Source organism: Hypomesus transpacificus, chromosome 10 (assembly GCF_021917145.1).
Source record: "Hypomesus transpacificus isolate Combined female chromosome 10, fHypTra1, whole genome shotgun sequence".
In the NCBI taxonomy this organism is placed as follows: domain Eukaryota; kingdom Metazoa; phylum Chordata; class Actinopteri; order Osmeriformes; family Osmeridae; genus Hypomesus; species Hypomesus transpacificus.
Window position 1 is genome coordinate 2527332 of NC_061069.1, and position 122377 is coordinate 2649708.

General features: G+C 48.2%; 8 protein-coding genes across 18 annotated transcripts in view; 5 read left to right on the forward strand and 3 right to left on the reverse strand.

The window, feature by feature from the left end:
* The first annotated feature begins 503 nt into the window (after positions 1-503).
* LOC124473118 (aquaporin-1-like) lies at positions 504-2956 on the forward strand. The gene is made up of 4 exons (XM_047028387.1): positions 504-970; positions 1605-1766; positions 1997-2077; positions 2350-2956. The coding sequence occupies exons 1-4, from the start codon at positions 518-520 to the stop codon at positions 2530-2532; spliced, it is 879 nt and encodes a 292-aa protein (XP_046884343.1). The 5' UTR covers positions 504-517; the 3' UTR covers positions 2533-2956.
* A 5199-nt stretch (positions 2957-8155) lies between these two features.
* Positions 8156-10607, forward strand: LOC124472612 (aquaporin-1-like). The gene is made up of 4 exons (XM_047027553.1): positions 8156-9237; positions 9387-9548; positions 9935-10015; positions 10189-10607. The coding sequence occupies exons 1-4, from the start codon at positions 8878-8880 to the stop codon at positions 10381-10383; spliced, it is 798 nt and encodes a 265-aa protein (XP_046883509.1). The 5' UTR covers positions 8156-8877; the 3' UTR covers positions 10384-10607.
* Positions 10608-13878: 3271 nt separating this feature from the next.
* thoc1 (THO complex 1) lies at positions 13879-18509 on the forward strand. Its single transcript, XM_047027551.1, has 21 exons — positions 13879-14002; positions 14392-14465; positions 14583-14643; positions 14766-14835; positions 14933-15051; positions 15133-15181; positions 15265-15360; positions 15463-15545; positions 15634-15707; positions 15827-15935; positions 16018-16152; positions 16274-16374; positions 16527-16593; positions 16710-16760; positions 16865-16935; positions 17082-17177; positions 17260-17325; positions 17434-17517; positions 17617-17764; positions 17886-17970; positions 18079-18509. Exons 1-21 carry the CDS (start codon positions 13955-13957, stop codon positions 18354-18356), a joined length of 1965 nt encoding a protein of 654 aa, XP_046883507.1. The 5' UTR covers positions 13879-13954; the 3' UTR covers positions 18357-18509.
* A 51-nt stretch (positions 18510-18560) lies between these two features.
* On the reverse strand, positions 18561-23987 carry usp14 (ubiquitin specific peptidase 14 (tRNA-guanine transglycosylase)). The gene is made up of 16 exons (XM_047027552.1): positions 23821-23987; positions 22711-22856; positions 22555-22587; positions 22200-22304; positions 21934-22037; positions 21658-21716; positions 21441-21571; positions 21261-21341; positions 21067-21149; positions 20710-20824; positions 20526-20591; positions 20287-20379; positions 20047-20175; positions 19893-19956; positions 19685-19792; positions 18561-19548 (listed from the first exon to the last, which is right to left on the reverse strand). Exons 1-16 carry the CDS (start codon positions 23834-23836, stop codon positions 19406-19408), a joined length of 1476 nt encoding a protein of 491 aa, XP_046883508.1. The 5' UTR covers positions 23837-23987; the 3' UTR covers positions 18561-19405.
* Positions 23988-24723: 736 nt separating this feature from the next.
* On the reverse strand, positions 24724-50344 carry rock1 (Rho-associated, coiled-coil containing protein kinase 1). 3 transcript variants are annotated; one of them, XM_047026788.1, is made up of 33 exons: positions 49454-50344; positions 43543-43624; positions 41619-41719; positions 41353-41490; positions 41008-41183; positions 40730-40814; positions 40399-40543; positions 39838-39976; positions 39421-39512; positions 38503-38662; positions 38040-38109; positions 37525-37613; positions 37255-37303; positions 36972-37107; positions 36481-36572; positions 35798-36044; positions 34296-34402; positions 34003-34153; positions 33240-33400; positions 32747-32931; positions 32056-32125; positions 31825-31928; positions 31560-31725; positions 31351-31444; positions 31179-31267; positions 30866-31057; positions 30465-30630; positions 28154-28224; positions 27938-28026; positions 27666-27744; positions 27291-27552; positions 26895-27102; positions 24724-26217 (listed from the first exon to the last, which is right to left on the reverse strand). In XM_047026788.1, the coding sequence occupies exons 1-33, from the start codon at positions 49544-49546 to the stop codon at positions 26214-26216; spliced, it is 4092 nt and encodes a 1363-aa protein (XP_046882744.1). In that variant the 5' UTR covers positions 49547-50344; the 3' UTR covers positions 24724-26213. The 3 variants fall into 3 exon arrangements, with proteins under 3 accessions (XP_046882744.1, XP_046882743.1, XP_046882742.1); XM_047026787.1 differs by having other exon boundaries at positions 24724-26670; XM_047026786.1 differs by having other exon boundaries at positions 24724-26673.
* Positions 50345-51340: 996 nt separating this feature from the next.
* greb1l (GREB1 like retinoic acid receptor coactivator) lies at positions 51341-90699 on the forward strand. Of its 5 annotated transcripts, none has more exons than XM_047027286.1 (35): positions 51341-51608; positions 52583-52675; positions 69249-69366; positions 72452-72611; positions 72747-72926; positions 73600-73776; positions 74014-74190; positions 74390-74515; positions 75019-75141; positions 76014-76151; positions 76513-76635; positions 76938-77075; positions 77210-77395; positions 78243-78542; positions 78664-78792; positions 79281-79415; positions 80454-80651; positions 80759-80939; positions 81094-81283; positions 81611-81744; positions 81984-82326; positions 82499-82614; positions 82756-82988; positions 83153-83709; positions 84077-84179; positions 84280-84432; positions 84536-84672; positions 84984-85145; positions 85510-85714; positions 86560-86728; positions 86912-87139; positions 87264-87426; positions 87552-87752; positions 88084-88222; positions 88451-90699. In XM_047027286.1, the coding sequence occupies exons 4-35, from the start codon at positions 72455-72457 to the stop codon at positions 88612-88614; spliced, it is 5865 nt and encodes a 1954-aa protein (XP_046883242.1). In that variant the 5' UTR covers positions 51341-51608; positions 52583-52675; positions 69249-69366; positions 72452-72454; the 3' UTR covers positions 88615-90699. The 5 variants fall into 5 exon arrangements, with proteins under 5 accessions (XP_046883242.1, XP_046883244.1, XP_046883239.1 ...); XM_047027283.1 differs by lacking the exon at positions 51341-51608 and adding an exon at positions 51634-51801; XM_047027288.1 differs by lacking the exon at positions 52583-52675.
* A 1902-nt stretch (positions 90700-92601) lies between these two features.
* On the reverse strand, positions 92602-101991 carry abhd3 (abhydrolase domain containing 3, phospholipase). Its single transcript, XM_047027894.1, has 9 exons — positions 101745-101991; positions 100580-100743; positions 98274-98456; positions 97242-97287; positions 95926-96038; positions 95306-95479; positions 94903-94951; positions 94557-94722; positions 92602-94407 (listed from the first exon to the last, which is right to left on the reverse strand). Exons 1-9 carry the CDS (start codon positions 101904-101906, stop codon positions 94223-94225), a joined length of 1242 nt encoding a protein of 413 aa, XP_046883850.1. The 5' UTR covers positions 101907-101991; the 3' UTR covers positions 92602-94222.
* A 3392-nt stretch (positions 101992-105383) lies between these two features.
* mib1 (MIB E3 ubiquitin protein ligase 1) overlaps positions 105384-122377 on the forward strand; it is a 34607-nt gene continuing 17613 nt past the window's right edge. For all 5 annotated transcript variants that reach the window (XM_047027205.1, XM_047027206.1, XM_047027207.1 and 2 more), the window contains exons 1-12: positions 105384-106377; positions 106823-106994; positions 109072-109201; positions 110557-110661; positions 111875-111941; positions 113055-113259; positions 113387-113570; positions 114729-114873; positions 115110-115243; positions 116331-116438; positions 116736-116933; positions 119097-119248. In XM_047027205.1, the coding sequence (XP_046883161.1) occupies positions 106149-106377; positions 106823-106994; positions 109072-109201; positions 110557-110661; positions 111875-111941; positions 113055-113259; positions 113387-113570; positions 114729-114873; positions 115110-115243; positions 116331-116438; positions 116736-116933; positions 119097-119248 (1829 nt within the window). In that variant the 5' untranslated portion in view covers positions 105384-106148. The remainder of the gene's footprint in view (positions 106378-106822; positions 106995-109071; positions 109202-110556; positions 110662-111874; positions 111942-113054; positions 113260-113386; positions 113571-114728; positions 114874-115109; positions 115244-116330; positions 116439-116735; positions 116934-119096; positions 119249-122377) is intronic.

The window sequence follows — 122377 nt, forward strand, 5'->3', positions numbered from 1 at the left end:
GAGCATGGTGGGGCTCTAAGTAAGGTTGATGTTGAGGTTGACATGTTTCGAAATGTATTAAGTGTCCCAAAATATGGCAAATCAATCGGCTGACCTTCCATCAACTTCAAGAGTGCTAAACAAGGTAAAAACGCTTCTCCCTTTGTAGATAGGATGGAAACACGTCATCCCAAGACAAAGTTACTAGTCTCCATGGCCACTGACAGAAGTCCAAAAGAGCAGAGAGAAGTAAAAGTGTAGAGGGAGGAAAGGAAAGGAAAAAGGAAACAAGAGCAGGACAGGGGAGAGGGGCGTCTGGTGGTGGAGGTGGGGGGGGGGGGGGGGGAGGCTGGGGGGGGGGGGGGGGAGGCTGGGGGGGGGGAGGCTGGGGGGGGGGTTGTAGAGAGGGACAGACCAAGCAGAGGGAGGGAGAGGGAAGAAAAAGCCTTTTGGATTTCTCATTAATTCAGCATGCCCTTCCCTTTTCACTTTTTTCTTTAAAACCCGCCTCCTTCTATTATCAGTCTCAGCCTTATAAATGCAGCCTGTTGCTGTTGTTTGTGAGTACACACATTACACTGGACCACCACAGGCCCCCAGCCCAGCCAAAGCAGCCTGCAAACCCACCATGAGAGAATTCAAGAGCAAGGCATTCTGGAGGGCCGTGCTGGCCGAGCTTGTCGGGATGACCCTCTTCATATACCTCAGCATCTCCACAGCCATCGGGAACCCCAATAACACTAAACCAGACCAGGAGGTAAAGGTTTCTCTGGCTTTTGGATTGGCCATCGCCACCCTGGCCCAGAGTCTGGGACACATCAGTGGAGCCCACCTGAACCCTGCTGTTACCCTGGGCATGCTGGCCAGCTGTCAGATCAGTGTCTTCAAGGCCGTCATGTACATCGTGGCCCAGATGCTGGGGTCTGCCCTGGCTAGTGGCATTGTGTTTGGAACACGGCCAGACGGCACACACACACTGGGAGTAAACGCAGTAAGTAGCACTTTGAAATTAATGTATTCAAATTTGTGGAGGAGGTGTGTAGTGTTGAGTCAAATAAGAGGCTGATCTGTCCAGAAAATGTTGAGTGCAAATGAAAAAAAGTTTGTGAACTTTGTTATAGCCATGTAGTTTCAGCTACAACAGGTTGCATGTGTTTTTTTTATGTGTGCAAAGACACTGTAAATGTGAATGTAAACTTGTTCAATACATTTAGACTTACTGAAATAGCAAATGATTACGTTATGCTGCACCAGCTGCAAAAGTTTGATAAGAAAACAGTGTGATGATACGCATGCACCTGCTGTTGAATTGCTCAATGGTACAACAAACCTGTGTAAAGTAGACTGAGTACAATGAACTGGCTCTCTCAACATTTCATCACATCTATTGCTGTATTCTTTTAAAATGATGTAATGCAATGCTATTACCATTGCATATATTGCTGTAGTCTTTCAAATCCTAAAATGTAAATGTTGAGTTTGTCAATGTCTTTTGGGGGTTTCCTGCCATTGTAAAACAAATATTTCAACAGCCTGCAAAATTGATCAAATGACAAATGAGCTTGACCAACTGTTTGGCGCTTGGACAAACTGTTTATTTTTGACTTCTCTCCTCTGTCTTGCAGCTCAATGGTGTCACTCCAGGACAAGGCGTGGGCATTGAGCTCCTGGCTACCTTCCAGCTGGTCCTATGTGTCATTGCAGTCACTGATAAAAGACGACGTGATGTCACAGGGTCTGCTCCCCTGGCCATTGGCCTCTCAGTCTGTTTGGGACACTTGGCAGCTGTAAGTTACTTAAGAGTCAGTCACGGTATCTGTTTAGACCATGCATCTTATTTTTAAGACATGATATACACAGGAGCAACACCTGAGAGAGACAAAAAACGTGTTTCAGGGTTGTTGCTCATCTAATAACATTGCATTTTAATCACAAAGGTAAAAACGATTAATAGGTAGATTTTTTTGAAGTTAGAGATCCTATCTCTTCATGTTGTTGTGATTGTTGATATTTACAGATCAGCTACACAGGCTGCGGCATCAACCCTGCTCGCTCCTTCGGCCCAGCACTGATCATGAATGATTTCTCAAACCACTGGGTAAGTCATTGTGCTGCATTGACACATTCCTGGGCTTAGTGCGTGTGACCTTAAAGCCATAGCCAGACAGCTCAATATCTTCTTCTATCTCCAAGTCTGTTAAATACGAAGAATAGAAGTTAATGAGCAACAGTATGTCTATTGTTTAAGGATGAGCTAGTAGAAAACGATGCTGTGAGAGTACATGTTGTCGTGTGGTTGAGCTCATCATGTTAGTCCCTTTAGTCCAGTGTAACCGTGGTGTACTGACCTGAGGTACTGGCCTGTTGCAGGTGTACTGGGTGGGGCCAATGTGTGGAGGTGTGGCTGCCGCTCTCATCTACGACTTCCTGTTGTACCCCAAATTTGATGACTTCCCTGAGCGCATTAAGATCCTGGTCAGTGGCCCTGTGGGGGACTACGATGTCAATGGAGCTGATGACACAACCGCCGTAGAGATGTCTCCAACAAAGTAGTCTTGAAACCAGCGTCATATAGTGTATAGTACTTTGATATACTTATATATGCTCATATAAAGAGTTTAAAATGCCCTTTACTATGACAGAATTTTGTATTATTTCAAATTGCTGATAAATAATGTTGTCATAGGGAAGGGCCAATTTTTCCTAGGGAAGGGTCGTTAGTTAAACACAACACATTTGTTTACTACCAACTATTTGTTCCCAAACTATTCATTTGAACATGCACTTCAGTTTTTGAGAGTCCTAAGAGAGACAGACTATGTATAAAAACGAATTCCCTTATCAGTATTCTATGTAGAGTTTTTGTAAGCATATTTCTATACATTTGTTTCTGTATTACTTTTTATTTTTCATGTATTGTGTGTGCACTCCTGAATTGTCTTTCACTTTTGTAAGTAAATAAAACACCAGTTGTTAACACTTGCCTCTAATTTTTAGTTCTTTAATCATTTTCAAAAATCTAACTCCAACACTTCTCACTTCACATATTTTATTCCCTATTAGGAGGGGATCCCTCTCTGAATTGCTCCCCCCAAGGTTTCTTCAATTTTTTCTCCTGTTGGGAGTTTTTCTGGGAGTTTTTTCCTTGTCTTCCTTGAGGGTTTAGGTTGGTTGAGGGGCAATTCCATGGGCGTATGTGAAGCTCTCTGTGACATGCTTGCGTGTAAAAAGGGCTATACAAATACATTTGATTTATTATTGATTATGCTGTATCATATTTTACGAATTTTGAAACATGCATGAGTTGTATTTAGCAACAAGTATTGCAAACATAATGCTAACCCTAACCCTAACCCTAATGAACTGCAAAGATTGTAGAGATTGCCACCCAATAGTCAATGTAATTATATGATTCTTTAAACTGCTTATTCTGAATGGGACCATTAAATATATGTGTACAGTCAGTGCCGGTCCTAGCACATTTGGTGCCCTAGGCAAGGTTTACCTACACCGCCCCCCCACCCCCCAACTCCCCACCCCTGCGGTTGGCGCCCTCTGCTGGTAGTGCATTTGAAACTCAAGGACAGCGGGAGGGTTCATTTCAATGGATGGACTTCCACTGAGGTTCTCCAGGGCCTGGCAGTGCCTGAAGTTTAGCTGTAGATGAGCAATGTTGGGTGGGGCTGAGTTGAGAGGTGAGGAAAGGGGGGCAGTACCAGTCCTAGCACATTTGGCGCCCTATGCTAGATTTATCACCAGCACCCCCCCCCCCCCCCCCCCGGGAGCGCAAATCGGGGTGCCGCCCCCCCCAACCCACAACACGGACATATGACGTGGCCCGGTTGGCGCCCTTTGCTGGTAGTGCGGGAGGGTTCATTAATGGATGCACTTCGGAAAATGCCGCCCCCCTCTTTTTGCCTCTTTCTTTGCGGCTGCCTATGTCGCCTATAGGAAGGACCGGCCCTGAAGGGGGGTACTTGTGGTTCACAGTCTAGTCCTAGCCAAACAGTTACATTACTGCATGTTATCTGCCTCAAACCTGGTTGTGAGTGATCTAGCTCCTAATTTGCTCTTTGTACAAGGCAGATCGTGGTGGCAGAAATCCCAACCTGCTCGTTTTGGAGGACGTTCCTGGCCGAGTTGCTGAACGTGATCTTATTTGTCCTCATCTGCTTGCTGGAGGCCGCTGGACATGAGAACAACAGCAGACCAGACCAGGAGGCCATGGCCTTGCTGACCAGGGGCATCGCAATGGAGCCCAGCTGAACCCTGTGCTACCCAGGTCTGTTGGTCAGCTGTCAGCGCAGCGTCTTAAAAGCTGTGTTCTGTGTCCCAGTACATAGGCTGGAGGCGTTTCTGGCGAGTGGCCTTGTGAATGGCCTGACACAACACATTCACTTGGGATAACAAGGTAAGGGTGTGCATGTGACTGCAGCTTTGAGTCGTTTCTAACTGAATATGGGCCATGCGGTCCATGTGTCTGAGTGACATTTGGGAAATTACTTTAAGTACAGTTCCCTGTAAAACGTCTGCTGTGCATTTTTCTGGGCTGATCCTACGTGTTGTACGATGTTCGCCGTCTCTTGATATGAAGGTCAAAATTGAATGGAAATCATTTCCTTTTGCTGTTACACAGCCAACCTAGACTTGCTAAAGGGTAATCTGCAATGTAGCCAATCAGTAGGTCCATTCATCAACCTGCCATGAGCAGCTTCTGAAAGGTGTTTCTTCCGAATTTGGCCTGCACAATAAGCTATCGCTACTTGGCAGCCCTTACAGAGGCTGCACGGCAGCGCCTTATCTTGTAGCTCCCTCTGTTTCGTCCATCCTTTGATACATGCTAATTTCATTGTACTTTCCACCAGGTTTGAGTCAAGAAAATCCTTTCCTGTTCCCTTACCCAGCTGACTGGAATCAACGCAAGTCAAGGTTTTTCCATCAAGCTTCTGCTCACGCTTCAGGTGGTTCTGTGTGTCATAGCCTCTTTTGATGTTGAAGTGACGTCAAGGGCACCCTTGGGTAAAGTGTTTTGGAACAGAATGAGACTGAACAACAAAAGAGAAAAGGGATGTAACAAAATGTGGTGAACTCGAGTAACTGTTTGTCCTGTTCCTCTATCCTATTTCTGTTCTTCTCTCACTGCCTCCCCCTTACCTTCTTTCTTGATAAGCCTCCTTTCCTTATGCACTCACCAGGTCAAGAACCACCTCATACCACAGCTTGTTACTCTAACATGGTTGATGCCATATTATATTGTTATCTGAACATCCACCGCCACCTCATCCTTATACTATTTATTTCAAGCCCCACAAAGTTAAGTATGGCCTCATACTACAGACATTTTATTATATGCTATAAGACCTGTGGAAAACAGGTTTTCTCTCCTCACCTGTTGATTGATTTATTGCCGTATAAAGTCATACGTGCATATGGGACCTTGGGGCACCAACTCACAGGGTTGAGTGGAATGAGATGCAGATAAACCCACAGCAGCTGTACCATAGCAGATGGAAACAACAGTAAGAACGTTAGAGCAGGCTTACTTTGGTCTCAATAATCAGAGGGTTCGTGGTTAAAGGGGTTATAGATATATGAAACTGAGTTCTTAAGAATGATAAAGTTAATGTTTATTTTAAGTACATAATAATATAACAACGTAAACCAATCTATTATGGAAGCAAATCGTGACCAAAATTCAAATGAAAATGCATTTCCAGAAATGCATTTTCATTTTAAGAATGTGGCTGCATTATTTGACTCATAAATCAAATTAGTATTCAATCATCCTATTTGCATTTTCATTTTCTTCTTTAAGACTGCTCATTCTTTCCCTTAATTAAAATGAAAACGAAAAAGACATTTGAAATTTAATTTTCAAAATATGCCCCAGCAAATAGATACCAAAATTCAATTTGAAATGTAAAATTTGAAAATGAAAATGCATTTCCAGAAATGCATTTTCATTTTAAGAACGTGGCTGCAAAATCGTGACCACAATTCAAATTCAAATGCATTTCCAGAAATGCATTTTCATTTTCAAGAACGTGGCTGCAAAATCGTGACCACAATTCAAATTCAAATGCATTTCCAGAAATGCATTTTCATTTTAAGAACGTGGCTGCAAAATCGTGACCACAATTCAAATTCAAATGTATTTCCAGAAATGCATTTTCATTTTAAGAATGTGGCTGCATTATTTGACTCATAAATCAAATTAGTACTGATTAGTACTGAGCGGACATTGCATTTTCATTTTCATGTTCTGCCCGCAAAGAACTGCCCATAATTCGAAAACGAAAATGCATTCTGAGCGGCGCAGTTGAGTGACGTCAGTAGCCGCTCTTCTTCAGCTCCCTGCTGACCGAGCTACCCATCTTGTTCGGTAGGGGGCGGTGTGCACATACGCATTGCATTACATGGCAAATGTGCCGGGAAATTGATTGAATTGCCGGGTCTTTAGAGGACGCATCACAGATCATGGCGCTCCCTCAAATTGTGCAGACACTGATAGAATTAGCTGAGCTGGTAGAAACTAATAATATATCTGAGTCTGATGCCCGTGACCGAGTACAAGTCACAGAGAGCTTGGCTGCATACTCTGCCGTCACAGACGTACACATTAATGAGGTTGCCATAGTAAACCTCTCTTCAGTCCTGGAACGGCTGGATGCTGTGGAGCCTCAAATGGGACTGGGACGACCAACCATCCACATCCCGTTCGAGTCCATCTAAAACTATTTATTAAATGGTTTAAAAATAAAGGACATAGCGGAGCTGTTGTCGGCCACCAGACCATCCGTCGGAGGATGCAAAGCAACGGATTTATGGAGCTAGAAAGCTGACAAAAGTATCTGAATTTGAATATGAAAGATCTGAAATTTTTGTGTGTCGAATTTCATAAAACTGAAATATATTGCTGTTGAATATATAATATCTGAATTATTTGTATGCCAAATTTAACACAACTGAATTATTTTGATCCAAAAATAAAACATTCTAAAATTCAGATTGCAGGAATTCAGATTCTTGAAATTCAGATTGCGGAAATTCAAATTCAGATTGCGGAAATTCAGATTTTGTCTGAACCAGGCCAAAGGTGAAACAGCTTGCTTTCACAGGAAAAAGTAGACCATTTAATAAATAGTTTTCGATGGACTCGAACGGGATGTGGATGGTTGGTCGTCCCCGTCCCATTTGAGGCTCCACAGCATCCAGCCGTTCCAGGACTGAAGAGAGGTTTACTATGGCAACCTCATTAATGTGTACGTCTGTGACGGCAGAGTATGCAGCCAAGCTCTCTGTGACTTGTACTCGGTCACGGGCATCAGACTCAGATATATTATTAGTTTCTACCAGCTCAGCTAATTCTATCAGTGTCTGCACAATTTGAGGGAGCGCCATGATCTGTGATGCGTCCTCTAAAGACCCGGCAATTCAATCAATTTCCCGGCACATTTGCCATGTAATGCAATGCGTATGTGCACACCGCCCCCTACCGAACAAGATGGGTAGCTCGGTCAGCAGGGAGCTGAAGAAGAGCGGCTACTGACGTCACTCAACTGCGCCGCTCAGAATGCATTTTCGTTTTCGAATTATGGGCAGTTCTTTGCGGGCAGAACATGAAAATGAAAATGCAATGTCCGCTCAGTACTAATCAGTACTAATTTGATTTATGAGTCAAATAATGCAGCCACATTCTTAAAATGAAAATGCATTTCTGGAAATACATTTGAATTTGAATTGTGGTCACGATTTTGCAGCCACGTTCTTAAAATGAAAATGCATTTCTGGAAATGCATTTGAATTTGAATTGTGGTCACGATTTTGCAGCCACGTTCTTGAAAATGAAAATGCATTTCTGGAAATGCATTTGAATTTGAATTGTGGTCACGATTTTGCAGCCACGTTCTTAAAATGAAAATGCATTTCTGGAAATGCATTTTCATTTTCAAATTTTACATTTCAAATTGAATTTTGGTATCTATTTGCTGGGGCATATTTTGAAAATTAAATTTCAAATGTCTTTTTCGTTTTCATTTTAATTAAGGGAAAGAATGAGCAGTCTTAAAGAAGAAAATGAAAATGCAAATAGGATGATTGAATACTAATTTGATTTATGAGTCAAATAATGCAGCCACATTCTTAAAATGAAAATGCATTTCTGGAAATGCATTTTCATTTGAATTTTGGTCACGATTTGCTTCCATAATCTATAGCAACGCAACCATCATCGACACACAAACATAAGACAATAACACAAAACCACCTGTCCATGAATCAGATGATCCGAAGTAGCGCACGCCCAAACAGCGTCTCTAATCCCCTGGCCATCTTCAGCTTCGATATTTAAAGGAGTACCTTGGAATTTGTCAAGCATCTGGTCTCTCTAAACAACAATCAATCAGTAAAATTGTTGAACACATTCTTCTCCACAATGGATGTCTTATCAGGAAAGGGTAATCCAGCATCTTCTCTTAAACATGTTTCCAAAAACGTATTAACCCTTAAATCACCCAGACTTCCTGTCTCCGGATTTCCCTCCCTGATCAAACTCATCTCCATTGTATCAAGAATCTCAGATAGAAGCCTGTAAAAGATACCCACCCTTCCCCAACTCCTTTTCTGCAAATTGTAAGCTTGTCTCAGGATGTTCCTTAACAATGAACAAAGCAGCTTACAGGTAAACCACTATTAAAACACATAAATTCTAATTGCAGTACATGCAAACATTGTATTACATGACACCACAGGGTGACAGTGTCAAGGCGTGTTTTTTTTTTTTTCCCCATCTTGCTTTTTCTGTCAGCCTCCTCCCACTGTTGCTGCAGGGTGAAAGTGTATAAATTCTACTTGACCAGCTCTGCTTGGTAATGTTAATGTCAAAGACGACACTCTGGAATGATGGCAGAATTCAAAAGTTGGTTGTTTTGGCGGGCAGTTATGGCAGAGTTGGTTGGCATGATCCTTTTTATTTTCATTGGCATTTCTTCAGCCATAGGGAACAAAAATGCCTCAAACCCAGACCAGGAGGTAAAGGTGGCCTTAGCGTTTGGACTGGCCATCGCCACCCTGGCCCAGAGTCTGGGACACATCAGTGGAGCCCACCTGAACCCTGCAATCACTCTGGGCCTGCTGGTCAGTTGTCAGATCAGTTTCCTCAGAGCAGCGCTCTACATTCTCGCACAGATGCTGGGTGCCATCATAGCTAGTGCTATTATATATGGTATCGACCCAAATTCATCACTAGGGGTCAATTCGGTAAGTGTTTTTACCTTGTTCTGGTTATGTAATTAAGTTATCTGAAGTGTGTTTGGAAGATGGAACAATTAGGACTCTGTTTTAAGCAACATTGAATAAAGAGGTACTTTGATCCAATCATTTTGAAAACTGTCTCCTGTCTCTCTCAGCTAAACAACATCAGTGCAGGCAAAGGTTTTGCCATAGAATTCCTAGCCACACTCCAACTGGTCCTGTGTGTCATTGCTGTCACTGATAAAAGGCGTAACGATGTCACTGGGTCTGCACCCCTGGCGATCGGCCTGTCTGTGGGTCTAGGGCATCTCGCGGCTGTAAGTGAAGTTAAAAACACATTCATCTTGACACTAGAGTTGACTATAAACAGACTTGAGGACAAGCTGTAAAACCCTCTGCTTAAGTGGACTTTTGAATGATACAGTATATACAGTAACATACAAGTGCTAACATCAGGGTAGATGGAATCTTGATAATATATGACATGAATTACATCTGTTTTTGAAAAGAGAAGTACTGTTCCAACAAGTAATGTTGGAAGTCAAACAAGACAGTTATCTTTTCACACTAAGCTTTCTCAGGCTAGGACAGAGCATAATGTTCTGAAGATCCATCCTTTCTTACATGGTAAAGAAATCATGTTGTGATGTCGATATAACGCTTAATTGCAATGGCTGACACAGTTGTGACTTCTTATCCACAGATTAGTTTCACTGGCTGTGGAATAAACCCAGCAAGATCCTTTGGGCCAGCGTTGATTATGGAGTATTTTGACAATCATTGGGTAAAATAAACTTTTCACTATTTTGTGTTTTGACTTGATCATGTTATCATGATAACCATCGTACTTCTACTATCAATGGTTTCTTTGTGTAAAAGACAATACTTGTCTATCACTACTGTCCCCTCCTACATTCTGATAAAGGAATATTGCCAATATTTCTGCTCTCACATTAGGTGTACTGGCTGGGGCCCATGTGTGGAGGCATAGCGGCATCTCTTCTCTACGACTTCCTCTTTTATCCTCGAAGTGATAACTTCAGCAACCGCTGGAACGTCCTGTCCAGCGGTGAGGAAGTGGAGACTGCTGCCCCCGACGTTTCTGTGGATGGCAGCAGCAGCCCAGTACCCAGTCAGTGGCCCCGACACTGAGGGTCTGTATTTGGTCTTGTCATCTGATCTGCTGTAGATGTTCTACTTATCGCAGGGATGGAATATGAATGTGCGCTCACTGTCTATCTCTGCCGTGCTTGTTTTTTTATTGAGCTATTTTGTCAAGCGTTACATGCCTGTGATATTTTGGGTCCTTCATTTGGGTCCCACTGTTATGAAGAATTGAAGAAAATTGTCTGAATAAAGAGTGTGTTTTTCATTTACTCACTTTGCAATCTGCAATAACCTCAAGTCACAGCCCCAAACACTCCCAGTGTAAGACAACGCCCCAGCAGTATCCATAATTGACCTGTTTAACTGTTATGAATCTGTGTTATCCTTGAAAAGGTCTCATGTGCATTACAAACTGTAGGTCATTCAAGGAGTCTGAAGGCAGTCCAGCATAACAATGATCAAACATCACAAGAATATAAATGATAATGGGGCATTACAAAACTACATTTTCGACCTAAAAGAACACCCCACTGTAATTAATCAAGTGGACGTTTCCTCCTTGGCAGTGTCACAAGCAATGTTCTTCCAACAGTAGTACACACAGTCCGCCTCATGTGCTCTTTTATGGATGTTTAATGGACCCTCCACCCTGTGCTAATCATTGAGTAACCACCAAGCCTAATCTGAACGGAGATAGTATAGTACAGTAAGCCCTCCAGAAAATATTTGTGAGTTATTCTTGGCTGACCCACCCACCGGGGGCAGGAAAGCCTCTCTGCATGAATGAACATACCCTCATTGACGGTTCTATTAAGACAAACTTATTATTCTGCTTTGTGTGAGATGATCATTAACCTAAAATGTTTTCACCCCAATTGATGTCGTAACCCCACCGGAAGATGGAGCAAACAAGGTCTATACACATTTTTGCAACTTGGTTTTTAATGTATTCCACATCCGTTTGGAAATGAATGCTAAAGTTGAAGTTAATTATGCCAATGTCATAGCAAATAATGGGTTCAATGTGAACATGTTCATGTGAACCATAATTGCAGGAATATATTTAAAATTGACACATCCCAGTCTCACTAAATGAGCATAGAAATTGCATAAAAGGTGCATATTTTTCGATCCTTCAAATTTAGTAAATGTTCAACTTCTAAGGGCAAGCCTGGCTATTGTTACTAAGTCGTCCCTAAACAGCATGAACACAACTTGTGTCCCTGTCCAATTGTTTGATTCTGAATTTCTTCCATCAAATACATTTTTTCAGATGGCTGAGCAGTTAGGGAATCGGGCTATTAATCAGAAGGCTGTTGGTTCGATTCCTGGCTGTGCCAAATGACATTGTGTCCTTGGGCAAGGTACTTCACCCTACTTGCCTTGGGGAGAATGTCCCTGTACTTACTGTAAGTCGCTCTGGATAGGAGTGTCTGCTAAATGACTAAAATGTAAAATGATAAGATACACATCATTGGGATGCCAATTTTTTCAACAAATCGGATTCTACTTGGCATTTTGAATTTCATATATGGCAAAACCTGCTTCTGTATTATGTCTACTCAAGTATGTACTGTAAATTTAATCAGAACGGCAATTCAACGAATTTCTGGTCTCTGGATACCGTAGATAAATGTTTATCCAAATGTTTTAGTTCAACTAAGTGGGAGTTTGAACAGAATGGCACCCCCCATCCACACCCCACAACCTCTAACCCCTAACCCACCTTCAAATTCCTAGTTGTGAGCAATGTTGAACCCTTATCTGTAACCACAGAGAAACTTACCATGTTCACTCCCTTTCTGCTTTTCGTCAGTTATTGGCCTAGGCCCAAAAACCACGGTAGAGGATGGGGAAGGAGGGAAAGAACTGTTTAGAAATGAAGAAAAAGTAAATAGCGCAGTGTTATCTTGACAAATGCAGAACTATGCATGCAGTCAACGTTAGAATGAGGTGCCACAACAAACTGCTGGGTCAAGTGGTCTTTTTTTTTGTTGCATACACCCTTACTATTGAAGCATGAAATGTTGTCTCAGCTATTCACAACAGGCAGATAGTGACACTCCTGGACCACATTTCACAGTCATGTTGTGCTCAACTGAAGTGCAACATTCAAGTTAACCATCTTTCCTTTTCAACTGACACAGCAGAATCACCCTCATTCTCAGTATTTTCTAACACCTCAGAATGCTAGTAGTTGTGCTAGTTACTCTAGTGCTGAAAGAACATAGGCTACTGATTGCACAGATATTTGATCCCTTCGTGCACAAGCCACTTCAAAGCACATTGCCCCTAGAACTACCATGTGTAATTTTAGCCAACAAATAAGCAATGCAGTAGAGTAAAGTATTAGTGTGGTGGGCATAAAAATAAAAACAAAGATAAGCATCTAGACGAGCTGGCCTATTCCATAGAGACAACAACCTGTGGGCCATTTTCGCAAGCCCTGCTTACCTACTTACTTTTGTACTTTCTTATTTGTGTACCTACCTATTTACTTACCTACAACTTATTTACTTACTCGCGTGTTCTCTTTCACACACACACAACAGTGTTTCCCTCTTTTATTGGGTGCCAGCACAATTGTGAAGGCATGGCAACAAGCCTGTAAGCAGATTAGATTGACCTGGCCTTCAGGAATGGCAAAGAAGGGTTGGCGTTTAGATGTTAAGGAGACTTTGCCAGCCTGACTGACGTGGAGCCAGTGTTCTATTAAAACATCCTATGATGGAAGAGAGGACACAGAAGGCATTCAGTAACATTCTGCATGTGTCAGGATACTAATGAATTCTCTCAAGAAACCACCATGCTGTGAACATTTGAGCTGATTTAAGCTTTTCAACACCTCACGTGTGCTGAATGCAAATGGGGATAGATAATATGTATAAGAATGCAACTACCTCTTGTACTTCTTTGGTAAATATTTAACAGACACAAAACATTAGCATGCTGACATATGCAAAATATAAGGATATGGAAACACACACAGACACACCAGGGCTCTCAAGTTTTATCAAAAGTTTGGAGTGAGATTACTTGTCAACGTTTAGGTCGGTCTACCAAAATCCTTGAGGGGGGGGGGGGGGGGCTCACATTAGGCAAACAGAAGAGGGATTCAAAATCGTTCTGCATCGTTTGTGCGAGCAAATTACTTACATCTAAAATACCTTGTAATTTTGTTGTTATATATATATATATCTATCATAGTATCTTAATTCACATCCTTACTGGTTCATAATAGAGTGCGGCTCGGGCCGCATTTCTGTCTGTAAGAATAACCGAGCTCGATCCCGGTATTAGGTCTCGGGTCAGGAGGCGAGCCTCTAGTTCGTAGCTTGCTTATACTGCCACCTCGCGTCCTTAAACATTTCCTACAAAACAAATGGAGAACACCCCACGCCTGCAAGTTACAAAATATCTAGCAAAAAGATAACATGTTGATGTCTGCTAAGTATAGTAACGTTAGATTATGACCTTTACAATAAATTTGCACTTTTTGTCTTTTGGAATATAATTGTTGATCTGCTTTTCCGTTTCCCCCGGATGTACAATACTAGTCAGGCCAGGGTCAGTTCTGCGTTGCGGCTGCTACAAGCTAGCAGTAACAGGGGGAAAAATGTCTCCGTCCTTGTTCAATTTCATCGATGCTAAAGACAAATTTACTGTAAGTATTGTAACTTTATAATTGTATGTTAATTAAGTTAAGAACCTTATAGCTAAGAACGTTGTTTAAAAAAAAGACACTTTAATATATACAATTTCCTGAAAAATGTAGCTAGTTAGCTGGCTAGCTAGTCATACAACACCTAGTTACAAGCAGGCTAGCACGAACTAACTCGAGCAAGCAGCAGGTAGACAAAAAATGATAACAATTGATGCAATTCACCAGCACTTAGCTAGATGTCTCAAAAGCTGTCCATGGGGACAGTAGACCGTGCTGAACATTAAGAGCTTACCAGGGCGTTTACTGCCGGGTACAGGCAGTGTTATTATGTAAATTACGCTAGTGTTTTGCTAATATTAATAGTGTTTTTTCTTGTTTCACTCATTTAGGCTTCGACCCTAAGTGCACTGACTAATAAAAACAGCAAACCTTTGATCAGCGCATTCAACCAGATCACTGGGAAGTAAGTAAGAAGCTAAACGCCAGTTCATAAGTGTCTTTTGTCTGTGCACATCGTCGTTTCTTAGCTAACATTAGTTCTTAAAATATATTTCCTGTCTCTGATTTTATTTCTCTACAGTGAGTTAGAGAAGAAAACCACGTTCGACCAAGCTCTGAGGGGTGTGTTGGAAGAGCAAATTGTAAGTCTTCTGCTACAGTCTGTGATGAAGATGTAGTTTGAGTGTATAATGTGTTTACAGTGGCTAAGTAAGAACCTCTGATTCCCATTCAAATATTGTGTGCCTGTCCTTTTTTTGTACAGGTAGAACAGAAAGCAAGTTGTGATGACTTCCTTTCTCTCATCTATCTCAGCATTGATGGAGTCACGGAAGGTAGGCAGTTCACCTAGTTAGCCTACCTCACTTCCTAAACACGGTCTGTAGTGAACTAGGAGAGCTGGATAATGATGCTCCCCCACCTCCTATCCAGGGATCTGTTCGGCTACTACGCCTTTCCTCTTGTTGGGAGATGTGTTGGACTGCCTTCCTCTGGACCAATGTGATAAGATATTCTCCTTTGTTGAAGAAAATGTATCTACCTGGAAATCGGTAAGGAACTGGAAGTTCTACGTCTGGAACCATGTGCGTCTTTCCCCAGCACAATTTTAATATTTTGGTATTGTTTTTCAGAACTCCTTCTATACGGCCGGGAAGAACTACTTATTGAGGATGTGTAATGGTAAGGAGGCAGTTGAGTTTAGGATTCAAATCACCACGGATGACTTTTTAGTCTCGTTCTGACACCGTCCTCTGTCTCTGCAGATCTGCTGAGGAGACTGTCCAAGTCTCAGAACACAGTGTTCTGTGGGAGAATCCAGCTGTTCCTGGCTCGCCTGTTCCCCCTGTCTGAGAAATCAGGTGCGAGTGGCTTGCAGATATCAGCCGCTACAAACGGCCTCTCGTCATCACGGGATTGCATTCACACTTCCTCATGTGTTGATCCCCCTGTGTTTGTCTCAGGTTTGAATTTGCAGAGCCAGTTCAACCTGGACAACATCACAGTCTTCAACAAAAATGAACAAGAGAGCACTCTTGGGCAGAAGGTGAGGGCCTCTCATGTGTTGGGACACCTGCCTGCTGTTTGTATTCCGGCGAACCACTGTTCCCTCATGTCTACCTGTGTGTTCACAGCACACAGAGGAGAGGGAGGATGGCATGGAGGTGGAGGAGGGGGAGATGGGAGACGAGGACGCCCCTGCGCCATGGTAACTCAACATCGCTGAGTCAGCAGGTCATGTTGGTTAGATTACGTCGGCTGACAAAAAAAACTTTGCTATGTCATTTTGATGTAATTATTGATGTGTAACACACTCTTCACTTTCAGCTCCATTCCCATCGACTACAACCTCTACAGAAAGTTCTGGACCCTCCAGGACTATTTCCGAAATCCTGTGCAGTGCTATGACAAGTTCTCGTGGATGACGTTCCTCAAGGTAACCCTCCTAGAGATTGACTTCAAAAGAATACGGAAAAGAAAAGGCCTTCAAGGCAATTCAGTGATGTGTCCTTTCTCAGTATTCAGACGAGACGTTGGCAGTGTTCAAGAGCTTCAAACTAGACGACATGCAGGCCTCTAAGAGAAAGCTGGAGGAGCTCAGGACCTCTGGCGGAGATCACGTCTACTTTGCTAAGTTCCTCACCAGTGAGAAGGTGCACCATCTCTCCCTGTTTCGGCCGTCGTGAATCAGTGCATGGCTCGAGTAAAAAAAGGAACCTCGAGCCATACTATGCACATGGGTTCATTATGAAGCTCTGTGTCCTCTCTCTGCAGCTGATGGACCTCCAGCTGAGCGACAGCAACTTCAGAAGGCACATCCTCTTGCAGTATCTCATCCTCTTCCAGTACCTGAAAGGCCAAGTCAAATTTAAAAGGTATGGCGTTGTGGGGGGTCGGGTTACTCTGTACCATGTCCTCTGTCGTGTAAAGATTGGGCATGCGGCTCTTCTTCGGGGGCACAGCCTTGAATGGATGTGTCAGAAGCCACCGGAAACTTCAGGTGTCTGTACTTGTTGCCCTGCTGCAGCTCTGGCTGTGCCTTGAATGATGACCAGTCTGCGTGGATGGAGGAGACCACCAAACTGGTTTACCAGGTCAGCGTCAGGCACAGAAATGCACACTGTTCATATTGACATGCTCATCATGTGTGTTAGGGATCATGGATTGCAACTTTTAGAGAATATTGAAGCTAAAAGATGTTTCCCCGTAGCTCCTGAGAGAGATCCCACCCGATGGAGACAAATTTGCCACAATGGTTGAGGTAAATGTCTGCGTAGAGATGTCTAGCCATGTGTTTTACTTCTATGTAGGTCATAGCATTTCAGACAACATTGATATTAAATGATATATTCCTTTTTTTGTAAGCATATCCTGAACACGGAAGAGAACTGGAACTCTTGGAAAAACGAGGGATGCCCAAGCTTTGTTAAAGAAAGGTAGGACAAACCAAATCTGTCAAACGCAAGTGTACCTTATGGGCCAAACAAAGGATTGGATTTGATGTGAGTCTGGAAGTCCTGGCACACCTCCTTCCACACTCCCCCACCCAGACACCCTCTCACCTGTAGCTCCCTCTCTATAGACCAGCAGAAGACAAACCCAAGAGGCCCACAAGGAAACGGCAAGCTCCAGAGGACTTTCTGGGAAAGGGCCCTGATCGGAAGGTCTTCATGGGAAAGTACGTATTCAGTACTCGGTATGATTAGATGACCGATCACATCAACCCAAGACTCTACATCTCACAACCTTTTATCTTCCAGCGATGAGTTGACCAGACTGTGGAACCTCAACCATGACAACATGGAGGCCTGCAAATCTGACAGCAGGTCAGTGTTCCTGTTGGTCAAACAAACTGGGGATCCCCATTCTCCTGCTAGGAATTCAAAGATGACCTTGAGTGTAGGAACCGGTGATTGAGCCCCTCCTTCCTGCAGGGAGTTTATGCCATCCCTGGAGGAGTTCTTCGAGGAAGCCATCGAACAAGCCGACCCCGTCAACATGGTGGAGGAAGAGTACAAGTACGTCAAGCACCGTCACAGTGTCACGGAAGTCCTCCATGGCCAACCAGACCCTCTGAGATGTCGTTCTTTCTCCCCCTCCCCGTGTGCTCTCCGCAGGGTGGTGAGGAACTCCAACTACGGCTGGAGAGCTCTCCGCCTGCTGTCCAGGAGGAGCCCGCACTTCTTCCAGCCCACCAACCAGCAGTTCAAGAGCCTCGCAGACTACCTGGAGAGCATGGTCATCAAACTGGCCAAGGAGCTCCCTGTAAGTGACCCACACTGGGAGCACAGCCAGTCCTAACCTCAGGCAAGAATTGACTTATGTTTGCACCGATGACACTGATCATTTACCCATCACCCCCCCCCCCACACACACACACACACAGAAGGACCTCCCCTCCGAGGAGATCAAGACTGGGGAGGAGGACGACGACGACAACGGAGACAACCTTCTCAAAGAGAGCAACGACAGTAAGTACCAGTAACGTCACCACACGCCGTCTAGGCGTCTAGATACGCCAAGAGATGAGAGCACAGTCATTTTCTCGGTCACCCATTCGTGTTTGCTGTTGTCCCCAGGCCCAAGCATGCAGAGCAAGCTGGTTTCCAACCAGCAGATGGATGAGATCGCAGCCAAGCTGGGGGCTCAGTGGAAGGCCCTGGCGGTCCAGCTAGAGATGAAGGCGGTGGAGGTGCGGGAGATCGAGACAGACAGCGAGGACGTGGAGATGCAGGCCAAGCTGCTGCTGGTGGCCTGGCAGGATCGGGAGGGGCCCCAGGCCACCGTGGAGAACCTGGTCACTGCCCTCAACACAGCTGGCTTCTCCCAGATGGCAGATAACCTCAATGAGGCATGAACTGTTGAGGCTGTTTCGTTGTTTTAATTGGCTCCATGTCAGTACACTCACTTTAGGTTAAAAAAAAAAAAAAAGAAAGTGACACTTTTTGTATGTTCAACCTCAAGGGACTAATCGTTTTCCTTTCTTCAAATAAAGATGTTTTTTTAGAGACTTGACTTCCATTCATTTTCACATGCAGTTCCGAGAGCACAACAAAGTATATTTTGATTGGTATAACAGTTTATTTTCACCATCCATGAAAAGCCATCAGTCAATAACTTAGTACAGAGACAGTGTTGATCATTGAAGGTCTTCAACATCGTGGCAGGGTGGTTAAGATGACTGCATGAGATAGAAAGTAAAGCATATTTGCCAGAGAGCAGGGATATTTGAACCACTCCAGAGACATCAGTAAGAGCAATGTGCAGGGTCGGTTTGTTTGACAAACCATCTATCCTAGAGACCTTACAAGTGAGGGGTTTTGAGCTTTTAATTTGGAAGATAACAATACATTTGATAAGTACCAACAAATGATACCTGGGACACCTGGTACTAGGCCCAAACTTTCTGTACAAGACTATTAGTTATGACTACAGAGGAATACTTTGCTTCTATGACATGAGCACCTTATCAAAGGCTTTAAAAAATATACAATGTGTATAAAACATTTAATGAAACTGCAGAACTAGACTTCAAAACCTCTCAAGGATCCAGTCCAGAGATTGCCTCTTTCAATCATTCATTTCAAACCTTTCAGCGTTAGAATGTCAGGTTGTGGGTCAATCTCATTTACATCCTTCTTTGAGAAGGGGGATGACATTTTAAGTTACATCAGAATGGTGTGAATTTTCCATCTTAAAATGCATTTAAATGAGAGTGACTCAAATCCTGAAGAATACCTCTCTGAAATGTATGCAGGATGAGGTCTTACAAGCATCCTTGTCAGTTACAAAAACAAAATATTAAAGTCATCAATTTTGAAAGACACCCAGATTTATTGCACATCTATGCAGACAGTGCTTGGAAATGGCATTTGTGTTGGTTGTTTTTGTCTTCTTCCTTTGCAGTTACTGATCCTCAAGTATTTCCAATCGTCGCGGTCCGTACAGCAGAACGTAAGCTATGTGCCAGTCTCCCCCTCCAGACAGTCTCAGTATGTCTTCTGGAGAGACCACACTCACCTTGTCATCGTCAAACTTCACCCATTCATCTGTTGGTGGTGGGGGAAAAACAGACAAATGGAGGACAATTATTGGAGGAGGAGTTCATTTATGGGAGCTGTTCCTGTGGTTGCTAATGAACCTGTGGCTTGTGGGGGGACTCCTAGAGGGTTGCTGTTGTGTTACCTTCTTTCCTCTTGACCCAGCCAACGTAATGGCCCGAGGAACTGGAGCGTCCCTGGTGCGTGAGCACGGCCTGCAGGTCATAGTAGCCACTGTTGTTGGAACCCAGGTCTGCAGGGGAGAGTCACATGTTGAATTGGGTCTAGGACTTCAGGACTCCAGTATCTGATCTAGGGGGTGCAGCATTCAAAACTGGGACGCGAGTACCTACCGTCAGAAAACGAGAAGGGCTCGTATTTCACTTCCTTTGGTGTGCCGCTGGCAGACTTCACAACCTAATACAAACCCCAAGCGAGAAGTGTGGGTCACAAATTCATGGTACTAACACACAGGTGTACTGAAGACACAAACTTTAGGACACCTACCTTCAGGGGCTGTTTCTCCAGCTTCTTGTCTTCGACCTCCTTGAACTTTGACCTTATGGTCACCATCTTCTCCTGAAGCTCTGCGGTGCACAGCTCGTACACGTCCAGCATAAGTGGGAACTTGACATCCTGGTAGTTACAGAACACAACCAAAACACAGTCTAGAGCCTCGCACAGAACACACACATTTGACTCGAGTCACTCCCCTTGAATCATTTCCCGGAGCTTTCGTAAACCAACCTTAAGCACTTTGGCATTGACTGACTCCTTCTCTTTGTAGAAAAAGCGGACCATCTGAATAGTCAAGTAGGCAGGGAGGCGGCCAAGTTTAGACTGGAGGATGAAAGACAGATTAAGCATTTGCTTGAGGAAAAAGGACAATCAAGTCCTTCGACCACCCTAGCTATATGTTCAACGTACAACGGCATCTCACGGTTCTTTGAGAAACCAAAGTGAGCGCAGAGGGCGAAGACGCTCACCGATTTGATATACAGGGCGTTTCTGTTCAAAGACGGGGAGAGCTTGGTGATTTCTTCCTGCAGTCTCTGGAGGAAAACACAGACAGCCGAGATGGGATTAGATGGCGGTTGCCACGGCGACAACCATCCCCGTGACCCTGTTCAGACGCGCGCGCGCGCCTGTGTGCGTTCTCGTGGGACTCACCAGCCTCAGGCCGGTGTTGAGGTATTTGACCTCCTGGTTGATGAAGCAGCTGAGCTGCAGCTGGCTCTCCTTGCCCTTGGTGGGCTCCTCCTCCTCGGACTCTGTGCATTTCATACTGGTCAGGACGGGGGTTAAGGAAGAGACTGCCACGGCAGACACACACACACAAAATAAACAAATAGACAATGAACCTTGACCTATGTCAACGTTACCGTGGCGCACATCATCAAATCGTATTTAAAACGCCGCTCTACACCATGACTGTGTGGCCCTGTTTCGAAAAGAGAAATCCCATGGGGCTCCTAGGACCAAGAGATGGAATTCAACCAAGTTGAAAACAGAAGACTGCAAGGATACGTGGTCTCGTACTCCACTCCAAAATACTGGTCAATGAAGTTCTTCTTAGCGGCAGCGGCGGCAGCTCCAGTCTCGGCGTCAGTCTGAAAGGCGGAGGAGGGGAGAAAGGTGACGACCACACTTGCCAACGGTGACGTACACTTGCTCTTAGGCTGCAGCAAAGTCGTTCACAGTAAAGCACAGAGGGGCCTCACCTCCATGGGAGTCTCTGGCTCCTGATGCTCCAGCTTCTGCTGGAGGACTCTCATCATCTGCAACCAGCACTCGTTAGCATCCTGGGGGGGGGGGGGGGGAGGGGAAGGAGACAAAAGCATTCAAGCTGGGCATGGAGTGATCCCGAGACCTTCATAAGACGACGCCAGAGGCCTTCTGACCTGCTGGAGGTACTGGCCCTGGTCCCCCTTTTCAGCAAACTGTGGGAAGGCCATGTGCAGGAACTGCAGCAGAATGATCGGGGGTAGGCTGGATGAAGTCTTGTCCATGGTTTCATAGAGGTCCCGGAGAGCTGGGGAAAGGACAATAATGACTTCACAGGCAAACTCTCTATGTGTACCAAGGGCTTTAGGAGGAGGTCTGGGTTCTTCCTCTGACCTGCTGTGATGTACTGGGACGGAGCATTGGCCCCTGAAGATCGCAGAGCACCTTCATACCTACAGAAGGAGACAGTGACGAAAACCACCAATGTACAGCCATGAAATAACAGACTGGGAGTCTAGTCCTTTGTTACACTTATAAAAAGAACCACAGCGCTCAAAACGTTCCTCATAAGTGAAAGGAGGCAGGCATATGGACGTGAACACAGGCTGAAAGAGACTTCCCAGTTTTGTTTGCATTCATCCCAATGGGCGGACATGCGGGAAAGCCCACCTTTTAAGTGCAACCTTCAGCTCGGGCACAGAGCGCAGACACTGCACCGTGGCGTTCATGTAGCACGTGTTGCCCAGGTTTGTCAGTCCACACGGTAGCTCCATCTACAGAAGCACAAGAGCACGTGGAGTTACTTTCTCTGCCAAAGCCGTGCCCTATAAGAGCCCCGCCCCCAACCACAGTCAAATGTCATCCGTGGTATGAGGATCAGGCAGTCCAGTGAGCGGGGGGTTCCTTGAAGCCTGCTTGTCAACATGGGAACTCACTGCTGAGGCCAGCTGCTCCTCGGTCATGTCCTCTACAAACATGGGCCTGACCACCGGCTCCTCGGGCAGGGCCTCCGCAGAACCCATCATCAACAGAGTCATCCCCTGGGGGCGGGGAGAGAGAGACAACATGGAGAGGAATAACAGGAGGTGGGAAAAAAGGAGAGTAGAAACAGAGGGGCATCAGAGCGCATGAGAGACAGTAGAGAAACAATGAGAAATTGGCCTGGAAATCACATGTTATAATGTAATTTTTCAGTTTTATGAATCCATCAATATCAAAGATGGATGTATTTGGTGAATTGCTTGATTGCAAACAGAGTCCAACGATCGAAAACCTAATGAAAACACTTACATTCTTCAGTTTAATGTTTCCCCACTCGTCATCCTAAAACAAAGAGACTGATTAACCTTCTGACGGAAAACATAATATTCACAATCCACATTATGCCCATTATCGAATGTTGTATTTCTGATTTAGGGCTAGAAGTTGTATAAATATACACTATACCTTCAGAGTGCCTCCCTTTACCATCACCTTCTGTCTCTCTGGTTGTACTCCTGTCAGAGCAAAGAGCTGAGCCTTGAACACCATGGGTGGTTCCTCAGTGTTCAGTTCTATTGCGTCAAACTTCTCCTTTCCCCATTTCACATTCACTATTGAAGAAAATATTATCAAATCTTTCATACATAACTGTTTTAATCATTATCTACACACACACACACATAGATGTTGACTGGTCTATATCAGACCATCAGCCACGAATGACACAGCACAATGATGCCTAGCCACTATTCAGCAAAGTCTACAAAGAGCTGCTTCACGCTAGAAACTGAGATAAATATTTAGATTTTATAAATCGTCCACATTTACGTATGATTTCAGTTAGCACTTAAGTATCCTTAATTTGCCCGGTAGAATTTTTTTTAGTAAATCATGGCAGTGTGGCTAACTATCCAGCTAGTTAACGCTAGCTAGCTAGCAAGCTAATCAGCGAGTTACTTCTTATGGCTTACCACGTTAGAAAACTTACAAACAAAAAACCTACCTAACTGATAACCACAGTTAAGGTACATTATTATATATTATATATATAGTTATTATTATATTATGTTGTAAGGAAGCTAGCGAGTTAGATACTGTGTGCTAAGGAAACTTAGCTGACAGGCGAACTGCTATATAGCAAGCTAACGCAGTTAGTACTTACTAGTACTAGCCCAGCAGCTGAGCTGATGTTGATGATCATGAAAACTAGTGTTACTTGTTAAGCACTTAGCAACAACATAACACTGCAGCTAGCTTCGTAGACAAACGCCAGATAGTAGTGTCTAGTTTGTCTAGTAGACAAATGTAAGTTGGTCAACAGGGTGCTCGTTTTGTTCAACATGTTTTTGACAATAACCACCTAGCAAGAAACCTAAATACTTCCTTGCAGTAGCCGCCAGTGCAGAAGCCACAGATAATGTTAGCCGCCTTTACGGCCTAGCTAGGCTAGCTTGTCAATGTAGGCTAATGTGTGGCTAAGCTAATGCTAACGGCATTACCAAAACACGTGTAAGTTAATTCAGAATCGGTGTAGAAAAGTCTCATTAAAGTGACTGCAACGGAATATCCAGTTACCTGTAAACACCGGCATCTTTTGTTGTAAGAGAATCAATTTCAGTCCACCAAATGTCTGCTGAGTTGGATCCTTTAGCTACACCGAACTTCATTCAAACAGCTCCTTCTCACAATGACGCTGCAACTGCACGCTGAGAAGGGATCGATGCGCTCCACACAGCAGCTATCCAGCCAGGTCCTGCAGCCACCACGATATTCATGGGTCAGAATGGGATATTAGTGCTATAATATCTGCATTGGGGAAAAGCTGTACACACACAACCTATCAACATGGTCAGAGCGCTTTGTTAACCGTTTCACTTATTCCCTTCTTGATCACGCCGTTTTGATGAATTGGAGTTTTAGAAACAAGGACAAAAAGTTGTTTTGTATACAAATGTAATTCTTTTATTACATAAAAAAGCCAAGCCTTCTTTCCTGGTAAACTTCCTTATTCAAAAGACAATGGCCGGGTTTCCCAGATTCTTTAAGAAGCTCTTGACGCTAAGAGCTTCTTAGGAACGTTCCAAGAGCGCTCTAGAACGCTGTTAGAACGCTCCTAAGAAGCTCTTAGCGTTAAGAGCTTCTTAACGAATCTGGGAAACCCGGCCAATGTGTGTGAGCTTACCTTTTTGTTTGTAAAAGTAGGCTAGTAATAATACTGTCATGATCCCTCTGTCCATCCTGGTCTGCTGTCCAAAAACTCCTTTCATAATGTCCTGTCCATTCTGTAGATTATAGTATCCTTCAAAACTTATTCCTGACAACCACATTCCTACGATCATGCCTTTTGTAACTGGATAGCTGTGCAACAGCCAACCAACAAGTTACTGTGATGAATATGGTGGTTGCTAATACCTTAGTGAACAGGGTTCCATTGTCATTAGGATGTATTTCTTGGTAAAAAAAATAAACTGCACATGATAGATAAAGATATGTTTATTGACACATATCCATCAGTGCGGCCTCCAATGCAGTTAAACATGCAGTTCATCCAAGACAAAATAGAGTAGATCATAGTTCCAGTGCTTTTTATGCTGAACAAAAATGTAAAAACAATTTTGAATATTGAGGAGGTATTCATGATCCTTGTCTCTAATTATTTACACCAGGGGGGGGTTGCATGAATGGGACATGTCCATGTAGAACTATATCTATACTAAGAGGAGTTTGTGATACGCATATTTGCCTTTGTCCAAATACACCATTCAAATATGGGGCAATGGACTCTGGGAACTGTGTGTTGACACCCTATTGATATGTGTCCATTAAGAGGCTATTGATGTAGTCAAATGACAGAACTTTACTGATAAAACCACAAAGTGGCAGATTTAAAACAAAAAAATGGAAGAGTTAAGATTTGTCTTGTTTTGGAGATAAACACAAACAGATATGGCAGTAAAATCGTTATCCAAAAGTTAAGGCACTAGGTGGGCCAAATGCTACACCTGTTGAGTCTTCTACAAATAATTTACAATTCAAACAGTGCAGTTGTACATTTGTTAACTTAATGTTTTCCTTTTGAACCATTTATCTATGAATCATGTAAGGCAATACATTACAAAAAATAAACATTACACAAAAAAAACAAAAAACGATGTACCCAATGAACACATACAATTCAATGAAGTTTTAGGTCTCCTATACGCCATTACAATGGAATTTCCTTATGGCTTGGAGCAATAACAGTAATTATAATAAAAATAATAATGCATAGATTTAAATGATGATCTTGCATGCTCCTCACTCGATATTCATCTAATACTCATTTTGCCAAACGCTCCGCCCCGACCCTTATAACGGACTTGCAGAGTAATAGAAACAGAGGCATGAAGGCCCCCAGGAGTCCATCAGGTGAAGGCAGCAGTCAGTTCAGACGGAAACAGCTGTCCGTGCAAGCCAGAGTGTTCGCAGACAGGTAAGGAAAACATTGGAGTTCTTGCGAGTTGTACCCATTCACCGCAGAGTAAAGCCAATCCCTGTACTACAGTACCTCCATGTTCATGCAAGAGTCCCAGCGAAACCCCCCCCATTCCACCATTCGTTTCCCACAACTGATGATATGGAGAATGTACCCATGCCAAAAGTCCCCCCTCGCCCCCAATCAGGTCCATAGTTTGGTTAAGATGACAGCGCCATCCTCTGGAAGAAATGGAAAACTGCAGGTAAGCGTTTTCCTGGTTGAGGGGGGACCTCGGGGCTGCAGGAGCAGGAAGAGGAGGGGGGGAAGAGCAGGCCTCAATGTCCCTGATGCTTTGTGTCAGCTAAGTGTTCCAATTCTCCAGCGCTGATCAGATTGTTTCAATTGACTTTTGAATAAAACAGGGGGCATCCACTTTTTCAAGGGGATAGGAGGATAAGAAAAACAAAAAAATCAAAACACAGTCCCCAACAGAATCCAGTGGTTCAGATGGTTAGCTGGAAGAAAGAGAGAAACAGGTGTCCAGTAAAAGAAGGCAAGTCATTTATCAACTGGTTAGTTCCCAGAAGTGAATACATTACTCAGGGGGAAAACCTAAACAGATGTAGACACAGCATTCTAATAGTCGTCGCTCGTCTGCACCCCATCTCTCACACGGACCACCTGCTCAAGCAGGGTTGCAAAGAAGCCAAGGGTTAGTCGACAAAACCAACGAGACTTGAGCGTGAATTAGAGACATAGAGCCGAATGGAAAACAACCACCAAGGAGCCAACCAACCCAGGACACGATTAGACCATTAACACAGTTAATAATAAATAAACCGCGCCGATCAAAACGGCAGGATTTAGTCTAATGACGCGAGACTCTCTCCCGAAAATGTGGGGTCTGCAGAAGCGTCTGTCAACAAGTGCTGGAGGTTGGGTCTGCGGCCTGGACGCTGGACTGGGCCCTGCTACAACACAGGAGACAAACAGCAGGTCACACGACTGACGGAGCTGCGCAGCGGCAGTCAGCCCCAAAGCGCACCCGCTCCGGTCATCCCATCGACGTCGTCCCTACACAAAGCCCAACCCGACAGCTGTTACCAGCCGACAGGCCGTGAATGTGACGGCCGAGACCGTTGGAGAATGAAGGGGGAAAACACACGCCGTGACCGCGGGGTGCAAAGGTTACCTTGGCTTGCCCGTGATGCTTTTGGGATTCTTGCGGAAGGACTGATTGGCCGCGGAGCGCGTGGAGATGGTGCGGGGCGAGGCCCTCATGAAGGACGAGGGAGGAGTTTTGGGGATCTTCTTGCCCAGGTGGCCGATCCACTTCTTCTGCTCGTCCTGGGTGAGGGCCAGCAGGAGCATGTTGCGGGCAGACGTCACGTCGTAGTTGACTGTGGGGGGGGGGGGGGGGGGGGGGGAAGGGACAAATGCAACAACGCTGAAAACACGAGCTCGCACAACTCGCTCTCCCTGCTGGGGAGAATGCATTAACATTCCCCCAAAAAAGTATCCCATCGAGAACAAAAACCCCATCTCTCTTCCCATGTGACGGGGCCCTGTGTGTGTGTGTGTCTCGTACCTTTGCAGGGGGCGATGACGTCCTCCTTCTTGTCCAGGTGGTCCTTGTGGCACTTGACGTGGCAGCGGCGGCACTCGAGCGCGGCCGGGGGCTTGAAGACGTGCCACAGGGGCTTAGAGCACGCCTCGCAGTTGGAGGGGAAGTGGTACAGGGTGGGGATGAACTCGTGGCCCTTGTGAGGCAGGCAGTTGGTCTTGTCGCCCTGGGGGACCGTCTCAACGTCGGCCTCCTTCCTGCACTCGCCCTCGTTGGCATAGAGGATCTAGAGGAGAGGCAGAGTGTGGGGGGGGGGGGGAGTGAGAGGGGACTGAAACACCTGCTCGACTGAACCAAAGGGGGGGGGGGGGGGGGGGGGGGGGGAGGGAGGTGTCCTACCTGGAATATCCTGGGGATCTCCTCAGTTTCTGCCCGGTACACGTCTCCCTGGGTGACCGGCCTCACATGGAACAGTTTGCTGTGCGGGACGACAAGCGGTCAGTCCGGCAGAAAGGCAAACCACACGGAGCGTATTTGCCAAATCAGCCCACGACCGTGGGAACTAAACGTCCTCATAGCAGGTGTGAGAGAGGCTAATACAACAGACCACTTTTTGCAAATGAGACGTCAGCCAACGCAGCCGCAGGCGTGGACGGCGGGGGGGCACTTACTCGATGTCTAGGACCATGGAAGGGTTGGACTGCTCTTTGTCCAGCTCGTCGTTGTAGAACAGGATCTTCTTGCTGCTCACCACCACATACTAGAGAAAACACACGAATGAGGTCACGTGCTCTGGGGGACACGAGGAGCTGGTGGGGACACAGAGGGGCGTGGGGGAACGGGACCCCAGCGTGGAGGAGGGGGGGAGTCTTCTTGTTGTGACATACCTGCTTCCTCCAGCCGTAGCGCTTGATATTAGCACGGTTAGGTATGGACAGCCACCCCTCCAGTCTGGATTCTGCGGGTAGATGAGCCAAGTTCAAGAACCGAGCCAGCGATGAGACACTAACCCCCCAAAAAGGCCATGCAGTGATACAATCCAAACTCAACTGGCAGAGCGGACAACACAAATAAATAAGAGTCAGGTGAGGAGAAAAACACAGAACTCTGTTGTTTCAAAACAACGTTTCTCGCTGTCTGGGCTCCACTTAAATGTACGCACGCAATGTACGCTCGTGTGTGAAAGGCCCATGATCCCATGCTGGTAATCCACAATTCGGCCGATCTAGATCCCATGCATAAAGGGGTATTAAGGGGTATCATGGGATTGGTCATGAATCAATGAGAAAGGCACAATGGTGGCGTTCCTCCAGCACGTCAGAGGTTTCAAACTCTATTTTAAGAAGGAGGGAGATCAGCGAGTGCACATAGTGTAAGCATGACATCGCTTTGGCTCGCCAATTGGCTTGTCCTTATCATTGACTATGACGCAGAGTAAATATCCTCTTTGTTGAATTCATCGTGAAGGCTTTGGGCCACAAAGACACTGGCTGGCCTGTGTACCGTTTGGATTATCAGTGGCATCTGTGAAGTGTTACAGACTGTTCAGAAACTCGGCATGCTTTGGGACAACACAAGTTAGGGGAACTGACAAAGGCTTGACGCCCAGGGTGACCGAGTGAGGGAAGTTGTGAGGTGGTCATGCATCGACACACCAAACAGTAAAAAAAGTGCGTTTTGGAAGCAGACAGGAACGTAGCAGGGGCGTGGTCCCGGTTTCCAGACATGTTTTGAAAGGTGCTCAGAGTGATGAGTTAACTCAGCCAGGGGGGAATCTAGGTCTGGAACGGTGACCTTTGGTGTCGATATGGAGCCTCAGTTGTGACACGCAAGAATCTCCCAGCAAACATCATTAGGCTCCCATGCCCTGCACTTTAGAGTCAAATGTTGAGTCAGAGTTGAGTCAAGTCCTAAACACATTAACGGTTGGAAATTGAAACTCTTGTATGGATTTAGTTTTTGTTGCTGTGTTCAGTCATTGGAAGGTTGGTCCCAATACAGCAATAAATACCTATTTTCTTGTCACTCAGAACAGCTTCTTTCAAAAGTGTTCAACAAAAAGGTACTTTTCTCACCCTAAAGGCAAAGGGAAACTCAAAATTGGAAACACAACAGCAAAGACACGAGCGCGCGCGCACACACAAGACAGCACAGGCCAGGCACAATGGGAAATCCAGGCTGCAGGTTACTCACAGAGGGAAAAGAATAGAAGTTACAAAGATCACAGAGCAAGGAGAACCAACTGGATATGAGGGAATAAGAGATGAGAGACTTTAAACCACAGACACCAGGGTTCAAAATACAGAATAACACCCGGCACCAACAAACATTGAGTTCAGAACATCAAGTCTTTCAACAAGCGCCACACTTAAAACCATAGACAATCAAACAAGGATGCTATTTGTCGAAACAGTCCATGAAAACCCACAAAGGAACAATCTGCTCTCTAGATTCACAGTTGTCCATGCTGGCTGTGGACTTCTGTGTAGGATAGGTGATTAACATGTGAAACTAACCACAGCCTTTTATGGGTGGCCTGCTACCCACTTTTCTTTGCTACACGGTTCAAATAAACAGATACGAGACGTTCTCTGTGTGTGGTTCTTCAGGAGGGGCAATTTGGACCTTTCCACCTATTTAGGAAACCTCTCTCGAACCTGCTCCCTTCCAGCCAGAGGGCCAACGACCCTGCAGGGGAAACTCGGGTCTGAGATCCGGTCTTAAATATCAGTTCGAGTCGTTCCACACATGTAGCATCCAGTGTCCCCGAATAGCTTTTTGTGTGTCATTTTGCAACCCCTCATAAGCTACGTCGAATGTGAAGGTTATATTTTTTCCAACAGGCCATTCAAGTCAGTGATAGACATCGGCCCCTACGTACACGGCAGTACTTACAACTGTTCATATGACTGAGGTCCTAACGCAGTAAACCGATTGACCGATCAAAACCAACCCTCGCTTTTAGCATAGGACGTTTAGGTGCATACACCAATTCAGACATCCAAACTGGCGAAGCCGGACTTTCCCCCCGTCTGGAGCCGGGCAGGGGGCCTTCCGGGATGGAGATTGTCCACAGAGGGAGATGGTCCTCTGTCGGGCCGGCTGTCCGAGAGGGAGGAGGGATGGGGTTGCCAGGGAGTTGTCTGAGCCCAGCCCCGGCCTGGGTGGTGGGGGGGGGGGGGGGGGCGGGGACCTTACCGGCCAGGTTGCTGTCCGTTTCGTCCGTCTGCAGGCTGGTGACGCTGGAGTTCTCCATGCGCAGGTGCAGGTCTTTGAGCTTCTCGCGGAGCTGCTCGATGTCGCTCTCCTTGCTGTCCAGCTGCATCTGCAGCTCGTTGCGGTAGGTGCACTCCTCGGACAGTTGCTGTGGAGGGGGGGGGGGGGGGGAGCAGGGGGGTCAAATGAACCGTCTGAACTGGGCTGAGCTTTCACACATCAATCGTGTTCGCTCTCTAAGACGGTTGGATACGAGTCGACATGTCATGCGACTGGTCGACATGTAAAGGCGACTTCTGATTGGTGTCCCTGGCCTGGAGAACAGTCCCCCCCCCCCCCCCTCCCTCCATCTCCCTCCCCCCGCTGCGAGAGTCCCTGCTCACCGCCTGCATCTCGCTCAGCTCCTTCTGGTACTTGATGGCCATGTGGTTGAACTTGTCCTTCTCCTGGTTGAGGTCGAGCTGCAGCTTGCGGTTCTCCTTCTCCTTCTTGCGCAGGTCGGCCGTGCTGCCCTTCTTCTTCTGGTCCAGCTTCATGTCCTTGCGGTTCATGATCTCCGCCAGCTTGTTCACCGCCTGGAGGGGGGAGAGAGAGAGAGACACACGGCGTGACTGAGCGGCCGTGTTCGGAAGCGTTCACCGTAGCGATGGGGGACGTGAGGATTTGGCCCGCGCGGCAGAGGAGCGGAGCCCGTACCTGGATCTTGAGCGTGCGCTCTGAGTTTAGGGACTTCTCGTAGTTGGCCTTGGTGGTGGCGGCGATCTCCTCCTTCTGGGCTTCGTACTCTGCGGGGAGGGAGAGGTGCGGGGTGAGGACACCAGGAGGGCTCTGGAGGAGTGGGTGTGTGGGGGAGGGAGGGAGACAGTACCTTCCTCCTGAGAGTGCAGCTTCTCAGTGAGCTCCGTCTTCTCCTTGCTGAGGTGCTCCACGTCTTTGGTCAGGGTTCTGTTGGACTCCTCGAGCTGGTGGAGGAGGAGGAGAAGGCAGGTGAGGAAAATAAACACCTACTCTCACTGGCATGGCAGTGACCTGCGCCCCAGGAGGTGTGTGTGCGTGTGTGTGCAGCCGTGTACGGACCCGTGCGATGGTGGCGTCCTTCTCAGAGCCCTCCTGCTTGTGGCGGGCTTGGGCCTTCTTGTTCTCCTGGCTGAGCTCAAAGTACTGCTCTTCCTGCAGCGCCCGGGCCAGCTGCTCCGACTCGGCCTTGGTCACCGTCAGGTCCAGCTGGGCTGACAGGGAATCCCTGGGGGGCACACACACACACGTTAGCCCAAATTGCCACGTGGCTGCGAGTCATAAGGGCCGGTGGCAGGCGCGTGCCGGGTGAAGGCGACGTCGTTACCTTTCACTGTGCAGATCCTGCACCTTCTTATGAGCATCCTGGACCTGGCGGTTCTTCTCCTCGATCTCCTCCTTCAGCTCCTTCACCTGAGTTTTGTAAAGTGTCTGAGAGAGCCAGGCGGGGGGGGGGGGGGGGGGGGAGACACGACCGTTACCCAGGGAAGCTCACTCACACGGGGCTGGTGTACGGGGCGGTTAGGCGGTGGTGGTGGGGGGTCGTGGCTCTACTCACTGAGAAATACTGTTCGGCCTCCAGCTGGTCCTGCAGTTCCCTCATCTGTCCTTCGTTGCCCCTGTATTGCCTGGAGGACACATCCAAACACGGCCCGTTAAAATTGAGGTGCAGCGGTCATTTTCACAGCAGTGCATTCACCAGCGCGACACGGGAGTGAACCGTGCGCATTGGAGCGCTGGTCGCAGTTAGCGGGTGCGCAGTGTGACGAGGTATATTTGAGGGGTGCTTTCATCCGCTGGGGCAGACGGCGATGGCGTTAACTGACGGAGCCTGCCACTCCCTGCAGAGTGCACACCGCCACATTGGGGATTAGGAGTGGGTGTGTGTGTGTGTGTGTGTGTGGGAGGGGCTGGCTAAGCCGTAATCCTGTGGTGTAAACATTGGCCCAGACACCCTCTAAGCTGGAATAATAGGCCTTTTCTGGAATAACAAGCAATTGTAAGGCCATTGACACATTGACTTCTAAAGACTATTAGCAGATAGGGTTGGAACGTTTGGAAAAAAAAGGTGCAGTTTGGCTGCTTGGCGCTTGTGTGTGAAGTTTGTGAGGCGGTCGACAATGGCTTCTTTTCCCACAGGCTTGACCTGTGGCAGAAGAAGGGAGTCGGTACAACAGGCTGTCTTCTCTAGACCCAATCCCCCCCCCCCCCCCCCCGACCGTGGGAGTGTGTTTGGGGGCGTTCCCTACTTGGTGAGCTGCGCCAGCTGGAATTCGACGGAGCGCTTGCTCTCCAGCGCGGCGTTGACCTCCTGCTTCAGCTGCTTCTCCGAGCCCCGCAGGCGCTCGGCGTCCTGCAGGCGGCCCTTCAGGTCGCTCTGGGCCTGCAGCCGCTTGCTGGACTCCTGCTCCGTCTGCATGCGCAGGGCCTTCACCTGGAGGGGGAGCGGGGGGAGGGGGGTCAGGGCACGTGTACACGGGGACGGCTGGAGCTATTTGCCTGCAGTCGAGGGGGTTGAATCCACCTCTGTGCACCGCTTTGGATAAAAGCGTCCGCTCAATGAACGCGTTATACCTCGTTGTTGTTGTTATTTGAACGTACAATACACAAGAGGAGAGAAGGCTTGAATCGGGTTGAAATATGCCAAATGGCGAAATCGCATGCATTCCAAAAGGCTATTTCATAACACTGAGACCAGAAAGGACCAGGAACACTTGCTCTAGCAGGAGGAGGGTCTCTCACCTCGTCCTCCAGCCTCTCCTTCTGCTTCATCAGCTGCTCCATCTTCTGGACCGACTGCTTGAGGTCAAACTCCAGCATGGAGCACTGCTTCTCCACCTCCACCACCCTGCTCTCCGCCCGCACCCGCGCCCCGCTCTCCTCCGACACCTTCTGCCGCACCGCTGCAGACACACACACACACGGGCCGTGAGCCTGGGCCGTCCGTGGACTCGGTGGGAGGTGGTTTAGTGCGTGAACATGCACGTAGCAGTTGGAATCAGCTTCCGGCGCCTGCTGTTCTTGGGAGCGTGGGCTAGGCCCCAGCTTCATCTGTACAGGATGCCCGGAGCAAAGTTCTGACATGCAAATGTGGACCAAACGCCTGAATTCCTTCTACTCATCCTGATGCCCTCTGGGTACGAGTCTATAGACATGGCTCTGGGGGAGAAGAGCAGGTGGAGAGGAGAGGGGAGGAGCAGAGATGGGAGGGGAGGAGAGAGGAGGGTAGGAGAGGAGAAGAAATGGTAGGAGGAGAGAGGGGAGGTGAGGAGAGAGGAGGGTAGGAGAGGAGAAGAAATGGTAGGAGGAGAGAGGGGAGGTGAGGAGAGAGGAGGGTAGGAGAGGAGAAGAAAGGGGAGGAGGAGAGAGGGGAGGAGAGAGGAGGGTAGGAGAGAGGGGGTTGGGAGCAGAGGAGAGGAGGAGCATGACAGAAGCATGACACGGAGCATGACACGGGGGGGGGGGGGGGGGGGGGGGCCGTGCTCCGCCACGGGGCCAGACGTACCATGCATGGCTGCTGACTTGGCCTCCTCGATGGACTCGTACTTGTCTGTGAGCTGGGCCTTGGTCACCCTGTGCTCCGTGTGCTCCTGGTCCAGACGCTGCTGCAGGGTCTTCAGCTTGTAGTTCAGGTCGATCTCCAGGCCGTTCTTCTCCTGCGACAACACGACACGGCACCGCGTTTTACCAGAGAGAGGAGCGTATCGAGAGAGAGCGTACCTGACGAGGGGGCGGCGTTCCCCTGCTCAGCAGGAGGGCCGCGGGGGGTTCATGGCAGCGTGTCGGTGGGGGACGGACCTTCTCCAGGTTGTTGCTCCTCTCCTGGGCCTGCTTGCGCTCCGTCTCCAGCTTGGACAGGCTGAGCTTCAGGTTCTTGTTGTCCTCCTGCAGCCCCGACATCCGCGCTGAGCCACACAGGGAGACAGGAGCAACACTCTCACAACAGCCCACACAGGGGAAACGGCTAATCGGCTCCCTTTGCTGAATCACTGTGGAGGTCGCGGTCCACGGTTTACCACCCCACTGCCATTTATAACCCCTAATGTCCCAAGTCATTTTGATCAATAAAAGCCCCACCCTTTATAGTCTACAGGCAGGGTTTCGGCAGGTTTCTGCAAGTCAAATGTAAGACCTTTTTAAAGACATTTTAAGACCATAAAGATTGAAATGTAAGACCTATACAATGCATTACCCCAAAAATATTCAAATTAAAGAAATTCTGAAGAAAAAAAAGATCCTTGTATTTCAATGAATGAGTCATTGAAAAAGCATGAACTTACAGTGAGCTGCATTAGTAACCTTCAACACACAATGTGCCAAATGCCCAAAACCTTACCCCCAAAATGAAAATAGGCTAAGACAAACTTTCCCTCAAATGTAGCTTGTTTCCCCGCTCTGGTGTGTGACTCCAGCGCTATGTTTTTTGGGCAAAGTTTGCAGCAAGCTTCGTACCTGGAGCTAGGTACAGCTTGTAACCAACAGCGGAAATCGCTGTGATCTAGCCATGTCTCATTGAAAGTACACTTTCCCATTTTCCGAACTATAACAAACTGAGGAGACGCGGGATTTGTAGTTTTATCACCGCATACGTACCAACACCAATATCCACCAGAAAGAACTACAACACACCAAACCAACGTTCTGAGGGCAGCGTTCTGATGGTTTTGTAGCAAAGACTCGAGCTCCCCTTTGTAGGCTACGTCTCAATACTTTTTTACTACTTTGTAAAAAGGTTCTGCGGCCAGCGTTCTGGAAATGAACAAGGGTAAACCTTTTTTAGACATCACTAAATTAAATTTAAGACCTCGGCTTCAAATCTGACGTTTTAAGGCCTTAAATTTGAAGTTCAGAATTTTAGACTTAGTAAAGACTTTTGAAGATTCTGCAGAAACCCTGGTATGCTTGTTCTTGATCTACTGAAATAAACGTGTTGATTAATGGAGTTCATTTATAGCTTTAAGGAGGCCTTGATGAGAGATGGAGGTCTGACGGCTCCATGTGCAGCTCGGGGCACCGGCACTGTCCGGGCACGTCCCAGATCAGTGGGCAGGTGATGGATGGGGACGGTTCAAACTGGGGCTGGGCTTCCAGCAGCTGTTGAATCAGGGAGGGACACCATGGCTCCCAGCTCTACATGTTAACGAGGTTGAAACTAGTTTCCCCCCCACATCGAGATCCAAGCTAATCCAACCCCAAGATCCAACGTCTAAAACCCCCCAGAAAAGCCAACCACCCAAATCCAATTTGAGCTTCTTTTTAGCGTGTGTGGGTGTGTTTGTGTGTGGGCGTGGCTGGGCTACCTTGCAGCTCGTGGATCTCCTCGGAGCCCTGGCTGGAGGTCCTCCTCTCTGAGTCCAGCGTGGTCTGCAGCAGCAGCAGCTCCCTCTCCAGCTGGCCTCGCTCCCCCTCCCAGCCCCGGCTCCTCTCCTGCAGCTCCCGGTTCACGCCCTCCAGCTGGCTCATGGACTTGGACAGCTCCGTGTGGCTCTTCCTCAGGCGCCCCGCCGTGTCCGACTCGGCCCGCAGCAGGTCGTTGGCCTCCTCCAGCTGTCAATCAAAGGGTGCGGGGGCGGGGACAGGTTCAAGCTGCTGGTTGCGGAGATTCTGTAGACTTGTTGTTTTTATCTAGGATTGCTTATGTCTTATTGCTTATATATGAACATGAATGATTCGAATGCCTCGTGTCTCGATGGGTTTTGAATCGATCATATGAAGACATATAAAAGGGTACTCATCACCAAGCATACATAAATAAATAAGTTCACAAAATAATTCATTTTTCAATCTCTCCCATCAGTCCAAGCACATCTCCTATTGGACAGAAGCCCCCCTTCACCCCTGAGCAGATGACTGTACAGACACAGACCTCCAGATAACACTCCCAGACCCATCAGTCTGGACGACACACCGGCATGGCCCTGATGAAATCTATTTGTAGGCGGGCTTTTCCCCGTTATGGCACTGTGTGCGTGCGTGTTCTTACCTGTTTCTGCAGCTGCACAATCTTGTCATTAGAGGCCTGAGAGCTTTGGTTCATTTTCCTCATGTCCTCCAGCTGCTCCTTCAGAGTAGACACTGGAGAGAGCCAACGGAGAATTCAGATGACCCCCCGTCTCATCCGACAGACACGAGCGGGGCAAGTTCATGCACATGGTGTCCAATCTGCTGTTTCACCCACTGTTGCTACGGCCAGGTTATTATGTGGAGATCCACTTAGTGTCGTCTCCTGGTGCAATCTAAATGGCCAGTCTAAGAAGGCCCTGGGCATCCTCTCCCAGCTAACCACACCATGAAAAGAGGCTGGTGTCATCCATTTGGGACCAACATATGTTTGGGTCAGATCAAATAGCTGAATTGGGGGGGAGAGGGGGGAAACTTTGCATGTCTTCAAAGAAAAATATGATCATGCACTTTATAGAATGAGAGAGGGGGGAGGTAGAGGAGGGAGGAAGACAAGGGGAGTTTGTGGCGTACCCTCGTTCTCCAGATTGCGTCTCTTCTCGGCCTCCTGGTCGCCCTTTCTTTGGTAGTCGGTGGCCCGGTGCTGGATCATCATCTTGTCCTTCTCCAGCAGGGACACGCTGGCCTCCACAGCCTTCCGCAGGTTGGCCTGGGGAGCAGGACCACACCACCCCCCCCGTCACTACCAGGAAGTCACACTCGGCCATCCTCACTGGGGGCTTGTAACTCGGTGTGGTGGGGGCGACGCCAGCCGTCGAAAACCGTGTGTGTGTGTGTGTGTGGAGAAAACACTCACCTCCTCGTCCAGCTCTTTCAGGATTTTGTCGAGCTTGGTGTTTGAGGTCCTGGGGGAGAGAGCGCAAGATACATTTTGAAATACATAGGATACAAATACATAGCATACTAATACATAGCATCAGGTGTTTTGTTTTGTTGAGCATTTTGGGCTGAGAAAAAATGCATATATATGTCAAATGAGTTTTGACATTATTAACCGTCACTGGTCGAACCATTCGACAGATGCGGTGCATGGGAGTTTGGTCCCAGACGGTGTTGATGTCCATACCTGCACTTGGCCTCCATCTCGTCCTTCAGCTGCATCTCACTGTTCAGCTGCTCCTCCAGCTGATAGATCCTCTTCTGCAGGTTCTCCAGCTGGACCGACGACAGACAAACACAGCCAAGGCCGGCAAAGCACAATGCACAATCAATGTAGAGTATATTCCTGCTAGTCTGGGACAGACAATAACGTTATCTTATTGCTAAACATAAAAAACACACGCTTGTGTGTTTGAAGTTAAGTTCAGAGGCAGGTTTGTCCCACGACAGGTTTTGGAGCCAGTGGGGAGCGTGTGAAGGGAGCTGCAGGGGGCTGCAGGGGGCTGCAGGGAGTTACAGGGAGCTACAGGGAGCTGCAGGGAGTTACAGGGAGCTACAGGGGGCTACAGGGGGCTGCAGGGAGTTACAGGGGGCTGCAGGGGGCTGCAGGGAGTTACAGGGAGCTACAGGGAGCTGCAGGGAGCTACAGGGAGCTGCAGGGAGCTAAAGGGAGCTGCAGGGGGCTGCGTCAGGGGAACTCACATGGCTCTTCTCTTCCTTGGTGGAGCTGCTGCGTTTCTCACTGGTCTTGGTGCTGGAGCTGCGGGTGAACCTGAACACACACACACGCAGAGCTCTGTCACAACAGCTTTAACACACATGCACACACACCTTCAGACGACACAGGGGGTCACGGCTCACTAAACTAGCCATGGAAGAGTACAACAGTCAACTTAGGATAGAGGGTTCAGGTAGGGGACTGCTGCCGTCTTACTTTGAAGAACATACACCGGCTCACTGGCTCGGCTGTGTCAGGGTAGAAACAGTGGCTTTGGTTTCAACACGAGCACAGTTCAATAGCTGACTGACCGCTGGAGCGAGTGAGGCGCCTGCACAATGTCGAAAGGGGGAGCAGAACCAAGATGGCCGCCGTGCGGACGAGCTCGGTTGACTATGGGGCCCTGTGCCGGCTGTGCCGGCTGTGCCGGCTGTGCGGCGGACTCACTGGTGGCTGCTGTAATAGGTGAAGCCCACAAAGGGGAGCTGGTTTCCCACGAAGGCCTTTGGTATGGGGAAGGTCTCCTCGTCGCCGCGGTCCTCCTCGATGTCGTCGAAGTTGCTGGTGTCGATGTCGCTGCTCAGCTCAGGCACCACGGGGGCGGCCGCTGCACGGGGGGGAGAGACGAGTGGGTTGAGGGGGACGGGAGAGAGACAGTGGACCTGTGCGCGTCTGCGCGAGCCCTAGCTATCACGTCATGTCCCTGTGTGAGAAGCCCTGTTTGGGGAGAGGCAGAGGGTTTCCTGCAGAAAAGGGGGGGGGGATGTGAAGAGTGCCTTGATCATCGACATTCTCAGGTGTGTAAACAACAAGAGGTGAACCCAACCGGCCAATCAGCCGTGTGCTGGGAGCTGGAGGCATGGTAAAGTGCTGACTCCAAGCTGGGGGAGGACCGAAGATCAACTTGCTCAACAGGGGCCGCAGCGCGGCGGACTTAGCCCTCCGCTCCTAATCTGGCCCTGCTCTGGTGGACGAGGTGGAGGCTAACGGTTAACCTGGCTTCCCCCCTCCCCCCCACCCTGGGCTGTGTCTCTGTGCTCCCTCGACTGCCCCACACACTGAAACCACCCCCGTTCCTCACACTGGGTCTGTTGGAGAAACAGACATGACAGATAGGAACTTAACTGATCCCGAGAGGGATTTAAGAACACAGTAATAATAAAACAAGGGGAAAGCATCGTCCCTTGGCACATTATAATAAACATGTATACAGGTACGAAACATAAAAAAAAAAAAGAACTAATAATTTTTCATGTCAGTATCAGATTGTCAACGCGGACAGCGTGGAGAGAAAGCAGAAGGGGAAGGTGTCAAAAGGGCAGCGCCAAGCGCGAAACGTGGGCGTGTCCCTCCAGCCAAACTCACTCTCCCTGATGTTGTCCCAGGTCCACTGGTCGTTCTTGAAGAAGGGGTGCCTCTTGATCTCGTCCACGCCGTTGCGTCCCAGTCGCACCTCTCTGAGGAGACACCCCAACCAGCGCACAGCCGTCAATATCCCAGCCTGGGGCTTGGGAAGCAATCCACATTGTGTACATTCAAGGGGAACCGCAGTGGTGTCACGTTTTAACCACGTCAGCACAGCTGGCTGGCAGTACTAGGGGGGCTGGATCTCGCCCTTAACCGTCAGCGTTGCTTTGGGAGCAACACTGAGAGGCGCCTGATGGCATTTTAAAGAATGCTATCTTCATGTGCTGTACCCCGTCAGCGAGTCAATGGCAATCAATGAGTGAAGTGAAGGTGTGACGAAGTGAAAGATCAATAACTGGTGCCCCTCGATCTTACCTGTCGGTCAAGAACGCACAGATGAGGTTTTTGGCGTCCTTGGATATGTCGCTGTCCTCGGGGAAGGTCAGCGCGTTTTTGTGGTTCATGATCTTGCTGTACGTCCCCACCAGCGAGTCGGCGTAGAAAGGCGTGTCGCCTGCAGCGGGACCACACAGCCATGGGTTAGGAGAACGGCCACAAATGAAGCCTAAACCCCCCCCCCCCCCCCCCTCTAAAGAGCCCCAGAACACACGACCGGGCCTGCTGGAGGGCCGGATCTGTTCCAGGGATCCTGTTGACGTTTCTGTGGGAAATGACTTTTGATCCTCTCCAAAGTGGTCGATATCAAACACAGGAAAAGCACACAAGCCCTGCAGCGACGACGTACGAGCCTGCACAGCTTGCTCGCCGGAAGCCTTTCGCGACGACAAGACACAGGACGATCGGGGGCCCCCCATCTCCCATTCGGAGCAGGCATTTCGTGAAAAATGACACTCCAATACCCTCACGTGATTTTTGGCGGCGCACTTGAATGCGTCACCTGCACACGTACAGCGGGGGCCCCGGGGGTGAACTCACCGACGAGCATCTCGTACAGGAAGACTCCCACAGACCACCAGTCACACTCTCGGCCGTAGTATCCGTCCCCTCCCTGGGACTTGAGTACCTCGGGTGAAATGTAGTCAGGGGTTCCCACGGCCGTGTCACATCGTACCATACCGTCCTGGAGGGATGGGGGGGAGAGACAGCCTCATGAGCTACAGCACCAAACTCCTACCTAATAAAATCAAAGAGCACAGCCCTCTGGTTTTGCATAGGGTTCAACCTGCTGACACAACGAGTGGACTGTTCTCCCCAGGGATGACATGTGCGTGTTGTGTCAGGGTGGAGTGATGACTGCAGGAGATACCTTGTTCATTTTCATACAGGTTCCAAAGTCAGCCAGCTTCAGGTGGCCTGCTTCGTCCAGCAACATGTTGTCAGGCTTCACGTCCCTAAAAGAGATAGACCCCCCCAGAAAAACAATCAAGCCAGCTTTAAACTCATCCCCCCCTGTACACAGGGACAAAGGAGGGAGAGGAAGGAGAGGAGGGAGAGGAAGGAGAGGAGGGAGAGGAAGGAGAGGAGGGAGAGGAAGGAGAGGAAGGAGAGGAGGGAGAGGAAAGAGAGGAGGAGAGGAGGCCTCACCGGTGGATGAAGCCCATGGCGTGGATCCCATCCAGTGCCAGCACCACCTCGGCCGTGTAGAAGCGGGCCCACTTCTCGGGGACGTCGTAGTGGCTCATCAGGTTGACCAGGTCCCCGCCAGGCATGTACTCCATCACCATGTAGAGGTAGCGGTTGTCCTGGAAGGCGTAGAACAGCTGCGGGGCCAGAGAGGAGACGGATGTCAGAGGCGGTCCAGACCCGGGACGTGGAGCGTGGCAGGGAGAGGAGGCGACGCGCCCCTGTGCGCTTCCAGCGTCCCCCGGGTGGATAGAGAATGTGCAGCGTCAGCAGGTGACCTGGGAGGACTGGGAGAGGAACCCCTACCTGCACGACCCAGGCGCTGTTAGCGAAGGCCATGATGTCCCTCTCCTCCCAGAAGAACGCCGAGTCGGACCTCTTGATCATCTCAAACTTGCTCAGCAGCTTCATGGCGTACACCTTCCTCGTGGCTTTGTGCCTAACCTGGAGGGGGGGGGGGGGGGGGCAGGACGTAGAGAGTTCAAAACTCAGCATGCGAGCTGTACCGCTCGCGGAAGAAGAAAAAAACGGATGCGAGTTTGAATGCGGGCAGCCCGGGAAAGGACGCTCACCAACTGGACTTCTCCAAACGCTCCCCTCCCAATGACCTTGACCACCTCATAGTCCTCCCCTTTCATACGCAGGTCCCGGATTTTACTGATGGTGTCCTTATCTGGGGAACAGAGAGAGCGAGAGAGAGAGTGAGACAGAGAAAAGACATAGAAGAAAAACATGTTAGAGCAGCGCAGGCTTCCAACCATACAAAAAAAAGAAAACGAGTCAAGAAACCCCCAGGCCCAGCTCCCCACTGCAGGAGCCTGATCCCCCCCAGATCACTGAGCCTGCAGGGGGACATCCACGAGTTATGAGAGGAGCAAATAAGGAACAAGATGGAGATGGGCGCATCATCTAAACCATGGGACACATGAGTGTACATTCCAGGGTAGCTCATCAGCTGCAGTACTCCTGTTCCCCTTTACACAGAACACCTGGCGAGTGCGCGCTTGTTAAGTTGGCTTTTACCAAATAAGGTGTCGGGCGATGACGTGTGTGATGTTGGTGGTGGGGGGGGGACAAGGTTGCTGATGAGGAAAGCCCTGCCTGACCGACAGGCCTGCTGGGAGGGGAGAAGCTGCTCGGGGGGGAACGTGTTCCTGACTGGAACAACACTGGCCCCTCTGGGGGGAGATAGAGCTCAGCCAAATTTGGTCATAGTTGACAAAGGAGGGAGGGGGGGGTCGTTTTCTATTCACACGGGTCACAACTGGCACTGGAACGCATGGAGAGGGGGGGGCTGGGCGGGAGCATCCGAGTTCAATTGATCTAAAAATACAGGCGAGGGCCTATTTGAATAAGAACATCCAAGTGCGAGTCATTTCCAGCAGGGCCTCGAGGGAATACAATCCACCGCTTCCAAATACGACTGGCTGTGAGGAAGGGCCCAGACCTGGGAACCCTTCAAATCAGATTTACCTCCATGGGGCTCGGGGGGGGGACAAAGGGAGGAGAGTTAGGTGGCGGAGAGGCTGGTTGGTGATGCTCACAGAGCTGTGAGTTGAAGGGGCTCTGGACTGTTCCGGAAGGAACTATCAGACTGCATGGACTAGTTTCCAGAGAGAACACTGGGAAGTGCAAAAGGCTTCGGGCAGTGCATGCCACTGGCAACCAGTCCTTCTCACAAGACAGCCAGTCCCATTAACATCCATCGATGCGTTTTCAACACTCGGCTGTCGAAACACAAAAGGTACTGTAGCAACACTAATTGAACAAATAGCTTGCGACAGTTTCTTCCCCAAGGCGTCACAGGCTTGTATTGCCAGTCTCAGGGTCTCAGGAGAGCCCAGCATTTCAAAAGAACTCATCGAAAACGTTTCAGTCATCCGATGAACTCAGATGATGTTGTCGGCATGGAAAACGTAGTTAATAACTATCAACCATTTACATGTACTTGCAGGTTAACTTGCAAGTTACCCACCCCCCCCTCGTTTAGGCCATTGCATCCACTATAATATGTGTACGTCTATCTAATATAGACATATAGTGTATAGATATATTGTGTATAAAACCAGTATGGTGGGGGGGGGGTTAAGGGTATCTCGATTCAACTCTAATTTGTCATAACCTTCACACAACAGGCACACCGACAGCACACACAGACACCCTTGTTCTTGGAGGTACTGTATTTTGCGCATTTCCCAGAATGCCCCACCACCACCGCCGCCGCCGCCAGCCGTGGTGCCGGAGCAGTGCGAGGGCAGAGCCTCGGTGTGGGGAGGCCTCCACCATCATGTGGGTCACCAGCCACTCATGAAAGAGCCTTTGTTGGGGGAGTCTGAGCGCCAGACACAATTGTGCCTGCGCCTGGATGGAGGCGCTGACCCAAAAAACGAGCCTCGTCCTAGGAGCCTCCGGTAGCTTCCGCGGACGCCCGCCTGCCCCGGTCTAGGAGCCGTGGAAGTGACAATCGGGGAGGAGCACCGGGCGTGGGCTACTTACATCTATTCAAGAAGTTGTCGATGCTTTTGTTCTTCCTCAGGGCTGGGAAGTCAAGGTCGTACACCAACGCGTCCAAGCCATCCTACGAGAGAGAGAGAGAGAGAGAGGGAGGGAGGGAGAAGAGAGTTAATAGGCGATGTCACTGTCACTGCAGTAGTTTTGTTTCCAGCCTCACTGCACAACCTTCCTGTTCCATGTAGACATCTAAGGCATAAACTCTGCTTCTCTGACTTCTGTGAGAGCTTTTTCCATCCAGCCATGTGCCTTGAACTTCCCACAGCAAGCCACACCCTTCAAACAGCACCCCATACTTATACTTTATATGATACTACCCACGACTCGGGTTTTCAGTTCAATCCCAAACACAATATCAAATCGGAACACGCAAATGGGTAAACAGTACTGAAGAATGCTTGACAAAGGACGGACCTTTTTGAGAGTCATTTTGCGTCACTTTCTGCAACAACCACCAGCAGAAATGGGTTTGGGGGACATGCTGCTTGAGCCGCGAGTTCTTGGTCATCCAGACAAGCACACATCCCAAATCATCACAAAGTCAACAATAACCCGCTCATGACAGTGACTCAGAAAACGGAGGCTTACAAACGGAGGCTTACAATTTCCCAGTGATGACTGATGTAGCCACAGTGTGTGGAAGGTTTTTAACCTAAACTACCAGAGAGCCGGTCCTCTGGCCGGCAAAGCAAACAGGGGGGAAGTTGTTCCCTGCTCCGTTCACTTCCGGTCACAAACGTGACATGACAGGAACAGGTGTAGGTAGCCTTGCTGCGGTGCAGTAACAGTAAGGACGTATGCCCAGACCCTACATTTACATTTAGTCATTTAGCAGACGCTCTTATCCAGAGCGACTTACAGTAAGTACAGGGACATTCCCCCGAGGCAGGTAGGGTGAAGTGCCTTGCCCAAGGACACACAACGTCATTTGGCACGGCCGGGAATTGAACTGACGACCTTCAGATTACTAGCCCGATTCCCTAACCGCTCAGCCACCTGACTCCCCTCTACATGACATAGGACCAACCGCCTCCCATCTGTGGAGTGTGTGCTGGTGCAGGAGGGGAGACGGTGTTCTGGGCCTGAACACATCCGCGTCATCAACGACCTCAAAGGAGAACTGGCACAGCGAGACTTCCTCAACTCCACTCTGCCCTCAGTCAAAAAAGACCAACTTGAAAACCCTGTGTGTTCTCTAAACTCAACCTGTGCACGCATGTGTTTTGGCTGATTAATTTTCGCATGGTAAATCCGCTAGCTACCTAGCTTTTCGACGTATTCCCACACCAAAAAAAGCAGCCTCTGTTTATAGGAAACATGCATGCGTTTGGCAGTTTATTTCTGCTATTAAAACGGGTCAAATCGAAACAACAGCGCCTATGTATTTGAAATACAGTGCGGATGTGAGGAATGTAACTGTCCACAGACCATGAGCTTCAATACAACCACTGGACTGTGCTACATGAATCAACGGGGTCCATTACTAGTGTTGTCATATGTTCTAACACAGGCATATTAATCCCCATTCTTCCACCAGTTGTGAGCATAAGGGCCAGTTAGCCTTAGGCCATGCCAGGGCAGAAGTGCCACCAGCAGGATTTAATCTAATCTTCCTTAATCCAGGATAGCTCACAAAAAGAGGGCACATGAACACAAAGAGTTGCTGCAGCACTGCAGAAATGGGCTCCTTCCTCACGGATAGGAAGGAGAACCGACAGTGAAACACAGTGCTAGGAGTCTATTAGCGTACGTGACTATCTTGCAGAATAATATAATATATAATATAATATGACCTTGGTGAACAGACTTTACTGAATCTATGACTTGGCTTTGTGACCCAATCCATACTCATTCAATGATTCAAAGCACAGTAGACGTATAGCTGTTAAGAAAAGGGGGAGGAAAAAAAACGTTTGTCTGCGTTTAACCACTGACTGATACAGACACATAACAGGCCTTCATCTCTGCACAAATGATGATGACGAATGGTGAATCAGCCGCTCTGACGAGCAGGGGAATCCTCTTAAGTAACCGTGCTGCTCCTCTCGGAGTGCAGAGGGGTCAGGAACGCAGTCTCTCCCCCCCCCCCCGCCTCGACGAGACGTCGAGTGAGTGAACGCCTCGGGAGAGGGAGGGAGGGCAGGAGGGAGGTGAGAACTGGGTGGGCAGAAGGAGGGAGAAAGCAGAACCCTAAGTGAGACTGGAAGAGAGAGGTAGGCTAGTCATAGACAGGAGGGAAAAGAAGGAGAGGCTAGCTTCAACAGAAAGAAATGGAAGGGAAGGAGGGAGAATATGAAGGAAGAGGGAGGAGTCAAAAAAGAAAGAAAGTGAGGCCTTGTTGACCATACAGTTGTAGCTAGGCATAGCTATGGAAAGAAGAAAAAAAGAAGAAGAAGCAGACTTGGAGTCCTCCAGGACGCTAATCACACAGCTCTGTGCTCAGCAATGCACGTTTGCATAACTTCCTGCCACAGAGAACTCTGGACAGCCACAGTAACATTCCTCAACAGGACTGTACACGTCAGAGAGCTATTTTAAGTATGTGGCCAAACAAGTTCTCCACACAGAAAAAGGTCTAAAACCAATGCTATTACAGTGGCTCCTATTCCAGGGTTTTCAGGGCACAATATATGGGCCTAAGTGAACTATGGAAAGCCTGCTAAAAACACAAACAAACATACATGGACAATAGCAGCGCTTTAAATGTCGGTGAGCTTTCCCATCACAATGCCAGGAATTCTGCCTGTTCAGAGTGGCTCTCAGGAGTCTGCCTGAAGCACAACCCATCACTGATAAGGCCCTCTCGCTGCTAGGAACCACTCTGTGAGAAGATAAGAGGAATGACAGGCCTTGAACACCGTGGCTGATAGGCCACCCCTGAGTGGAGGATGCCAGGCAAATGTCAGAGTCACAACAGTCACGAAAGAGACAAACACCAGTAGGCAGGACCAACAGAAACTCAGGTACCAACAGGACCAGTGAAAGACCAGCATTGTGCTTTTCTTTTTTCTTTTTTTGATGGAAGCGATTACTCACGGGGCAACATGCTGGAAGCTGCTTTATGAGTTAAATGTCCCAATTCAAGGGACTTCAGAAACATGAGTCTTAACTTCACATAATTTTGGTTTATGGGCAGGCAGAGCACACACCCAGCTACCTCAGAGAGAGCAGCCGGCCTGGTCTCTGCTCACCAGACACACAGAATGGCTTTGGGACACACAGGGGACTCCAGGCGAGTCAAAGACAAGAGGTTATTTGATTAGCATGGAATTTTATTAAGCTGTGGGTGGAGTGGCAGGGTGGTGGCGGCGGCGGCGGTGGAGAGGGGCTCCAGCAAAAGGCCTCCATTCATTGATCACAGGAGATTGCAGAGAAGGAGGAGGGGGGATTGGGGGGAGGGTAGACGAACAACACCCTTGTGTGTGACTGCCTGCAGAAACAGTCCTCACAGCTTTTTACCATTAAAATGCAAAGAGTGTTGCTTTTTAGGTGAGTTAAAGCCGGCAGGGAGATAAAACAACTGCCCTTGCTAGAGGCAGTTTCAGCTGCTTTAATGGCCTGTAGTGTCATTAGAAAGAGATGCAGTAAGGTGGCTATGGGGGTGAGTTTAAGGGAAAAGCACCTCCCCAAGTTAGACACAACTGGAGAACTGGTATGTCTCTAGCTGGAGCTAGAAGTCTGTCTCACCATTATTTTCAACCATAACCACACAACTTGGGCATTCCCTTGTCCATTCTGCTTCTAATTGGGGCAACAAATCAACTCTAAGATAAAAGGTTCCTTATCCGTGCATGTTTAGGCTGGCTATTTCATACCTGCAAACATAAGGCATTTTCCCAAAACAATAGCAGGAAATTCAGGGAAACACATTTCCATCAGACAGCCATACAATGGTGCTCTAGGTGGATTCATAATGCATTTACAGGGTCAGGAAGCAGATCCCAAGATCCAGATGTGATATCCTCCCATCCACTTGATCACTAATGTTAAAGATCATGTTTTAAGACATGTATATGTATATATATATACACACACACTGATGGCAATGGGGTGAAGCTGCTGACATTTTTCTGTGATGCAGCAGAAAGTTGTGGAGAAATGGTAGCCTACGCTTACTAAAATATACTGAGCACCTCGAGTGGAGTAGCTAATGTTAACCGTGGAAAATGAGTGTTATTGCTGTTATAAAGCAGTGGTAGCGATAGCCATGGCGAGGGAGCTTCCAATGAAGAAATTATTGATAAAAAGGGTTTGTCTTCTTCAGTTATTTGGAAGTGGTTTGGCTTTTTGAAATCCGACAAAGAGCAGAGCAATGTTCTGTGCAAATTGTGTAGTAAACAAACAGGTGGCTACCAAGTCTGGTAATACGAAAAACCTTTTTTACCACCTGAAGCAAAATCGCTCGTTGGAACATGCAGAAAGTGTGAGTTTGCACCAAGGTATTGATAAAAAGCAAGGTTTTTAAAAGCTTAAGTTACTTGACCCCAGGTACGTGCTCCCTGGCCCCAAACATATCTCTCACACCGCTCTGCCTAAACTTTATGCCGAGTGTAGGGAAAAAGTTGAGAAAGATACTTATTTTACTACTACAGCGGATCCGTGGTCTATCGTCTTAATTATTGTTATCGAATGGAAATATTGTGATAATTTTTTACCCATATCGCCCATTCCTAGGTCACACTTCAATTACGTTGTGTTTTATTGTTGTTCTTTTGTTGCTGGTGATTTATTAACTCCAACTAGTTACATGTGACAAGCTGTTTAGGAAATATTTTACTGTTTAACACAAATCAAAGTTTTGCATAATTCCTCATGCCCTGGGTCCTTTTGTAGTAAACAATTAATCTACAAATGAGGAACCAAAGACAGGCAGATACGGTATGTTACAGCTCGAACAGCACAGACCCCCCGGGCCCCTCAGAGCCATCACTGCCTATGCACTCATTTAGGACAACACTGTGATAACAAGTTCAGTCAGCGTGTTGGTTTCTCTCTGAGGGATCCTGTGTAGCAGGCCCTGCAGACATAGCCAATCACGAGGAGTAACTAAGACAGGGCCGGTAAGAGAGGAGCAGGTGAACTGTTGCAGCTGGGACAGCAGGCCGGCAGATCTGACACATCACTGATAGGCCTGTCATTACAATACATGTTAATGGTGGCTGACAGCTACACCAGCCCTGATCCAGTTTGTCAGCTGAAGTTTACATCCTCACTTCCAACCTGGCTTGGAAACACAATGGTGACAGGTTTTGGATAAAACAGGTATTTCACATACCATTTCCTGTTCTGCTTCTTCGGATATACTATTTTAGCAATCAAGATCATATTTGCCCTTGGCTAAAGCATCTATCCTCAAAGGACATTAACTGATTTATTCACAAGCCTTGTCACATTATTATGACAGCAAAAAATCAACAGTCAGTCAACACAAAGCAAGCTGGCTTTAAAAACCAGCAACACATTCAATTGTCTATAATATAACTCCCATAACAAGATATTTGAATCAAATGTATAGCAGGTCGAATGTCAATTCATTGCTGGAAGTCTTGAACCTGATTTGGAAAGCTGGAGCCACACAGATGAATTGTTGGTTATTTGACCATCTGGCAAGGGAACTTGCAACAGATCTGGCAACGTAGATTAATAAGCAGTAGCTAGGTTGGCTAAAGAGATAGTTAATAACTAGTTGGCTAGGTTGCACCTATAACCTATGCTTTTATCAAACGAAATAACGTCCTTGCGCCCACACTATAGTAGCGTCGCGAGGCATTAGCCTGCCTGCTAGCTAGCCAGACGATTCTTGACGAATGTGACTGACTCTGGGCAATGTGGTAGCTAGCTGTCTGAGTTGTCCAAGTAACATTTGCTAGCTACAAACACTAGCTAAAGTACTTACCAGAAGGCAATCCGTGTTTATTTCTGATTTCGGATCTTTCAGCATGGCATCAATTTTTTCAAACCGAGCCTCCAAACTCTCGCCGGCTGACATTTTCGCAGTCAAGTCGATATCCACGATGGTGAGATAATCAAGAAAATAGTTGGCAATCCAGAAGGCTAGCTAGCTAGCTTAGCTAGCAACCTGAAGCTACGCTAGCTAGCCAAATGTTCCTTTCTTCCCGTGAACTTGGTGTGTAAGCCGCACTTCAAAGAAGTGCTGTAGTATGTCTTCTCAAAATTTCGCAAACAAAGAGTTTAAAGCGGCGCTGGAAACACGGAAGCCACATTTTCTGAGAAAAGATATTTCCCCAGCTTGAGTTTGAACGCGATAACTTTAGCAGCTCGAGCCACCTAGCCAGCCAAGTTAAATGCAGCACAACAGATTAGCTAACTTTACGTTAGTCAGTCTCCACAGGATGCCACAGAAGATGGGTTAAAAATGTTGATACATCCGAACAATAGCAACAGCTTAAATATGCCTTGCAAAGTTGGATATGTGCAAGGTTACTCCAGGCCCATATCTATATCAGTACCAGGCCCTTGAAAGAAAAAAAGACAAACGAGTCTGACAGCTGCAAAGTAGAAGTGCTGAAAAAAACTTCTCCTTCCAAATTTCGATCAGTTTAAAACACGGTCTTGTTAAAACACTGTATTGCAGTCCTTTTGCTGTGAGCCTCGCATTGTCATTGACCATCGGTTGTAACTGGTGTAAACAAAAAATCTTGCAGGCGCTACATTGGCCAACAGCTTTTTGAACGATGGTATTTTTTCGAAAAACAGACGATGCCCGATTTTCTCCCACAGCCCGACCAACATGTCCGCCTTCCTGTTCAAACACCCCGGAGAAGCAACTTCGAAACGTCAAGTACTGCGCATGACCTCAATCCAGGCGCGTTCAATGAGTTTGAGGGTTGCGCGAAACGATGATGGCAAGGCAATATGTTACAGTTCATTAGTGTTTCGGTTCGACACGCACGTTTTGAAAGACATTCAACTTCATTATAATACAGTACCGTATAGACGCAATCAAAAAAGTTAAATATAGCAAATAAAAAAACTGTTTATCAATTGAGTTAACAAGCCTACCAGCAGAGGGCGTACAAAGGCGCACGGAATGTTTTCGAGATTGGGTTAGGGTTGTACAATTTTGTAAATTAAAGTGTTTTTTGTTTGTTTTTAAGAAAAAATCTGTTTAGGAAGACTTGAGTGGGATAAGAATATGTGTATAACGTCCTAGTTTTACATGAAAGTGCAGTTGAAAATCCGTCTTCAGACACTTAAAACAGCATATGGCGAGAGCATGGTTGGCTGGCATTGACGTGGGTAGTCCTCCTGTGTCCTCAAAGGGCACTATTTAGGCCTATCATAGGGGACGCTAGAACATCGGTAGAAACACATTGAACGGGACGGGGCATGTATGAGAGTCGGAAGGCTGGGTCACATAGCCTACTGTACCTGAGACTGCGAGGGATCTCTGTTATAGCGTTGGAACGTTGAGGTTTATGCATTAATTATGAAATAGGCTAGGCTATGCAACATTTTGATAGTACAACGTTTTTCAATTGTTTAGGCACATAACATTTTAATACATCTGTGTCTGGATATAGCCTATCAAGAGATAGCCTATGCTAAGTAGAATATAAACTAGTTACATTAAGCTGAACATTACAATTTCGGTTGGAAATAGTTGTGAATGAATACAATATTTATACATATTTTTGAGCGATAGGCTGTACTGGGCCTGTTTTAAAAAGCACCCAATGAACTCAGCATAACGATGCAGTGACAGTGATATTCAGATGTTAGGCTACTTTTGCCGACAGAGGGAGATGTTGCCATGATTTGCAGCAAAAATTTCACACGGGTCCGATTCGTGAGAATTTATTTTATTTACTGGCGAAGTTAGTTATATCCTGTCTTAATTAAACTTGTGTAAATACACGCGTTTGAGAGAGATAGAGGAGGGGAGAGAATATGACAGAAGGCCAGGAGTGTTAGGCTCTTCCACGGTGCAGGATGCATTTTGTATTATTCTCTCAAGATTTGCTCTGTTCTCTTTGTGTTCATTCTATTCTACATAACTACACGTTCCATTTACCCATTGCAGCCAAAAGGTAAGCATAGTAGGCTACATACAGTAGTTCATTGACGTCATTTGGAGGCTCCCCCTCTGTACTTCGACACTAAAGACGCTTAGCACCGCACAAATATACGCATAGGCCTACTGTGAAGTGGAAAGAAGTAGACGAACGAATTATTCATTCCGTGATGGAAAGTAATGCGCTACCAGTTACAGTTTGAATACAGGTAAGATAAATATTTAAAAAAATAAAAGCAACATTTATTTTGCTTTAAAATGAATTTATCAGTTAGAAGGATAGTCGTGCGCTAGCACATATATTGAAGTCTGCCTATTCATTTAGCCAATGTTTCTGAGTGTCACCGTCAGAGCGTTCACAATTTCTGAAGAGGCTCTGTTGGAGGTGATTATCTCTACGAAAAAAGAGCTCGTTCGTGTCACTGTATGTGCTTTTTAATGAAATTGAGGGGTTTCTTAATGTTGTTATATTTTGAGATCATGTTGAGTATTTTTTGAGCCTGTTTAAACTGTAAAATTCGCTTTAGTAATGCGCTTTAGTAAAATGTATAGAAAACATCATCGCTAGTATAATCTGCGATGGGGGGACGATCTATCTTGATGTTGGGTCCACATCCATGACGCACTTAAAATATCCCAGTCCTTCTATTTACCGTAACGAAGTCAATGAGGCTGTAGCCAACATAATTTTTTATTATTTTCAGCTGCCTCATTGTAGCAGTTCACCTGTGTGATTTAATTTTGAATCTAACTTTCGTTGCTCATATTTCAATAACAAGATGTCACAACTGGGTAGTCAGGCAGTTTATATATTATGCATTATTAATTGACGAGTTGTTTAAATACATTACAATAGATGGGCTCATGTTCCAAGAGCTGTGTGAGCTGTCCTTGTAATTAGAACCTTTTATAAATCTGTCCTGACCTGATTATAGTCTGTGGTCCCTCATGTTGTGTGCCCAGAAGGTTACATTCCTTGTGTCTCCACAGGACCCCCATAGGCTACTACCTCCAACCCTTGCTGGGAAAGTTAGAAGTTCACAGCCGCTGCAGGGACCAGGATAAATGTCAGTTCTGATTGAGGTATTAATTGTGAAACATAATGGGCTTCTCAGAAATTGGAGCTGGAAAAACAGCGCTGTCCCCAAATAGCTTTGTTTTATGGGGTGTAATTGCGATGTGTCTTCACAAAATAAAATACTGTAAATGTATTAGGATTTGAACCGTGGTCCTGAAATAAGTATTTTTAATAGTTTTTTCCACTAATTTCTTATCATTAACATCTTTCTTACTCTCAAATATGACCTCTTTCTCAAATTGAGCAGACAAAATGGTTCTTGTAATTCAGACAAGTTTTCCCAAATGTGGTTCGAATTTTCCCCATTTGGACACAGTATGTGAAATTGTACTGGGTTGTGTGGTCTGTGTCATCTGAGCACGTGCAAGGCTGTCAGTGAGGACAAGGACTTGTGGGGTCAGGGGGCTCTGTGCACTGGCCATCTGGCCCTCGGGGGTCTGGCCTCCTCACTGGTCGGCCTTTGTTCCTTGGGAACAATTGGAAGTTAATCTGGGGAGGAGATAAGTAAAGTCCCGGTGACACGGATTCAACCTTTGGACAGGTTTCTGTAGCCTTGAATGAGACATACACCCCCTACCTTGTCTGTGCTTTAAGTCCTAGCCTATTTATGTTTCCAACCCTAACCCATCTAGGTAGGCTGTATTTGGAATAATCTACTGCAGGTTGTTCGATCTGTATGAATGTAGTGCCTCAGCTGCCTACATACTGTCCATTTTGGGGCTGTTATTCCAGAAACTCAATTCTCAGTACTCATCGTTTGCAATGTTTTGCGTAATCATCCAACTTCAGTTATACAAGTCGCAGGTCATGACTCGGCAAACTTGTCATGGTTTTTCTCAGAAACACCTGTAGAATGACAAAATGTTTATTTACTGTGCATTCACTAAGTTTGATGGCTACTTCAGTCATAAACCTGAACAAAACATTCTCAATAATGTATGTGTGATAAAATAATAGAGAAATCCACACTTTTAAATGGCCTAAATGTAATTTTTAAATCTTTGATTTTAATACCGGAAATCAATAGCTTTGAGAAGGCAGGCCTTCTTTCTCTCACTGCCTACAGTACTGCTTCATTGTTTTCCTGCAGTTGTTCCTCATTGCCAGAGAGCTACTGTCAGGAACAAAGATAGCCTCAAAGCTGCCTGACATTTCTTGCATTGAAAGGCACTCCTAGATGTGAAATAGAGCACTATTCCAAATCCATGCTTATTTTAGTCAGTTGTTACCAGGGTTACAGTTTGTATGATGCGTTTGACTTAACGTGCTGCTGTTATAGTCGAAGATTATGTCTGTACTGAACAACTGGGGGGAAAAGCTTCTACATTGCTCTAAAAACCTGGCTTGAATTTGTTCACAGTTTCTCATCAATCACGTTGTGTTATGACAAACTAGTGTGTGACGCTCTGTTTAATTATGCAGTCCATGTCATAACAAGAGAGCATCCAAAACAATTGATTGCCAATAATATCGAGAAGAGGAAGCTCTCTGTTTCCATCTCTGTTTTCTTTGGTCAGCAGGGACATGATCAGTCAGGACAGGATTTCAGCAGAAGAACAATTCATCTTAATAAAGCCTTGTCATTTTCAAAATCATTGGAGATGACGAAAACACCTGAAAATCCAATCTACACAACCATGTTCAATCTTTTGAAATAGAGTGAGCTGGCTTTACCAGGAAACAGAGAGAGAGACAACACCCAAGCTAGTTGGTGAAATCACTGCCACCGTCCTAACACCTATTGGACTAAGATTTGACAGGGTTCTGAGAACAGGTGGCCCCTAAACTAGCCATCATTCATCAAACCATTCTGACAGGATCCTCGTTGCAAGCTTCCATTCCACTGGCCTCATGTTGGTGGACTGAATTTGGTAGAAACTGTATTTAGGCTGGACTAAAAAAACATCAAGTTTACCAGGCCCGATCAGCAACGGAAATGTAATTGAATCAGTTGGTGCAGAGCTTTGTTAAAGCTTTGGCATCTGTGGCTGTTTGGAGTAATGTGACTAATGTGGCTGAAGTGGCTGTGACCTCGTAAATAATGGATTGACATGGAGATTTCCTGGAAAATCCTTCGATTTGATTTAAGGAAATATAGCTTGGCGCTTGACCACACCGCACTAAAGCGAACACGAATTAAGTGTTTGGAATTGGAACTGAGGTTTGTTATCAAAAAGAAAACTCTGCAGTTGACATTGGGTCAGGGTATCTGACACTAACGTCAGTGTTGGGAAGCCCTTCCTCTCCACTGTTCTGCAGACCTTGTCGTCTTCTGCATGGACGCCTGTAAACTTTTAACCTGCCCTTTTTATTGGGGGTCAAGAATGCCAGGATCCCATCTGCATTATCAGCCCTGTGTAAAACTAGAGAAAGAAAACATAGACACTGATAGTCTTTGTAATAGCCAGATGTGCCATATACCAGAATGAGAACAGTCACACTTTGCTGCATGTTTTTAGTTTTTTTTTTTTTACACTCAAGAGCCTCTGCCTGTATGTCCAAGCCCCACCTAAAAATGCAGCATGAAAGCAGAAGGAGACAACAGATAAGGTTTGGAAAGAAGGATGTGAAGGAGGGGAGGATGGGGGGAATGTGAGGGAGAGGAGGGGAGGAACATGTGGGAGGCAGTGAAACAGAAACAAGGCAGCTGGGAAGGCGGCTTGATTTAAGATATGTCTGTGCGTACGTGTTTTTATTTGCGTGTGTGAATGTGTGTGTGTCGGGGGGGGGGGGGGGGGGGGGCACACGAGCAAACTGTATGTACTGTATGAGGTTGAATGACACAGTTGCACAATTGGATCATTAAAGCCAATCTCACAAAGGCCAGTGCCCCTCCCCCGGTTAAATGTAGATGTCAAAGGTCTTTGACCTCCTTCATTTATGTGAATTGATCTCTCCACTGGGGGTGGGGCCTTAAGTCTCCCTCCCTCTCATCAGCTGCTATATCTTATTTTTACCAAAAGGAAAAGTAACATGGAATTCTTCACACGTGACGTGTTCGTTTATGGCCAATTCTTCATCTGTCCCTGTGTTTAGTGTGAAACCTATTCTGACTGTCAACTAAACATTCGATAATAAATGTCAACGATGTTCCTTCTGAAGAAAATGCCTCTGCTTCGATAGAATCACAACGCCATTGTTTATTACAAAAGAATCAAACGGGATAGGTCTGCCTTAAATCACCGACCGTGAATGTGTGCTCTTGAGTGGGAATCGACTTCACACCCAGGTGTTTATGAGCTACTGAGGAAAGAATAGTGGAAGAAGAGAGGCTCTGTGGACCAAACCCTGGCAGTTCCAGCTCCTCTCTGAGCTCTGCCAGCGGACACGCTGTTCTGATGCAGGGGTGGAACCTCCAGAGAGAGAGAGCTAGAACTCACAGTTCCTTTAAAAGGCTTTTCAAGCAAACGCTGAGCCTCCAACCTGAACGTCCTGGCCGGGGTCGGAGGGAAGCCTGGGGAGAAGAGCGCTGAGGCGTTGATTGATGTCACTTCCTGTTGTCCCGCTGGTTATCTCGAGCCCCTACGAGGAAGACAGGCCTTTATCTGTCATCGTTGGAATTCCATGCACCTCCCTCCCTCTCTCCTTCCCCCTCTCCCCTCTCTTCCCCCCACCCCGACCCCAGCAGCCTTCCAGAGGGGGGGTTTACTCCCATGGATCAGATAGGATCAAAGCTGGAAGACTCTTCTGGCAGAAGTGAATGGAGCTTATCTCCCTGTGTCCCCAAGTCATTCGTCAGGGAGTACGTCCAAAACAAAAGGAGAGGAGGCTGACAGTTTGTACGTGTCCTGGCACAACCTTTACCATGCGGACTGCCTTATAACAGAGCCATACGCCAAGTCTAAAAGGACAAAGCTGTTACAAAAATCCCATGGTTTAGAATGCATCATTTACTGTTTATGAACCCATTATTGTAGTATATCAAGTCATTGTTGTAATCTGTCTGGTAAGAATTCAAACAGAATATGCCCTTCCTTGGCACTAACTACTGAAATACTGTTAGAGTTGTACACTTCTGGTCCTTGACTATCTGCTGCACTTACTGTAGGCACTGTTTGTGTGTCACTTTGATAAAGACGTCTGCTAAATAAATGAACAAAAAATGATATCCTATTGTGGGACGTAATGAAAATATTTGGTGATATTAATATGATAATTGTACAGTATAGTAAGATGAGGCTTCATAGTGAGGTAGCATGAGGTGACAGCTGATGGAGACGGATGGTCTTTTTGTGCAGCTGTAATGACCTCACATAGATGCTCAGTAGAACACTCTAGCTCTTTCTCTTCTCTCGTTTACTTCCTGTATCCCGTTAGTTCTAAATCCTAACAACCAATCAGAAAAAAATATATGGATATTGTCCAAACTGATTATTTTCACTGCCAAGCACAGGTTTGTTCATCTTAGCTCATATATAAAAAAAATGCTTTTTGTGGGTGTGTACATTTTGTCTGCGAAGGTGAAGGACAATTCAAGTTTTTTGATTCGCAGTTGATCTGCTGTAGCATCAGGAAGACCCCTACTACACAAAGGTCTCTGATGTGACCTCTCTGTGAGAGATATGTGATCATATCTCTATCTTAGTGATGTGAACGTGTCTGTTTGAGCACATGAATGGAAAGGTATTTGCCATCGCAGCGACAGTTTAAATGTAGGTTTATAGAGCTACTAATGGTAGCTAAGTAGTAGTAGTAAACGAAGTGAAGCCAGAGGTTGTGTGTGGAGTTTTGGAACACAGTGTTCTGTCAGTCTGTACATTACTCACACTGTTCACAGATGCCTAAGGAACAAAACCTGCAGCCAGAAAATATATTTTCCAGTACACTTGTTTTATAAGAGCACAGCATGTGCCCAGAGGGGCAATTTATGAGATGTTTTAACACAGGGGTTTATGGGTGTCCCTATTCTCTTCATTGGTATCCTCTGCTCATTGATATAATGATTATTAATGTTGTGTAATGTGAAAAAATTATAGTCACTTCTGTTTCAGGTTGCTTGAGATAACAACTTTCAAAGCTCCAGTTCCTCCCAGCAAAACCAAAATACCTAGAAATCACAGCTTTTTGGCTGTGTGATTTGACAGCCAGGAGGTGGTTGTCGCTATGGTCTCAGCTGAACTGTGAACTGTGTGAGAACTGAACTGTGATCTGAACTGTGTTTAAAGAAGGGTCAACATGTTAGAGTTGTTTTTCATTTGCTTGGCCCAATATTCTATTTAAAAGCACCACTTACTAAAAGTAAAGTATTCCCAACAACACACACTCTCTCGTTTCTCTTTCTATAATCTTCTCGTTTTCTCTTTTTCTTTCCCTCTTTCTATTTCTCTCTCCCCTCTCCATGCTTACACATTGACACAGCTCCCCCCTCCCCTCTCTCTCTCTCTCTCTCTCTCTCTCTCTCTCTCTCTCTCTCTCTCTCTCTCTCTCTCTCTCTCTCTCTCTCTCTCTCTCTCTCTCTCTCTCTCTCTCTCTCTCTCTCTCTCTCTCTCTCTCTCTCTCTCTCTCTCTCTCTCTCTCTCTCTCTCTCTCTCACTCTGTCCCAATGTGTACTGAAAGCTGAAGCCCAAGGTCATAGTGCTGTCAGTCTGCCAGGGCCTGTGGGGGAGATGGCCTTTGGCAGAAGGCTTAGGCTGTCACAGTCTGTCCAAGGCCAGGGTGACCAGGACCCAGCCCGGCCAGGCCTGTGGAGCCTCAGAACAGTGCTCCTCACTGGGAGGAGGCAGCTAGCTTCTCCCCCCTCCCTCTCATGTCCAGAATAACTGAAACTGCTCCTGGTTTGAAGCAAGCGGTAGATCTGGATGAATGGGCAGGTCACGTTGGTGAGGCTACCTCCTTGTTGTGTGAAGGAGGAGGGCAGGGGGGCAGCGCTGGGGAGGAAGAGGAAAGAGCTGTGTGTGAGAAAGCCTCTTCTCTTGATAAAGCCCTTCACACACACACTCACACACACAGATATGTCATTAGTTTGGTCTAAAAATGTTCCTAGTTGCAGCCGGCTTCTAGACTCCCCGCTCTCTACATTTGATAAGAAAAAGAGCAAATATTGACCAGGGAGGAGCACAGGTTGATCCTCTCCCAGAAAGCATCTTGTTTGTTCAGTTTGGAAGACAGTCAGTGTAGTCGGCTATTGTTGTTTTCCTTAAAAGTAGGCTATCTACCATTTCATTGATGACGGATTCAGTTCATTCAAGTTTCATGAAACTTGGATGCTATTCAAACATTTTGAGTTTGAAAATCCTGTTTGGCATACTGTAGCAATGAATTACCTGACTTGCATATCCTGCCACAACTGGCTGTAGTTGAACAACATTGGAGAATGTTTAACAAAAGCCCAAAAGGGAAGTGGATATCTCAACCTGTGGATTGTTTTTTAGTGTAGTATAAGTCAAAGTGACCTCACCGGCGTCATCAACTCAGTAACTAATTAACAGACGTCTTTATCTGCTCCTCCACGTGGTTGACTGAGCCCAGCTCGGCACTGGCCCGTTCAGCTGGCACATCTGCTGGGAAAGCTCCCGTCTCTCAGGGGATCAATGCAGATGAAGAGGCGCCGGGCCTGAATAGGTTTACTGTCACTTGTCTCATCAGTGAGGTTTGTGTCGGCATCAAGCCCCTGACAAAGGATGTCCCAGCGCCCATTGTCTCATTTAAAGGCCCAAAGAGTCCTGCTGGTGTGGGTCTCACCGGGCTGGGGTGGACTCTGATGGGATTTGGGGGGGGGGGGGGGGGGGGGGGCGTCACCGGGGGCAACCTGGCTCTTATTAATTGGGGGTGGGGGGGTGGGGGGGGGGGGGGGGGTGAGCGCTGATGCGGTAGAGGGGGCCTGGGGTCAGGAAGAGGGGCATGTTGGACACAGCTGATCACCCTGTAAAGAAGTCCTTCCTCAAAACATTAAGGGCCCCTTCTTTGTCAATGTGTCACTCAGCGGAATTCAAGGTGGCTGAGATCTTGTCTTTGTGGAGGGGAAAGGGTGGAGGGGAGGGGAAGGGTGGAGGGGAGGGGAAGGGTGGAGGGGAGGGGAAGGGTGGAGGGGTCTTATTGTGAGGAGTGTTTTGCCCCCTCTTGTTTTGGCACAGCAGGATCTCTTTTCTGATGACTTGCTGCTTGTTTTCTGAGGGGATGCTCACTGTATCAAGTTAAATGTTGTGCCTATTTCACTATTCCTCGAGGAAGGTCACGTGGTCAGCAATTAGATCCTATGTATGGGGTTTTATTTTTGCATTTGTGGCCATCATTTTATTTAGAAATTAAACATCAAAGGCATTTACATGACTTGATGACAGATGTGGAAAGTCTTTGTCGATTAGACTCTTTGTTTGATTGAAAGCTTCTCTTCTGTCTGGACACCTGTGCGCGCTGTCTGTGACCGAGCAGACCTGGAGACGGTGTGTTGTTGAACCGATCATATCACCACCACCCCTGTGTGACCGTCATCTGATGAGGCTGGGGCGGAGGGGCATGGCCCAACCAGACCCAGGAAAACGGAACTCGACCCCTGTTCCCCGCTTCTGTCATCTGATAACACTGACTGTTTTGGATGGCTTGGCCCCATCCAAACCACCCTCCACCCCCCACCCTCCACCCCCCACCCTCCACCCTTCACCACCCACCCCTTAACCGACATCCTGCCCGTCTGCATGTTGTCAAATGTGGACAACTGTTGTCGTGCTTTTTTTGTTCAAACACATTTTCTGGAGCATTTAACTCTCTCATTCGAATGAGAATGGAGACAGTATGTGGTGCTGAACATTTGAATAAACTGGGCTCCTCAGTGTGGGGTTTCAGGACCCTAACAGTGGAGCCAATTAAGACATGCTGTTTGTTATTCCGAATGTGCTTAATGGATGTTTTCAGTAGATAGCCTTCTTTTCTCAGAACTCTTTCCATTGCCCTCGACTGTTATCACTGGACCAGCACCACTGTTGACAGCTGTACTGTTGAGATACATCTGATTGTTGTCTAATGCAATATGGCAGATATATAAAAATGTCCTAACAGTCCTGTGTTCCCTCTGGTTCACGTGGAGGTGAACTGGTGTTCAACCCTGGCCAACGTTGTAAAATGCTGATTGGGTTCACTTGTAGGCCTTCCATTTTATTGCACAGCGATGACCAGCATTGTAAACCATTACTCATTCTGCCAGACATAAAAACAGCCAATACTGATATGTATTATTTGTATGTAGTTGATTACAAATAGTTTGTTCTAAAGTGTAATCTTTTCTAAATGGAAAATAGGCACTGACGTGAGAAAGTGATTTTCATCCGAAGTTTAAAATATGATCCTATTTGGAATTATCATACAGTGCCCTCCAAAAGTATTGGAACAGTGAGGCGAATTCCTTTATTTTTGCTGTAGACTGAAAACATTTGGGCTTGACATCAAATAATGAACGTGAGACCAGAGATCAACGTTTCAGCTTTTATTTCCAGGTATTTACATCAGGATCTGATGCACAACTAAGAAAATATCACATTTTGTTTGAATCCACCCATTTGTCATGTGAGCAAAAGTATTGGAACAGATATACTTAAAACATATTTAAGTGAATAAGACTTAATATTTAGTTGCAAATCCTTTGCTTTCAATAACTGCAGCAAGTCTGTGACCCATTGACGTCACCAAACTTTTGCATTCTTCCTTTTTGATGCTTTCCCAGGCTTTCACTGCAGCCTCTTTCAGTTGTTGTTTGTTTTGTGGGGTTCCTCCCTTCAGTCTCCTCTTAAGCAGGTAAAATGCATGCTCTATAGGGTTTAAGTCTGGAGATTGACTTGGCCAGTCTAATACCTTCCATTTCTTGCCCCTGATGAACTCCTTTGTTGTTTTGGCAGTGTGTTTTGGGTCGTTATCTTGCTGCATGATGAAGGCTCTGCCAATCAGTTTGGTTGCATCTTTCCTTAAATTGGCAGACAAAATGTTTCTGTAGACTTCCGAGTTCATTTTGCTGCTGCCATCATGTGTTACATCCTCAATGAAGATTAATGAGCCCGTCCTAGAAGAAGCCATGCAAGCCCAAGCCATGACATTACCTCCACCGTGTTTCACAGATGAGCTTGTGTGTTTGGGATCATGAGCAGTTCCTTTCTTTCTCCAAACTTTAGCCTTTCCATCACTTTGGTAAAAGTTAATCTTTGTCTCATCAGTCCATAAAACTTTGTCCCAGAATTTTTGAGGTTCATCTCTGTACTTTTTGGCAAATTCCAGCCTGGCCTTCCTATTCTTCTTGCTAATGAGTGGTTTGCATCTTCTGGTGTAGCCCTTGTACTTTTGTTCATGAAGTCTTCTGCGAACAGTAGATAGTGATACCTTCACTCCTGCCATCTGGAGGTTGTTGCTGATCTCACTAACAGTTGTTTTAGGGTCTTTCTTTACAGCTCTCACAATGTTTCTGTCATCAACTGCTGATGTTTTCCTTGGTCTACCTGTTCGACGTCTGTTACTTAGTACACCAGTAGTTTTCTTCTTCTTCAGGACATTCCAAATGGTTGTACTGGCTATGGCCAATGTTTCTGCAATGGCTCTGATTGATTTTCCATCTTCTCTAAGACTCACAATTGCTTGTTTTTCACCCAAAGACAGCGCTCCGGTTTTCATGTTGTTTTCACCTCTGAATACAGTCTGCATAGACAAAACCTATCTTACCCAATCTGAACCTGAGTGTAGACATTCAGTGGTATTTATTGATTGAATAATGTATGTAATAGGACACACCTGGGCAACAAAACACACCTGTCAGTCATATGTTCCAATACTTTTGCTCACGTGACAAATGGGTGGGTTCGAACAAAAAGGTGATATTTTCTAATTTGTGCATCAGATCCTGATGTAAATACCTGGAAATAAAAGCTGAAACGTTGATCTCTGGTTTCACATTCATCGTTTGATGTCAAGCCCAAATGTTTTCAGTCTACAGCAAAAATAAAGGAATTGGCCTCACTGTTCCAATACTTTTGGAGGGCACTGTATATATTGACAATGCTTCATTCAATGAGAAATGCAAGATAGATTAGTCTACATAGACATAGGCCTAACTGCATTTAGTTGAAATACTATACTAATAATACTTTTAATACTAAAAGTATCATTATTGGTTAAAATATTTTTGAACATGGATAGACGGCTAAATTAATTAATAACTGTTCTTATGGATATGTCAGCCTCTATTTCATAAATTGTATGTAAAACAGTGTTTTGTATTACATCAACAATACAATAGCAATACTGACAAATAAATAGAGGTTGTCTATCTTGGCTTTTCAAACTTTATTTCGTAACTCTTATAGAGGGGAGCTTTCCTTGGTATCCAGCATGCATCTAATGTGTGTCTAGGTGACCTTTGTTAATAAATGATTCTGGCCTTTGTCTATGGCTGGGATTTAGTTGAAGGTTAAATGCCTTGCCCTTAAACTCATCCAGTGAGCCAGAGTTTGTGACAAGGTCACCACTCCAATCAACCTGGGGGAACACAAAAGCAGGCTGTCCCTTAATGAATTGGCCCCACAGTCCCACCGGCCCACATTGGGCAACCCCTCCTTACCCCCTTGCGGGCTTTTTTCTCCCACAAACCCATTCCCTCATTTTGAAATGAGTTTTATAACTGAACAGTAAACTTCCAGTGGCTTAATGATGATGACTTCTTCATCTGCCCAAATGCTCCTTTTGTCCGCAACACCACAGCCCCAAGACCCCCAGTCTCACCAGGCCTTAAACCCTGTGGTTCTACCCCCTTTATAGCCCTCCAGCCCAAGGCATGTTTTCCTCACACCCCCCACCACCTCTCTCTCTCTCTCTCTCTCTCTCTCTCTCTCTCTCTCTCTCTCTCTCTCTCTCTCTCTCTCTCTCTCTCACTCTCTCTCTCTCTCTCTCTCTCTCTCTCTCTCCCTCTCTCTCTCTCTCTGTTGCTGCCGACTTCAGCAATGGCATTCAGCGGGAATGCTGCCTTTTGTTTGTGTGGCCCTGTGGCAGGTCCTGAATGGCTTTCTGCTCATCTGCTATCCTCGCTAGAGACGATTTGCACTTCAGGGCCCAGTGGGCAGTCCTGATGTGCTGGGGTGGGGGGGTGGGTGTTTGTGTGGTGGGCTTGGCCTGGGGATGCGGGGGGCTGAGGGGGGGGGGGGGTTGTACTCTCAGAAGGAAACGAGAACAGGGTCCCGCCGTTCCTGCCCGTGGTAAAAGACAGCGCGAGTCCTCACACCATCAGCCGGCACGGAGAAGCTGCTGCGGGAGAGTTCTCATGGGGGATCCTTGTTGTCTCTCTGGTTGTTTCCCTTGGCTGTTCGGCCACTTCTTTGTTCCCCCTATGGTCAGCCTCCGACATGCCCGTCACATTTAACACCTCCACTCCTCCGTTCCATGTCGCTCGCCTTCCCACCTGACACCCATCACTCATTCCTGAGACATCGTCTTGGCTTCCTTGTCGGTCCTCTACGTGCAACCTCTTACTAGCTTGCCAGTATCTTTATTAATAGCAGGGGAAAGGGCATGTGAGGCCAGTTTGGCCGCTTGTAATCTTCAAACGTTTCTGTCAGAGTCTAGATATAATGGCTAGTTAGTTGCAGCCCCCCCGCCAGGGCCCGCTGAGAGCAGAGCAGTGTGGAGGCTGATCCATTCAGACGCATGGGTCCCGATAAACTGCCGAGTCAGAGCTGAGCCACAACAAAGACGCACTCCTGTGGGAATCTGAAGGAGGTCCGGGGGGTTGAGGGGTGTGTGTGTGTGGGGGGGGGGGGGTACACCCCCAGACCCCCCAGTTCCTCTGGCCCCGTCATATGACCCCCCTCCCCATCTTTCCTCAGGTGGTGGTGGAAGGGATACTTCCCCTTTGTCGGGGCCCTTTGACTGGAGCTCAATGCAGCGGTGAAGGATGGGCTCGGGGGGCGGGCCGCCATTCACGCAGGGCTCTTTTGTTTTCCTCCGTGCCTATTTTCAGGGCAAAGAAACCTCTGGGCTTTGCTCATTATCTCCATCTCACGAATGGGCTATTTAAAACAGCCTGTGTCAAAGTCAGGGGCTGAAGCATAAATCAAGGTGGCAGGCCTTTTCCTCCAGAGTTGAACTTGCTGCCAATGTGGCACGATGTAGAATCAATCTTGACACTCTTTCCGTTCGACAGTATTAAAGTGTCTTTACCTCTGGCGCTGATCCCTGAGGAGACTTGTGTGCTTAGCACACGCCAGGTCTTTTACCCGCTACACTGACTGAGCTGTCAGCCCAGTAGCTATCGCACACTGACATACTGTGTGGCCTAATGGAAGGAGAAGTGGACACATTTCACGGCCAAACCTCAGCCTGGTGTTAAGACAAAGGTGTCTAATGAACCGAAATGAGGACGTGAATGCCCCGGGAGATGCATCCTGATTGGCTAGAGGGAGGTTTTATAGCTGTCTTTCACACAGCCTGCGCCTCACTATGGTCATTTGAGAGTGGGTGAGAAGAGCTATACGGCCAGATTAAAACAACTGTTGACTATATCTGTGGTAATGAACTGGAAAATCTTTGCACAGTTTAGTGAAGCAAACCATTGTGTTATTGACAGAGGGCCATGGAATGAATCTCAGTTGTCATTTCAGGACACACCAATTTATTTCATTCTAGTAGCAAACCAGAAAGATTATCAAATCAATTAAATACCAATTGTCCACACAGGTTCATTTAGGGACTTAGGTAACACAACTCCATTGTGAGTTGGAGCATTACTGCTCTGCTCTCAAGTGCCTCTGTGTTTACTTCTTCCTGTCTTTGTTTACCTGGCAAATTCTTGCAGACTTTACTTAACAGTGAAATTAATTAGCCAGTAAAAACAAAAAACAGAAGAAAAATGTACAGAGAGACTGCCAGCTCCACAGCATGTTTGGGAACATTTCCGCTTCCTTTTCTTCCATAAATAGGGCTCCTGCCAATTATTAACACAGCCTGTAATATACTTTGCAGCCACTGAATCCAAGCAGAACGTACAGTTTGATTTGACAGTGCACTAGGTTTGTTGTTGCCCGCTGGAGTTAAATGTTCGAATGTTGGTGACAGATTACTGAGTCATGCCCCACAGACTTACAGAGTATAGGACTATCTGTCACCCAGATAACAAGGTAGTATCTGATAACTACTGTACCTCACAACAACAAAACAATACCCCCATTGTTCATGTGACCAAACATTGGCAAATAAATGTTAGGGGGGGCTCTGTGTTAAGTCGCTCAGGAAGACTTGTCTGCCTGTGTCTATTTTGCTTAACGTGAGCTCTCCTAGAGCTCTCTTCAGTCTCTCTAGAGCGTTGTTCTCTTTGCCGGCCACTGTCACGATAAGACACGTCGCCATGGCTATAGTGAACCGTAATCCCTAACATCTGCCCGCCTGCGCCTGTTGATTTGCGGTGCATCTCTCAGTTTATTTATACTGAACTGATGAGCCCTTGGTATTTATAGCAGGAGTAAAAACCCAGCGAGGGGTCAAACCCAGGCAAGCCAGCCATGCCTGAACTACAGGGACAAACTGCTGAATCTGACCTGACATTCTTGTCCCCATTTTGGAAAGCTTGCCCTATCTCTAAATTAGCCCCAATAAAAAGGGTGTGTGGTAGTGAGAGGGGGGGAGAGAGAGAGAGGAGGAGGGGGAGAAGGAGGGGATTGATAGATTTGGAAACTTTTTTTTTCTTCTTTTTTTTCATCGTTCCGTGGTTGTGTTTGATCATCCATCGGGGTGCGCCGCAGGTCGCCGGCTTGCTGGGGGGGGTGGGGGGGGGGGGGTCACGCGTGTCGGGGCAGTGTGCCGTGTGGCAGCCGGGAGATGCTGCCCACCTCTTTGTCTCCCCCTCAGCTCTCTGGCTCTCCGAGAGCATCTGTCACCACAGGGGGTCAGCAGGGCCAAGATGAATGAGCCCCCAGTCAATTCACTCCTCAGCAAATGGCACCAAGCAGGGGAGGGGACAAGGGACTGAGGGGGAGGGTTGTGGGCTCGCGCGCGTGTGTGTGTGTCAAAGAGAGAGGCAGAGGGGTTCCGATGTAGAGAGAGGAGGAACAGGATTGTCTGCCTTTAGTGTGTGGAGTATTAGGACTAAGGAACTGGTGGCTTAAGGAATGTCAGATCAGAAATAAACTACTTATCTGCCTGGATATCCTTCTACTTTTCTTTTCCCTGGAGGACTTACCTTTTCAAAATGGACTATTCCTGAAATAAGGATTCCTTCACGTTTTGGAAGATTATTTTTGGGGGCATTTGGACTGTGCGGTTGAGGAACCATGGAAGGTACAGAAGTGTTTCAAGTGTTTGGTCTGTCACTTGCTGTAGGATTCACCCTAACTGTTGTTGATGACATGGCCTTTTAGCACTTCATTTAGAGGACATTAATACATGTTACGTGTTGCTTTTTCTATCCCTTTCCTGACCACCTATCTCATTCTGCCTTTCCTTATGCAGAAAGTGACTTGTGTCACATGGGCCAATGATATGTATTGAAAGGTTGAAGGAAGATTACATTCTTCATCCCATGGAAATGCTGAGTAAATTATCCACATCTTTAACTGACCAATTAGACTAATTGGTGACCTTAAAGAATGTTCTAGGTAGTGCGAGAACATACAAAAATATTAGTAGGATTTTGTACCACAAAATTACAGCACGTGTAATAATAAGTGGCTCTGGAAGAACCAATCAGGATTGGCCCGGATTATGTTGTGAAGGGAAGTAGATTCAATCCTGCCTTTCTCCCTCCATTGTCAGCAGTGTAATGTAATTATGTAGATGAGAGGTCAAACAAAAGGAGGAGTGGACTGGTGTGGGGAAAGAGAGGGAGGAAAAAAAGGGGAGGGGGGGACAAGGAGGGGTAAGTTCAAGGGTCAGCCCACAGTTGTGGGAGTTATCTTAAATAAGAGTTCATGACATTTTCTGACTCAAAAGTAAGATCTCTTTTTTTCACCTTGTTGGGTATAGCTTCTAAATGACCTGATCATTCAGCCATGAAAAAGTCCTGTTTGGTTTTCTTTACTTTTTAGACGCAAATGGCTAAATGAACTCACAAAGGACCTTGATATAGTGTAAACTAGTTCACTTATAACAAAGACCTAGTGGTCATTCACTCTACTTATCTTGGTAGATATGTACTCACCCACTAACAGATTTTGCAATTATTTTTGTACATCACCCGTGGATTTTAATGAGTTCTACACATTTTCCTTGTTGTCTCAGTACGTCTCACACTTGTGTATGTGCAAAGTGAACATAGGGAATGACTATGTGTGTGCTCTCCTGTGTGTGTGTGTGTGTGTGTGTGTGTGTGTGTGTGTGTGTGTGTGTGTGTGTGTGTGTATGGTGTGCATGTTTGTGTGTGCTCATTAGTGCGTGCTCACGTGTGTGTGTGTGTGGAGTGTGCGTGTGTGTGTGAGTTTATATACCACTATGGCCGCCGCCTTAAATTCCACTTTAACCTTCAGGCAAAGTTACACATTCTTCTAGCCTGTCAGGCTCAATGTCCCTCCAAATGTCAATACCAGGAGAACCAACTCGTTACTTGTTTTGGGCAGTGCCTGAATAACCGCCAAGAGGTAACTGGTCCTTCAACTTCAAATTTCAGGAGCCACGTATTATCTTTCCCTCCCGTTACACCACTGGATAGATTTCAATACTGACTGCAGGTATGAAACTATAACTTAGATATAAATCTTTGGGTCACATGGTAAACGATTTGGCAGTTTGGCTCTGGTATACATTCATGGATCATTGTTTAAGGCAGAGTGTGACCCAGTCTGTTTGATAATAGGACTGTGTGAATGATCTGTATACTGTCACCTGTCTGTTCTATTGACCATGCAGCACTGTCGTTTAATCAGCCCAATCAGTCAGGCTAATAATTCACAACATGGGCCTCAGAGTGATCAGGAGGAGCACACTGGACTGGATGTGTGCAGTGTCCTGGGAGGACTTGAATCCTGTAGGCTCCTTCAAATGACCCATGATGACAACGTACACTTTTAGTATTGGCCGAAGTTTTGAAGGGAACTTTGCTTCATTTGTATCAGTTCCTGAGTGGGTCAACAATGCTAGGGGTCAAAGTGGAAAGGCCCTTTCAGAGGATGGGTCTGTGTGTATGTGTATGTGTGTGTGTGTGTGTGTTGAGTGGGGGGGTGACCATAAACTCTAACACCCAAGTCTGTTTTACCAAAATACCCCTGGGGCTAGAGTATCACATAACCCCATTTTAGCTTGCCACGGTCAGTACATATGTCAGGGTTCTGTGCAATCTGTTGCTCCATTTCCACATCAGAGTGGCCTCTCTTAATACACTTCCCTGTTGCTTTGACTGCAGTCATTCGTTCAGTGAACGTGTTGCCGTTTAAAAGCTTGAATGTGCAACAAGTAGTGTCTATTACTGAACCCTGTATTCTTCTGTAAATGTACTACTGTTAAAAGTGTACTTTTATCTGATGGATTAAAACTTTAGACTACATATTCTCTACGGTCATTTCCCCAAGCGCTTGTGTAAAAGATTTGAGCTAACACGAACAGTAAGTACTGAGAGATGGTTGAATTCAAATGTCTGTATCTTCGCTGAAGCCTTCAATTAAGTGTTGTTCTGGATGACTTCCTCAGGTCTAAAGTTCTGCTGCTGAGAGAAATGACATCGGCAGAAGTTTTCATACAGAGTTTCTGACCCAGCATGTAGCAGAGGTGAACCTGTCCCCTTCACACCTGGGAGTTTTCACACAAGGTAAGGAACCCCCCCCCCCCCCACCAACACATCTGTTTGGAGCTAAACCCCTCCGGTAAACATGCACATCAAGAGCGTCCGGATTGTGTGGTAAATCCTGGCTCTTTCCGCCTCTAGCGGTTCAAAACGAAGACATTCTAAATGTATGCGCGGATGTCTTTTCGAGGTACTCTGACCAACCACAGGGAGGAGTTCTGTACGGTTGTTGGCCGTGTTCATGTATCACTTCAAGCATTTGAGGAAGCCCCAAAATGACTATCCATAAAAAAAACCCTACCCACTAACTTTTGACCTTAAAGTATGTTTTATTTTTTATTTTTTATGGAGGGTGAAAGGCAATTGTGGGTGTGTAGTTCCACTGTAATGCAGGACGGGATAGTCTGGGCGAGGAGATGAGTGTGAGGCAAAGAAGGGCAGAGTCTGTCTACGCCTTCCCCAGAGGTGCTGTGGAATCTAACAGGACAGACGATCAGACTGGATCTGACCTGGGGGTCATACTTATACAGTCTGGTCATGCCACCCGGCCTGACGGGAGGACATGACCGTGTGAGAGAGACCGAGTCGGCTAGAGAACGACATGGTGCGAGCTGCTCCTTTGCAAGCTTTACAGGCTCTACCTCTCCCTGGTATGCAGTTCATGTGTTCGTGCTTTTCCGTCAGTCAGCCAGAAGTCACCTCCCGCCCCTGCCTGACCCCAGTCACACCTTAGCCTCGTCCGTCAGCTGACCTCTGTCATAGCCAGGCTTGACTGTGGGGATAGGGGAGGTGACAAAAGGTTCAGTTGGTGGTTACCTCCGCCATGCGCCAGGTTAATGGCAAATATGATACACGTTGACTCAGCTCCCCCCTTCCTCTCTCTCTCTCTCTCTCTCTCTCTCTCTCTCTCTCTCTCTATCTCTCTCTCTCTCTCTCTCTCTCTCTCTCTCTCTGTCCCCCCCTCCCCCGCCCGCCCTCTCTCTCTCTCTCTCTCCCTCTCCCTCTCTCTCTCTCTCTCTCTCTCCCTACCCTCTCTGTCTCTCTCCCTACCCTCTCTCTCTCTTCTCTCTCTGTCTTTCACCTCCCTCATGACTGGACAGGCAGGAGCCTACAGCTCCTGAGGCAGTGTTTTCTCTCTCTCTTTCTACCTTCCTCTGTTGGTTGACTGAGAAAAAATACTGTAGCTTCTTTGAGTTAAGCTGCTTATCTCTGTCAAAACACAATCAGGCCCAGTTCATCTTGTCCTTTGTCTGGACCTGGGAGATTCCTTACCCTCACCCCTCTTCAGTACAGTTCCTGTTTAAACGTTGGGTCTAAAACCTGTCCAGGCATGGGTGGAACTGGAACTCTGAAGTAAAGGGCTGCTCCAACTTGATTCCAAGCTCTGTCATAATTTTGAAAATAAAACAATTGAGACTATTTGAGTCGAAGGCTAAATACCACTTGACATGTTAAAGAACCATTCACTCATTTCTATGGTATAACAAACTAGTCTTACAGACTGAAAGTCAGCTCTGTATCTTAAAGCTGCTATAGGTGACATTATAAAATACATTCAAATATGAGAAACAGCAAGACTTCTAGTCTGAACTTCCATGCGTTCCTGCAGCTCGAGTTTGATTGACAATGATTTCCTAAAATAAGCCCATGAGGAAAGCTCGCCTCACCAATGATGATTGACTAGAACACGATTGCTGCAATATAATTAACTGGAAAGTATCTACATGCTCCAAAAATGTGAAATTGACATTCCACTGGCACTGAGCTGTCTGCTGATAAACAAGTCTCAGAGGCCCTCATCATCTTACACAACATCATGTTTATAGGGCACAAAACCTTTCTCCTTTTTTCGGAAAAATACAACTGACTGTGCTTCAGTGGCTGTCAAAGAGAAAGAAGTTGTGTGTTAAGTCATTCATTTGAAGTTGAAAATAAAGAGAAGCTGCATGCACCCTACCCTACTGTGACATTGTGTTCTAGGTTCTAGGTCATTTAGAAGACCTGTGGTAGTCCAAACACATGATAAAAGCCCAAATCATTTTTGTTGCCCCCCCAAAAATATTCACAGCTCCTCAGGGTGTGGGTTAAAGGTGGGTGGATAGTTTGGAGAGCGGGCTGTTCCCAAACAGCTGAAGCCGTCCGCTTGGGACCAGCATTGGCTGTTGGTGCTGTAAATGCACCAACCAATGTAGCCCAAGGACAAACTCTGAGGAGGAGGGCTTGTGAGGCCAAGACCATTTGTTTGAACCTGAAACGGACCTGGCTCTCTCTTTTTTGCAAAGCCTGCAGAAGTTTGGCAAGCTAGAGTAAACAGCGATAGCAATATGGCCGTGACCTGAAGGAAACCAAAAGAGGATGCTGTGAAGGGGCTGTGTCGGCCACGTCATCTGGTCTCTACGGCCAGCGACCCCGCCTCCTCCCCAATCCCTCCTGTTGGATTTGAACGAGCTCTTTTCACTAAGTGGAAGGAAAGAGAGACACTCCTGCTTTCTACATCTCTCTCTTTCTCTTTTTCTCTCTCTTGTCACGCTCTCTCTCTCTCTTGTCACTCTCTCTCTCTCTCTCTCTCTCTCTCTCTCTCTCTCTCTCTCTCTCTCTCTCTCTGTGTGTCCTTGTGTGCAGCTGCCACCCCTGGCCTGCTCTGCTGACCATGGCAGATGTCCCCAGATTGGGATGGGCGGGGGTAGGGTAGGGATGGGCGGGGGTAGGGTAGGGTTGGGATGGGTGCTGGTGCTGGTGGGGGGAAGGGGTGTTTAGCCGCGGGGGCAGGGAAGACTCACGGAAAAAGCCGGGAAGACACACACACAGGGTACAGCTCAGCGATTAGAGCACTTGACTGCAGATCAAGATGGTTGCGGGTTCAAAATCCCCCTGCACTGTACGTCGCTTTGTCGAAATTAATTTGAATACACGATAAAGGCACACAGAAATACGTTTATTTCTTTAAACGCAGGCTATTCCTACGGGCTTAAGTGCACATATATAGTGACTCTCGATGTCACCCTATCCGTGACCTATGTGTCTGTGTGGAAGGGCTCATGGCTGTGAAGGCCAGGGCGAATAGTGCCAAGGTTTCACCCCCTTGCTCATGCTTAACCCTTCATTATAGATCATGGGGAATTCGTACGCGGGGCAACTGAAGTCTGCTCGCTTCGAAGAGGCTCTCCACAACTCCATCGAGGCCTCCCTGCGCTCCAGCAGTGGAGACCCCCAACCCATCTTCACACAACTGTACCTGGAGCCGGACCTGTACCCCAGCAGCATGGAGGGTAGGTGGAACACCCCCTCCGTCGTGTTTTCCTACCCCTCGTCCCTTTTGTTTTCTGGCCCGGCACCCATCGACGGGGAACACAGATAGAAAGAGTTGACTGACTTGATCTGAATGGTGACTCCTGGTTCTCCAGACGTGAAGCCCAAGGTGGACCTGTCCCTGCATGGCGCCACCCCCCCGGGTGGGGAGCTGCTCAATGGCCACGCCTCCCTCAGCGTGGAGGAGCCGGAGGAGGAGGAGGACTCCGACACCAGCAGCCCGCCTCTGCCCTACCTGCAGGGCCCCGCCCCCGACGGCTGCTGCACCCTGGATGGTAGCCCCCCCCCCCCCCCCCCCCCCCAGCAGCCCCTCCCACTTGAGGATCAAATCCATTTAATAACATTTACATTACATTCACAATACATTTACATTACATTTATGCATTTAGCAGACGCTTTTATCCTAAGCGACTTCCAAGGGAGAGCTTTACAAAAGAGTATAGGTCACTGATCATAACAATGAGTTAGTCCCAAACATTGCAAGCAGCCAAAACATGAAGCATACATTGTGAAAAAACTAAACAAGTGCCAAAGGGAAGACCCATAAGAGCATGCAGTACAATTCAAGTTACAAATTAAAACAACATGAACCACAAAAAGTGCAAGACTGTACCTGTAGAAGAACAATCAACAGTAAAATATTTCACAGCGAGTACAACAGTCAACTTCGTTATAACTAACCTACAAGAGCAACAAGTCACTCAATAAGAGTCATTGTGATCCTGGAGGAAACTAACATCAGGTCCAATCAAGCATTCCTAAGTGCCGTTGTACTCCCGGAACAAGTGCGTCTTGAGCCTTTTCTTGAAGGTGGGAAGACAGTAGTACAATAGTATAACAAAAGTAACTCACTTGTGTCATATGTATACATTGACGAATGTTTGAGTTGAGCAGTGTGTTGTCGTTGTTGCCATTTGTGTCCTCATCGGATCGGTTATCTCATCCTAGGGTTCTGCCAGGCCGGCAAAGACCTGCGGCTGGTATCCATGGCAACAGAGGCCATCGAGGTCCCCCTGGGGTTCGAGCTGGTGGGCGCCAAATCCCCCAGCGTGCCCGAGCACATCCTGCTGTGTGCAGTGGACAGGCGTTTCCTGCCTGACGAGAATGGCAAAAATGCACTTTTAGGTTAGTCCATCCTCGCTGAGCAGAGACTCTTGTGCTCTGCCCACAGGCCAGTGAAACCACTCTAGTGGATGACTCAGCAGATATCCAAATGATACTGCCACCACAGTATTACTGGGTTTTGGCTTGGATATGTGTTTATCATGTTGTATTGCATTTCCAAAGAGTACACTGAGGATTTGAAGCCTTTTTTTAAGTTAAATTTTGATCGACGAACAATGACACATCCTCATATTGCAGGGTTTTCTGGAAACTGTGTTGGCTGCGGAGAGAAAGGGTTCAGGTATTTTACAGAGTTTTCGAATCACATCAACCTGAAGCTGGCCACTCAGCCAAAGAAGCAGAAGCACTTAAAATACTATCTGGTGAAGAACTCTCAGGGCGCTCTCTGCAAAGGACCCCTCATCTGTTGGAAAGGTCAGAACCGACTCCTCAAAAACAATCTTGTTTACTTGAACTATCTTTAATTAGCATTGGCTCGCCTCAAGAAATGGATGTCCTAGTGGTGGACACACCATCTTGTTTTTCTCTCTCGAATGCCCTTTCACTGAACGGTGAAATGCATGCCCGCTGATCATTGATTGGTCGGATGTCTCCCCATGTTGCTCCTCCCCAGACTGCAAGATGAAGCAGTTCAGCAGCAATGCGTCCACCTCCAAGCTCAGCTCCTCCTCCTCCTCCCTGAGCACCAAGGAGAACGGAGGCATCAACGGACACGGCTCGTCCCTGCTGTCCCTGTCAGGTGGGGCGCCGCACGCACACAGCCTCCACACACGACGTGACGGGTCCCCTTCTCACTCCTGGTCAAAGGACAGGCATGTTATGTGTCCCCTCCCTGTCCTGTAAAAGGAGCCTTGCTGAGCGCCTAAGGTAGCTCTACAGTGACTATTCGTAACTTTGAATATGCTGTCTGTGCCATGAGAATGCTAGTTCTACCTCTCCCAGGCACTTACACTTAATGACAAGCTCTAGTGAAGTACAATAGTTCTCGTATTGATCGCACCTGGCTCCGGGGGGGTTCCAGAACGTATCAGGTCTCTGGTAATGTGGGGTTCCCTGCTGTGTTGGGAAGTTGTAAGCTAGCCTGCTTACATCTCCTGCCAAACAAAAAGGACCTCCTGTTTCTCACACACACACACACACCGTGTTCAGCACCAGTACATGCCTTTAGAGGACCCCACTGACCAATCCGAGATGTGATGAGGAGCCGTTCTAAGGCCTGCATGTCTGTGCTTTGACCCTCAGACTCCCCTCCAACCAGAACCACATCCGGCTCGTCTGTCTTCTTCGGGGGCCAAGACATGAGCCGTGACAGCAGCTTCACCAAGCCTCTGACCTCCACCCCAGGAACCAAGACCCTCCCCATAGGTAACCAGGCCTCTCAACCTCCCCCCCTCCCCCCCTCCACCTTTCCACCCCTCAACCTCCACATATCTGTACTATTCACAATGATGTCATACCACGAGCTCCAGTCATACATGAAGATCTTGTCTAACAAGAAGAGAGCCTAGCAGGGTAGCATCGGTCTGAACTGTATCTCACAAGGAGCAGGATGCTCCACAAGTGTAGAAGACTGTAAGTCCTCGTCACACAATCCTCCAGTGAGCTTGGTCGTGTTGGCCAGGATCGGCCATGTTAATCACCTCGCTGACTCAGCCTTGTGGGGTTGAGGGTGTTGCCTAGCTATAGGTTTGTTTATGTGACCTAGTTCGACCAGATGGAGCTGTGACTGTGGAGTGCAGATTAGCCTGGAGACCCTCCCCCACCCTCCCCCCCCCCATAGACACACACACACACACACACTTACACACATGCACAATCAATACTCAAGAAGAGATCCTGTAATGACTTTTTAAGGCCTGGCTATATATTTGCTCCTCCAGTTGCAAGATTGACAGGCATGGGCCACACAGACCGATCAATATGTTGGCGTAATGCATACACAGTGAATATAAGATTGGAAAGTGCCCCATCAGGTCATTGGCAATACCTGCTCACGTATGGGAAATCAATTCCTCAGTGTTACGCCTGACTCATCTTCCAATACGACTCTGTCTTAATAATAGGGAGATATATTTGTTTCACAGAATCCCTCTTTGTTGGATAAAAGAAACGCTCAGGTGTCTTCTTTCTGTCTCTGTGGAACAAGTTACGTAAGCGATGGGGAACTGTTTCCACATCATCTACTTCATGAAGTCCCTCATGTTCCTCATGGATGTGTTCTGTTTCTGTCTGTCCAGTGCCCACCGTGCTGAGGGTGAATGGTCCTAGCAATGGACTGGGGACTGACGTGCGCCCCCCCTTACTGAGCCCCTCCCAGGTGACCCTGGGCCCCAAGGGCCAGGGGTACAGACCCTCGGACCAGGGAGAGAGCCCTGGTGAGTTCTGGGTCCTCCTAACGCTGCCGACACAGGAAGAGACACGGGCATCGGTTTGGTTTGGCTGTTTCGTGGCTGCTGCACTCCACTCCGCATGACCTCTCACTGCTCTGTTTATATGATGCTAGCATGCTAGCACGTGGGAGTTTGTCTTTGTTTGTAGACTGCCTATTTGAAATGTGTTAACCGTCATACATTTTCATTGTGTTTATCTCAATCTGAAAACGTACAGATTGTAGCCGATGTATTCGCATACTTATTCGCAACGTTAATACAGTGTATGTAAGTATGTCCGAACCGGTACTTTAAAAGTATACTCTCACTATAATATGATGTCTCTTGGGCTATGCCTTCTGTTCAGTTTCTTCAGCCATGACCTCGGGGCCACCCAAGAAGCGCCACCGCAGTTGGCACCCCAACGTTCTGCCAGTCCCTCCTACTGCCGTCCCTGTGCCTGCCATCAGGCCCCTCGTCTGTCCCCCAGGTCAGCTCCCGCACACAGACACTGTCAACAGCTCAGGGTCGTTACTGGGCGCGCACCTGTGGGAACGTATGGTGTATGCGTGTGCGTGTGACAAAGACAGAGAGAAAGCGAGAGAGAGCAGTTCTTACAGAGGGCAATTCCGTATCAAGTTGGGATATGGTTTTTGAACATGTCGTACGTATGCTCTATATGTTTTGTGTCTTTCATTTAAGGTGATTTTAAGAACCACACCCTTTCTAAAGCTGGGCCAGCATGCTTAGAGTCCTCTGAAATGTGTTGACGAACGTGTGTTTTTCTTTCAGGCTCTGTGTTGGCCATGCCCACTCCCCAGCCTCCGGTAGCAGGGGTCCTACTCCCACAACCAGTCACTGCTGGAGAGACCGTAATCGTCCCTGACAACCTGTTAAATACTGCAGGAGTCCGCCCAGTCATCCTCATAGGTACCAAACTAGGTTTTCTCAAAATTCTCTCCTTAGCACCTCTCCGCAAACGTATAAAAGCATGTTGATATCACAGAGATATAATGCAGCTCGATTATTCTCTGTGTAGTTTGACCCTGGAGTTTGCTTTGCAGGGCATGGTACTTTGCCCTACTTCTATGGAAACGTGGGGGACATTGTGGTGAGCCCCCTGCTGGTGAGCTGCTATAACAGCAACCTGCTCACAGACAAGACCATGGAGAGCCTTGGTCTGAGCAGCAGCCAGCTGCTCAACGTTGAGACCATGATCCTGCTCACCTTACAGTACCTCGCACGGCTAGGTAAACACACACACACACACAGACACCACACACACAATCTCATGCATACACGCAACACACACAACCACACACAAACACACACACACACACACAGACACCACACACAATCTCGTGCGCACACACAACGTACACAACCACACACAAACACCACACACTGGAAAAACACAAAGACACACACAGACGAGAGATCACAGACAATGATTGAGTGTTGACTCGAACATTATTATTAATGTCGTGATTTTCAGAATAGACTCCTTTCCCTTTATTTCCAGACAGCTCGAGGCAATGATCAATTGACTGGGCCCATGTGTTCTGGTGTAGGGGTTAAGGTTTGTTCAACGAGTCGCGCTATTCGCAGGCTCCTCTTCTCTTCCTGGAAGCAGCCGTTACACATTGGCTGTCCTGGATAGTAGCAGCAGCAGGCACATGGTGTGTAGTCCATGTTGCGTAAACACCAGAGCAATTCCTGCAAATATAACAAATAAATAAGCATGGTGCATCAACGCTTGGATTTACGCAAAAATCCTTTTCGGGGAGTGGTCCAGCAGCATAAAATCACATTGATGTGATAGGATTCTAGCCTAACCTAACCTGGCCCTAAAAATAACTTCATTATCCTGTATCCACATTGGAGGGCAGGGAAAACAACAATCAAATGATGGAGCAGCTGTTGACAAACCAAAGGAGTGCGAGGGATGTCTAAGTCGGTTACACTGGTCACGCGTTGGCTATTTTCGAGCTCATGTGCAAAAAGGGTTAACCTGGCCTGACTCGTGTCAAGGACCAAGGTGGGTGTTCAGCACGGAGCTTTCAGCCCTGCGCTCTGCCCTGTCTTCCCCCCTTGCAGGCGCAGAGCAGATCCCTCTGAGGGAGGAGTTTGAGCAGATCGTGCTGAAAGCCATGCTGTGTTGCCCCGGCGGCCCGTCCATCTCCCCCTCCCAGCTGCCCTGGCTGGCCCGCCTGGAGGCCAGCGTCTCCGGGGGGGGCGTCCAGGTCCTCGTGACCCACAACTCCCTGGGGGAGGGCATCTCGGAGTCGCTGCGCTCCCTCTGCGAGGGCCCTCCCCACCAGCAGAGCCTACCCGCCTACGTGGTCATCATCTGTGCCTCCAAGATGAGCGGGAACCAGTTCTGCGTGCTGGTGCTGGGTGAGTGGTGCGGGCGCACCGCAGCGCCTTCTGGTGGTCTGGTTCCAACACGCAGACCTGATTGCAGTCCCGACTGCTGGAGTGTCTGTGGGGTTTACGGTGTGTTTGTTTCGGGTCACAGGGAAGTACCAGGCGCGGGCCCTGGCTGAGGGCATGCTCACCACCAACGAGTTCCTGAAGGAGATCAGCTATGAGCTCATCACTGGGAAAGTCAGCGTGCTGGCATCTCACTTCAAAAGCACCTCTTTGGGTGAGTGCAGCATGCATGGAACACACAACCAAATAGAGGACTTCCTTCTAAGTTAGACCCTAACCCCATTTCATGTCTCTCGACTTTGGTGATTCATCAAAATGACTGAACCAAACATTATATTTATTTGGAACTGGGGGGGCAGGGGATCTATAGATGGAGGTCTGACAGGGGATGTGGGGGGGAGAGAGAGAGAGAGAGAGAGAGAGAGAGAGAGAGAGAGAGATATGTGTAATGAGTAATATGGAAATCAAGCAAGAGATATGGAGGTAAAGAGAGATCCATAATCAGGTATTTTATGATTTGTACCTGGAACCATTTGGCCTGCAGTCTAATGCTCTCCCATTAACCACCAACAGTGTTTGTGCCAAAATCAAGAAAAAAGAAAACAGTCCAACCAACCAATGACATCATGATTAGAGAGATGGGGGGGGGGGGGGAGTGGCAAAAGTTGTTTGTGTCTAACTGTGGTGGCTTGTTCTTTCCAGGGGACAATCTGGACAAACAGTTGGTGCGTTACCAGCGGCGACGCAAGGGACAGGTCATCCAGCCCTTCCAGGGCGATGTCACTGATCACATCCACTCCCAGGAGGCTGCCAGCATGGTGCCACCCTCCCAGCCAGGTCACCTCCCTCCACACAGCCCCAACAGGGATTACACAAGAACACTATAGGGGTAGTCAACACCGAGAGGGATGATTCGATGTAGGATCATTATAGATCTAGTTAATCATCAATTGTCAGCCATGTAACAATCCTTTTTCGACACAACACATTTCAAAGTGTTCGTTGAACACCAGGAGGATTGAGAAAGGCCCATCTCATTAGAGTGGACAAGTCAAATGTGAAATGAGAATACAACAGTGGCTCGTAACTTGTGCCCTGTACGCTGTTGGTGCCCCTGTGCCTCCGCTTGGTAAAACTTGTCGGTAAAGCCCTGTCGGGGCTTATTTTCCCGATAATGACCGGTGTTCTATACATTATCCCTTACATAATGACCGGCGTTCTATACATTATCCCTTACATAATGACCGGCGTTCTATACATCATCCCTTACATAATGACCGGCGTTCTATACATTATCCCTTACATAATGACCGGCGTTCTATACATTATTCCTTACATAATGATCGGCGTTCTACACATTATCCCTTACATAATGACCGGCGTTCTATACATTATCCCTTACATAATGACCGGCGTTCTATACATTATCCCTTACATAATGACCGGCGTTCTATACATTATCCCTTACATAATGACCGGCGTTCTATACATTATCCCTTACATAATGACCGGCGTTCTACACATTATCACTTACATAATGACCGGCGTTCTATACATTATTCCTTACATAATGATCGGCGTTCTACACATTATCCCTTACATAATGACCGGCGTTCTATACATTATCCCTTACATAATGACCGGCGTTCTATACATTATCCCTTACATAATGACCGCCGTTCTATACATTATCCCTTACATAATGACCGGCGTTCTACACATTATCCCTTACATAATGACCGGCGTTCTACACATTATCCCTTACATAATGACCGGCGTTCTATACATTATCCCTTACATACAAAAGTGGCTTGTGTCTTGTGCCCTGTACGCTGACTCATGTGTCGGTGCCCCCTTTGCCGGTTCCCTGTGTAGACCTGCTGAGGGACGTGTTCCAGATCCACCCCCCTCAGCTCAGTGTGGCCAGGAGCCTGCTCTCCCAGGTCTGCTCCATCGCTGACTCGGGCAGCCAGAGTCTGGACCTGGGGCGCTTCTGCAAGGTGGACTTCCTGGTCCTAGTCCCGCCCTCTCACGTGCTGGTTCACCAGACCGCCCAGCGCATCCGCCAATCAGGTAGGGAGGGCGGGCATGGGAGGCGTGGCCTAAGGGTGGGAGCCGACTCTATGGCGAGTGTGTTTGAGGGAACCAATGTGGTTGTTGTTCCTCTCTCCTCCTGACAGGGGTCCTGGTGGACCTGGGTATCGAGGAAGCCTCCTTGGCCCACCAGAAGTCCGACAAGTACGTGGTTCGGCTGGACGGAGACGTGCACGCCAAGATGGAGGCCTTCATGAGGAAGGTCAAACAGAACCCCTACACCCTGTTCGTCCTCATCCACGACAACTCCCACGTGGACCTGACCAGGTAGGACGTCAGTCTATCCCTGACACGGGACACGCACACACTTAACCCCACAGCCTCGGAAGAGGTCAGAGGTCAACACTGCAGGCTTCCACCTGGGGTGTTCAGAGTGTATCTTACCATGACCCCCCCCTCTCCTCCCCCTGTCTCTCTCCAGTGCCCTCTCTGGGTCTGTGTGTCACGGGGAGCTGCAGGGGCTGGCAGACCGGGTGGTCAACTGCCAGGAGGTGCTGGAGGCGGTCAACCTGCTGGTGCTGCAGGTCAGCTGTTTCCCCTTCACCCTGCAGACGCGCCACTCGCGCATCAGCGTCCACAACGAGGTGCACTGGCCCTCCAGCGACAGCCTGGTGAGTGGCTCGCACGGGGCTCCCACTGTGGGTCGACGCCTCCACCTGGTGGTGGAAGTGCAGTACTGCAGCGCTCTCTGGCCAGGTTAACGGAGGGGCAGGAGAGATTATGTTTTGGCGTTTGGGTGCAGGTCCATAGGACCATATGCCATATGTGAGAGTGAGTGAGTGAGAGAGCGAGCCAGCGAGTAAATGAATAATGACCAAATGCATTCATTAAAATCAACGCACATGGCAGCACCCCACTGAGATGCTCTCAGGAGCAACATTCAAGACTCACCGTGTGAGAGCCAGAGGAGTGTCTGATGTTTTGGTGTGTTCCACTAGGGGGAGCCCTCTCCTCAGGAGCTGCATTACTTTGGGCTGAGGGACTACAGCTCCTCCCTGCAGTGGGGCGTGGCCAGCCCCATCCTGCGCTGTGACGACGCCTTCGAGAAAATGGTCAACACCCTCCTGGAGAGGTCAGTCGGGAGAGGTCGTGACCCCACACCTACTGGGAGGTCGCTTCTAGATCTGGGATGAAAGAGGTTATGTCCTCTGCTGCGTTGACCTCACTTGACCCGTTCTGGAGAAGTCGTTGTACCTCCGCGACTTCACCTCCGAACGACTTCGAACACAAACCGCAGCTCATTCGTAGGAGCCAAGTCGCTGTCCTCACCCCACCCACTCACCCCTCCCCCTCCCTTCCCCCCCCCACCAGACACCCCCACCTCCACAGCATGGTGATCCGCAGCTACCTCCTGATCCAGCAGTACACCGAGGCCATGATGGCCCTGACCTCCTCCCCCTCCCTGAGGGACCACATCACCCCGGAGACCCTGGCCATGGTGGAGGACCTGATCAGCGCCCCGGGCCGCGAGGGGGCCAGGGGCCGGGGCCACATGCTGCTGGTGCGGGTGCCCTCCCTGCAGCTGGCCATGCTGGCCCGCGAGCGCCTGGAGGACGTCCGCAACAAGCTGGGCCTGCAGTTCTGCTTCGCCGTGCTGCTGGGCAGCCCCGCCTCCGAGCTCAGCCTGCCGCAACACTTTGCCAACCGCATCCGGGTAAGAGGAGCGCCGCGACGCCTCGGAGCCGGAGAGTCCCACTCTGTCTTCGTGTTGTTTGTTTTTGTTACCCCGGTGTCCCTCGACGAGTTGTAGAGGACGGTTGTTGACCGGCTGGAGGCCAGAGTGGGTGGTATGGGGTTGACGGATGGTGTGCTGGGTTTTGCCGCAGGCGTGGAGGGGCTGTGAGAGTGAAGACTGGGTCCCTCACACGTACAAAGACCTGGAGGGGCTGCCCTGTATCGTCATCCTCACCGGGAAAGACCCGCTCGGAGAGACCTTCCCAAGGTACCTCAGCACGCACACACACACACACGCTCACGTACACACGCACTGACATCCCAACTCAAAGTTTTACCAGGGATTTTTGTTGTCAGAGAGGATTGCGCTCAAATCAACAACATGACCCTCTCTACTGCGCCCCCGCAGGTCTCTCAAGTATTCGGACCTGCGTTTGATCGACTCCAGCTACCTGACCCGTACAGCTCTGGAGCAGGAGGTGGGTCTGGCCTGCACATACGTGTCCGTGGGGGTGGTCCAGGAACCCCGGGGGGCCACGCCTCACCCGGACCCCGAGGGAGAGAAGGGGGCCATGGGCCCCAACGAGGGAGAAGAGCTGGAGAGGCCCCAGAGCGCCAGCAGCGCCACCACCAGGGCCTCCGGTACATCCCTGGCCACGCTACGCCAACACACCCCAACCCAGAACACCTTCTGTTCGTTTCCCAGCCTAGGATATCTTCTGTGTCCCAGCAGAACCATCCCCAGTCCCGGTGAGGCTGCTCCTTCTGACCTCAACTCTCCCTCCCTTCCCCCCCCCCCTCCTCAGGCTCCGTGACGGAGAACGGCGTCAGCTCCTCCGACATCCCAGACTCGTCCCAGAAGCCCTGCACGTCGTCCGGCGTCCCCGTGCCGGGCGTCACCAAGGAGGGCAGCACGTCCCCTCGCAGGGTCAAACAGGAGTGCGACTCCCTGGGCAGTCAGCTCCCTGCTGGGACCCAGGCGTCCAACCCGCAGCCCTCCTTCTGCTCCAGCTCCTCCTCTTCCTCCTCCTCCACCCAGAGGCCCAGCCAATCCACACAGTGCGGGCGGGCCAGCAGGGCGGGACATCAGGCCAGGGTCTCGCCGCGGACGGTCATTCTGTCGCGGGCGGCTTACAACCTGCTGGCTGGGGAGTCAGGGAGCCAGCTGAGCTCCTTCTCCCTGCTGCCGCACGCTGACGTGAGCTGGACGAGCCCTCTGAGGCCCGTAATCGTCCCCAACCTCCAGGGGGCAGAGCAGAGCCTGCACTACCGCCAGTGGACCGGGGCCAGACAGCACCACGCCGACTACGAGGCTCCTCCCTTCCCACATCCACGCCGCCTGCTTCTCAGTGGACCCCCCCAGGTAGGACTCTTCTCCTACCGGTTGGCTGAAGATTGCGCTGATTGTTTCCGGAAGGATATGGGGCCTTTTCATCCACCTCAGCCTGTTCGTTGATATTTGGTTGCTTGGCAATGTGGCTAGGAAATACTGGCTGTTCTTTGGCTCTGACCACTGAAATACCGTAGAACTATGCACTATTGATATTTGATCTTCTGCTGTACTTTTAATAAAAGCATCAAAAATATAACGGTGAAAGTGTCAAGCACAGTGCTGGGGAAAAGAACATGTTCCCTGAGAGCAGTAGTAGATGTGAGGTGCATTAGCAGCAGGAATAGCTGCTATCACACAGGCAACTGACTTCCTCCGTCCGTCTCTCTGGTCCTCGCAGGTGGGGAAGACAGGAGCCTACCTGCAGTTTCTCCGCATCCTGTTCCGCATGCTGGTCCGCCTCTTAGAGGTGGATGTGTACGACGAGGAGGAGATAGGGGAAGGTGAGAGCATGCCTCTCGTCTCAGTGTCACTCCGCGCTATTTGCCGTGTCTGCAGGTATTCAATGCTTGACGCGTGGCGGGTGCATGTCCTGTATTCCAGCGATGAGCGACACGTCAGAGGGCCCGCCTGTTAGCAGCCAGTGGCCGGACGTTGAGGATATACGCAAACTGCCCTTTGACCTCTTCCCTCGAGACCCCAAGTTCAAGAGTGTCAGCCCCGTTTACACAGACAAGATGCCACCATCCTTGAAAGGTCAGTCGGAATTCCAAATACTTTTTCTTCCAAGTTGAAAACTAGCTTGCGTCCCGGTCAGTTTAGAGGCATGTGTGGTATGACTGTAATCACTGCTATGCAGATCCCAAAGTGGAAGGAGAGAGCCAGCCTGCCAAAAGAGAGACGGTGTCCATTCGTCTGAGCATGTTCGCGGCCCACAATGCCTTTCACCACTGCGAGCAGTGCCACCACTACTGTGAAGCCGGACCTGTGACACAGGTACGTGGGCTGTGGGGACCCAGTCAACTTGATCACATGGGAATTGTTTGAAAGCTGATTTGATTTGAGGGTTGATTTGATTTGTTAAGCTCGGTTTTGTTTGAGTTCTTGTACTTATTGCTGGGTTATTTGTTCCAGTAATACTTGTTATGGACTTTGGAATACCCAGTCAATCCAATTTGCCTTTGAGCGACACGCTACGCATTGCATTGTTGAGGGCCAAAATTCACTCGACGCCAAAGTGCTCCTGAAACGTGGGAGTAGCAAGCAGACGTGTTAACGATGCTTTGTGTGTGTGTTTGTGTGCTCAGCTGGCCGAGTGCACGTTCCACGCCTTCACCTTCTGCTCCTCCATGCTGGGAGAGGAGGTCCAGCTGCACTTCATCATCCCCAAAGACAAGGAGCAGCATTTCATCTTCAGTCAGCAGGGCAGCCACCTGGAGAGCATGCGCCTGCCCCTGGTCTCCACCAAGGTGAGGACGGGGGGGGGGAGGGGGGAAGCATCCCCGTCATCCATTAGGGATCAGCACAAGGAGCGCGGCGAAGCGGGCCAAGGAGATTGAGTTCCCCCTCCCAGCACCTGGGTCTCTGCTGGGCCTCGCCGACCAGCAGGGCCTGATACTGGAGAACGAGAGCTGCTCTGCCTTTCTCCGGCTTAGACATCGGATGTCCAAGCGACATTCCTTCCCCTCAGCGTTTCCTCATTAGCGCTGAAAGTTCTCGGAAACAGAGAGCGACGAGGCTGCCTCGCAGGAGGATGGGAGGTCACGCCTGTGTGCGTGACCGCCTGTGTGTGTGTCTGTGTGCGTGACCGTGTGTGTGTCTGTGTTTCTCCAGGAGCATGACACGTTGAAGAGCCCTATCTTTACCCCCACCACGGGGCGCCAGGAGCATGGCCTGCTCAACATCTTCCACGCCATGCAGGGCGCCGCCCACCTGCACATCCTGGTGGTCAAGCAGTACGAGATGCCCCACTACAGGAAGTACTGGCCCAACCACATCCTGTTGGTCCTGCCTGCCATGTTTAACAGCTCGGGAGTCGGTAAGAAAGCGTGTCATGTGTCGATAGCCAGACTCAGTTGGATAAGGGTATATTTAGTCATTTTAGTCATTTAGCAGACGCTCTTATCCCAAGTATATATAGGGTAAAGGTTTGGGAGATTGTGAATGGAGGGCCAAAATATACCCTGCAACATACCCTGTTTGAGGAGACATTATGAGCCGTGTATTTTGCTCTTGAATTGAAAATAAGTTTGCAAAGTTAGGCTGACACTTCGAGTATTTATTTTTTGGACAGACCTACATGTACATATCAGTAGAAGTTGTTTCTGAAGTTCAGACATCGTTACATTCCCTTCAATCTGTCTTTGCTGATAGCAAGGCATCATAGCAGTATGTGACCCTCACAGAACCCACACTGTATCCATATCTGTGTCAATATCCACTGTATCTACACTGATCACATCTAGGCTCAAAATGCTGGTTGTAGGTGAAAGGTAAACATTGTGGCAACCAATGAGTAAGAGCTTGATAAACAGCCCAGTAGTCTGACTTCCAATCACATATAAGGTCAGTAGCCTGGGATAAACTCATAAAAAGAAAAGATAGAATACCTTTAGAAGGTCCTGTGAGTTGGAGCTACGGGGAGACTGTGCTTCCTCAGGGGGCTCCAAACTCTGATCTAACATGAAGCTTTCCTCTGACCCAACACACCCTGATCACCATTGATCAAGGTGCGTGAACTATAAGTGAAAAGTCTGTTATACAGGTTACACTCGCAGCAAAACCAAATGGTCTGAGCTGGAATATGACAACCTTCTCCACACACCCACACACACACACACACTGAAGCCTCGATCAAAAAATAATCGCTTACCATTGTCCCAGGCGCGACTCGCTTTATGATCAAGGAGCTGTCCTATCACAACCTGGAGCTGGAGAGGAACCGACTGGAGGAGCAGGGAGTGAAGCGGCAGGACGTCTGGCCCTTCATCGCCATGATGGACGACTCGTGTGTGCTGTGGAATGCCCATGGCCCGAGCCACGAGGGAACCAGGTACGAGAGAGAGAGAGAGAGGCAGAGAGAGAGAGAGAGAGAGAGAGAGGCAGAGAGAGAGAGAGAGAGAGAGAGAGAGAGAGAGAGAAAGAGAGAGAGAGAAACACTGGTACCTCCGGAGACGTACACGCACACGCGGTCTGACGCCCGCCTCCTCCTTCCCCCCCCCCCTCCCCCGCTTAGCGACACGGCGGACTCGGGCGCCGGTCTTACCAACGTGTCCTTGAAGATGGTCCTGAAGCACATGGAGACCACGCCCAAGATCGTGCAGTATGCCGTGTGTGGCGTCCGCAAGTGGAGCAGCTCTCTGGCCCGCCGGCCGGCTAGCCCCGCCTTCTCCCGCTGCCATCTCCACGACTTCATCATGCTCAACGTTGACCTCACCCAGAACGTCCAGTATGACCTCAACAGGTGAGTTTGTGTCAGTGTGTTTGTGTGTGTGTGTGTGTGATGTATTTCTGTATGGGATTTGAATCCTTATTTTTGTGTTGTTGGCTGTAATGAAACGTTTGTGTGTGTATGTTTGTGTGTGCAGGTACAACTGCGAGGAAGTGGACTTCAACCTGCGGGTCAACAGCAGTGGTCTGCTCTTGTGTCGTTTCAACCACTTCAGCCTGATGAAGAAGCACATTCCATTTGGGGGACACAAGGACTTCCTGGTCAAACCCAAACTGATTGTTCGTCTCCCCTCTTGCACTGTAAGTGTAAAGGACAGGACCTGGTGTCAGTGATGGTTTGTGTCTCTCATCCCCATCAGCTAACCTCAGCATGTCCTCTCTCTCTCTCTCTATGTCTCTCTCTCTGTCTCTCTCTCTCTCTCCAGGGCTTGGAGAACCCAGCCCCCATCAGCCCGGCCCAGTACGTGTGCGCCCCAGACAGCGAGCAGACCCTCCTGGCCGCCCCGGCTCAGTTCCTCCTGGAGAAGTTCCTCCAGAGCTGCAGCAGCAGGCTCTTCCCCAAGGCCGTCAACAACGGCAGCAACCCAGTGCTGTCCATCGACAGCTACCTCAACATTGGCCAGGAGGTAGGAGAGAAGGAGAGGGTTTACTGTAAGGGGGGGGGGTAGATTTGGGCTTCGGTTTATCCAGTGGGGACAGTTAGTCTAGGGTCAGATGGCTGAGCGGTTAGGGAGTTAGGCTATTAATCAGAAGGTTGTTGGTTCGATTCCCGGCCGTGCCAAATGCCGTTGTGTCCTTGGGCTAGGCACTTCACCCTACTTGCCTTGGGGAGAATGTCCCTGTACTTACTGTAAGTCGCTCTGGATAAGGGCGTCTGCTAAATGACGAAATGTAAATGTAATGTAAATGGAGTCTTGACCTTAAACTGTAACCTAAAGAGTGTGTTTGTGCCTCCAGGTATCGGTGTGTTACGTGAGTTCTCGTACACACTCCACCAACCTGGACCATCAGGGCCTGGTGTTCAGTGGGCTGCTCCTCTACCTGTGTGACTCCTTTGTGGTCTCCAGCCTCCTCAAGAAGTTCCGCTTCCTCAAAGGTAACCGCACATCGACTGCTTCAGAGACGTCTTGTTGAACATGAAGTGTATCCTCAAGCACCGCACGCAGACACATACCTGTTCAGTGGTGCTTGGCCTAGCGCCGGGAGAACATCTCTCTGAGTCTGTATAGAGCTTGGGTCTACACTGGCTGACTTCCCAAGTGGCCGTGGTGCTCCCTCTCTCTTATTGGTCCACTGATCCGTGACCCTTTGACCCCGTGCGTAGGTGCCACGCTGTGTGTGATCTGCCAGGACCGCAGCTCCCTGCGGCAGACCATCGTCCGACTGGAGCTGGAGGACGAGTGGCAGTTCCGTCTGAGGGACGAGTTCCAAACAGCCAACTGCAGTGAGGACCGGCCTCTCTACTTCCTGACTGGCCGTCACATTTGACCAGGGCGACCCGGAGCAGCCCTGGCCTGACCCCCCACCCCCAGACAGCAGGCAGGCCGGAGGACTCCCACTGACCCCAGAGTGGGCAGCAGTCAAGATTCGAAACGTCCACAGTGAGAGAGGGGGATATTGGGGCATGTGGCCATGCGACGTGGCTGGGACCTTACCCTCTGATATCTCTCCTCCTCCACAACCACGACCATAGGGCACTATGGAACAGAGGGCTTCAGTGCCCGTCTTATCTGGAACTTTGATTTAGCCCGCCCCAATCTGAGCATGTCACGAACTCAAAGACTTTGCTGCTTATTTTGGTTGTATTTTCTGCAAAAAGAATGGACTCTCATCGATAACGTGACTCATTTGAGCGTGGCCGTGGTTCCTTGTGTGTGCCTGGACGTGCATGTCTATCTCAGGGTTTTGAAATGAGAGGGAAAAACTAGACGTATGTTCTAAGAGGTAAACCGACAGTTTCCCTCAGTCTACGTTGTAAAGATGTCTTTTCTTACGAGCCAAAGTCGATACCCTTTACAAGCCCCACCAAAGACGGCCTCTCTGCACCTTGCCCTCAGTCTCTACGGAGAACGTACTCCCCTCTGCTCATGCTCCACCCTTCAACCTCTGGCATATATATTTTCTGTGTGCGCCAGCAGTTAGGCTTCAACATTACAGTTGCCTAAATGTCAGGATGGCCCTGGTATCTTGGACTTCTAGCATTGCATTCATGGTCTTTTAGGTTTAAATGTACCAGTTTAGGATTGGACAAAAGTTGATCTGAACAAATCATTACTGGCAGATGTGATTTTGACCAAGAAATGGAGCGAGGGCGAGCCAGAGCTGAACCAATCAGAAGCCCCTTAGTTGCAGATGCAAACATGCCATGGATTTACAATAAGCACCGGTACAATCTCCAGAGCATGCCTCCGTAGCATTTTTGAGTGAGGTATGCCTGATAGTATGAATTGCTGTTGACACTACCCATATACCTTAATGTAGTCTTAACTGACAGGGTTTCTCCCTCAAACCAAGGATAATCAAAGAACAGTTATGCTGTTATCAACAGATGACAAGGTCAATTCATATACTTGAAAGCGAGTAGGAATGTTTTTATATATTACTGCACAGGGTTGTCCAAAGAATATGCCTTATATGTGATGGTGTTGTTACGTAGATTTGACTGATAGTTTGAGTCGCTCCTTCACGGACCAATCAGAATGGAGAATCATTGTGGAGTGTGAAGAAGCATCAATTCTGGGCATGGGGAAGAGTGAAGGGAGATTTAGGACTACTGTCTGTTGTGAAAAGCTCTGTTTACATTATTAATATATTAATTCAACCTGATCCCAACAGAGGGTTACTGATATTTTTAGTATTGCGTCACTTTTATCAGTATTTTGGAACATAATGTCTTTTCTGCATTCTGGGTTTACCAAGGCGAAAAGAGTCTACCTAAGATGTATTCTTACCATGTGTCTGGATCCCTCACCATTGGCGTGTTGGATTTTTATTGAAAATGAAAATCGGGTCCTAATACGAGGGATTCTTATTTATTCGACAAGCATTTTGGACTGATAATCATTTTGAAGTGTAATTTTGATTGCATGGTGAGCTAGCTAATGTCTAGGGATTGTGCACTCTTCAACATTGTCCCAGGAGACTTTGCACAAAACCCAAGAGAATAAGTCTTATATCTACTGAATGTTGAAGCAGAAGGAAATGTGAACTTGCACTATACAACTTGCCAGCAGCAAAAATTATTGATCACTGAAACGTTGAACAAAGACACCCCAAAAATAATAATTGATTACTCCACTGGTAAAAGACAGTCAGTGTTGATGAACTCCTTTGACCTATAGAATGTGTATTGTTTGTAGATAATTGAACACATAACTTATGCAATTTGCTTCTCTCAATCTTCACTGAAGCATCATGTGTTGTGCGTGTGTGTCTTAATAGAGGCTTGTGACCCTGTAGAATCCCAGTGATCTACCTCATGTTCGCTGTTGTGGGCTGTGAACATGTGAACTTTGGTAACATGCTTTTGTCTTTGGAAATTATTGAATGTAATAAAGTGACATTACAATTGTACACGTGGGAATGAACTTTTGACTTCTTTTTTTGGAACCTATTCTCTCTCTCCCTTACCTCTCTCCTTCCGTGTGTCTATTTCCTGACCCCCCCCCCCCCCCTCCTGACCCAGACAGAATCCACAGAACCTAAACAAGGATGACAGAGACTCTTATGAAGAGCATACATGGCCTTTCAGTGCACAGTGAGGTAGTGGTTGTCCCTAGCTCTACAGTCACGGGAGGCAGGTGGGTTGAAGAGTGCGCATGGCGAGTGTTCGTGGGCTGCCCTATTTCCGATGTGTGGCGCGGTAATACTGTGACGGTGTCTCACCGACCTCCGACCCCTGTGTGCTGTCACACCGGGCTATTTAAAGAGTCTGCAGTGAGAGGAGGCGAGGGAGGAGCAAGCGAGGGCCCAGCGTGCTGATTCCTAAGCGCATGTGCTACCCGCACCGTTGGGACGTGCGAGCACAGTGGATCAGAGAGGCCCACTCTCTCCAGGACCTGCCTCCAAACATCAAGTCAGGCTTGTGCGTTGAAGGAAGTGTGAAGAGAACTCCTAAATGAATCGTGTATTTGCAGTGAGTCAAGTATGTCTGGCAAGTCCTTTGCTACTTTCAATGTTAAAAGCTGGTGCATTTGTGATCCCAGTATTCCAGATCGAGAATTGATCTTGCACATGCCAGGAAAAAAAATGCCACTTTGTAAAGTGTCGAGATCAGTGACAGTGTTGAACGTTCCCGCTCTCTGGAATCTCATTAGAACTGTTGTGCCTGCAGGCGATGTGGTACTTAACAGAATCCTCACATGTATGAAGGATGACGTGTCACCCACACCGACCCACAAGCAGAACACCTTATTTAATCTTGGGAACCGTGAAGCCATTTGGTCAGCTGTCTGGTCCCCACAATAAGAGGTGTCTGTCATACACAGAGACAGGGGACTGAAGTTGTGCCCTTGGAGGTATGACACAACAATGTTATATACTGTGATGAATGGTGACCAACAGGACATCCCTCTGCCTCCTGCCTCTATCTGCTGTACTGACTCCCAGCCTCCCATAACCATTTAGCAGAAACCAACACCCATCTGTCCCTGGGCTTACTAGAGGGGATTAGTAGAATAGTCGAAAGATTCAGCGCAGCTCCAGAGCACATCCTGGCCAGCCAATGAGGACGAGGATGTGTCAGACCAAAACGCGGTGTTGCCACGGAGAGAGAAAGTGACAGATGGGTGATAGGTCCCTGACCCTGTGACACGCGGGTTACATGATAAGCCAGCTCCCATGGCAAACTGTCAAGCACCACCTGCAGCCCCGGACGACTCAGTGTCACGAGGGGTGAAGTCCTCCGCCGACCCAGGATTAGGGCCCCACGTGCACACAACTACCCTTTCTACTGGTGTCCTGGAGACACATTATAAAAAGGATGGAAAGAGGAAAGGAGAGAAGGAGAGAAGGAAGAACAGAAGAATGTAAGGAAGGGAGAAACAAAAGAAGGGAGAAACAAAAGAAGGAAAGAAGGAAAGGGAGGGAGGGAGGGAGGGAGGGAGGGAGGGAGGGAGGGAGGGAGGGAGGGAGGGAGGGAGGGAGGGAGGGAGGGAGGGAGGGAGGGAGGGAGGGAGGGAGGGAGGGAGGGAGGAAGGAAGGGAGGAAGGGAGGAAGGGAGGAAGGGAGGGGATGGTTGAACACTGTTGTGACAGGCAGTCTACCAGGGAGAACAGATGTTGCAGCATAACAGTCGCAGAATAACTCCCTACCCCTGAGCGATGGAGTCAATTCATCAAACCTAAGCAGTCAGAGAAGGAAGGCAAACTCATTTGAAGAAATGCATTACCTAGCTGGTCCTTAGGGAAACAACAGAGACAGCAGACAAATGCACTGTATGCTTCATTTAATAATTTATTAAATACAGCATAATACACGCATCGTGATACATGTGCATATACCAGGACTTGTACTACATAGACAATTTCATCTTAAAATCTTATTGCTGCGCATGTTGAATGTCTTCTTTAATATCCCAAATGGTCATATACACATGTCCTTTGTGCTACTGGCTACGGTGTGGCGTTAGTCGTATGGTTTCAGGACATGTTGACAATGAGACACATGCTACTCAATGGCCACTAGACAGAACAAACTATCATACAAACCTCGCAGGAACAGGATTTAGAATCCTCTATACAGTGCAGGGAAGAAAGCCTGGGCGCCAGGCTGTCTCTTCAGCCAACTCCTTTATGGTAGCCAGCTCCAATATCATTGTTGGCGAAAGGAGAAAAAACCTGGCAACCACGCTATAATTACACTATACATTTTGCAATGCAGCACCCCCATCAAACTGTAGCCAGCGTACAACTCACACACTTGCTTGGGTTAAACCTTATTCGCATCACAGCATCTAGCACCTTCATTCTAACATGAGGTTTCAAATTGGTGCTCAGCAAATATTTTACAAGCAAAGTGAAGACGTGTAGATACTGACGATTTGGACGTTTAAGTCTCAACAGTCAGTCAAGGGCTTCCCAGTGATAATTGCATGATAGGTCTTTAGGCCGTTTGGGTAACTCTACACTGAAATGTGGTGACTTTGCGAGAAGGAATTAGAGGCATGATATTCTAAAAGAAATAGTGCAATTTCACATTCCTTGTCATTAATGAAGTCATTAACATACAGAGTACAGCTATTTGGTGTAGCCTACACAAAGAATTTGATTTAAAAAAGTGCATGCAGAAGGTTTTTAGAGAACATACTGTGATTAGGTAGGAAAAGTTCAAAACAATGTACGGGTTCTATGAGTAAATAAATAAAATCCCTGAGGACTAAAATTCTACAATGACAGTTTTCAAGAAAATGGACAGAAAGAGAGGGAATGACTCAAGTCATATAGTGATAATACAGTACTGCTGTTAACTTGGTACTACATGTAATATTTAAAACATTTCTTCATCTGTCTAACAAATTAACCAGGTTCAATCTGAAGGGCTGGTCCATTGATTTTCCTGTCCGTACCACACTGTTTGCAAATTGAGTGTTGTGGACATAGAAGTTCTTCCTGCAGGCTACTGTCACTGTTTCAGCAGGCTTTGCACCACTTTAGGACAATCTTCAATGTTTTATGGAAAGTATCGCCAAGTTTAGCGAAGCCTGCTAAAACAGGCATCAGTCATGGGATGCTTTGAAAGTATTCACTTCACTTGTTCATGTACCACACAAAGAAAAGAATGAAACATTATATGTAGCACCTTAAAATAAAAGTAATTGCACATGATGATCCCATAATTAGCTAGCGCAACCGAAACAATAGATTCGTACATTATCTTTTAAACATTAACAAGAACATTTATGCTTTTGTTTTCAAGAAGCATATAAATGCATGGTTACATGTACACAAAATTAACAAATGTTTGGACGACTACATCCGTGAACATGTTGTATTGCGATGTGCCCTTAAAAAACAGAAAACACGTTTTTTGCTTGTGGTAGACGAGGAAGGAGGGAGGAAAGTAGGAGGAAGGTAGGGGACATTCGGGCCCAACCCCACTAGCAAGACAGGTCTTGTAGTCGGCTGCCCTGCTCTATGACAGCCTTGGCAAACTGCTTGAAAACACGGTCCATGTAAGTGCTCTGTCTGGGCCAGAGGCCTTCCAGAAAGCCAATATGGCCGCCATGACAGGTGATGAGGAGGGCAAGGTTGGGGTTCTGCTTCACCGCCTCCACTGGAATGGCTGGGAACCACACCAAGCAGTTAGCAGTGCTGCTACGTGTTCATAAGGATCCCCACAGACAACACAAACCAGTCATACTGCATAATATGGCGTTTTACACTGACAAAAACACATGCGTGCCTGGATGAGGACTAAGCCCGAGGACTCACCATGACAGGGGGAAAAGACATCGTCCGCTGCGTTCAGACACAGCATTGGTACCTGCACAGATTTCAGCCTGTGCACAGGACTGGCATCACGGTAGTAGTCATCATTGGTCGGATATCCAAACATCTTAGACGTGAACCTGGTATCAAACTCTCTGATGGTCTTAGCCTGCAGAGAGAGAGATGCCAGATCATGTCAAGTTAGGTGGAGTCTAGCATTGACATGGACATTCATTCTACAACATGGCAGCATTCAGAAATGAACCTTGTCAAATGTGTGTGACACTGTGCTTTTATAAACCAGGCATCGTACGACAGATGTCAGTGAAGTCGATGGGCAGTGTCCTACCTTCATCACATGATCAATGTCGTAACACTTCTCAAGCACAGGTCTGTGTCTGGAGGTCAGATAAAAAAAACAAACATATATAATCACCTACCAAAAAATGTAATTACCAAACAATGCGCTTAAAGGTAGCCCAATACGCTTTTACAGTTCCAAGCACACCTGCTATTCCACCCTGTGGGGATGGCTTGGCAGTTTGAAAAACTCCCTGCAACTTTAGGATTAGGAAATAAAAAAAGACCGGCGAACGAGCAGACGAGTGGAAAAATACGCCACCCCGCCCTGAACGACCTCTGGAGCCGGGCGCCATGCGCTAGCAGCTAAACTGTGCTAATCCCCCCCCCCCCCGGCACGGGGTGGGACTGGGGGCTGGGGGCAGAGGGGACGGAGGGGTTAGGAGGCTGACCTGTCCACGGAGGCCTGCAGGCAGCTGGTGAGGTAGGAGTTGAAGAGGAAGCGGTCCAGGGGCTTCTCCAGCGAGGCGGTGCACTCAAACACATCCCAGCCAGCAGAGAAGACCACCACGCCCTTCAGACAGGTCTCACGGCCCTTCCTACCCAGGTAGTTGGCCAACATCATCCTGGGAGGGGAGGAAGAGGGAGGAGGAAGAGGAGGAGGGGGACAGAGGTGCGGGTTGGGGGGGGGGGGGGGGGGGGTAGGATTGAGTAATGTTCCAAAAGCATTTCACTTCAGGGATTACAGTATGAAAACCAGCATGTGCACAGCCACGGAGAAGGCTGAAATACTTTACACTGCGTTCTTTCTCTCTAAAACCCAATCCAATATCCTCCGAGTAAATAACTCTCATTAGGAGCTCATGTACTTCAGAGAGATTTGGGCGTATTTCTACGACGCGTATTAAATGCTCTCCGGACTGCAGTGGACTCTGTGTTCTCTTTGGCAAACAGACACAGGGAACTTGAGCTCTGTCCTGCAGTGCAGTTCCCTGTGACACTGCAATAAAGCAAAGCCCTCTCAAAGCCGGTCACAAACAGCAGGGGTTCAAGATATTCACACTTCACTTACCCGCCCATGGAGACTCCAGCAGCCATGAGAGGCGCAGCCTCGTTGGTCCATTGGATGTGTTCGATGACAGCCTCCAAGTCTTCTGTGTTGGCAGCGCAGTAGGTTCTGGGAGTCTGAGGTAGACAGGAGTCACAGTCACTCTTTGCAAACAAGACGTCTCTCTATTTGTATACCCTTTCTTCTCATGAAGAAATATGCTGAACTGTTGTGACTCTTGTGACATGCAGCATATTAAGGGGTCACTAAGGTCAGGGCAAGTCAAATCTATGACCATTTGACTGGCAAAACCAGCTAAGTGATGGAAAGAGTGAGGGGATTGAATGACGTTTAAACAAATTGTCAGTCTCGTCTAGCGCAGGACTTTTCGGGCACTTAGGCAAAGCTCAAAAAAGCAACTGGCTTCCACTTTATAAGCAGAACACATCACTGCACACTTCAAGTCCATTTAACAAGACCTGTTCCTCGTGCATATTGACTCTTGTAGGCTCGCCTCATTAATATGCATGAAGCAGATTGCTAAGTCAGGGCTGTTTCTGCAGTCTAATGGAGTTTCTCTTCTCTACTTCCACCCTCACAAGTGGACTACCAGTACCAGATGCAAAACACAAGTTCAGAAACTAACAGATATCTGTACAGTCATGCCAAACATAATCTTCAACAGAGATTACGATTCCCATTGATCAACTTTGTACAGTGAGCTGTAGCTAAACGCTATTCCGGAGGTCTAGAATTAGGGCATGAGGACTTGGAGTAGCCTTTCAGCCACAAGGTCTTTCTCACAGAGGGGCATTCTAATCCATCCGCCTATTTAGACAATGGAACACATTCACACTGGCTGAACACAGAGAAAACACTCACAACAGCGTATGAATGCTAAGTCATTTGCATAAAATGCAGCATCATTCCACAGCGCGATGGAAAGAGAAAATAAATCCTGGCTGCTATTTGACTGATCTTCTTGTGGGTCATATATGAGGCCTGAGGGACCGAGAAGCTACATTTCTGCGTGTCCTGTCGTCTATAGGACATGCTTTTCCCCTTCACAGATCTGTTAGTTTTGGTTAATAGCGTTGGAACAGGAAAAACAGAACTAAGATTGTACTGTATCAGATCTATAAAGGAGAGTGAACAATGACACAGGAAAGAAAACATGTTTCTTGAATTTGTACTGAAAGTCTGTTAATGACAATGTGGCATACCAAGTGGATGTTTGAATAACGGTCGCACATCCTTGTGCCACTACAGACTGGCCAGTAGTAATTACATATTATTATGTAACCATGCATTAGGAATTGTAATTATCTTTTGATTCTTACCAAGAGCGTTTCACCGGAGACCCCTCTGTTGTTGAAGACCACACATCTGAAAAAGTCCAGAGCAAAAACTCACAAACCACATTTCACTTAATATTTGGGGGATTCCACAAATGACACGTGATTCTCAAAATAAATTTCCCTTCGAGCAACTCTTTTGATTTCACCCTGCAGACTTATCTGTAAGTTCACAGACACTGTGTCACTGCCAGCTCCAGCTTTTCTGCACTCAGAAGAACACGCTGCCCCAAATACCTTTTTATAATACATGTACCTTGCAGGTGTAGAATAGGGAATAGGGTGGGTTCCTAAGCGAGACACACAGCTGTGCCCTTGTGTTTGCACTGAAATGGTGGCTGCATTTCCTCACATCTGTCCTTCGCCATCTATTATCTGGGGGTGTCAGACCTGCTGTTTCTATCCCTACAGCTCAGCCGAGGAGGGGTGGGGCTATGTCGGGGGTGTTGTGTAAGGGGGTGCCTGCGTACGCTCACTGCAGCACACACTGGAGTAGGATGCTGGTTTGGCTAAGCTGCAAAGCTTGTATCAGTAAGCTGTAATTCATTAAGCTAGTGGGACAGAAGATGCTGAGTTTGCCTACCTAACCCCCCCCCCCCCCACACACACACACACCTTTCCGTCCACACTCCGTTTGAAAGAACGAGTGCAGTTGAACAGATGAAGGGACATTTTTTTCTTCTCTTTTTTTCCCGCAGAGATGTAATACTGCTTCCCTCTGCATCTCTCCACGCTTGTGCTACGATCAGCTCTTTACAAAGGCGGCATCATCGGACACAGAGGAGTTTATCTTTGCGCAACTGCTCACCCGACATAACCCGAGCCCAGTCCCGTTCAGTTTAGCCCACCCTTTGTGAAGGAGCACACCTTTTTTTACATAGAATCAAAGCGGTGAGTCACAATACAGATCTATTTCCATAATGCATTCCAGCAAATGAAACTGTATTGACAGCGCGAAATGGCAGAGCGCGGAGCAGGACTGAAGCCGGTAAACAGCACCGGGTCTGAACCACCCACCTATAGCCCAGCTCCCGGCTCTGCTGGACCATGTGCAGGATGTAGGACTCGCGGCTGGTACCGGTGAGGCCGGGGAGCAGCAGCACAGTGGGCCGGGTGGCCCGGTCGGGGTGAGGGGCGCTGTCATCGTTGTCAAACCAATCCAAAGAGATCTGGCCTCCATCTGCCGCACCAATGAGCTCACTGCGGACAAGCGGGACACACAGAGGAAGTCAGCACTGTTCCGGCACGCATCCTATTCATCAGGGCGTGCTAAACCTCTGGCCCTGTCGCTCTCTGTCTCTCTTCCTCACACAGACACACTTACTCTCTTTGAAACAAAGCTTCAGTTAAGTTAAACAACTCATCGGATTCAATAATGAAACAAGTATTTGGCTTAGTTATGCGTCTGACCTGGCAGTCTACCAACAATTTAGATAACCATCGTGGACAGGTACAAAAACCAATGAAAAGACAAAGAAATGACATGACACGCAATTCTCTCTCACATCTTTACAATGTTCCCTGTTTATCCCAGGTAGTTACTTAGGATTTCCACCTACAGCCTGGCAGTTGTCCCACCTGGACACATCCTGCTGACAAGAGCTTTATTTCCCTTGCGATGACCCAGTCAGTGTGCCATTGAAGACAGAACAACTCAGAAGAACATGGGTGGGGAGGGAAAGAACTGAACCAGTGGAAGCTTATGGAGAATCCATTTCTGGGCCACAAAACTATGCAGACAGCTGAGGTTAGTGAATCCAGGCACAGTTCATCTAGCAACAGAAACACAAGTGGGCTACGGTTGAAGCACGATTGGCATGAAATTACAGACAACATTATTAAAAATGCACTTAAGGCCAGCCTATGACGCCAAGAGTTAGCTAGTGCAGACTGAGAGAGTCACAATACAGAAGGAGTCCAAGACATGCTAATCCTAAAGTTGAGGTGAGAGGACTGAGTGGAATTTCACTCAGACAGTCCTCTCAGAAAACCTGGTCAGCTTTCAGACACTCTGTCCTTGGTAACATTTGATTAGGGTAGAGGTCATCGGTTCCCTCAGGGTGCACACTGATAATAACCTCTGAAAATGTCACCAGTCAGAATGTCTTTTTTTTCTTGTTCTTCTTTTCTCTGGCCAAGGCCTGCCACTGTGCAATGTGGGAATATCTATCAGCTTGATTAGAGAGCAGACAGGTAAATATTGAAGCAATGTGAATGCGTTTGGTAGATGAATCGTAGAGTTCAGTTCAAGGCCAGTGTACCACATAATCAAACTGAAGCTTGGAATTGCATCTGCTGGTGGTAAAAATGCATTAGAGAATTGAAAGACCTAGTCAGGCCTTGACAACGGTCCTACATTGGCAGAAATGCAGCTCACACAAACCCAGCTGTACAACAGACCAAACCCCACTTCAAGCCAGGGGACAAATCCCGCTCCTTACTTGTAATTAATTTCAATCCAGTTAATGAATGCAGGTGCCATAGGCCACCCTGGTCATTAATCTCCAACAGAATGTATGTGAGTAGCTAAGGTGGCCTGAGCCAACATCATTACACAAAAGATCCTTTTCCCTTTTGAACTAAGTCCTGGCTAAGAACAAGAATGTTTCCAGTTATGAAACCTGAATCACAGCATGCACCAAATAAAACCAAATGCTTAATCCGACAACTAAACCAAACAACAATGTAACACAGTGCCGGTGACTTGCACTCCAGGGAACATTCCAGTAATTGATGTCCCAGCGGATATGGGGCATACTGAGGACAGAGCCCTCAGCAGAAACCCAAGAGACAGAACGATCCACTGAGACAGTGTAACTATTGTGTTTAAGTCTATGACAGCCTGGGGCCAGTCAAAGTTAAATGTATGTATGTTACCACAACATTTAAAAACAACTAACATGGACATGTTCCAGACATAGTCATTCACAATGGTGACACATAACCCGTAAGAGTTTGAAAGGAAAAATCAAGAAAAATGTCCCTCTTTTGTTAACAGGCCTTTTCCCATTTTCAGGTATGCTTTCGGGCATAAACAAATGTATAACTTATTCACAAGTTGACCTATTTCTCAAATGTCATTTCAGTCGTTAATCATGGAAACCTCTGCCATGCTTATAACAGAGCCTTGCCTCTCTTTAAGTTGTAACACAGTTTGGACCACTACCGCCATCTCCAATGAGGGAGCAACCAGACAGAGGTTCCACAACCCCAAGGAAGGTTCTTTGAGGAACCTAAGGTGATATGGGTTAGTACAAAGTCTGGCATGACACCACAAAGATAATTCAACTCTCTTAATGGCTTTGTGGACCTTACTGTCTTACTTTCTGTAGCTGACCCCGGGTTTAGCCGTGACAAAAGGTCTCAGTAGAGTCTGGATCCGGCTCTCCCAGCACCAGAAGGTGGGGTAATAGGTTTCTGATACCACAGGACATTGCTCCTTCAGGAACTGGTAAAACTTCTTCCCACCAGAGACAAGTTGTGGCTTCTGTAAAAATGAAAATAAGAATAGGATGTACTCTATGTTTCCACTGAGAAGTTTTACAGAAGTCTTACTGACCCATCTTGGAGTTGAGATGATAGATCATACACTATTCTCGAAATAAAATAAATAATCTGTTGTCATTCAGAACATTTTAAATGTGCCTGTCCAAATTCACTCAACATTATTTTCAAAATGTTTTGGCTACAGTACAAAACTCGAGAGAACTCTCTAGAACACGTATGTACTTTTCATTATTGAGAGATATTACAGGCAATATGAGTCATCATTCTAGTGTTCAGTGTGTTTTGTTGGGCATGCCAACATCTTAGTGAAAAGGAACTCAATGTGATGTCCAATTGAAATCCTCAATGTCGATTGATGATGTAATCTTTTGTGAGGGACAAATAACCTACAGTACAGGCCCCTAATCCTTATGCATACATTACAGCATATCATTTTTTTTGGCCCTTGCTTTATATATGTGTAGAACAGAACAGTATGTACATATATACAGCCTACGGTAGGCTATATTGCATATAGACTGTGTTATTATCTAATATTTTATTATACTTATGGTAATATCCCATATGAAATCAACCACAGCATGAGTAATAACATGTAAATCTATTGCAATTATTCTAAAAGGACTAAACGTGCAATGTCAGCTATAGAATGACAATATGGGCTACTGTATGGACAATTAGAAATTTTGCGCAAATGTCAAAAAACATGTAATTTTAAAGTAAATATGACATTTTGCCAAGTAGAGCTCGTCATAGCCAAAGACACAGCAAGTAGCTCTGGAAAGATGCCATATTACCTCACATGTACTGCAAAATCTAAGGTACTGTCCGACCGCTGATGCAGCTTCAGCAAACTATCAATAGAGGAGAAGCGCACACCTGAATGTAAGCCCAATCTTGCACCACTGAAGAGTAACACAATTGCCGGCAACAATGTAATCTACTAGATGCTTCTTAAATGAAGCCGCTGTGACACCCTACCTTGGCTACAGATATCAAGTAGTAGCAGGCATACGCTGCGCTGAAGCCGAGCACTAGTGACAGTCCAACACCAGATCCAAAAAGCCCAACTTTGACTTGATTTTCCAAATAAAGCGACAGATCCCTTGTCAAAACGTTGAAATTGAACTCCAGAGAGATCATTGCAAGGTCCCTGGTGTCTCCCGATCTGCAGGGGTAGCGACCGGATAGATTTTCTGCTCCGGATGCGTGTGCCTATCTCAGTGAAGGAGACATTCAACGGGAGCGATATATATAGAGGCAGATGATGGCGCTCTTTGACCGGCCTGTAAGGAACTAATTCGCCATCTACAGGCGAGGCAGTGGTTATACATGTCTGACAACAGTTCAGTTACAAAAGATGTAGCCTACTACCTGACGTTGTCATACTCATAATTCTAGTCAGAATGAGTCTGATACCTCTCCGTTCGGCTATGAGTATGGGGCGTGTTTCAGCCGAATTCGTAAAACAAATGCCTCTTCGCTCAATTGGATAGACCTACAACCAATCAGAGCAACTTAATAGGTGGTTTGTTGAAAACGAATTCAACCCTAGTGCTCTTTGGTGATGTGGTTGATTACGTTACTGTTGATCATCTAGCCATCATCGTATAAAGCCCGCAAACGAGTTTCCCCAGACCCAACTTCACGACCACATTTGTGGGCGGGGCTAAGTTGGGCTGGCAGCCAGGCTAGTAGCCTACAGGCTCTTTAATCACAACTACCTTTTCGCTTCGCATATGTGTGCGCTGTGCGTTAAAGATGGTGTAGGCAATGTTGTTGAGAAGCACTTTTTGTGATATTTACCTAAATAAACTTCACATTTTGATGGCAACTAAAAGGCTAGCCTACATCTAAATGTTTGACTGTAATGAAATTGACTAATGATTGGACGGGCTATGTCTGTATACTTACCTACCTGCACTCTACCCCTGCACTCACTGTGCCTTACTGTAGTTATCAACCAATCTAGGCAGAGGTATTCTAAACAACCGAGCTAGAGGAACAAGAATGGCAGAGAAAGAGCAGGCAATAAATCCAGTTCCAGTTTTCACAGTTAAAACTCTATCATAGAATTTTCCAATACTAACATGCTAGCTTGGAAGTAGTGAGTAGGCCTACTTTAACCATGTCTATGTTCATTATGATACGGTTAAGTGAGTTCCTACACGTGAATGCGACATCGGGTAATTTGTGGAGAAAAAAAAAGATGCTCTCTCAAAATCTCTCTCTCTTGGAATAGAGTCTAGACCAGGGGTGTCAAACTCATTTCGCATCGTGGGCCACATACGGCCTAGGGAGATGTCAAGTGGGCCGGACCATCAAAATTATACCATACTCTGCTATAAATAACCAAAATATCATGTCTTTCTTCTGTGTTATCTAGTTTAATTGATATAAAGACCATATCGTATAAAGTCCGTCCAACCGCTTTAACAAGTAATGATCTCTTCGGTGGTGTAGTTGGTTAAAGCGTTGTACGGTTACATATTGTTAATGCGAATCTGGGATCCCAAGTTCGCGCCCCAGTCCAGTGAATCTCGTACGATATTCTTTAACTTTTACTGTGAGAAAATGACATAATTCTAAAGGCCTACGGATGTATCACAACATTTTAATGTGTGAGCACTAATATCAGATCAAAATGAACACATGTAGCCTTAATTAAATATTGAATAACGTAGGGTAGTCTACCGTTGGAGACAACCACTACGCCTCATTCAGCCAGTTTAAACGGCTGCTAGATGACGCTGTTCATTTTCAAAGCGCCGATAGTTCGGCTCTTTGGGCCGGCACAATCCGGAAGAAACCACCAAAGCTTCACAAGGCATCGTTCGCCCATCCCTAGTAGAGACCAAGGTATTAATTGATACCGTCTGCTGTTTTCAGTCTGTCTCAGTGATGCGGCTTGTCTTCTACTCTGATGGAAAGAGTGCGCCCCTTAGCGGATAATCCATGAATTACAGCGATTTAAAAATATTAATTCCATGTCTTTTATGCATTTTTTCCACTTTCAAATTATCCTGCGGGCCTGATCGAACCTCCTTGGGGGCCGGTTCCGGCCCGCGGGCCGTATGTTTGACACCCCTGGTCTAGACTGTCTCCCGTCGGTTCTGCTCGTTCATGTGTTTTGTGGGAGTGCCTTTGAAGGGAGGGGGTGGGATAGGCCTGATATGGCTTGAATAGTTTGGAATTGAAGCTAAAATAGCTATAGTGTCGCAAAACTTGCCTACACCAGCTTTAATAGTCCCTTTGAAAGGGAAATTGTAACTTCAAATACATGTGCACCAATTTAAATAATTAATGCCTCTAACCAAAATGTAGTATATATAGGCTACAGACTGACAGATAATGTAAATTATAATACAATAAAATAAACTGTTAACAAATAGCCTATCATTAAATAAAATAGCCAATTCAATCAAACGGTTAACAAGACATATTCCAAGCAAAGAGTGTCAAAAGCATTAAAATATGCAGGCTGTCATAAATTGTCTCAATCATCCCAAATTGAGGTTTATAGGCAACTTTGTGTTTTTCTGTCAATAATCTTTCCATCCATACGCACAGCCACCCTTGCATACTCGGACCACAAGCCATGGAGACACTAGGAGAGCCAATAGGCTACCTTAAAGAAAATCTGGTGCACCGCGCGGTTGTACCAGTACACCAATCAATGTACACTTCTCAGCTATGCCTTCTGTCTGGTAAGCCTAACTTGTTTCCCCAACATCCTTGCCGTTTGTACCGTGAAACTGTCCTAGATAGTGCTCAAAGGCATTTCCGGTTTTGCAAATCCGCTCTCAGAATAAGAGCACGGCAATATCGCTATAACTTGTCATTTCGGTGGCGCAAACCACTCTCGGATTGAAGAGTTTTTGCTGTTAATATTCATAGAAACTAAAGTGACAGAGCATATAAGATAAGCATATCCAAAATGAACATTACCTGCTAAAGCACAAACGTGGGAAACAATGTGTTTCTCATGAATATTTTCAACAATCTTTCTTCAAACTACTAGCCTATAATTTTTATGAGGCTATAGCCTAGGCCACTAACTAATTATATATATGTGCTATGAAATACCACTGATATGAGGCGTTTATATTAACCCCATTATTATTCAAAGGAGTTTAAAACGTGTGTCTCAGTTACCGAGAAAGGTTAAACTATTGTGCCCTCCAACTTTAAGTGTGAATCAATCGTATCGTGGAAGAGAGGACTTTTGTGATACATTTCCTCGTCGGCACAGATGTGGGAGATGTTTTCTCCAGTCTGCTTAATAAAGGGCTCAAAGTTAGAAGTCAGTGAGTCACTCACTGGACCTTTTCATACTGAGGCTTTAAAGACAGTTCTTTGAATCATTTTCACTCCCATAAGGCTCATGAGAAGCACAGTAACTCGTTATCTCAGCATCACAAAATTAAACTAAAAAATGGTTACTGTAGCTATATAATATATAATAATAATTACAGAGACAATAATTTACAATTAAGACATTTTGGTGAAAGACAGTATACTGTCCACATAAAACATAGAAATACTTTGTTATGTGTCTTTTTATTTTGAAACCCCTTTGGAAGAAATCAACCGGAAATTAGATTCCTTGTTGGGGTTGGCTTCACCGTACTCGCCGTCGCCTACCCTCGTAGCCAGCTAGCTTGAGCGATGATTGTCAATAATGGCGACGCGTTTATCTTGAGTTTACTTTAACGAACCATCTGAAGAAAACACGAAACTCAACAGAACCCAGGACGTTTGGTGACAACATAAATGATAAACCATCAAGAAGAAAGAAAGCTACTTTAACCCCAAAACGGACTGAGTTACGCAGCGTTGTTCAAGTTGAGGAGGTGGCATTCTTCTTGCAGACTAGAGAGGCAAGGCAATCTGCAGCCAAGCAGTTATCCAGCTAGCTTGCTAACAAAGGTGTAGCTGCCATTTCCTGACGATGTGATTACTTTACAATCTTTCGTGTGATTTTTTTTTCGTTGGAATGTAATGCAAGGATTAAGACATACAGAAAAAAATTGGTCGATGCCATAGGTAGCCCCGGAAAACAATTCAGAGTAGAAAGTGCGTGCCATTCAACAGCTTTCAAGCTAGCGCTTTAGTCTAGCTAGTAGTGCTTGCTATAGTGATAGATACTTTACACAGCTACTGTAACGGTGAACGACGTTAGCGTGTCGCTAGTTAGCTATTCAGCTTAAGTCCAGATCACTGTTGTGTTGGTCTCACCACGTTAAACTATTAGCAGCTGTTTTCCTGGACAGTCTGTTAACATTTAGAAGCAGACTTGTCCGTCGAAGTGGCTTGTCAGGAAGGTAGCTAGCTCGGGTCGCTAGCTTGCTATTACTATTATTTTTCTTTGCAAGATCCTTTTAAATGACAACCGGCAGGAATAACCGTGTGATGATGGAAGGAGTGGGTGCAAGAGTGATCCGTGGTCCCGATTGGAAATGGGGAAAACAGGATGGTGGAGAGGGACATGTTGGCACCGTTAGGAGTTTCGAAAGTCCTGAAGAAGTGGTGGTTGTCTGGGATAACGGGACTGCTGCCAATTACCGTTGCTCCGGTGCATACGACGTGAGGATATTTGACAGTGCACCGACAGGTAGTTAACTTTACTCACAAAGTGTTATCTTTATTAATAATATCTAATTGTGTCTGCACTTGTGTGGGCTCTGTATGTGATATGCCACTGGTGATGTTCTCATGAACTCATGAATATTGGTTGCACTAGGGACTGCACACTATTCTACATCATGCTCTGAATTGCATTTCTTCTGTAGATAATAGCCCGATTTTTATATTGTATCATGGCAAAATAAAACCAATGCAGATATCGATAATGGACGTATAAAATGTAGCTTAAGTGACATGTTTTGATAGCAGAGCAGTGTAAAATGCCATGAGTCTGTCACAGTAACTGGACAGTAATTGATCTCTTCATACTCTTCTACTCTGCCATTTATCCGCGCACCTACTTAGTCCTATTGCCATTATTGCAGCCCCATCGACAGTATTAATTGCACACTCCTAATGGGGCTGTTCCTCAGGTATAAAGCACGATGGCACCATGTGTGACACCTGCCGCCAGCAGCCTATCATCGGCATCCGCTGGAAGTGTGCAGAGTGCACCAACTATGACCTGTGCACCACCTGTTACCATGGAGACAAGCATCACCTTCGTCATCGGTTCTACAGAATCACAACACCCGGCAGCGAGAGGTAACAGCCCAGCCTTCCCTCCAATCCCCGTTCTTGGTTCTGGGCATTTTGAGAGGACTATCCCTTTAATGCCTTGTAATGAGTGTGTTGGTTAGTCTCAAAGAGCCATAAGTTGTTGTTTTCTGTCTAGTGTTATGCGTGGCTAGTGTCTTCTTGTGGCACATGGGAGGCTGTGAGTGATACCAGCCTCTCCGACAGACAGCATGTGGCAATCGCTCCTGGCCCTCTGTTGCCAGGCGACTGCTCGGTCTCTTCTTCACCCCGACTGCCCCCCCCCCCCCCCCCCCCCCCCCCCCCGCGTACCTGGACGCTTCTATCTGCCTCCTCGTACGATGAAGAGGGGAAAAAAGAATGCACAGTTCCATAAAAAAGACTTAACATTCCGGAACATTCGATCAGTCAAATACGCACAATGTGTCTGTTAATTAGGATCATTATTCAGATGTCCTTTCTGTGGGTACAGTAGTTTTGGTCCGAGGATTCAAAAGCTGACATTTCCGAACAGGGACAACTTGTGCTGTATGCTTTCTGTACCACAGTATTGTATGGCTCCCTATTGTGGGGTTCAGGGAGCAAACGCCCCGCCCAGCAGCTGTGCCTCTCTTCTTTAGTTCAACTAAGTGTGACTTGGGTTTCCCCTGAGACAGTGTGTGCATGAACACAAAGGATGCAAGCAGGGGATCACCCTACCCCCCCCCCCCCCCCCCGCCCCCTCTCCTCACCACTCATAGCCACAGCACTGGAGGCATAGTAGGATGTTTTGTTACGCCACATTAGATTCTGTCACTGAGTGGCTTGGGCGGCGGAGGGGGGGGGGGGGGCTGTTTGCGTTGGTTCCACTGGCAAGCTGCCATGTCTCCTCCTGAGGTCTCGACTGAGGTTAGGTGGTTAAAGCTCCTTAGCCAACCAGGTTGATTCATCTAGCTCTGGGGTCTGCACTGCCTGGGAACAAGGAAAGGCAGGACTGTTTCATAAAAAAACATTGAATGTATTTTTTTTATAAACAAGTCTGTTGTGACGATATGTCAACAAGACCGACAGTTCCCTTTTACTCTTCTTGTTGGACAACCACACAGTTGTTTTCATGTGTCAGACAAACCCTTGATGAGCAACATGACTGTGTCTCAGACTGACGGTACCCTTAGCTCAGCTATTACACATCTGCCATTACTCCAGCCACTGAGCAAAGGCATGGGTTCAAATGGGATTTCAGGGGTAGCTTGGCCTTCATTTCAAATGTCAGCAATAGTCTTCTTCATCTACCTCGCTCGACAAATGTTGGAAAGGTCTTCATTAAGCCGGCAGGGTCATTTTCAGACAGAAAGATAGATTTTATTTCTGTGCGGCATTTGATTTAGATCCGTGTCATTTTCTGAATGGGCACCTTAGAGTGACGTCTTTTTTTCGACATGAAGCGCAAGCAGGTAACTGGCATGCTGATTGAATTAAACTGTCTTGGATATGAAATGAAACGCGCCATTTAGTGTCTAAGTTGGCCGAGCCTTGATGATCAGACCGGGCCATCTGCTAGTCCAACACGCCCTCACTGCCGTGGTGAATTTCCTGTTCAATGGCTCGTTAAGGCCCGTTCACACCAAGGACGAGAAACGACAACTATAAAGATATTGTTTTAAGAATCGTTTTACATTTAAAAGAAAAACAAGAGTTGATCACGACAACTATATAGCGGAACGATATCGTTGGGATCACTTGAAATGATGATCATTTTTAATTCCCCCCCACCTGATGAGCTATAAAACACTGATAACCAATCAGAACACATCCACATTTAAAGAGCGCATTTGAAAGGGAAGACAACATTGCGAGAAGCTAATGGTCGAGGTTGGCGAGGACGCATAAATAGTTTTCATTCTCGTTCTCGTCGTTGGTGTGAACGGACCGTGGCTTCAAAAAGACAGTGAGCAGTAGGGAATCCCTCCATCGTCTTGTTTGCCTCAGCACTTCTAGGTAGCTTTGAACCCTGCTGCCGTTTGAGAAGTCTCTGGATACATCCTGTGGCAGGATTGTGGTTGGACGTGAGCTCAAATGAAAAGTGCCCTGAACCCCCCCACCACAGGGTCCTGTTGGAGTCCCGGCGCAAGTCGAAGAAGATCACGGCACGGGGCATCTTCACGGGCGGCCGGGTGGTGAGAGGGGTGGACTGGCAGTGGGAGGACCAGGACGGAGGCAACGGGAGGAGAGGGAAGGTAGGTGGAGCCCCCACACCCTCACCCCTTAACCCACACCCCTCACCCAAACCCACACCCCTCACCCTACACCCGTCAACCCTCACCCCTCACCCCACACCCCTCACCCCACACCCCACACCCCACATCCCTCACCCCACACCCCTTACCCCTCACCCCACATCCCACACCCCACACCCCTCACCCCACATCCCACATCCCACACCCCTCACCCCTCACCCCACATCCCACACCCCTCACCCCACATCCCTCACCCCACACCCCTCACCCCACACCCCACACCCCTCACCCCACACCCCACACCCCTCACCCCACACCCCTCACCCCACACCCCTCACCCCACACCCCTCACCCCACACCCCACACCCCTCACCCTACACCCCTCACCCCACACCCCTCACCCCACACCCCTCACCCCACCCCCCTTCAACACCCAGTCAGAGCCCCAGACCCAGATGTGAGCAGAGAGACCCAGAGAGACTAGCCTCCCCACCCCCAGGTGTCCTCAGCCCTCCTCTGACACTGGCAGGCCTAGACTCACAACGGCGCTGGGAAACGCTGGCTTGTTAACGCACCAGCAGACAAACACTCATCTCTGGAGGTTACATTGGCTTAACAGCCCCCCCCACCCCCCCACCCCTACATTTCAATTTCTGCAGTTTATACAGGAACAAACGCCATAAAGGCCCTCTTGGTTTAGCTCTGCTCCAGACCCCACTGGATTATATTTAAAAGTCCCCGCAGGCAATTTAAGAGTTCATTTTCCTTTTTTATTTAATGGCATATCTCATTATTGTTTCATGATGCTGTAAGCAATATGCTGCCCAGCAAACAGCTATTACACGTCCCGCAGCCTAGATACTGTTAGTTTAGCAGGAAAATGACTTGGCAAGGCCCATGAATCAATTGCCCAGAAGTGGAAGAATAGAAATTAAGGTGTTGGAGGACAAAAAAAAAAGACAAAAGGCAAAATAATGTAATTGGAATTTTTATGTGAAGTAAATACTGGGAAGGACTCTAAGCTGTTCATTAAAGTATACATTTGCGCTAAATATTCTCAGTCACTTGTGGCCCTGGGTTAGATGTTTGCTGTTCAGCGTTTCATTACAGTGCCTTTTCTCCCTTACCCCACACGTTCTACAAATCAGGGCCGTACTTTTTGACAGGAGAGAATTCTGATGGGCGTTCTTTGGTGTTGTGTGTTCATGTTCGGGACGCATCCAGAGGGCCTGACTCAAGGCTGTCACCAGCAGACTGGGCCAGACAGAGGAGAGGCTCTCAGTGGGGGTTCCCTAGACAGCAGCCCCCTAACCTGACCCCCTCACCCCCTCCCCTAACCTCTATCCGCCCTCCAGGTGACGGAGATCCAGGACTGGAGTGCGGCCAGCCCCCACAGTGCTGCCTACGTCCTGTGGGACAACGGAGCCAAAAACCTCTACAGAGTGGGCTTTGAGGGGATGGTGAGCTCCACGCGTGCACCCACACACACACACACACACGCTTCCACACAGAAGAGATCAGCTGTCAGGTGGCCTTTGTGTTTGACCCGAGAGCCAGTCCAGGGTCTCGTGCAGCCGGGGCTTTGTGTGAAGCGCACAGCCTGCATGTGCCGGGCCCCATTGTGGCCGGCAGCTGGAAGGGGAGGGGGGGGGATCTACATGATAAAGGCAATCTGTTCTTCTCTGCTCTTTCTGAAGCAGAGAGGGAACATGGAGGTCAGCCCAGGGAGGGAGAGGAGGGGCGGTGTGTGTGTGTGTGTGGGGGGGGGGGGGCCACAAACGAAAGACCGTTTCCCCATTGGTGGAGACCACCCGGCTTTTTACGAACACGAGCCAATCGGGTGGCTCAGCCGGGTAACAGATTTGCCCCTTTGTCATTCCGATGTGGCGGAGGAAGGTTTGAGGGGAAGGTAGACGACATCTGGTCGTGGATTAAACAAAATCAAGGACACCCCCCCCCCCCCACCCTTCGGAGGATCAACATTTTAATACAGGACTTGAAAGACAATGAGTCCCAACCACACGCAGTCAAGGGCACTGACGCCGACATGAGTAATGGATTAGCAGTGCATCGCAATGAGCTCTTCTGTTTTCCACCTTTTTTCTGGATTTTCTTTAAAAGAAATTGTATAAGTGCCCCCCCTCCAGGGTCCTCCCCACCCCTCCAGGTCCCCCCCCCCCCCTCTCCAGGGTCGTCGTCTCCCTTCCAGGGTCGTCGTCCCCCCCTTTCCAAGGTCCCACTCAGCCCAGATGCTGGTGAACCTCCCGGGTTCCTTCAGCGGTTCTGGGAGAACGTGTGACCCGTGCGCCCGGAATCATCTCTGTCCTCCAGCTCTGTCACAGTTGCTGCACATTTCTGAGTCATCACATATGATATGATACAGCCCCCCCGTCCCCCCCCCTCCTCTGTCCTTGCTCGCCCTCAGGGTGGGGATGCTGCTGTTGCTCCTTCCTCACTCTTGACACAGCGCCATCGCCACTCCCCAACTGGGATATCTGCAAACGTTATTTATGGTCCGCCCCTCTCTCTCTCTGTCTCTCTGTCTCTGTCTCTCTCTCTCTCTCTCTCTCTCTCTCTCTCTCTCTCTCTAATGGAATGGACCGGCTAATTAACTTCTCCCCCTTTTCTCTCTTCTCCGCCTCTGTTCCTTCTCCCTCTCCTCCTCCTCTGCAGTCGGATCTGAAATGCGTCCAGGATGCCAAAGGAGGCTCGTTCTACAGAGACCACTGCCCCGTGCTCGGTAAGTCACAGTGGATCCCCTCACCGATGCACCAGCCCCCCTCCCCTCCCTCCCTCCCCCCTGTGGTGCAGTGGAGTCCAAGGGCACGAGGAGGAGCCCGTCCCAGACGCACCTGCCCCTCTGTCCACTAGATGGCAGCACCACACAGAAGCCTTCAGTCTGCCAACAGCAGCATTGAGGGGGGATGGAGGTGGAGGGGGGGTGGAGGTGGGGAGGGGGGTTGGGCGCAGACACTGGTCACGCTGGCATGGCATTCCCAGAATTCCATCTGCCTGGGCCTGGATGAGGGCAGACCCCATCCTCCTGGCCTCCTAGCCTCCTGGCCTCCTAGCCTCCTAGCCTCCTAGCCTCCTGGCCTCCTAGCCTCCTGGCCTCCTAGCCTCCTGGCCTCCTAGCCTCCTAGCCTCCTGGCCTCCTAGCCTCCTGGCCTCCTAGCCTCCTAGCCTCCTGGCCTCCTAGCCTCCTAGCCTCCTAGCCTCCTGGCCTCCTAGCCTCCTAGCCTCCTGGCCTCCTAGCCTCCTGGCCTCCTAGCCTCCTAGCCTCCTGGCCTCCTGGCCTCCTAGCCACATGCTGTCCTGGTCAGGGGGCCCTGGGTCTGGCTCCAGATCCAGCACTGCAGCAGGACTCCTGAACCTCACAGACTTGCCACGTGTTTCATTCAGCCTCACGTGACGTCACTACAGGGCTTACACGCACACACACACACACACACACACACACACACACACACACACACACACACACACACACACACACACACACGCTTCCACACAGACCAGATCAGCCGTCAGGTGGTCTTTGTGTTCGACCAGAGAGCCCATCCAGGTTCTTGTGACCATATCATCTGTCTTCAACCCCTCTTGGTTTCTGTCATATGGTCTTTAATCGGAATGAGTTTGACCATGAAACACACGCGACTGTGTTGATGTGTCCGTCTATCACACTAGATTTGGACTTATGGATCTCTTGATACCGTTCTACTGTGTTCATTGTCTCATACTCTTACTGGCATTATTGCAAGCCACATCAACATCATTTAATACCGACACTCCTATGCTGGTCTGAATACTTTGAACTCTAACTAATGCTGCCCCCCCCTTCCCCCCCCCCCAGGCGAGCAGAACGGGAACAGGAACCCCGGGGGGCTGCAGATCGGGGACCTGGTCAACATCGACCTGGACCTGGAGATCGTCCAGTCCCTGCAGCACGGCCACGGGGGCTGGACCGACGGCATGTTCGAGACCCTCACCACCACCGGCACTGTGTGCGGCATCGACGAGGACCACGACATCGTGGTGCAGTACCCCTCCGGGAACAGGTAGGGGGGGGGGGGGGCGCTGCCAGGGGGAGGCTGAACTGATGTGTTTTGTGCGATTTTGTGTCATGTGAGTGGTGGGTAACCTTGGGACGTGTGTGTGTGTGTGTGTGTGTGTGTGTGTGTCCAGGTGGACGTTCAACCCGGCGGTGCTGACCAAGGCCAACGTGGTGCGCAGCGGGGAGGTGGCGGCCGGGGCAGAGGGGGGCAGCTCCCAGTTCCTGGTGGGAGACCTGGTCCAGATCTGCTACGACATTGACCGCATCAAGCTGCTGCAGAGAGGACACGGGGAGTGGGCTGAGGCCATGCTGCCTGTGAGAACCACACACACACACACAGAGACACACACACACACACAGAGACACACACACACACACAGAGACAAACACACCTACACACAGAGACACACACGCACACACACACACACACAGAGACACACACACAGAGACACACGCACACACACACATAGAGACACAGAGACACACACACACAGAGACTCACAGAGACACACACACAGAGACTCACAGAGACACACACACACACAGAGACACATACACACACATAAACAGACAGACAGACAGTCTCCACACACCACTACACTCACACAACCTCAGCCTACTTCCTGAACACTCAGATTCTAACCACTCAGCTGCTACCAGCCAGACGTCTCCTCTAGAATATATCAAGAAGTGGCGTGACAGCGTGTGTGTTTTAATAACCATGGTAGCCTTTAAGCCAGCGACTTTCATTTGAATGGCCAAGTAGACTTTACCTAGTCATTACTCCCCTCGTGAAGCTGCAGAGCGTGTGTCTCGTGCCGACCCCCGTCCCTGCTAAACACACAGCCTCAGAGGCTAATGATCCCCGGAAACCTCCCGAGATGCTGGCTGGCTTTGATCACTAACCAGAGCTGGTTGCCTGCCACCCCCCCCCGTCCCCCCGTCCCTGTTATTGATGGCCCTCCTCGGAGACCCCCCCCCCACCACTGCCACCCTCTATCTTATCACGGCCTCAAAGTGCCTTTTTTTTTTACATGCAGCTCAGACTAGTATCGGGGGGGGGGGGGGGGGGAGATTTCCTGGAATAAGCGTTTTTTTTTCTTCTTCTCGGTGCGTCCCAGCCTCCCTGAGCCCCTCTGATGGTGCAGTTATTGGCTCCGTGGATGAGAAATAGGCTGGCTTAATCGAGGGGCCCCTGTTCTCTCTGTCTCTTTCTCACACACACACACACACACTCACACACACTCACACACACACAGCATGCCAAGTGCCCTTTGAATGAATTATAAGGGCCAAGCTTTAGTTTCATCAGCGATAATATGTCCTCGTCATTTCTCTTCACTTTTTCCTCTTTGAAAACGGCTGTTTATGGTTCTTTTGGCTCTGGAAGGAGAAGAATAGCATGGTAGAGCACACATCAGCATGTAGCCTCTCTAAACGTACGCGCGTGTGTGTGTGTGTGTGTGTGGGCAGACCCTGGGGAAGGTGGGCAGGGTGCAGCAGATCTACTCAGACAGTGACCTAAAGGTGGAGGTGTGCGGTACCTCCTGGACCTACAACCCTGCCGCCGTCACCAAGGTAGCCCCCTCGGGATCTGCCGTCACCAACGCCTCCGGAGGTAGCAGTCTCTCTCTCTCTTTGTCTCTCTCTATCTCTCTCTGTCTCTCTGTCTCTGCCTCTCTCTCTCTGTTTGTCTGTCTCTGCCTCTCTCTCTCTTTGCCTCTCTCTCTCTCCCTCACATAAATGCACACAGAAACACCCTTGTACACCAACACATCCACAGACATCCACATACACGATTTCGATGAGTTGATGTATTTGCCTGTGTGTGTGTGTGTGACTGGGTGTGTGTAGAGCGCCTGTCCCAGCTCCTGAAGAAGCTGTTTGAGACCCAGGAATCAGGCGACATCAACGAGGAGCTGGTGAAGGCTGCAGCCAACGGAGACCTGGCCAAGGTGGAGGACATCCTCAAGAGGCCCGACGTGGACGTGAGTTCCTCTGCCACCGCCGCCCCCCCCTGCCCCCCCCACCCCTGCCCCCCCCACCCTGTGTGTGTGTGTGTTGGAGGAGGGCGGGAAGTCTTATCAACTCGACCATGGAGTCTCGCGACCCTGTCTGTACCAAGTACCCCTGCTCCTGGTCACACAGTCGTTCTCTAGTGACGTCAACCATGGACGTGTGACGTCCAGTCAGGCGTTGCGGAGGCAAGGACGCCATCGATGGAAGTCCAAGTTCTCCTCCCTCCCAGCCTGACAGGAGGGCTTGCTGCAGGGGGGGAATCTCCCAGGAGCTGTTTTTGAGCTCCACACTCCCCCCCTCCTCCTCCTCCCCCTTTCCTCTCCTCCTCCTCTTCTCCTCCTCTCCTCCTCCTCCTCTCCTCCTTCTCCTCCTCTCCTCGCCCTCTATCTTAAAACCATTGGGGCCGAGGCCCCAGCCCTCCTCAGTGGGCTGTGCTGTGGGCACCGCGCTGTTCAGCATTCTCACCTCCTGCTCCACCTCCAAGCTGGACAGACACGGCCTCAGCCTGTACCTGTACATGTCAGCAGGCCCCCCACACACACACACACACACACACACACACACACACACAGGGAGGAGCGTCCCTGAAGATGGGACGTGCTTGTCTGTGAGCTGGATGTTTAGCCTCGCTCACCTCTGGCGCTGCAGTCTTTTCTGGGTGTGGGTGCAGTGGCGGCTGGCCAGGTGCCCTGCCTCCTCTCAGGGGGATGGTGTGCTCCCAGCGGCTCTGCGGGCTCGGCCAAGAGACGTCCTGAGACTCCCCGAGGATGACACCCCCCCCCCCACACACACACACACACGCACATTTAAACTATGAATATTTATGTTCAAGTGTTGCAGTGCTGCTGTCGGTTATCAAAGACACGCGCACACACACCGGGTCTTGTTTGGCGAGGTGAAACCGGCCCGATTCACCTTGACGCATGTATACACACGCACACACACTTGACATACTCCTGATCTAGGCACTGCATGTCTATAGGGAGTAGACTCGGTGTACGTGCGCGCTCTCCCCTGGCTCACTGTGCCGTGGTGTGTGTGTGTGTGTGTGTCCAGGTGAACGGCCAGTGTGCTGGACACACGGCCATGCAGGCGGCCAGCCAGAACGGCCACGTGGACGTCCTCAAACTGCTGCTGAAGCACAACGTCGACCTGGAGGCCGAGGTTAGTACCCAGCCCCTTCCCTCCCTCCGTCCGTCTGGTCGTCCTTCCATCCAGCCCTCCCTGTCTGCCGTCTTTCAGCCTGCTCCTCGCACAGGCTGGAGTTGGTTGCCGGGATCGTACGGCAGGTTTCATATCATGTGTGGGTGGTGACGAAATACTCGTCGCAGGTAGGGCGAGAGTTGCTGAACCTGTGTTTTGTATGTGCGTGCGTACGTGTATGTGCTTGCGTGTGTGTGTGTGTGTGTGTGCATGTGTGTGTGTGTGCCTGTGTGCCTGTGTGTGTGTGTGTTCTGTCAGGATAAGGATGGAGACCGGGCAGTGCACCACGCCTCGTTCGGTGACGAGGGCTCGGTGATCGAGGTGCTGCAGAGGGGCGGGGCCGACCTGAACGCCAGGAACAAGAGGAGACAGACCCCACTGCACATCGCTGTCAACAAGGGCCACCTGCAGGTGGTGAAGACCCTGCTGGACTTCGGCTGCCACCCCAGCCTCCAGGTACACACACACATTTTACATTTAGCAGACGCTCTTATCCAGAGCGACTTACAGTAAGTACAGGGACATTCCCCCCCCGAGGCAAGTATCGGGAAGTGCCTTGCCCAAGGACACAACGTCATTTGGCACGGCCGGGAATCGAACTGGCAACCTTCAGATTACTATCCCGATTCCCTAACCGCTCAGCCACCTGAATCCACCTGACACACTCACATACATAAATTCACACACATAAACATTACCATACACACATTAGATTACGAGTGAGAAGCAATTTTCTGCCATGGATTGTAAATTCAGTATTGTCATATGCATATAAACTGGCAATCATGTACAGAACAATAAAGATCATAATAAAATCTTGTGCTTATTTAATAGATTAGGAGTTGGATCCTAAGTAGGTTTTCTTTTCAGTCATAGTCACAGCGTATGAATGGGACTCTTATATCCACAGCAACAAACAGGTGGATCTGAACCTGTGACCTTGACCTGCAGGTCTAATGTCGACCTTTGAGCCACACATATTCCTATATAAAGCGAGTGAAATAAGTATTGAACACGTCACAATTTTTCTCAGTAAATACAAACAAAGAAACCAAAACAAATAAGTTCAGAAATTAAGTTATGTGTAATAATGTGAAATGACACAGGGAAAAAGTAATGAACACGCTTACTGATATTTATCTGGTACTTTGTACAAAAGCCTTTTTTTGGTAATGACAGCTTCAAGACGCCTCCTGTATGGAGAAACTAGTCACATGCATTACTCAGGTGTGGTTTGGGGATCATTCTTCCACACAAACAGTCTTCAAATCTTGAAGGTTCCGTGGGCCTCATCTATGAATATTGATCTTCAGTTCTTTCCATAGATTTCCAATGAGATTTAAGGCAGGTGATTGGCTGGGCCATTCTAGCAGCTTTATTTTCTTGCTTTGAAACCAATGGAGAGTTTCCTTGGCTGTGTGTTTGGGATCTGAAAGGGCCACCCTCGTTTCATCTTCATCCTCCTGGTAGATGGCAGCAGATTCTTGTCAAGAATGTCTCTGCAAATGCGCCCATTCGTCCTTCCTACAGTTATGCAAAGTTTGCCAAAAACTGCCCCACACTATGATGATCCCGCCTCCAAACGTCACTGTCGGTGTGGTGTTTTTCGGGGTGACGTGCAGTGCCATTTCTCCTCTAAACATGGTGTGTATTATAGGCATCCAAACAGTTCAACTTTGCTCTCATCTGACCACGCTATTCTCCCAGTATTTCACTGGCTTTTCCAGATGTTGTGCAGCAAACTTTAAACGAGCTTGAACATGCCTTTTTACCAGCCATGGAGTCTTGCGTGGTGAGCGTGCGTACAGGCCATGGAGGTATTACATCCTGTTTTCTCTGAGACGACAGTACCTGCTCATTCCAGCTCTTTTTGAAGGCTCTCCACCAGAGGTCCGTGCCTCTCGGACAACTCGTCTGATTATTCTTTTCACAAATCTTGCGAGGAGCACCAGGCCAGGGCACATGGTGAAATGATTGTCTTTCCACGTCCGTATTATGGCCCCAACAGTGCTCACAGGAACATTCAGAAGCTTAGGAATGCGCCTGTAACCAATGCCATCGTTAGGTTTTGCAACGATTAGGTTAGGAAGGTCTTGAGACAGCTCTTTGCTTTTACCCGCCATGAGATGTGTCTTGTGTGACACCTTGGCAATAAGACCTTTATGTAGGCCATCCGTCGGGACTGAGCCAGTTGATATTAATTTGCACTGACAAGGGTCTGGATTGCTTTTTATTTATTGATAGATTTCTACTGCTGTCTTGGCTTTCCATGCCTTTTTGCACCTCCCTTTCTTCATGTGTTCAATACTTTTTCCCAGCGTCATTTCACATTATAACACAACTCAATTTTTGAACGTATTTGTTTTGGTTTCTTTGTATAGATGGATTACTTGGGTTGTTACCAACATCTGGTGAAAATGTCATGTCAATTGCACCTTTTGGAAATATATTTACTGAGACAAATGGTGACGTGTTCAATCCTCAATTTCACCTGCCGTATACAGTGCAGCTGTGCCCGATTCTGCTCATCAACAACACACACACACAGTAGCACATGACAGTAGAGTGAGGAAGATGGTGGAGTGACAGGATGTGCCCCCCCCCCCCCCCCCCCCCCAGGACTCGGAGGGAGACACGCCCCTCCACGACGCCATCAGTAAGAAGAGGGATGACATGCTGTCTGTGCTGCTGGAGGCTGGCGCCGACGTCACCATCACCAACAACAACGGCTTCAACGCCCTCCACCACGCCGCCCTGCGAGGGAACCCCAGGTGGGCCAACGCCGCGCTGGGGGAGGGTGTGTGTGTGTGTGGTTCAGCTCTACCCGTGTTCATCCGGGCTAGCTGCACGTCTGCTGCTAGCAGGAGCTGAGCAACAGGCCCCTGGCTTCCTGTCTGGGGGGGGGGGGAGGATCCCTCCTGTGTTAGCCTACGCTAGGCTAGGCTAGGCTAACCCCAGCAGTGTGCCTCGTCCTTGGCCACTGCTATTTCTGTCCCCAGCTGGTCTGTGGCCAGCGGGGCGACGGTGCTATTCCTGGCCCCCGTGGGCAGGAGGGTGTAGTGGAGAGGGCTTAAGAGGACCCATGCCTGGGGCCCCTGGAGCGGAGGGGGGGCCCAGGAGCACAGCCTTATATGTGGTCACTGTCTCAGCTCTCCCAGAGGTTGTTTTAGGAAAGTCGGCAGCTGTTCCTCCTCCTCTCCTGTCCTGTCCTATCTTCCCCTCCCTCCCTCCCCTCTCCAGTCCTGTACTGCCATATCTTCCCCCTCCCCTCTCCAGTCCTGTACTGCCATATCTTCCCCCTCCCCTCTCCAGTCCTGTACTGCCATATCTTCCCCCTCCCTCCCTCCCCTCTCCAGTCCTGTACTGCCATATCTTCCCCCTCCCCTCTCCAGTCCTGTACTGCCATATCTTCCCCCTCCCTCCCTCCCCTCTCCAGTCCTGTACTGCCCTTCTCTATCCTGTCCTGTCTAGGCTGGACTGTGTCGGTGTCGCTACCCTTTGCTGACACGCATTCCTCTGGCACCAGGACAAGCTGAGATGGGGGTCAGAGGGCTGCAGAGCACCTGCTACTGCCACCCTTGTCTGGCCCTGCCCTGGGCCTCACACAAGGAGTTAAGCCCCTGACCCCCCCCCCCCACACACACACAAACACACTATCTCACACACATTCACACACACTCACTGATAGATAGCCAGTTAGAACAATAATCTGGACTGCAATCGGCTCGAGCCTGACATTCTATTACCAGCCTGCTGCTTGGAGATGCATTGGAGTCATTTTTCAGAACTGGGCCCAATATTTTTTAAGTAGTAATAACCTCCAAGAGAGAAGAGGAATCTGTCCACTTAAGGATCCTCATGAATCGTGGGCTGCTCTGTTATAGAAGCCGAACCAGCTCACCCCCCCCCCCCCCCCCCCCCCACCTCTATAACAGTATAGACTCTACCCTCCCTCTCCTCTCCCCCCCTCACCCCAATCCTTTTCCAACCTGCCTCTGTGCGACATCCCAGACCACAGTCTTATTGACTGGGGAGGTGAAAAGTGCTGGAGTCAGTATTTTCTTTTCCTTTCTCCTCTCTCCTCTCCGAGCACCGTGGCCCTAGTGTCGCAGCGCCTGCATCCCCCCCCCACCACCTCCTCTGTCCTGACAGACCGAGTCGTTTGTCGGCCTGCTCAGTTCGGGCCCTTTGCTCTTGTCTCCTACCTCAGCTCCCTGTAGTGTCGTGGAGGAGGGGGGAGATGGGGGGGGGGGACGCACGGTCCCTACCCAAGCCCTACCCCCGACGCCAGAGGATGTGTTTGGAGGGCGGTTGGTGTTCTGTTCCGTTTGCTCGAGGTGCCCTGGGTGGTGGTGTGAAATGTGGCGTTGGGCGGCAGTGCCAAGCCAAACACGGCCAGTCCTGGACTTCTTTTAGGGTGTCACTGGTGGGCAGGGACGAATCCTGTCTCTCTCTGGTTATTCTGAGCCTGTCTCTCTCTCTGGTTATTCTGAGCCTGTCTCTCTCTCTGGTTACTCTGAGCCTGTCTCTCTCTCTGGTTACTCTGAGCCTGTCTCTCTCTCTGGTTACTCTGAGCCTGTCTCTCTCTCTGGTTACTCTGAGCCTGTCTCTCTCTCTGGTTACTCTGAGCCTGTCTCTCTCTCTGGTTACTCTGAGCCTGTCTCTCTCTCTGGTTACTCTAAGCCTGTCTCTCTGGTTACTCTGAGCCTGTCTGTCTCTCTCTGGTTACTCTGAGCCTGTCTCTCTCTGGTTATTCTGAGCCTGTCTCTCTCTCTCTGGTTACTCTGAGCCTGTCTCTCTCTGGTTACTCTGAGCCTGTCTCTCTCTCTCTGGTTACTCTGAGCCTGTCTCTCTCTCTGGTTACTCTGAGCCTGTCTCTCTCTCTGGTTACTCTGAGCCTGTCTCTCTCTCTCTGGTTACTCTGAGCCTGTCTCTCTCTCTCTGGTTACTCTGAGCCTGTCTCTCTCTCTCTGGTTACTCTGAGCCTGTCTCTCTCTGGTTACTCTGAGCCTGTCTCTCTCTCTGGTTATTCTGAGCCTGTCTCTCTCTCTCTGGTTACTCTGAGCCTGTCTCTCTCTGGTTACTCTGAGCCTGTCTCTCTCTCTCTGGTTACTCTGAGCCTGTCTCTCTCTCTGGTTACTCTGAGCCTGTCTCTCTCTCTGGTTACTCTGAGCCTTTCTCTCTCTATGTTTACTCTGAGCCTGTCTCTCTCTGGTTACTCTGAGCCTGTCTCTCTCTCTCTGGTTACTCTGAGCCTGTCTCTCTCTGGTTACTCTGAGCCTGTCTCTCTCTGGTTACTCTGAGCCTGTCTCTCTCTGGTTACTCTGAGCCTGTCTCTCTCTCTGGTTATTCTGAGCCTGTCTCTCTCTCTCTGGTTACTCTGAGCCTGTCTCTCTCTCTCTCTGGTTACTCTGAGCCTGTCTCTCTCTCTCTGGTTACTCTGAGCCTGTCTCTCTCTCTCTGGTTACTCTGAGCCTGTCTCTCTCTCTGGTTACTCTGAGCCTGTCTCTCTCTCTGGTTACTCTGAGCCTGTCTCTCTCTCTGGTTACTCTGAGCCTGTCTCTCTCTCTCTGGTTACTCTGAGCCTGTCTCTCTCTCTCTGGTTACTCTGAGCCTGTCTCTCTCTGGTTACTCTGAGCCTGTCTCTCTCTGGTTACTCTGAGCCTGTCTCTCTCTCTGGTTACTCTGAGCCTGTCTCTCTCTCTGGTTACTCTGAGCCTGTCTCTCTCTCTGGTTACTCTGAGCCTGTCTGTCTCTCTCTGGTTACTCTGAGCCTGTCTCTCTCTCTGGTTACTCTGAGCCTGTCTCTCTCTGGTTACTGTCTGCACACGCACGCATGTACATTTGTGTGTGTGTGTGTTCAGAGCCCGGGAAGGCCTTCCTGGGAAGCAGAGCTGTGC

Coding starts and splice junctions, on each gene's coding strand:
- LOC124472612 (XM_047027553.1), top strand. CDS start 8,878: ATGATGGCAGAATTCAAAAGTTGGTTGTTTTGGCGGGCAGTTATGGCA. Junction 9,238..9,386: donor CATCACTAGGGGTCAATTCG/GTAAGTGTTTTT, acceptor TGTCTCTCTCAG/CTAAACAACATCAGTGCAGG. Junction 9,549..9,934: donor GTCTAGGGCATCTCGCGGCT/GTAAGTGAAGTT, acceptor TCTTATCCACAG/ATTAGTTTCACTGGCTGTGG.
- greb1l (XM_047027286.1), top strand. CDS start 72,455: ATGGGGAATTCGTACGCGGGGCAACTGAAGTCTGCTCGCTTCGAAGAG. Junction 72,612..72,746: donor GTACCCCAGCAGCATGGAGG/GTAGGTGGAACA, acceptor CTGGTTCTCCAG/ACGTGAAGCCCAAGGTGGAC. Junction 76,152..76,512: donor GGACCAGGGAGAGAGCCCTG/GTGAGTTCTGGG, acceptor CCTTCTGTTCAG/TTTCTTCAGCCATGACCTCG.
- usp14 (XM_047027552.1), bottom strand. Junction 21,717..21,933: donor CTGAAGGTTGCACTTAAAAG/GTGGGCTTTCCC, acceptor CTCCTTCTGTAG/GTATGAAGGTGCTCTGCGAT. Junction 20,592..20,709: donor TCAACACCGGCCTGAGGCTG/GTGAGTCCCACG, acceptor GTTTTCCTCCAG/AGACTGCAGGAAGAAATCAC.
- LOC124473118 (XM_047028387.1), top strand. CDS start 518: ATGCAGCCTGTTGCTGTTGTTTGTGAGTACACACATTACACTGGACCA. Junction 971..1,604: donor ACACACTGGGAGTAAACGCA/GTAAGTAGCACT, acceptor TCTGTCTTGCAG/CTCAATGGTGTCACTCCAGG. Junction 2,078..2,349: donor ATGATTTCTCAAACCACTGG/GTAAGTCATTGT, acceptor GGCCTGTTGCAG/GTGTACTGGGTGGGGCCAAT.
- abhd3 (XM_047027894.1), bottom strand. CDS start 101,906: ATGATCTCTCTGGAGTTCAATTTCAACGTTTTGACAAGGGATCTGTCG. Junction 95,480..95,925: donor GCTGGAGTCTCCATGGGCGG/GTAAGTGAAGTG, acceptor CTCCCCTCCCAG/GATGATGTTGGCCAACTACC. Junction 94,408..94,556: donor TGTCTTTTCCCCCTGTCATG/GTGAGTCCTCGG, acceptor TGTGGTTCCCAG/CCATTCCAGTGGAGGCGGTG.
- rock1 (XM_047026786.1), bottom strand. CDS start 49,546: ATGTCAGCCGGCGAGAGTTTGGAGGCTCGGTTTGAAAAAATTGATGCC. Junction 39,977..40,398: donor CCTGTACGAGATGCTCGTCG/GTGAGTTCACCC, acceptor GTCCCGCTGCAG/GCGACACGCCTTTCTACGCC. Junction 27,553..27,665: donor AGATCCCCAGGATATTCCAG/GTAGGACACCTC, acceptor CCTCTCCTCTAG/ATCCTCTATGCCAACGAGGG.
- thoc1 (XM_047027551.1), top strand. CDS start 13,955: ATGTCTCCGTCCTTGTTCAATTTCATCGATGCTAAAGACAAATTTACT. Junction 15,182..15,264: donor CTTATTGAGGATGTGTAATG/GTAAGGAGGCAG, acceptor CTGTCTCTGCAG/ATCTGCTGAGGAGACTGTCC. Junction 17,518..17,616: donor ATGGTGGAGGAAGAGTACAA/GTACGTCAAGCA, acceptor TGCTCTCCGCAG/GGTGGTGAGGAACTCCAACT.